The following is a 144,179-nucleotide window of genomic DNA, read 5'->3' on the forward strand; positions in this document are numbered from 1 at the left end:
ATTTCGCTCTCGTTCACCCTCCTTTGTCTCGTTTTGCTCTCTTCGACCCTCCTTCGTCTCGTTTCGCTTTCTTTGACCCTCCTTCGTCTGGTTCACTCTCTTTCACCCTCCTTCGTCTCGTTTCGCCCTCTTTCACCCTCCTTCGTCTCGTTTCGCTCTCTTTCACCCTCCTTCGTCTCCTTTCAGTCTCTTTCACCCTCCTTCGTCTCATTTCTCTCTCTTTCAACCTCCTTCACCTCGTTTCGCTCTCATTCACCCTCCTTCGCCTCATTTCGGTCTCTTTCATCCTCCTTCGTCTCGTTTCGCACTCTTTCACCCTCCTTCGTCTCCTTTCACTCTCTTTCACCCTCCTTCGTCTCCTTTCACTCTCTTTCACCCTCCTTCTTCTCGTTTCGCTCTCTTTCACCCTCCTTCGTCTCGTTTCGCTCTCTTTCACCCTCCTTCGTCACGTTTCGGTCTCTTTCACCCTCCTTTGACTTGTTTCGCTCTCTTTCACCCACCTTCATCTCGTTTCGCTCTCTTTCACCCTCCTTCGCCTCATTTCGGTCTCTTTCATCCTCCTTCGTCTCGTTTCGCACTCTTTCACCCTCCTTCGTCTCCTTTCACTCTCTTTCATCCTCCTTCGTCTCCTTTCACTCTCTTTCACACTCCTTCGTCTCCTTTCGCTCTCTTTCACCCTCCTTCGTCTCGTTTCGCTCTCTTTCACACTCCATTGTCTCATTTCGCTCTCGTTCACCTTCCTTCGTCTTGTTTCGCTCTCTTTCACCGACCTTCATCTCGGTTCGCTCACTTTCACCCTCCTTCGTCTCGTTTCGCTCTCTTTCACCCTCCTTTGTCTCGTTTCGCTCTCATTCACCCTCCTTCTTCTCGTTTCGCTCTCTTTCACACTCCTTCATCTCGTTTCGCTCCCTTACACCCTCCTTTGTCTCGTTTCACTCTCTTTCACCTTCCTTCGTCTCGTTTCTCTCTCTTTCACCCGATTTGGTATCGTTTCGCTCGCTTCCACCCTCCTTCATCTCGTTTCGCTTTCTTTCACCCTCTTTCGTCTCGTTTCGCTTTCTTTCACCCTCTTTCGTCTCGTTTCGCTCTCTTTCACCCTCCTTCTTCTCGTTTCGCTCTCTTTCACCCTCCTTCGTCTCGTTTTGGTCTCTTACACCCTCCTTCGTCTCGTTTCGGTCTCTTTCACCCTCCTTTGACTTGTTTCGCTCTCTTTCACCGACCATCATCTCGTTTCGCTCTCTTTCACCCTCCTTCGCCTCATTTCGGTCAGTTTCATCCTCCTTCGTCTCGTTTCGCTCTCTTTCACCCTCCTTCGTCTCCTTTCACTCTCTTTCACCCTCCTTCGTCTCGTTTCGCTCTCTTTCACCCTCCTTTGTCTCATTTCGCTCTCGTTCACCTTCATTCGTCTTGTTTCACTCTCTTTCACCGACCTTCATCTCGTTTCTCTCTCTTTCACCCTCCTTCGTCTCGTTCGCTCTCTTTCACCCTCCTTCGTCTCGTTTCGCTCTCGTTCACCCTCCTTTGTCTCGTTTTGCTCTCTTTGACCCTCCTTCGTCTCGTTTCGCTCTCTTTCACCCTCCTTCGTCTCGTTTCGCTCTCTTTCACACTCCTTCATCTCGTTTCGCTCTATTTCAACCTCCATCGTCTCGTTTCACTCTCTTTTACCCTCTTTCGTCTCGTTTCGCTCTCTTTTATCCTCCTTCATCTCGTTTCGCTCTCTTTCATGCTCCTTCGTCTCGCTACGCCCTGTTTCACCCTCATTCGTCTCGTTTTGCCCTCTTTGACCCTCCTTCATCTCGTTTCGCTCTCTTTGACCCTCCTTCGTCTCGTTTAGCTCTCTTTCACCATCCTTGGTCTCGTTTTGTTCTGTTTCACACTCCTTCGTCTCGTTTTGCTCTCTTTCCCCCTCCTTCGTCTCGTTTCGCTCTCTTTCACCCTCCTTCGTCTTGTTTCGCTCTGTACCACCCGCCTTCGTTTCATTTCGCCCTCTTTCACCTTCCTTCATCTCGTTTCTCTCTCTTTCACCCGATTTGGTATCGTTTCGCTCTCTTCCACCCTCCTTCATCTCGTTTAGCTTTCTTTCACCCTTCTTCGTCTCGTTTCGCTCTCTTTCACCCTCCTTCGTCTCGTTTCGCACTCTTTCACCCTCCTTCGTCTCGTTTCGCTCTCTTTCACCCTCCTTTGACTTGTTTCGCTCTCATTCACCCACCTTCATCTCGTTTCGCTCTCTTTCACCCTCCTTCGCCTCATTTCGGTCTCTTTCATCCTCCTTCGTCTCGTTTCGCTCTCTTTCACCCTCCTTCTTCTCCTTTCACTCTCTTTCACCCTCCTTCGTCTCATTTCGCTCTCTTTCGCCCTCCTTCGTCTCATTTCGCTCTCTTTCACCCTCCTTCGTCTCGTTTTGCTCTCTTTCACCATCCTTGGTCTCGTTTCGTTCTGTTTCACACTCTTTCGTCTCGTTTTGCTCTCTTTCACCATCCTCGTCTCGTTTCGCTCTCTTTCACTCTCCTTCGTCTTGTTTCGCTCTGTACCACCCGCCTTCGTCTCATTTCGCCCTCTTTCACCCTCCTTCGCCTCGTTTCGCTCTCATTCACCCTCCTTCTTCTCGTTTCGCTCTCTTTCACCCTCCTTCATCTCGTTTCGCTCCCTTTCACCCTCCTTTGTCTCGTTTCGCTCTCTTTCACCTTCCTTCGTCTCGTTTCTCTCTCTTTCACCCGATTTGGTATCGTTTCGCTCTCTTCCACCCTCCTTCATCTCGTTTCGCTTTCTTTCACCCTCCTTCGTCTCGTTTCGCTCTCTTTCACCCTCCTTCTTCTCGTTTCGCTCTCTTTCACCCTCCTTCGTCTCGTTTCGCTCTCTTTTACCCTCCTTTGTCTCGTTTCAGTCTCTTTCACCCTCCTTTGACTTGTTTCGCTCTCTTTCACCCACCTTCTTCTCGTTTCGCTCTCTTTCACCCTCCTTCGCCTCATTTTGGTCTCTTTCATCCTCCTTCGTCTCGTTTCGCTCTCTTTCACCCTCCTTCGTCTCCTTTCACTCTCTTTCACCCTCCTTAGTCTCGTTTCGCTCTCTTTCACCCTCCTTCGTCTCGTTTCGCTCTCTTTCACCCTCCTTTGTCTCATTTCGCTCTCGTTCACCTTCCTTCGTCTTGTTTCGCTCTCTTTCACCGACCTTCATCTTGTTTCGCTCACTTTCACCCTCCTTCGTCTCGTTTCGCTCTCTTTCACCCTCCTTCGTCTCGTTTCGCTCTCATTCACCCTCCTTCTTCTCGTTTTGCTCTCTTTCACCCTCCTTCATCTCGTTTCGCTCCCTTTCACCCTCCTTTGTCTCGTTTCGCTCTCTTTCACCTTCCTTCGTCTTGTTTCTCTCTCTTTCACCCGATTTGGTATCGTTTCGCTCTCTTTCACCCACCTTCATCTCGTTTCGCTCTCTTTCACCCTCCTTCGCCTCATTTCGGTCTCTTTCATCCTCCTTCGTCTCGTTTCGCACTCTTTCACCCTCCTTCGTCTCCTTTCACTCTCTTTCATCCTCCTTCGTCTCCTTTCACTCTCTTTCACACTCCTTCGTCTCATTTCGCTCTCTTTCACCCTCCTTCGTCTCGTTTCGCTCTCTTTCACACTCCATTGTCTCATTTCGCTCTCGTTCACCTTCCTTCGTCTTGTTTCGCTCTCTTTCACCGACCTTCATCTCGGTTCGCTCACTTTCACCCTCCTTCGTCTCGTTTCGCTCTCTTTCACCCTCCTTTGTCTCGTTTCGCTCTCTTTCACCCTCCTTCGTCTCGTTTCGCTCTCTTTCACCCTCCTCCTTCTCGTTTCGCTCTCTTTCACCCTACTTAGTCTCATTTCGCTCTCTTTTACCCTCTTTCGTCTCGTTTCGCTCTCCTTTACACTCCTTCATCTCGTTTCGCTCTCGTTCACGCTCCTTCGTCTTGTTTCGCTCTCTTTCACCCTCCCTCGACTTGTTTCGCTCTCTTTCACCCTCCTTCGTCTCATTTCGCTCTCGTTCACCCTCCTTTGTCTCGTTTTGCTCTCTTCGACCCTCCTTCGTCTCGTTTCGCTTTCTTTGACCCTCCTTCGTCTGGTTCACTCTCTTTCACCCTCCTTCGTCTCGTTTCGCCCTCTTTCACCCTCCTTCTTCTCGTTTTGCTCTCTTTCACCCTCCTTCATCTCGTTTCGCTCCCTTTCACCCTCCTTTGTCTCGTTTCGCTCTCTTTCACCTTCCTTCGTCTTGTTTCTCTCTCTTTCACCCGATTTGGTATCGTTTCGCTCTCTTCCACCCTCCTTCATCTCGTTTCGCTTTCTTTCACCCTCCTTCGTCTCGTTTCGGTCTCTTTCACCCTCCTTTGACTTGTTTCGCTCTCTTTCACCCACCTTCATCTCGTTTCGCTCTCTTTCACCCTCCTTCGCCTCATTTCGGTCTCTTTCATCCTCCTTCGTCTCGTTTCGCACTCTTTCACCCTCCTTCGTCTCCTTTCACTCTCTTTCACCCTCCTTCGTCTCCTTTCACTCTCTTTCACCCTCCTTCTTCTCGTTTCGCTCTCTTTCACCCTCCTTCGTCTCGTTTCGCTCTCTTTCACCCTCCTTCGTCACGTTTCGGTCTCTTTCACCCTCCTTTGACTTGTTTCGCTCTCTTTCACCCACCTTCATCTCGTTTCGCTCTCTTTCACCCTCCTTCGCCTCATTTCGGTCTCTTTCATCCTCCTTCGTCTCGTTTCGCACTCTTTCACCCTCCTTCGTCTCCTTTCACTCTCTTTCATCCTCCTTCGTCTCCTTTCACTCTCTTTCACACTCCTTCGTCTCATTTCGCTCTCTTTCACCCTCCTTCGTCTCGTTTCGCTCTCTTTCACACTCCATTGTCTCATTTCGCTCTCGTTCACCTTCCTTCGTCTTGTTTCGCTCTCTTTCACCGACCTTCATCTCGGTTTGCTCACTTTCACCCTCCTTCGTCTCGTTTCGCTCTCTTTCACCCTCCTTCGCCTCATTTCGGTCAGTTTCATCCTCCTTCGTCTCGTTTCGCTCTCTTTCACCCTCCTTCGTCTCCTTTCACTCTCTTTCACCCTCCTTCGTCTCCTTTCACTCTCTTTCACACTCCTTCGTCTCATTTCGCTCTCTTTCACCCTCCTTCGTCTCGTTTCGCTCTCTTTCACACTCCATTGTCTCATTTCGCTCTCGTTCACCTTCCTTCGTCTTGTTTCGCTCTCTTTCACCGACCTTCATCTCGGTTCTCTCACTTTCACCCTCCTTCGTCTCGTTTCGCTCTCTTTCACCCTCCTTCATCTCGTTTCGCTCTCCTTCACCCTCCTTCTTCTCGTTTCGCTCTCTTTTACCCTCTTTCGTCTCGTTTCGCTCTCCTTTACACTCCTTCATCTCGTTTCGCTCTCGTTCACGCTCCTTCGTCTTGTTTCGCTCTCTTTCGCCCTCCTTCGACTTGTTTCGCTCTCTTTGACCCTCCTTCGTCTCATTTCGCTCTCGTTCACCCTCCTTTGTCTCGTTTTGCTCACTTTGACCCTCCTTCGTCTCGTTTCGCTCTCTTTCACCCTCCTTCGTCTCGTTTCGCTCTCTTTCACACTCCTTCATCTCGTTTCGCTCTATTTCAACCTCCATCGTCTCGTTTCACTCTCTTTTACCCTCTTTCGTCTCGTTTCGCTCTCTTTTATCCTCCTTCATCTCGTTTCGCTCTCTTTCATGCTCCTTCGTCTCGCTACGCCCTGTTTCACCCTCATTCGTCTCGTTTTGCCCTCTTTGACCCTCCTTCATCTCGTTTCGCTCTCTTTGACCCTCCTTCGTCTCGTTTAGCTCTCTTTCACCATCCTTGGTCTCGTTTTGTTCTGTTTCACACTCCTTCGTCTCGTTTTGCTCTCTTTCCCCCTCCTTCGTCTCGTTTCGCTCTCTTTCACCCTCCTTCGTCTTGTTTCGCTCTGTACCACCCGCCTTCGTTTCATTTCGCCCTCTTTCACCTTCCTTCATCTCGTTTCTCTCTCTTTCACCCGATTTGGTATCGTTTCGCTCTCTTCCACCCTCCTTCATCTCGTTTAGCTTTCTTTCACCCTTCTTCGTCTCGTTTCGCTCTCTTTCACCCTCCTTCGTCTCGTTTCGCACTCTTTCACCCTCCTTCGTCTCGTTTCGCTCTCTTTCACCCTCCTTTGACTTGTTTCGCTCTCATTCACCCACCTTCATCTCGTTTCGCTCTCTTTCACCCTCCTTCGCCTCATTTCGGTCTCTTTCATCCTCCTTCGTCTCGTTTCGCTCTCTTTCACCCTCCTTCTTCTCCTTTCACTCTCTTTCACCCTCCTTCGTCTCATTTCGCTCTCTTTCGCCCTCCTTCGTCTCATTTCGCTCTCTTTCACCCTCCTTCGTCTCGTTTTGCTCTCTTTCACCATCCTTGGTCTCGTTTCGTTCTGTTTCACACTCTTTCGTCTCGTTTTGCTCTCTTTCACCATCCTCGTCTCGTTTCGCTCTCTTTCACTCTCCTTCGTCTTGTTTCGCTCTGTACCACCCGCCTTCGTCTCATTTCGCCCTCTTTCACCCTCCTTCGCCTCGTTTCGCTCTCATTCACCCTCCTTCTTCTCGTTTCGCTCTCTTTCACCCTCCTTCATCTCGTTTCGCTCCCTTTCACCCTCCTTTGTCTCGTTTCGCTCTCTTTCACCTTCCTTCGTCTCGTTTCTCTCTCTTTCACCCGATTTGGTATCGTTTCGCTCTCTTCCACCCTCCTTCATCTCGTTTCGCTTTCTTTCACCCTCCTTCGTCTCGTTTCGCTCTCTTTCACCCTCCTTCTTCTCGTTTCGCTCTCTTTCACCCTCCTTCGTCTCGTTTCGCTCTCTTTTACCCTCCTTTGTCTCGTTTCAGTCTCTTTCACCCTCCTTTGACTTGTTTCGCTCTCTTTCACCCACCTTCTTCTCGTTTCGCTCTCTTTCACCCTCCTTCGCCTCATTTTGGTCTCTTTCATCCTCCTTCGTCTCGTTTCGCTCTCTTTCACCCTCCTTCGTCTCCTTTCACTCTCTTTCACCCTCCTTAGTCTCGTTTCGCTCTCTTTCACCCTCCTTCGTCTCGTTTCGCTCTCTTTCACCCTCCTTTGTCTCATTTCGCTCTCGTTCACCTTCCTTCGTCTTGTTTCGCTCTCTTTCACCGACCTTCATCTTGTTTCGCTCACTTTCACCCTCCTTCGTCTCGTTTCGCTCTCTTTCACCCTCCTTCGTCTCGTTTCGCTCTCATTCACCCTCCTTCTTCTCGTTTTGCTCTCTTTCACCCTCCTTCATCTCGTTTCGCTCCCTTTCACCCTCCTTTGTCTCGTTTCGCTCTCTTTCACCTTCCTTCGTCTTGTTTCTCTCTCTTTCACCCGATTTGGTATCGTTTCGCTCTCTTTCACCCACCTTCATCTCGTTTCGCTCTCTTTCACCCTCCTTCGCCTCATTTCGGTCTCTTTCATCCTCCTTCGTCTCGTTTCGCACTCTTTCACCCTCCTTCGTCTCCTTTCACTCTCTTTCATCCTCCTTCGTCTCCTTTCACTCTCTTTCACACTCCTTCGTCTCATTTCGCTCTCTTTCACCCTCCTTCGTCTCGTTTCGCTCTCTTTCACACTCCATTGTCTCATTTCGCTCTCGTTCACCTTCCTTCGTCTTGTTTCGCTCTCTTTCACCGACCTTCATCTCGGTTCGCTCACTTTCACCCTCCTTCGTCTCGTTTCGCTCTCTTTCACCCTCCTTTGTCTCGTTTCGCTCTCTTTCACCCTCCTTCGTCTCGTTTCGCTCTCTTTCACCCTCCTCCTTCTCGTTTCGCTCTCTTTCACCCTACTTAGTCTCATTTCGCTCTCTTTTACCCTCTTTCGTCTCGTTTCGCTCTCCTTTACACTCCTTCATCTCGTTTCGCTCTCGTTCACGCTCCTTCGTCTTGTTTCGCTCTCTTTCACCCTCCCTCGACTTGTTTCGCTCTCTTTCACCCTCCTTCGTCTCATTTCGCTCTCGTTCACCCTCCTTTGTCTCGTTTTGCTCTCTTCGACCCTCCTTCGTCTCGTTTCGCTTTCTTTGACCCTCCTTCGTCTGGTTCACTCTCTTTCACCCTCCTTCGTCTCGTTTCGCCCTCTTTCACCCTCCTTCGTCTCGTTTCGCTCTCTTTCACCCTCCTTCGTCTCCTTTCAGTCTCTTTCACCCTCCTTCGTCTCATTTCTCTCTCTTTCAACCTCCTTCACCTCGTTTCGCTCTCATTCACCCTCCTTCGCCTCGTTTCGGTTTCTTTCATCCTCCTTCGTCTCGTTCCGCTCTCTTTCACCCTCCTTCGTCTCCTTTCGCTCTCTTTCACCCTCCTTCGTCTCGTTTCGCTCGCTTTCACCCTCCTTCATCTCAAAGAACAAAGAACAAAGAACAAAGAAATGTACAGCACAGGAACAGGCCCTTCGGCCCTCCAAGCCCGTGCCGACCATACTGCCCGACTAAACTACAATCTTCTACACTTCCTGGGTCCGTATCCTTCTATTCCCATCCTATTCATATATTTGTCAAGATGCCCCTTAAATGTCCCTATCGTCCCTGCCTCCACTACCTCCTCCGGTAGTGAGTTCCAGGCACCCACTACCCTCTGCATAAAAAACTTGCCTCGTACATCTACTCTAATCTTTGCCCCTCTCACCTTAAACCTATGCCCCCTAGTAATTGACCCCTCTACCCTGGGGAAAAGCCTCTGACTATCCACTCTGTCTATGCCCCTCATAATTTTGTATACCTCTATCAGGTCGCCCCTCAACCTCCTTCGTTCCAGTGAGAACAAACCGAGTTTATTCAATCGCTCCTCATAGCTTATGCCCTCCATACCAGGCAACATTCTGGTAAATCTCTTCTGCACCCTCTCTAAAGCCTCCACATCCTTCTGGTAGTGTGGCAACCAGAATTGAACACTATACTCCAAGTGTGGCCTAACTAAGGTTCTATACAGCTGCAACATGACTTGCCAATTCTTATACTCAATGCCCCGGCCAATGAAGGCAAGCATGCCGTATGCCTTCTTGACTACCTTCTCCACCTGTGTAGCCCCTTTCAGTGATCTGTGGACCTGTACTCCCTGTATCTCTTTGACTTTCAATACTCTTGAGGGTTCTACCATTCACCGTATATTCCCTACCTGCATTCGCCCTTCCAAAATGCATTACCTCACATTTGTCCAGGTTAAACTCCATCTGCCATCTCTCCGCCCAAGTCTCCAGACAATCTAAATCCTGCTGTATCCTCAGACAGTCCTCATCGCTATCCGCAATTCCACCAACCTTTGTGTCGTCTGCAAACTTACTAATCAGACCAGTTACATTTTCCTCCAAATCATTTATATATACTACAAAGAGCAAAGGTCCCAGCACTGATCCCTGTGGAACACCACTGGTCACAGCCCTCCAATTAGAAAAGCATCCCTCCATTGCTACCCTCTGCCTTCTATGGCCTAGCCAGTTCTGTATCCACCTTGCCAGTTCACCCCTGATCCCGTGTGACTTCACCTTTTGTACTAGTCTACCATGAGGGACCTTGTCAAAGGCCTTACTGAAGTCCATATAGACAACATCTACTGCCCTACCTGCATCAATCATCTTAGTGACCTCCTCGAAAAACTCTATCAAGTTAGTGAGACACGACCTCCCCTTCACAAAACCGTGCTGCCTCTCACTAATACGTCCATTTGCTTCCAAATGGGAGTAGATCCTGTCTCGAAGAATTCTCTCCAGTAATTTCCCTACCACTGAAGTAAGGCTCACCGGCCTGTAGTTCCCGGGATTATCCCTGCCACCCTTCTTAAACAGAGGAACAACATTGGCTATTCTCCAGTCCTCCGTGACATCCCCTGAAGACAGCGAGGATCCAAAGATTTCTGTCAAGGCCTCAGCAATTTCCTCTCCAGCCTCCTTCAGTATTCTGGGGTAGATCCCATCCGGCCCTGGGGACTTATCTACCTTAATATTTTTTAAGACACCCAACACCTCGTCTTTTTGGATCACAATGTGACCCAGGCTATCTACACCCCCTTCTCCAGACTCAACATCTACCAATTCCTTCTCTTTGGTGAATACTGATGCAAAGTATTCATTTAGTACCTCGCCCATTTCCTCTGGCTCCACACATAGATTCCCTTGCCTATCCTTCAGTGGGCCAACCCTTTCCCTGGCTACCCTCTTGCTTTTTATGTAAGTGTAAAAAGCCTTGGGATTTTCCTTAACCCTATTTGCCAATGACTTTTCATGACCCCTTCTAGCCCTCCTGACTCCTTGCTTAAGTTCCTTCCTACTTTCCTTATATGCCACACAGGCTTCGTCTGTTCCCAGCCTTTTAGCCCTGACAAATGCCTCCTTTTTCTTTTTGACGAGGCCTACAATATCATTCGTCATCCAAGGTTCCCGAAAATTGCCGTATTTATCTTTCTTCCTCACAGGAACATGCCTGTCCTGTATTCCTTTCAACTGACACTTGAAAGCCTCCCACATGTCAGATGTTGATTTGCCCTCAAACATCCGCCCCCAATCTATGTTCTTCAGTTCCCGCCTAATATTGTTATAATTAGCCTTCCCCCAATTTAGCACATTCATCCTCGGACCACTCTTATCCTTGTCCACCAGTACTTTAAAACTTACTGAATTGTGGTCACTGTTACCGAAATGCTCCCCTACTGAAACATCTACCACCTGGCTGGGCTCATTCCCCAATACCAGGTCCAGTACCGCCCCTTCCCTAGTTGGACTGTTTACATATTGTTTTAAGAAGCCCTCCTGGATGCTCCTTACAAACTCTGCCCCGTCTAAGCCCCTGGCACTAAGTGAGTCCCAGTCAATATTGGGGAAGTTGAAGTCTCCCATCACCACAACCCTGTTGTTTTTACTCTTTTCCAAAATCTGTCTACCTATCTGCTCCTCTATCTCCCGCTGGCTGTTGGGAGGCCTGTAGTATACCCCCAACATTGTGACTGCACCCTTCTTATTCCTGATCTCTACCCATATAGCCTCACTGCCCTCTGAGGTGTCCTCTCGCTGTATAGCTGTGATACTCTCCTGAACAAGTAACGCAACTCCGCCTCCCCTTTTACATCCCCCTCTATCCCGCCTGAAACATCTAAATCCTGGAACGTTTAGCTGCCAATCCTGCCCTTCCCTCAACCAGGTCTCTGTAATGGCAACAACATCATAGTTCCAAGTAGTAATCCAAGCTCTAAGTTCATCTGCCTTACCCGTAATGCTCCTTGCATTAAAACATATGCACTTCAGGCCACCAGACCCGCTGTGTTCAGCAACTTCTCCCCGTCTGCTCTGCCTCAGAGCCACACTGTCCCTATTCCCTAGTTCTCCCTCAACGCTCTCACCTTCTGACCTATTGCTCCCGTGCCCACCCCCCTGCCATACTAGTTTAAACCCTCCCGTGTGACACTAGCAAATCTCGCGGCCAGGATATTTATGCCTCTCCGGTTTAGATGCAACCCGTCCATCTTATACAGGTCACACCTGCCCCGGAAGAGCTCCCAGTGGTCCAGATAACAGAAACCCTCCCTCCTACACCAGCTGTTTAGCCACGTGTTTGTCTGCTCTATCTTCCTATTTCTAGCCTCACTGGCACGTGGCACAGGGAGTAATCCCGAGATTACAACCCTCGAGGTCCTGTCTTTTAACTTTCTGCCTAGCTCCCTGAACTCCTGCTGCAGGACCTCATGCCCCTTCCTGCCTATGTCGTTAGTACCAATATGTACAACGACCTCTGCCTGTTTGCCCTCCCCCTTCAGGATTCCCTCTACCCGTTCAGAGACATCCTGGACCCTGGCACCAGGGAGGCAACATACCATCCTGGAGTCTCTTTCACGTCCACAGAAGCGCCTATCTGTGCCCCTGACTATAGAGTCCCCTATAACTATTACTCTTCTGCGCTTTGACCCTCCCTTCTGAACATCAGAGCCAGCCGTGGTGCCACTGCTCTGGCTGCTGCTGTTTTCCCCTGATAGGCTATCCCCCCCGACAGTATCCAAAGGGGTATATCTGTTCGAGAGGGGGACAACCACAGGGGATTCCTGCACTGACTGCCTGCCCTTTCTGGTGGTCACCCATTTCTCTGCCTGCACCTTGGGTGTGACCACACTTACATAACTGCGATCTATGACGCTTTCCGCCACCTGCATGCTCCTAAGTGCATCCAATTGCTGCTCCAACCGAACCATGCGGTCTGTGAGGAGCTGCAGTTGGGTGCACTTTCTGCAGATGAAGCCATCCGGGACGCTGGAAGCCTCCCGGACCTGCCACATCTCACAGTCAGAGCACAGCACCCCTCTAACTGACATTGCGTCAATTAATTAAAATTAAAATTTGTCTTTTTTTTTTATAAAATACTTTTTTTTTTTTAAATTACAAAGTTACTGTCAACTATCTGTTTCCTAGCACTAGATTTCTAATAGAAATGCGATAGCTAACTATAATATTCTCCGATCTCTGGCTTAGATATCCTCTAAATTATAATTAAGTTATTATGTTTAATTAGTTCCCAAATACTCAAAAAAATTTAGGTTAGAATCCCAACCAGCCACTCAGGTCACAGCTTTTCTGTGATGTCACTTCAGTTTCCCCCCGACACACACAATTTGAAAAAAAGGTATAAAAGTAAAAATCACTTGCTTACCTTCTGAGATGTTCTCAGGTTCTCTCGCTGGCAGAGACTGCTCCTCCACCTCCAATCCTTGACCTGCACAATGCTAATAATATAATAATATAATATGGCACTTACCTTACACCAATGGGTCTTATTATTAGGTTAGAGGAGGAGGGTGGGTGGGAGACACTACACGTGTAGTGTCTCGGGTTTCCTCTCCACCAGAATTTATTGGTTGGGGGGGGGGGAAACTTGCCAGAGGTCGAACTTCCGGTTCCCGCCGAAATCCAAAGGGCTGCTCCTGTAAAGGTAAGGTTTTTAAACACACTACTCACCTCCAAGAAGGCCCCTGCGCACCGCTGCCGCCGAAATCCAAAGGGCTGCTCCTGTAAAGGTAAGAGCTTTTAAACTAACTACTCACCTCCCAGAAGGCCCCTGCGCACCGCTGCCGCCGAAATCCAAAGGGCTGCTCCTGTAAAGGTAAGGTTTTTAAACACACTACTCACCTCCAAGAAGGCCCCTGCGCACCGCTGCCGCCGAAATCCAAAGGGCTGCTCCTGTAAAGGTAAGGTTTTTAAACTCACTACTCACCTCCAAGAAGGCCCCTGCGCACCGCTGCCGCCGAAATCCAAAGGGCTGCTCCTGTAAAGGTAAGGTTTTTAAACTAACTACTCACCTCCCAGAAGGCCCCTGCGCACCGCTGCCGCCGAAATCCAAAGGGCTGCTCCTGTAAAGGTAAGAGCTTTTAAACTAACTACTCACCTCCCAGAAGGCCCCTGCGCACCGCTGCCGCCGAAATCCAAAGGGCTGCTCCTGTAAAGGTAAGAGCTTTTAAACTAACTACTCACCTCCCAGAAGGCCCCTGCGCACCGCTGCCGCCGAAATCCAAAGGGCTGCTCCTGTAAAGGTAAGGTTTTTAAACACACTACTCACCTCCATCTCGTTTCGCTCTCTTTGACCCTACTTCATCTCGTTTCGCTCTCTTTCACCCTCCTTCGTCTCGTTTCGCTCTCTTTCACCCTCCTTCGTCTCGTTTCGCTCTCTTTCACCCTCCGTCGTCTCGTTTCGGTCTCTTTCACCCTCCTTCGTCTCGTTTCGGTCTCTTTCACCCTCCTTCGTCTCATTTCGGTCTCTTTCACCCTCCTTCGTCTCGTTCCGCTCTCTTTCACCCTCCTTCGTCTCGTTTCACTCTCTTTCACCCTCCTTCTTCTCGTTTTGCTCTCTTTCACCCTCCTTCAACTCTTTTCGCTCTCTTTGACCCTACTTCATCTCGTTTCTCTCTCTTTCACCCTCCTTCGTCTCGTTTCGCTCTCTTTCACCCTCCTTCTTCACGTTTCGCTCTCTTTCACCCTCCGTCGTCTCGTTTCGGTCTCTTTCACCCTCCTTCGTCTCATTTCGGTCTCTTTCACCCTCCTTCATCACGTTTCGCTCTCTTTCACCCTCCTTCGTCTCGTTTCACTCTCTTTCACCCTCCTTCTTCTCGTTTCGCTCTCTTTCAACCTCCTTCAACTCTTTTCGCTCTCTTTCACCCTACTTCATCTCCTTTCGCTCTGTTTCACCCTCCTTCGTCTCGTTTCGCTCTCTTTCACCCTCCTTCTTCTCGTTTCACTCTCTTTCACCCTCCTTCGTCTCGTTTCGCTCTCTTTCACCATCCTTCGTCTCGTTTCGGTCTCTTTCACCCTCCTTCGTCTCATTTCGGTCTCTTTCACCCTCCTTCGTCTCGTTCCGCTCTCGTTTACCCTCCTTCGACTCCTTTCGCTCTCTTTCACCCTCCTTCGTCTCGTTTCGCTCTCTTTCACCCTCCTTCGTCTCCTTTCCCTCTCTTTCACCCTCCTTCGTCTCGTTTCGCTCTCTTTCACCCTCCTTCATCTCGTTTCGGTCTCTTTCACCCTCCTTCATTTCGTTCCACTCTCTTTCACCCTCCTTCGTCTCATTTCGCTCTCTTTCTCCCTCCGTCGTCTCATTTCCCTCACTTTGACCCTCCTTCAACTCGTTTCGCTCTCTTTCACCCTCCTTCGTCTCGTTTCGCTCTCTTTCACCCTCCTTCGTCTCCTTTCACTCTCTTTCACCCTCCTTCGTCTCGTTTCGCTCTCTTTCACCCTCCTTCGTCTCGTTTCGCTCTCTTTCACCCTCCTTTGTCTCATTTCGCTCTCGTTCACCTTCCTTCGTCTAGTTTCGCTCTCTTTCACCGACCTTCATCTTGTTTCGCTCACTTTCACCCTCCTTCGTCTCGTTTCGCTCTCATTCACCCTCCTTCTTCTCGTTTTGCTCTCTTTCACCCTCCTTCATCTCGTTTCGCTCCCTTTCACCCTCCTTTGTCTCGTTTCGCTCTCTTTCACCTTCCTTCGTCTTGTTTCTCTCTCTTTCACCCGATTTGGTATCGTTTCGCTCTCTTCCACCCTCCTTCATCTCGTTTCGCTTTCTTTCACCCTCCTTCGTCTCGTTTCGGTCTCTTTCACCCTCCTTTGACTTGTTTCGCTCTCTTTCACCCACCTTCATCTCGTTTCGCTCTCTTTCACCCTCCTTCGCCTCATTTCGGTCTCTTTCATCCTCCTTCGTCTCGTTTCGCACTCTTTCACCCTCCTTCGTCTCCTTTCACTCTCTTTCACCCTCCTTCGTCTCCTTTCACTCTCTTTCACCCTCCTTCTTCTCGTTTCGCTCTCTTTCACCCTCCTTCGTCTCGTTTCGCTCTCTTTCACCCTCCTTCGTCTCGTTTCGGTCTCTTTCACCCTCCTTTGACTTGTTTCGCTCTCTTTCACCCACCTTCATCTCGTTTCGCTCTCTTTCACCCTCCTTCGCCTCATTTCGGTCTCTTTCATCCTCCTTCGTCTCGTTTCGCACTCTTTCACCCTCCTTCGTCTCCTTTCACTCTCTTTCATCCTCCTTCGTCTCCTTTCACTCTCTTTCACACTCCTTCGTCTCGTTTCGCTCTCTTTCACCCTCCTTCGTCTCGTTTCGCTCTCTTTCACACTCCTTTGTCTCATTTCGCTCTCGTTCACCTTCCTTCGTCTTGTTTCGCTCTCTTTCACCGACCTTCATCTCGGTTCGCTCACTTTCACCCTCCTTCGTCTCGTTTCGCTCTCTTTCACCCTCCTTCGTCTCGTTTCACTCTCTTTCACCCTCCTCCTTCTCGTTTCGCTCTCTTTCACCCTACTTAGTCTCATTTCGCTCTCTTTTACCCTCTTTCGTCTCGTTTCGGTCTCCTTTACACTCCTTCATCTCGTTTCGATCTCGTTCACCCTCCCTCGACTTGTTTCGCTCTCTTTCACCCTCCTTCGTCTCATTTCGCTCTCGTTCACCCTCCTTTGTCTCGTTTTGCTCTCTTCGACCCTCCTTCGTCTCGTTTCGCTTTCTTTGACCATCCTTCGTCTGGTTCACTCTCTTTCACCCTCCTTCGTCTCGTTTTGCCCTCTTTCACCCTCCTTCGTCTCGTTTCGCTCTCTTTCACCCTCCTTCGTCTCCTTTCAGTCTCTTTCACCCTCCTTCGTCTCATTTCTCTCTCTTTCAACCTCCTTCATCTCGTTTCGCTCTCATTCACCCTCCTTCGCCTCGTTTCGGTTTCTTTCATCCTCCTTCGTCTCGTTCCGCTCTCTTTCACCCTCCTTCGTCTCCTTTCGCTCTCTTTCACCCTCCTTCGTCTCGTTTCGCTCGCTTTCACCCTCCTTCATCTCGTTTCGCTCTCTTTGACCCTACTTCATCTTGTTTCGCTCTCTTTCACCCTCCTTCGTCTCGTTTCGCTCTCTTTCACCCTCCTTCTTCTCGTTTCGCTCTCTTTCACCCTCCTTCGTCTCGTTTCGCTCTCTTTCACCCTCCGTCGTCTCGTTTCGGTCTCTTTCACCCTCCTTCGTCTCATTTCGGTCTCTTTCACCCTCCTTCGTCTCGTTCCGCTCTCTTTCACCCTCCTTCGTCTCGTTTCACTCTCTTTCACCCTCCTTCTTCTCGTTTTGCTCTCTTTCACCCTCCTTCAACTCTTTTCGCTCTCTTTGACCCTACTTCATCTCGTTTCACTCTCTTTCACCCTCCTTCGTCTCGTTTCGCTCTCTTTCACCCTCCTTCTTCACGTTTCGCTCTCTTTCGCCCTCCGTCGTCTCGTTTCGGTCTCTTTCACCCTCCTTCGTCTCATTTCGGTCTCTTTCACCCTCCTTCATCACGTTTCGCTCTCTTTCACCCTCCTTCGTCTCGTTTCACTCTCTTTCACCCTCCTTCTTCTCGTTTCGCTCTCTTTCAACCTCCTTCAACTCTTTTCGCTCTCTTTCACCCTACTTCATCTCCTTTCGCTCTGTTTCACCCTCCTTCGTCTCGTTTCGCTCTCTTTCACCCTCCTTCTTCTCGTTTCGCTCTCTTTCACCCTCCTTCGTCTCGTTTCGCTCTCTTTCACCCTCCGTCGCCTCGTTTCGGTCTCTTTCACCCTCCTTCGTCTCATTTCGGTCTCTTTCACCCTCCTTCGTCTAGTTCCGCTCTCGTTTACCCTCCTTCGACTCCTTTCGCTCTCTTTCACCCTCCTTCGTCTCGTTTCGCTCTCTTTCACCCTCCTTCGTCTCCTTTCCCTCTCTTTCACCCTCCTTCGTCTCGTTCCCCTCTCTTTCACCCTCCTTCATCTCGTTTCGGTCTCTTTCACACTCCTTCATTTCGTTCCGCTCTCTTTCACCCTCCTTCGTCTCATTTCGCTCTCTTTCTCCCTCCGTCGTCTCATTTCCCTCACTTTGACCCTCCTTCAACTCGTTTCGCTCTCTTTCACCCTCCTTCGTCTCGTTTCGCCCTCTTTCACCCTCCTTCGCCTCGTTTCGGTCTCTTTCATCCTCCTTCGTCTCGTTCAGCTCTCTTTCACCCTCCTTTAACTCCTTTCGCTCTCTTTCACCCTCCTTTGTCTCGTTTCGCTCTCTTTCACACTCCTTCGACTCGTTTCGCTCTCTTTCACCCGCCTTCATCTCGTTTCACTCTCTTTCACCCTCCTTCGTCTCGTTTCGCTCTCTTTCACCCTCCTTCGTCTCGTTTCGCTCTCTTTCACCCTCCTTCGTCTCGTTTCGGTCACTTTCACTCTCCTTCGTCTCCTTTCGGTCTTTTTCATCCTCCTTCGTCTCCTTTCGCTCTCTTTCACCCTCCTTCGTCTAGTTTCGCTCTCTTTCACCCTTCTTGATGTCGTATCGCTCTCTTTCACCCTCCTTCATCTCGTTTCGCTCTCTTTCACCCTCCTTCCTCTCGTTTCGCTCTCTTTCACACTCCTTCATCTCGTTTCGCTCTGTTTCACCCTGCTTCCTCTCGTTTCGCTCTCTTTCACCTTCCTTCATCTCGTTCCGCTCTCTTTCACACTCCTTCGTCTCGTTTCGCCCTATTTCACCCTCCTTCGTCTCGTTTCGCTCTCTTTGACCCTCCTTCGTCTCGTTTCGATCTCTTTGACCCTCCTTCGTTTCGTTTTGCTCTCTTTCACCCTCCTTCGTCTCGTTTCGCTCTCTTTGACCCTCCTTCATCTCGCTTCGCCCTTTTTCACCCTCCTTCGTCTCGTTTCGCTTTCTTTCACCCTCCTTCGTCTAGTTTCGCTCTCTTTCACCCTCTTTCATCTCATTTCGCTCTCGTTCACCCTCCTTCATCTTGTTTCGCTCTCTTTCACCCACCTACATCTCGTTTCACTCTCTTTCACCCTCCTTCGTCTCGTTTGGCTTTCTTTCACCCTCCTTCATCTCGTTTCGCTCTCTTTCACCCTCCTTCGTCTCGTTTCGCTCTCTTTCACCCTCCTTCCTCTCGTTTCGCACTCTTCCACGCTCCATCATCTCGTTTCGCTCTTTCCCCCTCCTTCGCCTCGTTTCGCTCTCTTTTACCATCCATCATCTCGTTTCACTCTCTTTTACCCTCCTTCGTCTCGTTTCGCTCTCTTTCACCCTCCTTCGTCTCGTTTCGGTCTCTTTCACCCTCCTTCGTCTCATTTCGGTCTCTTTCACCCTCCTTCGTCTCGTTCCGCTCTCGTTTACCCTCCTTCGACTCCTTTCGCTCTCTTTCACCCTCCTTCGTCTCGTTTCGCTCTCTTTCACCCTCCTTCGTCTCCTTTCCCTCTCTTTCACCCTCCTTCGTCTCGTTTCGCTCTCTTTCACCCTCCTTCATCTCGTTTCGGTCTCTTTCACCCTCCTTCATTTCGTTCCACTCTCTTTCACCCTCCTTCGTCTCATTTCGCTCTCTTTCTCCCTCCGTCGTCTCATTTCCCTCACTTTGACCCTCCTTCAACTCGTTTCGCTCTCTTTCACCCTCCGTCGTCTCGTTTCGGTCTCTTTCACCCTCCTTCGTCTCATTTCGGTCTCTTTCACCCTCCTTCGTCTCGTTCCGCTCTCTTTCACCCTCCTTCGTCTCGTTTCACTCTCTTTCACCCTCCTTCTTCTCGTTTTGCTCTCTTTCACCCTCCTTCAACTCTTTTCGCTCTCTTTGACCCTACTTCATCTCGTTTCTCTCTCTTTCACCCTCCTTCGTCTCGTTTCGCTCTCTTTCACCCTCCTTCTTCACGTTTCGCTCTCTTTCGCCCTCCGTCGTCACGTTTCGGTCTCTTTCACCCTCCTTCGTCTCATTTCGGTCTCTTTCACCCTCCTTCATCACGTTTCGCTCTCTTTCACCCTCCTTCGTCTCGTTTCACTCTCTTTCACCCTCCTTCTTCTCGTTTCGCTCTCTTTCAACCTCCTTCAACTCTTTTCGCTCTCTTTCACCCTACTTCATCTCCTTTCGCTCTGTTTCACCCTCCTTCGTCTCGTTTCGCTCTCTTTCACCCTCCTTCTTCTCGTTTCGCTCTCTTTCACCCTCCTTCGTCTCGTTTCGCTCTCTTTCACCCTCCGTCGCCTCGTTTCGGTCTCTTTCACCCTCCTTCGTCTCATTTCGGTCTCTTTCACCCTCCTTCGTCTCGTTCCGCTCTCGTTTACCCTCCTTCGACTCCTTTCGCTCTCTTTCACCCTCCTTCGTCTCGTTTCGCTCTCTTTCACCCTCCTTCGTCTCCTTTCCCTCTCTTTCACCCTCCTTCGTCTCGTTTCGCTCTCTTTCACCCTCCTTCATCTCGTTTCGGTCTCTTTCACACTCCTTCATTTCGTTCCGCTCTCTTTCACCCTCCTTCGTCTCATTTCGCTCTCTTTCTCCCTCCGTCGTCTCATTTCCCTCACTTTGACCCTCCTTCAACTCGTTTCGCTCTCTTTCACCCTCCTTCGTCTCGTTTCGCCCTCTTTCACCCTCCTTCGCCTCGTTTCGGTCTCTTTCATCCTCCTTCGTCTCGTTCAGCTCTCTTTCACCCTCCTTCGTCTCGTTTCGCTCTCTTTCACCCTCCTTCGTCTCGTTTCGCTCTCTTTCACCCTCCTTCGTCTCGTTTCGGTCACTTTCACTCTCCTTCGTCTCCTTTCGGTCTTTTTCATCCTCCTTCGTCTCCTTTCGCTCTCTTTCACCCTCCTTCGTCTAGTTTCGCTCTCTTTCACCCTTCTTGATGTCGTATCGCTCTCTTTCACCCTCCTTCATCTCGTTTCGCTCTCTTTCACCCTCCTTCCTCTCGTTTCGCTCTCTTTCACACTCCTTCATCTCGTTTCGCTCTGTTTCACCCTGCTTCCTCTCGTTTCGCTCTCTTTCACCTTCCTTCATCTCGTTCCGCTCTCTTTCACACTCCTTCGTCTCGTTTCGCCCTATTTCACCCTCCTTCGTCTCGTTTCGCTCTCTTTGACCCTCCTTCGTCTCGTTTCGATCTCTTTGACCCTCCTTCGTTTCGTTTTGCTCTCTTTCACCCTCCTTCGTCTCGTTTCGCTCTCTTTGACCCTCCTTCATCTCGCTTCGCCCTTTTTCACCCTCCTTCGTCTCGTTTCGCTTTCTTTCACCCTCCTTCGTCTAGTTTCGCTCTCTTTCACCCTCTTTCATCTCATTTCGCTCTCGTTCACCCTCCTTCATCTTGTTTCGCTCTCTTTCACCCACCTACATCTCGTTTCACTCTCTTTCACCCTCCTTCGTCTCGTTTGGCTTTCTTTCACCCTCCTTCATCTCGTTTCGCTCTCTTTCACCCTCCTTCGTCTCGTTTCGCTCTCTTTCACCCTCCTTCCTCTCGTTTCGCACTCTTCCACGCTCCATCATCTCGTTTCGCTCTTTCCCCCTCCTTCGCCTCGTTTCGCTCTCTTTTACCATCCATCATCTCGTTTCACTCTCTTTTACCCTCCTTCGTCTCGTTTCGCTCTCTTTCACCCTCCTTCGTCTCGTTTCGGTCTCTTTCACCCTCCTTCGTCTCATTTCGGTCTCTTTCACCCTCCTTCGTCTCGTTCCGCTCTCGTTTACCCTCCTTCGACTCCTTTCGCTCTCTTTCACCCTCCTTCGTCTCGTTTCGCTCTCTTTCACCCTCCTTCGTCTCCTTTCCCTCTCTTTCACCCTCCTTCGTCTCGTTTCGCTCTCTTTCACCCTCCTTCATCTCGTTTCGGTCTCTTTCACCCTCCTTCATTTCGTTCCACTCTCTTTCACCCTCCTTCGTCTCATTTCGCTCTCTTTCTCCCTCCGTCGTCTCATTTCCCTCACTTTGACCCTCCTTCAACTCGTTTCGCTCTCTTTCACCCTCCTTCGTCTCGTTTCGCTCTCTTTCACCCTCCTTCGTCTCCTTTCACTCTCTTTCACCCTCCTTCGTCTAGATTCGCTCTCTTTCACCGACCTTCATCTTGTTTCGCTCACTTTCACCCTCCTTCGTCTCGTTTCGCTCTCTTTCACCCTCCTTCGTCTCGTTTCGCTCTCATTCACCCTCCTTCTTCTCGTTTTGCTCTCTTTCACCCTCCTTCATCTCGTTTCGCTCCCTTTCACCCTCCTTTGTCTCGTTTCGCTCTCTTTCACCTTCCTTCGTCTTGTTTCTCTCTCTTTCACCCGATTTGGTATCGTTTCGCTCTCTTCCACCCTCCTTCATCTCGTTTCGCTTTCTTTCACCCTCCTTCGTCTCGTTTCGGTCTCTTTCACCCTCCTTTGACTTGTTTCGCTCTCTTTCACCCACCTTCATCTCGTTTCGCTCTCTTTCACCCTCCTTCGCCTCATTTCGGTCTCTTTCATCCTCCTTCGTCTCGTTTCGCACTCTTTCACCCTCCTTCGTCTCCTTTCACTCTCTTTCACCCTCCTTCGTCTCCTTTCACTCTCTTTCACCCTCCTTCTTCTCGTTTCGCTCTCTTTCACCCTCCTTCGTCTCGTTTCGCTCTCTTTCACCCTCCTTCGTCTCGTTTCGGTCTCTTTCACCCTCCTTTGACTTGTTTCGCTCTCTTTCACCCACCTTCATCTCGTTTCGCTCTCTTTCACCCTCCTTCGCCTCATTTCGGTCTCTTTCATCCTCCTTCGTCTCGTTTCGCACTCTTTCACCCTCCTTCGTCTCCTTTCACTCTCTTTCATCCTCCTTCGTCTCCTTTCACTCTCTTTCACACTCCTTCGTCTCGTTTCGCTCTCTTTCACCCTCCTTCGTCTCGTTTCGCTCTCTTTCACACTCCTTTGTCTCATTTCGCTCTCGTTCACCTTCCTTCGTCTTGTTTCGCTCTCTTTCACCGACCTTCATCTCGGTTCGCTCACTTTCACCCTCCTTCGTCTCGTTTCGCTCTCTTTCACCCTCCTTCGTCTCGTTTCGCTCTCTTTCACCCTACTTAGTCTCATTTCGCTCTCTTTTACCCTCTTTCGTCTCGTTTCGGTCTCCTTTACACTCCTTCATCTCGTTTCGCTCTCGTTCACCCTCCCTCGACTTGTTTCGCTCTCTTTCACCCTCCTTCGTCTCATTTCGCTCTCGTTCACCCTCCTTTGTCTCGTTTTGCTCTCTTCGACCCTCCTTCGTCTCGTTTCGCTTTCTTTGACCCTCCTTCGTCTGGTTCACTCTCTTTCACCCTCCTTCGTCTCGTTTCGCTCTCTTTCACCCTCCTTCTTCTCGTATCGCTCTCTTTCACCATCCTTCGTCTCGTTTCGCTCTCTTTCACCCTCCGTCGTCTCGTTTCGGTCTCTTTCACCCTCCTTCGTCTCATTTCGGTCTCTTTCACCCTCCTTCGTCTCGTTCCGCTCTCTTTCACCCTCCTTCGTCTCGTTTCACTCTCTTTCACCCTCCTTCTTCTCGTTTTGCTCTCTTTCACCCTCCTTCAACTCTTTTCGCTCTCTTTGACCCTACTTCATCTCGTTTCTCTCTCTTTCACCCTCCTTCGTCTCGTTTCGCTCTCTTTCACCCTCCTTCTTCACGTTTCGCTCTCTTTCGCCCTCCGTCGTCTCGTTTCGGTCTCTTTCACCCTCCTTCGTCTCATTTCGGTCTCTTTCACCCTCCTTCATCACGTTTCGCTCTCTTTCACCCTCCTTCGTCTCGTTTCACTCTCTTTCACCCTCCTTCTTCTCGTTTCGCTCTCTTTCAACCTCCTTCGTCTCGTTTCACTCTCTTTCACCCTCCTTCGTCTCGTTTCGCTCTCTTTCACCCTCCTTCTTCTCGTTTCGCTCTCTTTCACCCTCCTTCGTCTCGTTTCGCTCTCTTTCACCCTCCGTCGCCTCGTTTCAGTCTCTTTCACCCTCCTTCGTCTCATTTCGGTCTCTTTCACCCTCCTTCGTCTCGTTCCGCTCTCGTTTACCCTCCTTCGACTCCTTTCGCTCTCTTTCACCCTCCTTCGTCTCGTTTCGCTCTCTTTCACCCTCCTTCGTCTCCTTTCCCTCTCTTTCACCCTCCTTCGTCTCGTTTCGCTCTCTTTCACCCTCCTTCATCTCGTTTCGGTCTCTTTCACACTCCTTCATTTCGTTCCGCTCTCTTTCACCCTCCTTCGTCTCATTTCGCTCTCTTTCTCCCTCCGTCGTCTCATTTCCCTCACTTTGACCCTCCTTCAACTCGTTTCGCTCTCTTTCACCCTCCTTCGTCTCGTTTCGCCCTCTTTCACCCTCCTTCGCCTCGTTCCGGTCTCTTTCATCCTCCTTCGTCTCGTTCAGCTCTCTTTCACCCTCCTTTAACTCCTTTCGCTCTCTTTCACCCTCCTTTGTCTCGTTTCGCTCTCTTTCACACTCCTTCGACTCGTTTCGCTCTCTTTCACCCGCCTTCATCTCGTTTCACTCTCTTTCACCCTCCTTCGTCTCGTTTCGCTCTCTTTCACCCTCCTTCGTCTCGTTTCGCTCTCTTTCACCCTCCTTCGTCTCGTTTCGGTCACTTTCACTCTCCTTCGTCTCCTTTCGGTCTTTTTCATCCTCCTTCGTCTCCTTTCGCTCTCTTTCACCCTCCTTCGTCTAGTTTCGCTCTCTTTCACCCTTCTTGATGTCGTATCGCTCTCTTTCACCCTCCTTCATCTCGTTTCGCTCTCTTTCACCCTCCTTCCTCTCGTTTCGCTCTCTTTCACACTCCTTCATCTCGTTTCGCTCTGTTTCACCCTGCTTCCTCTCGTTTCGCTCTCTTTCACCTTCCTTCATCTCGTTCCGCTCTCTTTCACACTCCGTCTCGTTTCGCCCTATTTCACCCTCCTTCGTCTCGTTTCGCTCTCTTTGACCCTCCTTCGTCTCGTTTCGATCTCTTTGACCCTCCTTCGTTTCGTTTTGCTCTCTTTCACCCTCCTTCGTCTCGTTTCGCTCTCTTTGACCCTCCTTCATCTCGCTTCGCCCTTTTTCACCCTCCTTCGTCTCGTTTCGCTTTCTTTCACCCTCCTTCGTCTAGTTTCGCTCTCTTTCACCCTCTTTCATCTCATTTCGCTCTCGTTCACCCTCCTTCATCTTGTTTCGCTCTCTTTCACCCACCTACATCTCGTTTCACTCTCTTTCACCCTCCTTCGTCTCGTTTGGCTTTCTTTCACCCTCCTTCATCTCGTTTCGCTCTCTTTCACCCTCCTTCGTCTCGTTTCGCTCTCTTTCACCCTCCTTCCTCTCGTTTCGCACTCTTCCACGCTCCATCATCTCGTTTCGCTCTTTCCCCCTCCTTCGCCTCGTTTCGCTCTCTTTTACCATCCATCATCTCGTTTCACTCTCTTTTACCCTCCTTCGTCTCGTTTCGCTCTCTTTCACCCTCCTTCGTCTCGTTTCGGTCTCTTTCACCCTCCTTCGTCTCATTTCGGTCTCTTTCACCCTCCTTCGTCTCGTTCCGCTCTCGTTTACCCTCGTTCGACTCCTTTCGCTCTCTTTCACCCTCCTTCGTCTCGTTTCGCTCTCTTTCACCCTCCTTCGTCTCCTTTCCCTCTCTTTCACCCTCCTTCGTCTCGTTTCGCTCTCTTTCACCCTCCTTCATCTCGTTTCGGTCTCTTTCACCCTCCTTCATTTCGTTCCACTCTCTTTCACCCTCCTTCGTCTCATTTCGCTCTCTTTCTCCCTCCGTCGTCTCATTTCCCTCACTTTGACCCTCCTTCAACTCGTTTCGCTCTCTTTCACCCTCCTTCGTCTCGTTTCGCTCTCTTTCACCCTCCTTCGTCTCCTTTCACTCTCTGTCACCCTCCTTCGTCTAGATTCGCTCTCTTTCACCGACCTTCATCTTGTTTCGCTCTCTTTCACCCTCCTTCTTCACGTTTCGCTCTCTTTCGCCCTCCGTCGTCTCGTTTCGGTCTCTTTCACCCTCCTTCGTCTCTTTCACCCTCCTTCATCACGTTTCGCTCTCTTTCACCCTCCTTCGTCTCGTTTCACTCTCTTTCACCCTCCTTCTTCTCGTTTCGCTCTCTTTCAACCTCCTTCGTCTCGTTTCACTCTCTTTCACCCTCCTTCGTCTCGTTTCGCTCTCTTTCACCCTCCTTCTTCTCGTTTCGCTCTCTTTCACCCTCCTTCGTCTCGTTTCGCTCTCTTTCACCCTCCGTCGCCTCGTTTCAGTCTCTTTCACCCTCCTTCGTCTCATTTCGGTCTCTTTCACCCTCCTTCGTCTCGTTCCGCTCTCGTTTACCCTCCTTCGACTCCTTTCGCTCTCTTTCACCCTCCTTCGTCTCGTTTCGCTCTCTTTCACCCTCCTTCGTCTCCTTTCCCTCTCTTTCACCCTCCTTCGTCTCGTTTCGCTCTCTTTCACCCTCCTTCATCTCGTTTCGGTCTCTTTCACACTCCTTCATTTCGTTCCGCTCTCTTTCACCCTCCTTCGTCTCATTTCGCTCTCTTTCTCCCTCCGTCGTCTCATTTCCCTCACTTTGACCCTCCTTCAACTCGTTTCGCTCTCTTTCACCCTCCTTCGTCTCGTTTCGCCCTCTTTCACCCTCCTTCGCCTCGTTTCGGTCTCTTTCATCCTCCTTCGTCTCGTTCAGCTCTCTTTCACCCTCCTTTAACTCCTTTCGCTCTCTTTCACCCTCCTTTGTCTCGTTTCGCTCTCTTTCACACTCCTTCGACTCGTTTCGCTCTCTTTCACCCGCCTTCATCTCGTTTCACTCTCTTTCACCCTCCTTCGTCACGTTTCGCTCTCTTTCACCCTCCTTCGTCTCGTTTCGCTCTCTTTCACCCTCCTTCGTCTCGTTTCGGTCACTTTCACTCTCCTTCGTCTCCTTTCGGTCTTTTTCATCCTCCTTCGTCTCCTTTCGCTCTCTTTCACCCTCCTTCGTCTAGTTTCGCTCTCTTTCACCCTTCTTGATGTCGTATCGCTCTCTTTCACCCTCCTTCATCTCGTTTCGCTCTCTTTCACCCTCCTTCCTCTCGTTTCGCTCTCTTTCACACTCCTTCATCTCGTTTCGCTCTGTTTCACCCTGCTTCCTCTCGTTTCGCTCTCTTTCACCTTCCTTCATCTCGTTCCGCTCTCTTTCACACTCCGTCTCGTTTCGCCCTATTTCACCCTCCTTCGTCTCGTTTCGGTCTCTTTGACCCTCCTTCGTCTCGTTTCGATCTCTTTGACCCTCCTTCATCTCGCTTCGCCCTTTTTCACCCTCCTTCGTCTCGTTTCGCTTTCTTTCACCCTCCTTCGTCTAGTTTCGCTCTCTTTCACCCTCTTTCATCTCATTTCGCTCTCGTTCACCCTCCTTCATCTTGTTTCGCTCTCTTTCACCCACCTACATCTCGTTTCACTCTCTTTCACCCTCCTTCGTCTCGTTTGGCTTTCTTTCACCCTCCTTCATCTCGTTTCGCTCTCTTTCACCCTCCTTCGTCTCGTTTCGCTCTCTTTCACCCTCCTTCCTCTCGTTTCGCACTCTTCCACGCTCCATCATCTCGTTTCGCTCTTTCCCCCTCCTTCGCCTCGTTTCGCTCTCTTTTACCATCCATCATCTCGTTTCACTCTCTTTTACCCTCTTTGGTCTCATTTTGCTCTCTTTTACCCTCCATCATCTCGTTTTGCTCTCTTTCACGCTCCTTCGTCTCGTTTCGCTCTCTTTCACCCTCCTTCATCTCGTTTCGCTCTCTTTCACCCTCCTTCCTCTCGTTTCGCTCTCTTTCACACTCCTTCATCTCGTTTCGCTCTGTTTCACCCTGCTTCCTCTCGTTTCGCTCTCTTTCACCTTCCTTCATCTCGTTCCGCTCTCTTTCACACTCCGTCTCGTTTCGCCCTATTTCACCCTCCTTCGTCTCGTTTCGCTCTCTTTGACCCTCCTTCGTCTCGTTTCGATCTCTTTGACCCTCCTTCGTTTCGTTTTGCTCTCTTTCACCCTCCTTCGTCTCGTTTCGCTCTCTTTGACCCTCCTTCATCTCGCTTCGCCCTTTTTCACCCTCCTTCGTCTCGTTTCGCTTTCTTTCACCCTCCTTCGTCTAGTTTCGCTCTCTTTCACCCTCTTTCATCTCATTTCGCTCTCGTTCACCCTCCTTCATCTTGTTTCGCTCTCTTTCACCCACCTACATCTCGTTTCACTCTCTTTCACCCTCCTTCGTCTCGTTTGGCTTTCTTTCACCCTCCTTCATCTCGTTTCGCTCTCTTTCACCCTCCTTCGTCTCGTTTCGCTCTCTTTCACCCTCCTTCCTCTCGTTTCGCACTCTTCCACGCTCCATCATCTCGTTTCGCTCTTTCCCCCTCCTTCGCCTCGTTTCGCTCTCTTTTACCATCCATCATCTCGTTTCACTCTCTTTTACCCTCTTTCGTCTCATTTTGCTCTCTTTTACCCTCCATCATCTCGTTTTGCTCTCTTTCACGCTCCTTCGTCTCGTTTCGCTCTCTTTCACCCTCCTTCATCTCGTTTCGCTCTCTTTGACCCTCCTGCATCTCATTTCGCTCTCTTTGATCCTCCTTCATCTCGTTTCGCTCTCTTTCACCCTCTTTTGTCTCGTTTCGCTCTCTTTGACCCTCCTTCATCTCGTTTCGCTCTCTTTCAACCTCCTTCATCTCGTTTCGCCCTCTTTCACCCTCCTTCATCTCGTTTCGCTCTCTTTCACCCTCCTTCGTCTCGTTTGGCTTTCTTTCATCCTCCTTCATCTCGTTTCGCTCTCTTTCACCCTCCTTCGTCTCGTTTCGCTCTCTTTCACCCTCCTTCCACTCGTTTCGCACTCTTCCACGCTCCATCGTCTCGTTTCGCTCTCTTTCCCCCTCATTCGCCTCGTTTCGCTCTCTTTTATCATCCATCATCTCGTTTAGCTCTCTTTTACCCTCTTTCGTCTCATTTCGCTCTCTTTTACCCTCCTTCATCTCGTTTCGCTCTCTTTCACCCTCCTTCATCTCGTTTCGCCCTCTTTCACCCTCCTTCATCTCGTTTCGCTCTCTTTCACCCTCCTTCGTCTCGTTTGGCTTTCTTTCACCCTCCTTCATCTCGTTTCGCTCTCTTTCACCCTCCTTCGTCTCGTTTCGCTCTCTTTCACCCTCCTTCCACTCGTTTCGCACTCTTCCACGCTCCATCGTCTCGTTTCGCTCTCTTTCCCCCTCATTCGCCTCGTTTCGCTCTCTTTTATCATCCATCATCTCGTTTAGCTCTCTTTTACCCTCTTTCGTCTCATTTCGCTCTCTTTTACCCTCCTTCATCTCGTTTCGCTCTCTTTCACGCTCCTTCGTCTTGTTTCGCTCTCTTTCACCCTCCTTCATCTTGTTTTGCTCTCTTTGACCCTCCTTCATCTCATTTCGCTCTCTTTGATCCTCCTTCTCTCTCGTTTCGCTCTCTTTCACCCTCCTTCATCTCGTTTCGCTCTCTTTGACCCTCCTTCATCTCGTTTCGCTCTATTTCACCCTCCTTCATCTCGTTTTGCTCTCTTACACCCTCCTTCATCTCGTTTCGCTCTCTTTCACCCTCCTTCATCTCGTTTCGCCGTGCTCAGATGTTGCGAGCGGCAGCAAGACTGCTCTCTTTTGGCAAGCGCCGCAAGAATATTTTGACACTTTTTACAAACCCCTGACCCTAAACCTAACCCTAACACTAGCCCTAACTTTTGGACACTTTTTACAAGCCCCTAACCGTAACCCTAATTTCTTGACACATTTTACTATCCCCTAACCCTAACCCTAACCCTAAAAATTAGATTAAAGGATGCAATTTTAAGCTACTTATTGCCTCCTAAAATGTGCAAATATTTTGCGGCGCGCACTTCGTGCGCAGATGTTGCGAGCCTATGGGCTCGCCGCCTAGCGGTACCAAGTGGACTCTCTTTCGTCGAGCGCCGCAAGAATTTTTTGACACTTTTTACAATCCCCTAACCCTAACCCTAACACTAGCCCTATCTTTTGGACACTTTTTACTTCGTGCGCAGATGTTGCGCGCCTATGGGCTCGCCGCCTAGCGGCAGCAAGTCGACTCTCTTTCATCAAGCACCGCAAGAATATTTTGACACTTTTTACAAACCCCTAACCCTAACCTTAGACCTAACCCTAACCCTAACACTAGCCCTATCTTTTGGACACTTTTTACTTCGTGCGCAGATGTTGCGCGCCTATGGGCTCGCCGCCCAGCAGCAGCAAGTCGACTCTCTTTCGTCAAGCGCCGCAAGAATTTTTTGACACTTTTTACAAACCCCTAACCCTAACCCTAACACTAGACCTAACTTTTGGACACTTTTTACAAACCCCTAACCCTAACCCTAATTTTTTGACACTTTTTACTATCAACTAACCCTAACCCTAACCCTAAAAATTACATTAAAGGATGCAATTTTAAGCTACTTATTGCCTCCTAAAATGTGCAAATATTTTGCGGCGCGCACTTTGTGCACAGATGTTGCGAGCCTATGGGCTCGCCGCCTAGCGGCAGCAAGTCGACTCTCTTTCATCAAGCACCGCAAGAATATTTTGACACTTTTTACAAACCCCTAACCCTAAACCTAACCCTAGCCCTAACTTTTGGACACTTTTTACAAACCGCTAACCGTAACCCTAATTTTTTGACACTTTTTACTATCCCCTAACCCTAACTCTAACCCTAAAAATTAGATTAAAGGATGCAATTTTAAGCTACTTATTGCCTCCTAAAATGTGCAAATATTTTGCGGCGCGCACAACGTGCACAGATGTTGCGAGCCTATGGGCTTGCCGCCTAGCGGCAGCAAGTGGACTCTCTTTCGTCGAGCGCCGCATGAATTTTTTGACACTTTTTACAATCCCCTAACCCTAACCCTAACACTAGCCCTATTTTTTGGACACTTTTTACTTCGTGCGCAGATGTTGCGAGCCTCTGGGCTCGCCGTCTAGCGGCAGCAAGTCGACTCTCTTTCGTCGAGCGCCGCATGAATTTTTTGACACTTTTTACAAACCCCTAACCCTAACCCTAGCCCTAACTTTTGGACACTTTTTACAAACCCCTAACCCTAACCCTAATTTTGACACTTTTTACAATCCCCTAACCCTAACACTAGCCCTAACTTTTGGACACTTTTTACAAACCCCTAACCCTAACCCTAATTTTTTGACACTTTTTACTATCCCCTAACCCTAACCCTAAAAATTAGATTAAAGAATGCAATTTTAAGCTACTTATTGCCTCCTAAAATGTGCAAATATTTTGCGGCGCGCACCATGTGCGCAGATGTTGCGAGCCTATGGGCTCGCCGCCTAGCGGCAGCAAGTCGGCTCTCTTTCATCAAGCACCGCAAGAATATTTTGACACGTTTTACAAACCCCTAACCCTAACCCTAGCCCTAACCCTAACCTTAACCCTAACACTAGCCCTAACTTTTGGACACTTTTTACAAACCCCTAACCCTAACCCTAATTTTTTGACACTTTTTACAATCCCCTAACCCTAACACTAGCCCTAACGTTTGGACACTTTTTACAAACCCCTAACCCTAACCCTAATTTTTTGACACTTTTTACTATCCCCTAACCCTAACCCTAAAAATTAGATTAAATGATGCAATTTTTAGCTACTTATTGCCTCCTAAAATGTGCAAATATTTTGCGGCGCGCACTTCGGGGGCAAGTGTTGCGAGCCTATGGGCTCGCCGCCTAGCGGCAGCAAGTCGTCTCTCTTTCGTCAAGCACCGCAAGAATTTTTTGACAATTTTTACAAACCCCTAACCCTAACCCTAACACTAGCCCTAACTTTTGGACACTTTTTACAAACCCCTAACCCTAACCCTAATTTTTGACACTTTTTACAATCCCCTAACCCTAAACATTAGATTAAAGGATGCAATTTTTAGCTACTTATTGCCTCCTAAAATGTGCAAATATTTTGCGGCGCGCACTACGTGCGCAGATGTTGCGAGCCTACGGGCTCGCCGCCTAGCGGCAGCAAGTCGACTCTCTTTCATTAAGCGCTGCAAGAATTTTTTGACACTTTTTACAAACCCCTAACCCGAAACCTAACCCTAACCCTAAACCTAACACTAGCCCTAACTTTTGGACACTCTTTACAAACCCCTAACCCTAATTTTTTGACACTTTTTACTATCCCCTAACCCTAACCCTAAAAATTAGATTAAAGGATGCAATTTTTAGCTACTTATTGCCTCCTAAAATGTGCAAATATTTTGCGGCGCGCACTTCGTGCGCAGATGTTGCGAGCCTATGGGCTTGCCGCCTAGCGGCAGCAAGTGGACTCTCTTTCGTCGAGCGCCGAAAGAATTTTTTGACACTTTTTACAATCCCCTAACCCTAACCCTAACACTAGCCCTATTTTTTGGACACTTTTTACTTCGTGCGCAGATGTTGCGAGCCTATGAGCTCGCCGTCTAGCGGCAGCAAGTCGACTCTCTTTCGTCAAGCACCGCAAGAATTTTTTGACACTTTTTACAAACCCCTAACCCTAACCCTAACACTAGCCCTAACTTTTGGACACTTTTTACAAACCCCTAACCCTAACCCTAATTTTTTGACACTTTTTACAATCCCCTAACCCTAACACTAGCCCTAACTTTTGGACACTTTTTACAAACCCCTAACCCTAACCCTAATTTTTTGACACTTTTTACTATCCCCTAACCCTAACCCTAAAAATTAGATTAAAGAATGCAATTTTAAGCTACTTATTGCCTCCTAAAATGTGCAAATATTTTGCGGCGCGCACCATGTGCGCAGATGTTGCGAGCCTACGGGCTCGCCGCCTAGCGGCAGCAAGTCGACTCTCTTTCATTAAGCGCTGCAAGAATTTTTTGACACTTTTTACAAACCCCTAACCCGAAACCTAACCCTAACCCTAAACCTAACACTAGCCCTAACTTTTGGACACTCTTTACAAACCCCTAACCCTAATTTTTTGACACTTTTTACTATCCCCTAACCCTAACCCTAAAAATTAGATTAAAGGATGCAATTTTTAGCTACTTATTGCCTCCTAAAATGTGCAAATATTTTGCGGCGCGCACTTCGTGCGCAGATGTTGCGAGCCTATGGGCTTGCCGCCTAGCGGCAGCAAGTGGACTCTCTTTCGTCGAGCGCCGAAAGAATTTTTTGACACTTTTTACAATCCCCTAACCCTAACCCTAACACTAGCCCTATTTTTTGGACACTTTTTACTTCGTGCGCAGATGTTGCGAGCCTATGAGCTCGCCGTCTAGCGGCAGCAAGTCGACTCTCTTTCGTCAAGCACCGCAAGAATTTTTTGACACTTTTTACAAACCCCTAACCCTAACCCTAACACTAGCCCTAACTTTTGGACACTTTTTACAAACCCCTAACCCTAACCCTAATTTTTTGACACTTTTTACAATCCCCTAACCCTAACACTAGCCCTAACTTTTGGACACTTTTTACAAACCCCTAACCCTAACCCTAATTTTTTGACACTTTTTACTATCCCCTAACCCTAACCCTAAAAATTAGATTAAAGAATGCAATTTTAAGCTACTTATTGCCTCCTAAAATGTGCAAATATTTTGCGGCGCGCACCATGTGCGCAGATGTTGCGAGCCTATGGGCTCGCCGCCTAGCGGCAGCAAGTCGGCTCTCTTTCATCAAGCACCGCAAGAATATTTTGACACGTTTTACAAACCCCTAACCCTAACCCTAGCCCTAACCCTAACCCTAACACTAGCCCTAACTTTTGGACACTTTTTACAAACCCCTAACCCTAATTTTTTGACACTTTTTACAATCCCCTAACCCTAACCCTAAAAATTAGATTAAAGAATGCAATTTTAAGCTACTTATTGCCTCCTAAAATGTGCAAATATTTTGCGGCGCGCACCATGTGCGCAGATGTTGCGAGCCTACGGGCTCGCCGCCTAGCGGCAGCAAGTCGACTCTCTTTCATTAAGCGCTGCAAGAATTTTTTGACAATTTTTACAAAAACCTAACCCTAACACTAGCCCTAACTTTTGGACACTTTTTACAAACCCCTAACCCTAACCCTAATTTTTTGACACTTTTTACAATCCCCTAACCCTAACACTAGCCCTAACTTTTGGACACTTTTTACAAACCCCTAACCCTAACCCTAATTTTTTGACACTTTTTACTATCCCCTAACCCTAACCCTAAAAATTAGATTAAAGAATGCAATTTTAAGCTACTTATTGCCTCCTAAAATGTGCAAATATTTTGCGGCGCGCACCATGTGCGCAGATGTTGCGAGCCTATGGGCTCGCCGCCTAGCGGCAGCAAGTCGGCTCTCTTTCATCAAGCACCGCAAGAATATTTTGACACGTTTTACAAACCCCTAACCCTAACCCTAGCCCTAACCCTAACCTTAACCCTAACACTAGCCCTAACTTTTGGACACTTTTTACAAACCCCTAACCCTAACCCTAATTTTTTGACACTTTTTACAATCCCCTAACCCTAACACTAGCCCTAACGTTTGGACACTTTTTACAAACCCCTAACCCTAACCCTAATTTTTTGACACTTTTTACTATCCCCTAACCCTAACCCTAACCCTAAAAATTAGATTAAATGATGCAATTTTTAGCTACTTATTGCCTCCTAAAATGTGCAAATATTTTGCGGCGCGCACTTCGGGGGCAAGTGTTGCGAGCCTATGGGCTCGCCGCCTAGCGGCAGCAAGTCGTCTCTCTTTCGTCAAGCACCGCAAGAATTTTTTGACAATTTTTACAAACCCCTAACCCTAACCCTAACACTAGCCCTAACTTTTGGACACTTTTTACAAACCCCTAACCCTAACCCTAATTTTTGACACTTTTTACAATCCCCTAACCCTAAACATTAGATTAAAGGATGCAATTTTTAGCTACTTATTGCCTCCTAAAATGTGCAAATATTTTGCGGCGCGCACTACGTGCGCAGATGTTGCGAGCCTACGGGCTCGCCGCCTAGCGGCAGCAAGTCGACTCTCTTTCATTAAGCGCTGCAAGAATTTTTTGACACTTTTTACAAACCCCTAACCCGAAACCTAACCCTAACCCTAAACCTAACACTAGCCCTAACTTTTGGACACTCTTTACAAACCCCTAACCCTAATTTTTTGACACTTTTTACTATCCCCTAACCCTAACCCTAAAAATTAGATTAAAGGATGCAATTTTTAGCTACTTATTGCCTCCTAAAATGTGCAAATATTTTGCGGCGCGCACTTCGTGCGCAGATGTTGCGAGCCTATGGGCTTGCCGCCTAGCGGCAGCAAGTGGACTCTCTTTCGTCGAGCGCCGAAAGAATTTTTTGACACTTTTTACAATCCCCTAACCCTAACCCTAACACTAGCCCTATTTTTTGGACACTTTTTACTTCGTGCGCAGATGTTGCGAGCCTATGAGCTCGCCGTCTAGCGGCAGCAAGTCGACTCTCTTTCGTCAAGCACCGCAAGAATTTTTTGACACTTTTTACAAACCCCTAACCCTAACCCTAACACTAGCCCTAACTTTTGGACACTTTTTACAAACCCCTAACCCTAACCCTAATTTTTTGACACTTTTTACAATCCCCTAACCCTAACACTAGCCCTAACTTTTGGACACTTTTTACAAACCCCTAACCCTAACCCTAATTTTTTGACACTTTTTACTATCCCCTAACCCTAACCCTAAAAATTAGATTAAAGAATGCAATTTTAAGCTACTTATTGCCTCCTAAAATGTGCAAATATTTTGCGGCGCGCACCATGTGCGCAGATGTTGCGAGCCTACGGGCTCGCCGCCTAGCGGCAGCAAGTCGACTCTCTTTCATTAAGCGCTGCAAGAATTTTTTGACACTTTTTACAAACCCCTAACCCGAAACCTAACCCTAACCCTAAACCTAACACTAGCCCTAACTTTTGGACACTCTTTACAAACCCCTAACCCTAATTTTTTGACACTTTTTACTATCCCCTAACCCTAACCCTAAAAATTAGATTAAAGGATGCAATTTTTAGCTACTTATTGCCTCCTAAAATGTGCAAATATTTTGCGGCGCGCACTTCGTGCGCAGATGTTGCGAGCCTATGGGCTTGCCGCCTAGCGGCAGCAAGTGGACTCTCTTTCGTCGAGCGCCGAAAGAATTTTTTGACACTTTTTACAATCCCCTAACCCTAACCCTAACACTAGCCCTATTTTTTGGACACTTTTTACTTCGTGCGCAGATGTTGCGAGCCTATGAGCTCGCCGTCTAGCGGCAGCAAGTCGACTCTCTTTCGTCAAGCACCGCAAGAATTTTTTGACACTTTTTACAAACCCCTAACCCTAACCCTAACACTAGCCCTAACTTTTGGACACTTTTTACAAACCCCTAACCCTAACCCTAATTTTTTGACACTTTTTACAATCCCCTAACCCTAACACTAGCCCTAACTTTTGGACACTTTTTACAAACCCCTAACCCTAACCCTAATTTTTTGACACTTTTTACTATCCCCTAACCCTAACCCTAAAAATTAGATTAAAGAATGCAATTTTAAGCTACTTATTGCCTCCTAAAATGTGCAAATATTTTGCGGCGCGCACCATGTGCGCAGATGTTGCGAGCCTATGGGCTCGCCGCCTAGCGGCAGCAAGTCGGCTCTCTTTCATCAAGCACCGCAAGAATATTTTGACACGTTTTACAAACCCCTAACCCTAACCCTAGCCCTAACCCTAACCCTAACACTAGCCCTAACTTTTGGACACTTTTTACAAACCCCTAACCCTAATTTTTTGACACTTTTTACAATCCCCTAACCCTAACCCTAAAAATTAGATTAAAGAATGCAATTTTAAGCTACTTATTGCCTCCTAAAATGTGCAAATATTTTGCGGCGCGCACCATGTGCGCAGATGTTGCGAGCCTACGGGCTCGCCGCCTAGCGGCAGCAAGTCGACTCTCTTTCATTAAGCGCTGCAAGAATTTTTTGACAATTTTTACAAAAACCTAACCCTAACACTAGCCCTAACTTTTGGACACTTTTTACAAACCCCTAACCCTAACCCTAATTTTTTGACACTTTTTACAATCCCCTAACCCTAACACTAGCCCTAACTTTTGGACACTTTTTACAAACCCCTAACCCTAACCCTAATTTTTTGACACTTTTTACTATCCCCTAACCCTAACCCTAAAAATTAGATTAAAGAATGCAATTTTAAGCTACTTATTGCCTCCTAAAATGTGCAAATATTTTGCGGCGCGCACCATGTGCGCAGATGTTGCGAGCCTACGGGCTCGCCGCCTAGCGGCAGCAAGTCGACTCTCTTTCATTAAGCGCTGCAAGAATTTTTTGACACTTTTTACAAACCCCTAACCCGAAACCTAACCCTAACCCTAAACCTAACACTAGCCCTAACTTTTGGACACTCTTTACAAACCCCTAACCCTAATTTTTTGACACTTTTTACTATCCCCTAACCCTAACCCTAAAAATTAGATTAAAGGATGCAATTTTTAGCTACTTATTGCCTCCTAAAATGTGCAAATATTTTGCGGCGCGCACTTCGTGCGCAGATGTTGCGAGCCTATGGGCTTGCCGCCTAGCGGCAGCAAGTGGACTCTCTTTCGTCGAGCGCCGAAAGAATTTTTTGACACTTTTTACAATCCCCTAACCCTAACCCTAACACTAGCCCTATTTTTTGGACACTTTTTACTTCGTGCGCAGATGTTGCGAGCCTATGAGCTCGCCGTCTAGCGGCAGCAAGTCGACTCTCTTTCGTCAAGCACCGCAAGAATTTTTTGACACTTTTTACAAACCCCTAACCCTAACCCTAACACTAGCCCTAACTTTTGGACACTTTTTACAAACCCCTAACCCTAACCCTAATTTTTTGACACTTTTTACAATCCCCTAACCCTAACACTAGCCCTAACTTTTGGACACTTTTTACAAACCCCTAACCCTAACCCTAATTTTTTGACACTTTTTACTATCCCCTAACCCTAACCCTAAAAATTAGATTAAAGAATGCAATTTTAAGCTACTTATTGCCTCCTAAAATGTGCAAATATTTTGCGGCGCGCACCATGTGCGCAGATGTTGCGAGCCTATGGGCTCGCCGCCTAGCGGCAGCAAGTCGGCTCTCTTTCATCAAGCACCGCAAGAATATTTTGACACGTTTTACAAACCCCTAACCCTAACCCTAGCCCTAACCCTAACCCTAACACTAGCCCTAACTTTTGGACACTTTTTACAAACCCCTAACCCTAATTTTTTGACACTTTTTACAATCCCCTAACCCTAACACTAGCCCTAACTTTTGGACACTTTTTACAAACCCCTAACCCTAACCCTAATTTTTTGACACTTTTTACTATCCCCTAACCCTAACCCTAAAAATTAGATTAAATGATCCAATTTTTAGCTACTTATTGCCTCCTAAAATGTGCAAATATTTTGCGGCGCGCACTTCGTGCGCAAGTGTTGCGAGCCTATGGGCTCGCCGCCTAGCGGCAGCAAGTCGTCTCTCTTTCGTCAAGCACCGCAAGAATTTTTTGACAATTTTTACAAACCCCTAACCCTAACACTAGCCCTAACTTTTGGACACTTTTTACAAACCCCTAACCCTAACCCTAATTTTTGACACTTTTTACAATCCCCTAACCCTAAACATTAGATTAAAGGATGCAATTTTTAGCTACTTATTGCCTCCTAAAATGTGCAAATATTTTGCGGCGCGCACTACGTGCGCAGATGTTGCGAGCCTACGGGCTCGCCGCCTAGCGGCAGCAAGTCGACTCTCATTCATTAAGCGCTGCAAGAATTTTTTGACACTTTTTACAAACCCCTAACCCGAAACCTAACCCTAACCCTAAACCTAACACTAGCCCTAACTTTTGGACACTTTTTACAAACCCCTAACCCTAACCCTAATTTTTTGACACTTTTTACTATCCCCTAACCCTAACCCTAACCCTAAAAATTAGATTAAAGGATGCAATTTTTAGCTACTTATTGCCTCCTAAAATGTGCAAATATTTTGCGGCGCGCACTTCGTGCGCAGATGTTGCGAGCCTATGGGCTTGCCGCCTAGCGGCAGCAAGTGGACTCTCTTTCGTCGAGCGCCGTAAGAATTTTTTGACACTTTTTACAATCCCCTAACCCTAACCCTAACACTAGCCCTATTTTTTGGACACTTTTTACTTCGTGCGCAGATGTTGCGAGCATATGGTCTCGCCGCCTAGCGGCAGCAAGTCGACTCTCTTTCGTCAAGCACCGCAAGAATTTTTTGACAATTTTTACAAAAACCTAACCCTAACACTAGCCCTAACTTTTGGACACTTTTTACAAACCCCTAACCCGAACCCTAATTTTTGACACTTTTTACAATCCCCTAACCCTAACACTAGCCCTAACTTTTGGACACTTTTTACAAACCCCTAACCCTAACCCTAATTTTTTGACACTTTTTACTATCACCTAACCCTAACCCTAAAAATTAGATTAAAGAATGCAATTTTAAGCTACTTATTGCCTCCTAAAATGAGCAAATATTTTGCGGCGCGCACTTCATGCGCAGATGTTGCAAGCCTATGGGCTCGCCGCCTAGCGGCAGCAAGTCGACTCTCTTTCATCAAGCACCGCAAGAATTTTTTGACACTTTTTACAAACCCCTAACCCGAAACCTAACCCTTCCGAGGTTTTTATTTGTATTCCAGAACCTCACGATTTTTATTCCAAAGGCTTTCATTAGGAAGGTTAGTGCACTGATTTAGGGTGTTTGTGTGGGTGGGTAAAGCCCCAATGGATGGTCCAGTTCTGGGTCTCCAGGTAGAGCCACGGTATACATTAATATTTCAATATTAGAAGCCAATTCTTGTTAGCAATATAAATTATTCATACGTGTTTAGAATCAAGGACATATATTTGAGGTAAAACAATTTATTTGCATTTCTGGTTGAATAATCCCAAAGCATGCCACGTTGCAATGAGGTGGTGATTAAGGGTGAAGCCTCAGTCAGCCTATTGTTTATCTCGGTGTTTGCTGACAGAAGCAGGCAATTCAGTTTGGATTTTGAGAGGGAGAAGCAGCTAGTACGTTTCCTTCAGTTTGCAATTAGCAGAAGGAATCTACAGTCGTGGTCAGAGCCACGTGGCCCAAAGCTGTGGGGAGGCAGCTGGATCTCTACAAACAAGGAGCTGAGACATCTACACACGAGGTTGGCAAAGGGAAACATGGAGGATAGCGTGCGCAAAAAACTAATGGAAGGACGCGTTTAGAATCTTACCTTGGAGAAATAGCTGGAACACTCAGGTGAATTAAAGTAATGAGTGCTGTGACATATCTTTTGAGTTAACCGTAGGAAGACTAAATGAACCTTCAAGGTTTTGTAAGATAAGTAACAAGCAGAACTGAGTTTATCACATTAGTCTTTATAAGCTTTGGTGTTAACTTAATAGTGTTCACTTTGTTAAATCTTTTTGACATATAAAATAAAGTTTATTTTTGTTTGAAGTAATTCTGTCCGTCAATTGTTGGATGTTGCGATTTATTCTTAACTGTTAATGTCTCCTAACAGGATAGTAACTGCAGCAGACATACAAACAATATCCTTTTCAACAGTTTTAATATTTCATCAAAGTTGGTACTGAAAGGCTTTAAACAACAACATTGCAACATACTAAACCATATACATTAAAGGGAATCAAATTAATTGACAGTAATGAATTATCATTGGAAACTAGTGTTGAACTCCCCTGACCAATCGCCTCACGCTGAAGAAAACTTTGGCAGCTGCCGCCCAGAAATGACCTTCCGTTCAACTCCTTTCTCAGTGACGGCTGCTAGACGAATCACCCCACCACTTGACCCATCTCGATCCATTGCAAGTGCAAGAGCTGCATTACAAATAAAAAATGCAAAATCTCTTAAAGTACCATCGTTTTTTTGTTTAAATGTCCTGTTGGTCTTTTGGGATGTGGAAATTCAGGATATTCCGATCTCTGGAGTCCAAGAATCTCACGCCATTGTTCACAAGATTGAAGATAACCGTTTCTCAAGGACAGGAGTTTAAAGTGTAAAAATGGCAGGAGATCCCAGACCCGTGTTATGCTCCTCGTGCTCAATGTGGGAGTTCAGGGACGGGGCCAATGCCCCTGACTCCTTCATGTGCGGGAAGTGTGTCCAGCTACAGCTCCTGTTAGACCGCATGACGGCTCTGGAGCTGCGAGTGGACTCACTTTGGAGCATCCGCGATGCTGAGGAGGTCATGGATAGCACGTTCAGTGAGTTGGTCACAGCGCAGATTAGGATTGGTGAGGGAGACAGGGAAAGGGTGACCAAAAGGCAGAGAAAGAGCAGGAAGGCAGTGCAGGTGTCCCCTGAGGTCATCTCCTGCAAAACAGGTATCCGTTTTGGATACTGTTGGGGGAGATGACTCACCAGGAGATGGCAGTAGTAGCCAGGCTCATGGCACCGTGGCTGGCTCTGCTGCACAGAAGGGCGGGAAAAAGACTGGCAGGGCTATAGTCATAGGGGATTCAACCATAAGGGGAGTAGACAGGCGTTTCTGTCGTCGAAACGAGACTCCAGAATGGTATGTTGCCTCCCGGGTGCACGGGTCAGGGATGTCTCAGATCGGCTGCAGGACATACTGAAGGGGGAGGGTGAACAGCCAGTTGTCGTGGTGCATATAGGCACCAACGATATAGGTAAAAAACGGGATGAGGTCCTACAATCAGAATTTAGGGAGTTAGGAGATAAGTTAAAAAGTAGGACCTCAAAGGTAGTTAATTTCAGGATTGCTACCAGTGCCACGAGACTGTCAGAGTAGAAATACAAGAATAGTCAGAATGAATACTTGGCTTGAGAGATGGTGCAGGAGGGAGGGGTTCAGATTTTTGGGACATTGGAACCGTTTCTGGGGGCGGTGGGACCATTACAAATCGGATGGTCTACACCTGGGCAGGACTGGAACCAATGTCCTAGGGGGTGCTTTTGCTAACACTGTTGGGGAGGTTTTAAACTAATGTGGCAGGGGGGTGGGAACCAGATTGGGAAGTTAGAGGTCAGTAAAGAGGCAGCAACTAAAGCCAGTAAGGTACTAGATAATAAACTCAATGTAACTAAGGGGAAGAGTAGACAGGGAAGAGATGATGAACGCAAAGGGACAGGTGGTCTGAGGTGCATTTGTTTCAATGCGAGAAGTGTAGCAGGTAAGGCAGATGAATTTAGGGCTTGGATTAGTACCTGGGAATATGATGTTATTGGTATTACTAAGACTTGGTTGAGGGAAGGGCAAAACTGGCAACTAAATATCCCAGGGTATAGATGGTATGTACGTGGCAAGTTTTTTTTTTTTACGCAGAGGGTAGTGGGTGCCAGGAACTCGCTGCCGGAGGTGGTGGTGGAAGCAGGGACGACAGTGACATTTAAGGGGCATCTTGACAATTACATGAATAGGATGGGAATAGAGGGATAGGGACCCCAGAAATGTAAAAGATTGTAGTTTAGACGGGCAGCATGGTCGGCGCAGGACCGAAGGGACTGGAGGGCCGAAGGGCCTGATCCTGTGCTGTTGTTTTCTTTGTTCCACCCACACAGTGGGGATTAGGGTAGGATCAAAATAACATATCCAAGTATGTGTGTCCTATCGAAAGGACAGGCAGATGGGCAAAGGGGGCAGGGTTGCATTGTTAGTAAGGAATTAAATTAAAAGCAAGAAGTGATGTAGGATCAGAAGGCAGAGAATCTCTATGGGTAGAGTTGAGGAATCTCAAAGGTAAAATAATAATAATCGCTTATTGTCACAAGTAGGCTTCAATTAAGTTATTGTGAAAAGCCCCCAGTCACCACATTCCGGCGCCTGTTCGGGGAGGCTGGTACGGGAATTGAACCCGCGCTGCTGGCATTGTTCTGCAATACAAGCCAGCTGTTTAGCCCACTGTGCTTAAACCAGCCCCTAAAAGACCCTGATGGGAGTTATGTACAGGCCCCCTAGCAGTAGTCAGGATGTGGGGCAGAAAATAAATCAGGAGATGGAAAAGGCATGTAAAAAAGGGAATTTTACAATAATTATAAGACCATAAAACATAGGAGAATTAGGCCACTCGGCCCATCGAGTCTGCTCCGACATTCTCCTGCCTTCTCCCCATAACCCCTGATCCCCTTATTTATTTATTTAAAAATATTTTTATTCTCCTCCTTTTTCACATTTTCTCCCGCATTTACACCCATCAACAATAATCAGCAACAGATATGTCAATCCCCATAACAGTAACAACACTCCCATCCGCCCACCAACCCCCAAACATCAGCCCGCATGTTTACATAAACAAATGACAAAAAGGAATCAGGGATTACCCAGAGTCACCCTTAATATACACAGCCCCCCCCCCACTCCCCCTCCCACCCCACTCCCCCTCCCCCCAACTAATGTTCGATGTTATCCAGTTCTTGAAAGTGCATAATAAATAATGCCCATGATTTGGAGAACCCCTCCGAGCTTCCCCTCAGTTCGAACTTAACCTTCTCAAGGGTCAAGTATTCCAACAGGTGCCCCCGCCACGCCAGGGCACTGGGTGGAGAGGCTGCTCTCCATCCCAGCAGGATCCGCCTTCGGGCGATCAACGAGGTGAAGGCTACGATATCTGCCTCCGCACCCGTTTCCAACCCTGGCTGGTCCGACCCCCCGAACATGGCCTCCCAGGGGCCCGGATCCAGTTTCACACACACCACCTTGGAAATTACCCTAAACACCTCTTTCCAGTACTGATCCCCTTATTTTTATATATTTTTTTAAATTTAGAGTACTCAATTATTTTTTTCTCCAATTAAGGGGTAATTTAGCGTGGCCAATCCACCCAATATGCACATCTTTGGGTTGTGGGGATGAAACCCATGCAGACATGGGGAGAATGTGCAAACTCTACACAGACAGTGGCCCAGTGACAGGATTCGAACCTGGGTCCTCAGCGCAGCAGTCCCAGTGCTAACCACTGCGCAATATGTCGCCCTGATCCCCTTATTAATCAATAACCTATCTATCTCTGTCTTTTTTTTTTAAATATAAATTTAGAGTACCCAATTATTTTTTCCAATTAAGGGGCAATTTAGCGCGGCCAATCCACCTACCCTGCACATCTTTTGGGTTGTGGGGGCGAAACCCACGCAAACACGGGGAGAATGTGCAAACTCCACACGGACGGTGACCCAGGGCCGGGATTCGAACCCGGGTCCTCAGCGCCGTGAGGCAGCAGTGCTAACCACTGTGCCGCCCAATCTATCTCTGTCTTAAAGACACTCAGTGATTCGGCCTCCACAGTCTTCTGCGGCAAAAAGAGTTCCACACATTCACCACCCTCTGGCTGAAGAAATTCCTCCTCATCTCTGTTTTAAAGGATCGTCCCTTTAGTCTGAGATGGTGTCCTCTGCTTCTAGTTTTTCCTACAATTGGAAACATCCTCTCCACGTCCACTCTATCCAGTCCACGCAGTATCGTGTAAGTTTCAAGAAGATCCCCCCTCATCCTTCTAAACTCCGAGTACAGACCCAGAGTCCTCAACCGTTCCTCATACGACAAGCTCTTCATTCCAGGGATCATTCTGAACCTCCTCTGGACCCTTTCCAAGGCCAGCACATCCTTCCTTAGATACGGGGCCCAAAACTGCTCACAATACTCCAAATGGGGTCGGACCAGAGCCTAAAGTATAAAAAGCTAACGGTAACTTCCTGTTTTCCAGTTTTTCCCCCCAAAAGTGACGTCAGAGGGAAGCTGTGATCTGATTGGTTGATAGCAAATCTGCCCCAAATTTAAAAAAAACACAGCTAAACTCGTAAACTTAAATTAAACTAATCAATTAATTAGTGATGGCTGGTCAGGTGATGTGCTTGAGCTGCTTGATGCGGGAGCTGGCAGATCCCATTGCGAGCTGCAGCGACCACATCTGCAGTAAGTGTTGGCTGCTCGAAGAGCTCCGGCTCAGAGTTGATGAGCTTCAAACACTGAGGCACATCCGGGAGGGGGTGACTTACCTGAACACTGTTTCAGGAGACAGTCACACCTGTCAGAGTAAGTAGTTTAAATCCTGCCAGTGGCCAGGGACAGCAGGGTGTGACTGCAAGTCAGGCAGGTAAAGGGAACCAGCAGTCAAGAACGCAGGAGCCTCAGCCCTTGACCCTGTCCAACAGGTATGAGGCACTTGCTCCCTGTGTGGATGGCGAACAGGGCTGCAGGAAGGATGAGTCAGCTGACCAAGGCACCATGGTTCAGCAGGCCATTCAAGGGGAGGGAGTAAATAGGCAAGTTGTAGTTGTAGGGGATTCTATTATCAGGGGGATAGATAGTATCCTTTGTGAGCAGGATAAAGAGTCCCGCATGGTATGTTGCCTGCCCGGTGCTAGGGTGCGGGACATCTCTGACCGGCTTCAAAGGATACTGGAGAGGGAGGGGGAGGATTCAGTTGTTGTGGTCCATGTCGGTACCAACAACATAGGCAAGTCTAGGAAAGAGGACCTGTTTAGAGATTATAAAGAGCTAGGATTCAAATTAAAAAACAGGTCCTCAAGGGTCATAATCTCCGGATTACTGCCCGAGCCACGTGCAAATTGGCATAGGGAGGCAAGAATAAGGGAAGTTAACACGTGGCTGAAAGAGTGGTGTGGGAAAGAGGGGTTCCTTTTCATGGGACACCGGCATCAGTTTTGGGACGGGGGGACCTATACCGTTGGGATGGTCTCCACCTGAACCGAGCTGGGACCAGTGTTCTGGCGAAAAGAGTAAATAGGGTGGTCAATAGGACTTTAAACTAAAGATTGGGGGGGGGGGGGGGAAAGAGTCAGGGAACCAAGAGGTGAAGTAATCAGTGGGAGGCGTAGCTGCTTAGGAATACAAAAAAGCACAAAAAGACAAAACTCAGGAGAGGTTACGATTGTCCCCATCCCACAAAATATGACACAGTGTATGGAAAGGCTCAGTAAACCAAGGTCCACCACACTAAGAAAACAAAAAGGGACAGTCAATAGAGAATTAAAGGTGCTATATTTAAATGTGTATGGAACAAGGTAGATGAGCTTGTGGCCCAGATTGTGACTGGCAGGTATGATGTGGTAGGCATCACAGAGACGTGGTTGCAGGGGGTTCAGGACTGGCATTTAAACATCCAGGGATTCACAACCTATCGAAAAGTCAGAGAGGTGGGCAGAGGGGGCGGGGTTGCCTTGTTAATTAGGAATGAAATTAAATCAATAGCACTAAATGACATAGGGTCAGATGATGTGGAGTCTGTGTGGGTAGAGTTGAGGAACCAGGCCTCCCAACAGTGGTCAGGACCGGGGGCACAAAATGCACCACGAAATAGAAAGTGCATGTCAGAAAGGCAAGGTCACAGTGATCATGGGGGACCTCAATATGCAGGTGGACTGGGTAAGTAATGCTGCCAGTGGACCCAAGGAAAGGGAATTCATTGAATGTTTACAGGAGGGCTTTTTGGAACAGCTTGTGATGGAGCCCACGAGGGAACAGGCCATTCTGGACTTAATGTAATGAGCCAGACTTGATTAAAGATCTTAAAGTAAGGGAGCACTTAGGAGGCAGTGATCATAATATGGTAGAATTCAATCTCCAATTTGAAAGAAAGAAGGTAGAATCAGATGTAAAGGTGTTACAGTTAAATAAAGGTAATTAAAGGGGCATGAGGGAGGAACTGACGAAAATCGACTGGGAGCAGAGCCTAGAGGGAAAGACAGTAGAACAGCAATGGCAGGAGTTTCTGGGAGTAATTGAGGACACAGTACAGAGGTTCATCCCAAAGAAAATAAAGGTTATCAGAGGGGGGATTAGGCAGCCATGGCTGACAAAGGAAGTTAGGGAATGCATCAAAGCAAAAGAGAAAGCCTATAATGTGGCAAAGAGTAGTGGGAAGTCAGAAGATTGGGAAGGCTACAAAAACAAACAGAGGATAACAAAGAGAGAAATAAGGAAAGAGAGAATCAAATATGAAGGTAGGCTAGCCAGTAACATTAGGAATGATAGTAAAAGTTTCTTTAAATACATTAAAAATAAACAGGAGGTAAAAGTTGACATTGGCCGCTCCAAAATGACGCTGGTAATCTAGTGATGGGAGACAAGGAAATAGCTGAGGAACTAAATAAGTACTTTGCGTCAGTCTTCACAGTAGAAGACATGAGTAATATCCCAACAATTCCGGAGAGTCAGGGGGCAGAGTTGAATATGGTAGCCATCACAAAGGAGAAAGTGCTAGAGGAACTAAGAGGTCTAAAAATTGATAAATCTCCGGGCCCAGATGGGCTACATCCTAGAGTTCTAAAGGAGATAGCTGAAGAAATAGTGGAGGCATTAGTTATGATCTTTCAAAAGTCACTGGAGTCAGGGAAAGTACCAGAGGATTGGAAAATCACTGTTGTAACCCCCCTGTTCAAGAAGGGAACAAGGAAAAAGATGGAAAATTATAGGCCAATTAGCCTAACCTCGGTTGTTGGCAAGATTCTAGAATCCATTGTTAAGGATGAGATTTCTAAATTCTTGGAAGTGCAGGGTCGGATTAGGACAAGTCAGCATGGATTTAGTAAGGGGAGGCCGTGCCTGACAAACCTGTTAGAGTTCTTTGAAGAGATAACAAATAGGTTAGACCAAGGAGAGCCAATGGATGTTATCTATCTTGACTTCCAAAAGGCCTTTGATAAGGTGCCTCACAGGAGACTGCTGAGTAAAATAAGGGCCCATGATATTCGAGGCAAGGTACTAACATGGATTGACAATTGGCTGTCAGGCAGAAGGCAGAGAGTTGGGATAAAAGGTTCTTTTTCGGAATGGCAACCAGTGACGAGTGGTGTCCCGCAGGGTTCAGTTTTGGGGCCACAGCTGTTCTCTTTATATATTAACGATCTAGATGACGGGACTCTGGGCATTCTGGCTAAGTTTGCCGATGATACAAAGATAGGTGGAGGGGCAGGTAGTATGGAGGAGGTGGGTTGGCTGCAGAAATATTTAGACAGTTTAGGAGAGTGGTCCAAGAAATGGCTGATGAAATTCAACGTGGGCAAGTGCGAGACTTGTGGTTAGGGTTAGGTGTGTGATTAGGCTTAGGGTTAGGCTTGTGGTTAGGGTTAGGCTTTTAGAATACTGTGAGCAATTTTTGGCCCCACACCTCAGGAAGGACATACTGGCACTGGAGCGGGTCCAGCGGAGATTCACACGGATGATCCCAGGAATGGTAGGCCTAACATACGATGAACGTCTGAGGATCCTGGGATTATATTCATTGGAGTTTAGGAGGTTGAGGGGAGATCTAATAGAAACTTACAAGGTAATGAATGGCTTAGATAGGGTGGATGTAGGGAAGGTGTTTCCATTAGCAGGGGAGACTAGGACCCGGGGGCACAGCCTTAAAATAAAAGGGAGTCACTTTAGAACAGAGATGAGGAGAAATTTCTTCAGCCAGAGTGGTGGGTCTGTGGAATTCATTGCCACAGAGGGCGGTGGAGGCCGGGACGTTGAGTGTCTTTAAGACAGAAGTTGATAAATTCTTGATTTCTCGAGGAATTAAGGGCTATGGAGAGAGAGCGGGTAAATGGAGTTGAAATCAGCCATGATTGAATGGTGGAGTGGACTCGATGGGCCGAATGGCCTTACTTCCACTCCTATGTCTTATGGTCTTATACAGCCACAGAAGTACATCCCTGGCCTTGTATTCTAGCCCTCTCGACATGAATGCTAACATTGCATTTGCTTTCTTAACTGCCGACTGAACCTGTACGTTAAACGTAAGAGAATCGTGAGCAAGGACTCCCAAGTCCCTTTGTGCTTCTGATTTCCTAAGCGTTTCCCCATTTAGAAAATAGCCTATGCCTCCATTTCTCCTTCCAAAGTGCATAACCTCACTTTTCCACATTGTATTCCATCTGCAACTTCTTTGCCCACTCTCCTAGCCTGTCCAAGTCCTTCTGCAGCCCGCCTGCTTCCTCAATAGATCCCTCTACAGATCTTTGTGTCATCTGCAAACTTAGCAACAGTGCCTTCAGTTCCTTCTTCCAGATCATTAATTCATATTGTGAAAAGTTGTGGTCCCAGCAGACCCCTGAGGCACACAACTAGTCATCCTGGGGACTTCAATATGCAGGTGTACTGGGAAAATCAGGTTGGTAGTGGATCCCAAGAAAAGGAATTTGTGAAATGTCTAAGAGATGGTTTTTTGGAGCAGCTTGTGACAGAGCCTAGAGAACAGGCAATTCTGGATTTGGTGATGTTTAATGAGGCAGACCCGATTAGGGAACTCAAGGTGAAGGAACCCTTAGGGAGCATTGACCACAATGAGGTGGAAACATGCCAAGTGGCCTAATTCTGCTTGTATGTCTTATGGTCTTATAATTCTGATGGGCATTATAATTACATGCAGCTCAAAACCTACTATGACCCAAATCTGCATCTGTACTCACCATTTGCTGTGAAATCTAAACACTGCTCCTTTGTCATTCCAGGTTTGTACGAGGAGTCAACATAACCATAGATGTAGGTACTTCCAGAGCCACCAATGGAGAATGGCTGGCGGACTATCATTCCACCCATTGGAACGGTGTACACCTACAATCAAAAACAGGGTTACAACTGTCCCAGAATGATCACTGGTTAGTCGAGGGCAGCCAGGAAGTACAGCTTCCACCAATGGAACGTACCTGATCAACAGCTGATACTCTTGAAGAGGGAAAGAAGGGGAGTTTAGCATTAATACAGCCATTATATATTGCCTATCTCTAGTTACCCTGTGCCAATGGGCTTTCTCTTTGAACTGCTACAGTATTGACTGTAATTTCACAGTAGTTAGGGAGGAATTTTCAAGAGTTTCACCCAGTAACAAGGGAAAAGTGACAACGTGCACCTAAGGCAGATTGATTAGACATAGAATACCCACGTCCATCTTACTGGCAAGTAATGGGGTGGTCTTTAAGTTCCTTGTGGCAAAGTCAGACAAATTCTGGCAAGGCAGCTGGAACTACCATGGAAGCTAATTTTTACACCTAGTTAAAGTCACTGAGCAACAGCGAGTGAACACAAAAGAGCTCATGTCAGTTATTGTTGGAGGTATGCAGGTTCAAACAGATGGATCACCAAGTTGATAGTACTAGGTGATGCAGCGATCAATCATGTTGATTGGTGCTAATTTGAAGGGAGACAAGGAGGGGCAAACTGCCCTAATCTCGGTGTCAACAAAGATGGTGACAGTGCTGTGGGCAGTTCAGAAGGCGGACAGGAGAGAATCCCAATAGCGAATGACTGAACAGGTGAGCAGGAAGAGAAATAGCAACATTCAAGGACATCGGAGAACGAGGTGATTGTTCATGATAATGGCGAGACAATATTACATCATTCTCGCAATTCTTCAGTCGGGGAGCCAAAGGGCAATGCCCCCCCCCCCCCCCCCGCCAACACCACATCCTTTCAGGGTCGCAGCACTGATTAAAATTAAACCGTTACCTGTCCACCTTTTCTTTTGTCCCACCCAGCGACGATGATTCCAGCCATCAACTCTTCCCGGTATTTGTAGCACATGTCTTTAAATAAATTACCAGCTGTTTGTACGAGTGGAAGTTCATCAAGTTCAATGCTATGAAGAAAGTGGCAGAGAGAATAACAGCGCATCATTCAAAGTCATACACCACAGGAATGTGCCAGGGACAGTTCCCTTGGGTCTCCGGCCATGGGATCCTGCCTCTGGCCGGCCAGTTGTGTTTCTAACATTCGAACGAGACACAAAATTAAAAGCTCTCCAGCCTCATGGTTTGTAGCTGCCACTAAAGCTTTGTAGCTGCCCCTTGCTCACCCCAGCATCCTATCACTTTGTGCAATCACCGAGGGAGTGATGCACCCAGGTTTGCTGGTGATACAAAGTTAGATAGAACAGTAAGCTGTGGGGAGGACACAGAGAAGTTGCAAAGAGATATAGACAGGTTAAGTGAGTGGACAACAAGATGGCAGGTGGATTATAATGTTGAGAAGTGTCAAGTTATATGTGCTGTCGGACCAGCACTCATTCAGGCAAGTAGAGTATTTCAGCATACACCCTGGCTTGTGCCCTGTGTTTATGGGCAAGTAAATTAGTTTTTCCCACTTAACCTTTGCAAAACCAGAATTTTGAATATCTCTATCAGAGGTCCACTTAATCATTTCCTTCTGATCAAATCTGTTTCAATGATCTATGCTTATAAGTTGTGTCGGAGATTTTTTTTAATCAGTATGTTGTTCAAGTTTTCATACAACTTTATAATCCCCATCAAAATCCCAGCCGTAGCAAGTGTAAATCCATCAAATTGAGTTTTCTGGATCTTAAAAAAATAGAAATTCCATAACACTCATTCTTCTCTGTTGACACTGACTCAAATCAACAACGTCTCCCGTTCCACCAGGGGTGGCACGGTTAGCGCAGTGGCTAGCACTGCTGCCTCACTGTGCGGAGGACCAGGGTTCGATCCCAGCCCTGGGTCACTGTCCGTCTGGAGTTTGCACATTCTCCCCGTGTCCTGCGTGGGTTTCACCCCCACAGCCTGAAGATGTGCAGTGTAGGTGGATTGGCCACACTAAATTGCCCCGAATTATTAAACTTTAAAACATTTCAATGAAAAAAATATATATACTTTTAAAATCATTTTTGTTTTTAAGTCTCCCGTTCCACCATGAATAAACTGAATAGCTATTTTGAGTCATCTGTTCTGGTCTGTTGGAAGCTGAAAATTTGAGAGAGCTTGGAACATGTTTCCTCTTTCAAGCATACATTAAGCGGAATGCACTTGCTAAAGTCATCCTCACGGATTCAAGAGTAACATTTAGGAGGGAATTGGGTAATTACTTGAAAAAAGGCCGCGCTATGGCGTTAGACCGGAGGAGTAGGTTTAATTAGAGAACACGTGGATGACAGACAGGCCTCCTTACAGACTGTTAAGATTCTTTACTGCTGGCAGTGCGAAGGCAGTTTGACAGAGTTAGATTCAGAGCAATCACTCTGCTCAGCCCCAACTACAGAATTTCATCCCACTCCCAAAAACATCACATCCCACATCACGCCCTTAATGCAGTTACTCATCATATTGTAACTGTCCAAAGCAAATGCTGATTTATATTACCCTTATTATAATATAGTAATTACAGCAGGATAATTATCCCTCAGCCCGAGTGGCTTAATCCAAACCCTCACCTCCCAATAGAAACCTGAATTCATAAAGTTTCTTCCTGCCAAAATCCGACCCTACATTAAATGTGTTTACAATGTTCCTATCAGACCGACCTGTGGAAGCCCAGCTGATAGGCCACTGCATCGGCAATGGCTTGAGTATCTGCTGCAGATCCTGAGCGACAACAGAAAATCAGATCATGAATTGGAGTCAGTTTATCCGTCACCCTATTTGCGATGTATGACCTGAAAAACAAATGTCAGAGCAGGTCAGAGGAGCGAATTTCGCAAATTACCGTTTGACATTTGGCTGTTTTCAGACATGCACTGGATGTGTGTTTGATGGATACTGTTTCTCTGTCGATAGCACTGGATGTGTGTTTGATAGTATCTCTCCCATCACCCATGGCACCTTCCCATGCCATCGCAGAAGATGTAACACCTGCCCCTTTACCTCGTCCATGCTTAACATCCCAGGCCCAAAACACTCATTCCAGGTTAAGCAGTGTTTCACTTGCACCTCTTTCAATCTGGTCTATTGCATTCGCTGTTCCCAATGTGGTCTCCTCTATGTCGGAGACACCAAACGCAGACTGGGCGATCGCTTTGCTAGGCACCTTCGGTCTGTGCGCATTCAGGACCCGGACCTTCCCTAACCCTAACATGGCTGTCCTTGGCCTGCTGCAATGTTCCAGTGAAGCTCAACGCAAACTGGAGGAACCACATCTCATCTTCCGGTTAGGCACGCTATATAGCCTTCCGGCCTGAACATCGAATTCAACAATTTCAGATGATTAGCTCTACCCCACCTAGACCCATTTGTTTTCACCCCATTTCATTTTAATTGTCTTTTCCCATTTCTTTGTTTCTTGTATTTCTTAATATATATTTAACCCCCCCCCCCCCCCCCCACCAATCTTATCCGCCTCTCCTTACCCCTTCTCCCCTTTGCTTCCCCCACATCTACATCTGTCAGTTTACCCTCTGATGTTGGTTTCTGTTTGGCCTCTCACACCTTTTGGTCTCTCTGGGGACTGCCATTAGCACTCTTTCCCTTTGGTTTGGGTTTCCCTGGGTTTCTGTGGCTAGGACTCATCTTTCATTCTCACTCCACAGTATAAATATTTCCCACTTTCTCTGTCTGTTAGCTTTGACAAAGAATCATCGGACTCGAAACATTCGCTCTTTCCTCTCCCTAGTGATGCTGCCAGACCTGCTGAGATTTTCCAGCATTTTTTCTTTCGCACCGGATGAGTGTTTGCTGGATCGTATTTCTCTGTCTGAAGGGGATGGATCTCACACAAAAACCCCAGTGTTTTCTCCTCAGCTCAGCTGGCAGCCATTCTCTGTGAGACTGTTTCTCCAAATTAGTTTTGACAGGAGCGACAAAGCTGAGCAGAATCCATTTGTGTCTTTCTCCTGTAAGGGGTGGAATTCTCTTTCAAATCTTAGCTGGAACTCCTTTCAGGTGCACAGAGCAGTTAGTGAAAACGGAGCTGGGATGGGGGAACTTTCCAGATCCCTCTCCAATTAAAGTTTTTTTTTAAAAGAAAGATTTTTATTCAAATTTTTACATATTTTCAACAAGCCCCCCCTCCCTTACAGAAAAAAAAAGAACACATAAATAAACATCTTACAACTACATCACGAATTCCCCCAATATACAAATCCCCCATGGAGCAATAATAAACACAGTAGAAAACGCAAAGTACACTTCCCACCCCCCCCCTTCTGGGTTGCTGCTGCTGCTGACCACCACCTAACGCCCGCTAGAAAGTCTAGGAACGGTTGTCACCGCCAGAAGAACCCTTGCACAGACCCTCTCAAGGCTAATTTTACCCTCTCCAATTTAATGAACCCTGCCATGTCGCTGATCCAGGCTTCCACGCTCGGGGGCCTCGCATCCTTCCATTGTAGCAGAATCCTCCGCCGGGCTACCAGGGACGCTAAGGCCAGAATACCGGCCCCTTTCGCCTCCTGCACTCCCGGCTCGTCCGATACCCAAATAGTGCTAACCCCCAGCTCGGTTTAACCTGGGTGTTCACCACCTTAGACACCGTCCTCGCAATACCCCTCCAGAACCCATCCAGCGCCGGGCACGCCCAGAACATATGGGTATGATTTGCTGGGCTCCCCGAGCACCTCCCACACCTGTCTTCCACCCCAAAGAACCTGCTCAGCCTCGCCCCTATCATATGCGCTCTGTGAAGAACCGTAAATTGTATCAGACTAAGCCTGGCGCAAGAAGAGGAAGAATTAACCCTACCCAGGGCGTCCGCCCACGTACCCTCGTCTATCTCCTCCCCAAGCTCCTCCTCCCATTTACCCTTTAGCTCCTCCACCGAGGTCTCCTCCTCCTCCTGCATCTCCTGGTAGATCGCCGAGACCCTGCCCTCTCCAACCCACACCCCCGAGAGCACCCTATCCTTGATCCTGAGTGCGGGAACTCCCTCACCTACCGTCTTACAAACGCCCTTACCTGCATGTACCTGAAGGCATTTCCGGGGGGAAGCCGGAAATTTTCCTCCACTGCCTCAAGGCTCGCAAACGTCCCATCTAAAAACAGGTCCCCCCATCCTTCTAATTCCTACCCTGTGCCAGCTCAGGAACTCTCCATCCATTCTCCCCGGGACGAACCAATGGTTCTGCCGGATCAGGGACCAAACCAAAGCCTCTACCTCACCCCTGTGATGCCTCCAGCTGACTCCTGCTGACCCCGGCCACCCCATCGATCCCCCAGTGTGGTAGTCTCCCCCCCCCCCCCCCCTCCTGTACAACACCGCCCTCTTCCCCCCCCCGGCCTGCCCCTTTCCTTCCCTAGCGCGGGAAAAAGCCCGTGCTTTCCATCAGACCGACCCCGCCCTCTCTGGCACATCTCCCTTTTGCGGCCTAATCCCATCTCCCCCACCTCGGGCCTCCTGTCTCCCCTCCCCCCAACTGGGCCCCGTCCTTCCAAACACTGATGCCCACACTCTCACAAAACCCCCACTTCGAACCAATTCACCCTACCCCACCCAGCACCCAAGGAAACAATACAGAACAGCCCCCAACATACCCCCAAGCACAGTAACCACAGTAGCCCCCCGCGACCTCCCCTCACAACCGACCCTCAGTCCGTGTCCAACTTTCGGCCTGAATAAAGGTCCACGCCTCCTCCGGCATCTCAAAGCAATGGTGCCGGTCCTTAAACGTGACCCACAGTCGCGCCGGCTGCAGCATCCCGAATTTCACCCCCTTCCAGTGCAGAACCGCCTTAGCCCAATTGTACCCGGCCCTCTTCTTGGCCACCTCCGCGCTCCAGTCTCCCACCTGCTGCTCCGCTCCTTTTTTGTCCACCAAGCAGTGGAACCGCACCAATACCGCCTGCGGCGGCTCGTTAGACTTGGGCCTCCTCGCCAGGACTCGGGCCCCATCCAGCTCCAGGGGCCTCGGGAAGGCACCCGTGCCCATCAACGTGTTCAGCATCGTGACTACATATGCTCCTCCACTCCCTCCGGGAGACCCAGAATCCGCAGATTCTTCCTCCTCGACCGATTCTCCATGTCCTCGAACCTCTCCTGCCATTTCTTATGCAGTGCCTCGTGCGCCTCCACCTTCATTGCCAGGCTCAATATCTCGTCCTCATTCTCTGAGGCCGTCTGCCGCACCTCCCTTCTGGGTCTCGACCAGCTTGTCGATCGAAGCCTTCATCAGCTCCAGCAGCTCTGCCTTCAGTTCCGTGAAGCAGCGCTTGAGAAACTCCTGCTGCTCCTGCGCCCACGCTGCCTGGTCTCCACCCGCCGCCATCTTGGCTTTCCTCCCTCGCACTTTTCGCTGCACCAGAATTACTTTTTTCACCGCTCCACTCCTGGTCCAATCCATACAGTGCCGGGGAAATCGTACTGTCACCTTCCGACACTGGGAACCGTCGAACAAATGCCGCTGGGGCCCTTCACAAGAGCCCAAAGGTCCGTTTCTGGCGGGAGCTGCCGAACGCGCGACTTAGCTTAGCATAGCCGCAACCGGAAGTCCCCTCTCGAATTAAAGTTACCAGCCACTCGAAGGCCTGGCGAAAACTGCTGCTATTTTTTCTGTTTAACTGAGACAAGCTGTTGTGAGTCTTCTGAAGCTGACCACATATCGGAAACTGAGCAGGCCAGAAGTACATCTTCCGTAGGCAAGGCTCAGCTCAACACAAGTTGAAGCATGCCCCTGGAGGGATCTTCAAGGTGCCACATGTCAGTGTAAAGGAGGCATCACCTTTTCTCCCTGTTCTTGGCCCCTATCTCTGAAAATCACGGTTTTGGGCATTCATACCACTATTGAAACACGTAGTAGTGAAGAACAAATGATTGAAATGGGAGTCAGTCCACGAGTCTTTGTAGATTAGTTCCATGTGAGTGACTGGCACAGCACCATCTGTGAAGAGGAATCCACAACTTCCTAAAGGAACAAAGTCCCACTGCAGAGGCTGGAGCACCGAGGGTGAAATGCAAAATACCAACATACAAATGGGATGTTAACTTGAGGGCCTGTCTGACCCCTCAGGTGGACAGAGAGATCTGATGATGCCATTGTGAAGGAGAACTTGGTCGTTCTCGTTTGAATGCTGGCCAATATTTCACTTTCAGAACATGTACACAAATTAAATTAACCATCAAAATATCCTGGAAGCAACTCTCAGTATTGAAACCACCTGGAGTAATAAATATACATTGCACTCCCCCAGCTCCAGATTAATTCTTACCTAAAAACTTTGCACACTTACCCTGTGGTAGTTCTAGAATCAGCACCGATGACAACTCCACCGTCAAACTCCACAGCCATTATGGTCGTCTGTAACAGAATTAACAGTTTTTACAGATGTGCCATAGAAAGCATCCTATCTGGCATCACAGCCTGGTATGGCAACTGCTCGGCCCAAAGGGGGCTGGGGGGGGGGGGGGAAGAGGGGGAGAGGGGGGGGAAGGGGGTGGAGGGGGGGTGGAGGGAGGGGTGGAGGAGGAGGGGGGAAGGGGGGTGGAGGAGGGGGGGGGGAAGGGGGTGGGGGGGGGTGGAGGGAGGGGTGGAGGAGGAGGGGGGAAGGGGGGTGGAGGAGGAGGGGAAGGGGGGGTGGAGGAGGGGGGGTGGAGGAGGGGGGAGGGGGGGTGGGGGAGGAGGGGGAGGAGGGAAGGGGGAGCAAGGGGCGGGCCCGGGGCTGAGTCACGGCGGCCCGCGGGGTGGCTCAGCTCAGCCACCCCCGCCCCCCGCGCTGACACTCACTCCGGTGCTGACTTCCCGGCTCAGCCACTCGGGGTAAAGGTCGGAGCTGCAATGAACGGCAGCGTGGCCGAGGCCGCGCATCCCGACCGGCGGCAGCTCCAAATACACAGCCGCCATCTTCAGACTAACACACAGACTGCCGGGAAGGTGGACGCGGTGCCTGCCGGGAAGGCGGAGGAGCGGCGGCCGCGGTGCCTGCCGGGAAAGCGGAGGAGCGGCGGCCGCGGTGCCTGCCGGGAAAGCGGAGGAGCGGCGGCCGTGGGGTCTGCCGGGAAGGCGGAGGAGCGGCGGCCGCGGTGCCTGCCGGGAAGGCGCAACACTCCACCCAACCAATTGAAAGGTTGGGTTATTGGGATAGGCTGGAAGGTGCAGACTGGATGGGTTGAATGGCCTCATGCACTGTAAATTCTGTGAAAGAGGACGTAATGTAATTCATTTTATGTAACAAGTGTTAATAGCTCCGACCACTCGGTGTGATGTCTGGACAGAGCCGCTCTTGGTCACTCCACAGTTTGGTTGGCAATAGTTTACCCACAGTTTATTCAACATTAAATAACTAGATTTCTGTCATACACTGATTCATTTATTATCATTGTAGCCGAACAGCCGGGAAGGTGGAGGAGCCGTGCCATTTGTTTTATCAGTTGGGACTCTGGAATGAAGCACTGAGCAGGGACAACTCCACCTCCTCACGTGCAAGGCCTAATGCAGTGGTGCACCTGACAAGATCCAGAATGCAGATTCCGTCCAACCATGACCACATGTTCTGTCAGGTTCTGGACAGCCTTCTTCGAGGCAATGTCCAAGGTTGTGGGGGTGAGGGTGGAGCCGTGCCCAAAGGTGGCCTTCAGGGTATTGGACCAGCCAGAACTATTCATGGGAAAGATGCTGGTGCCCTTACCTTTGCTTCGTTAATCGCCCACTGGAGAATCCTGCTCGGCTGGCGATCAGCAGCACCACCCACAGCTGCAGACTGGCTGGCTGACCTATCGGTTTCTCCACTTGGGCAAGATCAAGTTCACCATTCGAGAGTCAGAGGATGTCTTCCACAAAGCATGGAGACCTTTCACCAACTTGTTCCAAGGCCCTGTTTGAAGCCAATAGAACAGGGGGGTGCACGGGAGCCAACAGGACCACAGGGAGCAGTCGGGAAATGGAGAGGGAGGGGAAGGGGGTGAGGCCGACTGGGAAAAGGAGGGGGAGGCCAGAAAGTAATTGACACAGAGGCCAGAGAGCCTAGAACAAGAGTACAGAAAAGGGAACCCCCGAGGGAAGGCCAAAAACAGGACCGGGAGGGTGGGGGGGGGGGGGGGGGCAGGGAAGGAGAAGGCCCAACAACAAAAGGTAGGGAGGGCATTTGCCACTTGTAAATAACAAATTACTACCCATTGTACAGTGAAGGCCCACAGAAAGACCCTGAAATAATGGGGGGGGGCACAAGGGCTGGGGGGAGTGGAGGAGCGACCGACACTAAGGAAATTGATATGTATATTGTCATCTTACTGCTTGTATAGTGAATATTATGTGAAACACTTCTCAATAAAACATCTTTTAAAAATGGCAATATATTTACAAGCCAGAATGGTGAGTAGCTTAGAGGAAGCTTGGTGGTGTTTCCATGTGTCTTCTGTCCTTGACCTCCTAGGTGGTAGAGGTTACAAGGTTTGGATGCAGTGGATGGAACCTTGGTGAGTTACAGTGGTAGATCTTGTAGGTGGTACACACTGCTCCCACTGTGCATTGGTGGTGGAGAGAATTAATGGTCAGAGTGGATGTCAGGAGATGAGTTACTCTCTGGAAGCTTCCAAGCTGCTGACCTGCTCTGATGGCTACAGTATTTTTATGGCTGGTTCAGTTCAATTAATAACACCAGAATGTCGCTGATGGGGATTCAATGCGGTGAAATCTCATGGGGAGATTGGTCCTGGTCCTGATGTAGTATGAATGTCACTTTCACTTCTCAGCCCAAGCCTGAATATTGTCCAAGTCTTGTATACGGACATGAACTGCTTAAGCATCTGAGGAATTGTGAATGCTACTGAACACTGTCACCATCAGCGAACATTTCCACTTCTGGTCACGTGCTGGAGGGAAGGCTGTTGATCAAGAAGCTGATAAAGGGTGGAGATAAGATTTGACACAGCTATTCCGAACATGCACCAGAGTGTGGTGACTAGGTGCTTTTCACAGTAACTTCATACTTGGTGACAATAAAAGATTATTATTATTCTTAGTGTCACAATTAGGCTTACAATTAATGCAATTACTGAATGTAATGAAATTACTGGAGAGAATTCTTCGAGACAGGATCTACTCCCATTTGGAAGCAAATGGACGTATTAGTGAGAGGCAGCATGGTTTTGTGAAGGTGAGGTAGTGTCTCACTAACTTGATAGAGTTTTTCAAGGTGGTCACAAAGTTGATTGATGCAGGTAGGGCAGTGGATGTTGTCTATATGGATTTCAGTAAGGCCTTTGACAAGGTCCCTCATGGTAGACTGGTACAAAAGGTGAAGTCACACAGGATCAGGGGTGAGCTGGCAAGGTGGATACAGAACTGCCTAGGTCATAGAAGGCAGAGAGTAGCAATGGAAGGATGCTTTTCTAATTGGAGGGCTGTGACTAGTGGTGTTCCACAGGGATCATTGCTGGGACCTTTGCTGTTCGTAGTATATATAAATGATTTGGAGGAAAATGTAACTGGTCTGATTAGAAAGTTTTCAAACGACATAAAGGTTGGTGGAATTGCGGATAGCGATGAAGACTGTCAGAGGATACAGCAGGATTTAGATTGTTTGGAGACTTGGGCGGAGAGATGGCAGATGGAGTTTAATCCGGACAAATGTGAGGTAATGCATTTTGGAAGGTCTAATGCAGGTAGGGAATATACAGTGAATGGTAGAACCCTCAAGAGTATTGAAAGTCAGAGAGATCTAGGTGTACAGGTCCACAGGTCACTGAAAGGGGCAACACAGGTGGAGAAGGTAGTCAAGAAGGCATACGGCATGCTTGCCTTCATTGGCTGGGGCATTGGGTATAAGAATTGGCAAGTCATGTTGCAGCTGTATAGAACATTAGTTAGGCCACACTTGGAGTATAGTGTTCAATTCTGGTCGCCATACTACCAGAAGGATGTGGAGGCTTTAGAGAGGATGCAGAAGAGATTTACCAGGATGTTGCCTGGTATGGAGGGCATTAGCTATGAGGAGTGGTTGAATAAACTCAGTTTGTTCCCACTGGAACGACAGAGGTTGAGGGGACGACCTGATAGAGGTCTACAAAATTTTGAGGGGCATAGGCAGAGTGGATAGTCAGAGGCTTTTCCCCAGGGTAGAGGTGTCAATTACTAGGGGGCATAGGTTTAAGGTGCGAGGAGCAAGGTTTAGAGGAGATGTACGAGGCAAGTTTTTTTACACAGAGGGTAGTGGGTGCCTGGAACTCGCTGCCGGAGGAGGTGGTGGAAGCAGGGACGATAGTGACGTTTAAGGGGCATCTTGACAAATAAAATGAATGAATGAAATGAAAATCACTTATTGTCACAAGTAGGCTTCAATGAAGTTACTGTGAAAAGCCCCTAGTCACCACATTCTGGCGCCTGTTCAGGGAGGCTGGTACGGGAATAGGATGGGAATAGAGGGATACGGACCCAGGAAGTGTAGAAGATTGTAGTTTAGTCGGGCAGCATGGTCGGCACGGGCTTGGAGGGCCGAAGAGCCTGTTCCTGTGCTGTACTTTTCTTTGTTCTTTTGCCTGTTCGGGTACACAGAGGGAGAATTCGGAATTCTCAGCCGGTACGGGAATTGAACCTGCGCTGCTGGCCTTGTTCTGCATCACAAACCAGATTTTGCGGTGATGTCTTCAGCCTGAGAGGATTGACCTCTGACAACCAGAACCATCTTTTTTCCTTCGTGTTGAGTATGACAACAATCAGTAGAGAGTTTGCATAATTCCCATTAACTTTAATTTTGCTAAGGCACTTTGATGTCAGACTCTGGTCAAGCACTGCCTTTATTTCTGAGCCAGCCACTGGTCTGAAATATAATCTTTACACCCATCTTTGGAGCAAGGTTGAAATGAGGTCAGGAGCCTGGGAGATCCCAAACGGAGTGCAGTGACCTTGTTAATTCTAAGTAGATGACACTTTAACGTACTGTCAATGAACTCTCCATCACTTTATTATTCTTATGCGACTTACGTGCAGTGATTTGACACAACTGACTGAAGAGCTGATTGCCAAGAACAGTGCTCTCTGATGTGAGGTCCAGCAGTTTTATCGTGTCTAACAACAGTGTGAGCAAAGGAAAACTGCTCCAATAAGTTGTAAATAAAATGATCTTGTTTTAGAAACCTCTCTGAAACCAGTTGGGTTTTGTAGCTACACTGCTCCTATCATTAGATCCCTCTGCCCCAGGTTGTTCGCTCATTTACTCCAGGACAATAGGTTCCAGCTGGCATTGGTTCAGTGCTGTACCTTCAGCTTAGGGTTGTGATTGATTTTCTTTTTAAAAAATAAATTTAGCGTACCCAATTAATTTTTTCCAATTAAGGGGCAATTTAGCGTGGCCAATCCTCCTACCCTGCACATCTTAGGGTTATGGGAGTGAAACCCACGCAGACACGGGGAGAATGTGCAAACTCCACACGGACAGTGACCCAGGGCCGGGATCGAACCTGGGACCTCGGCGCCGTGAGGCAGCAGTGCTAACCACTGCGCCACCGTGCTGCCTGGGGTTTCGATTCATTTTCATCCGTTGATTCATTGCAGAAAATGCAACCATTGCTTTGGAAGGTTAACATTATTGCCCCTCTAAAGCATTCTTAATGAGTCCTTTTAATGTACTCTGATTGCCCCTCTGATATGGTGATTACAGTGATTTCCTCATGGATTTGTAGTGATTTCCTCTTTTGATGCCTCATCATATTTGTCTGATTTAATAAAATACTTTGGGCCTAAGGTAATGCAAGCATATTGTACCTTTCATACATATGCTGTGTGATATTATAAACTCTTCCAATCACATTCACAGCATTCCACAGTTTGGCTTTGGTCTCCTTGCTGTCATCCACACACAATATGTGAAGGAAGTCAGACCGTGTCGGAAGAGCTAGGAATGCAATCCCAGCAGCTCTCTGCACAAACCAACCGTGGTGCTTGCCGAGGGATTGATGGTAGGAATCCGCACCGATAACTGACATTGAGTCATTCTCAGAGCTGATCCTCAGCTTATTGAGAAAGAGCTGTAGCCACCGTAACGCTCGGTGGAGACGCAGTAAGGTGCGGCAGCCTGATTCCAGGCGGTCACTGGGAAGTTCTTTGAAGTTAACCACATTGTTGGCCAATTCATAATCAATCATGGACTGCATTGAAACATATTCTCTTCCATGCACTCCTTGCTGATGTTCACTGATTATCTTCATTTTACTGCTGACCTCGTCGGCTATAAATCCAAATATGATGCCAAGTGCATTGATGAATCTGAAAAAAACAATGGTCCATAATGTGTTAACGGAACAAAGATGCTTCACCATATTTGCAGCAATCCTCTGAACTAGATTAGTGCCACAAGATTGAGGCCAATTCCTATCCCCAATGTAATACTGGAGGTAAGACACCAGCGAGCTAGAGGTTTACTGACAAATTCCCACCTGCAAAACTGTTACTCAGAATCAACTATTGTAATTTTAATCTTAACTTTTTTTATCTGATGACACCATCAAACACTCCCAGAACAGGTACAGCACAGGGTCAGATACAGAGTAAAGCTCCCTCTACACTGTCCCCATCAAACACTCCCAGGACTGGTACAGCACGGGGTTAGATACAGAGTAAAGCTCCCTCGACACTGTCTCCATCAAACACTCCCAGGACAGGTACAGCACGGGGTTAGATACAGAGTAAAGCTCCCTCTACACTGTCCCCATCAAACACTCCCAGGACAGGTACAGCACGGGGTTAGATACAGAGTAAAGCTCCCTCGACACTGTCTCCATCAAACACTCCCAGGACAGGTACAGCACGGGGTTAGATACAGAGTAAAGCTCCCTCTACACTGTCCCCATCAAACACTCCCAGGACAGGTACAGCACGGGGTTAGATACAGAGTAAAGCTCCCTCAACACTGTCCCCATCAAACACTCCCAGGACAGGTACAGCACGGGGTTAGATACAGAGGTATCTCCCTCTACACTGTCCCCATCAAACACTCCCAGGACAGGTACAGCACGGGGTTAGATACAGAGGTATCTCCCTCGACACTGTCCCCATCAAACACTCCCAGGACAGGTACAGCACGGGGTTAGAAACAGAGCAAAGCTCCCTCGACACTGTCCCCATCAAACACTCCCAGGACAGGTACAGCACGGGGTTAGATACAGAGCAAAGCTCCCTCGACACTGTCCCCATCAAACACTCCCAGGACAGGTACAGCACGGGGTTAGATACAGAGCAAAGCTCCCTCGACACTGTCCCCATCAAACACTCCCAGGACAGGTACAGCACGGGGTTAGATACAGAGGTATCTCCCTCTACACTGTCCCCATCAAACACTCCCAGGACAGGTACAGCACGGGGTTAGATACAGAGTAAAGGTCCCTCTACACTGTCCCCATCAAACACTCCCAGGACAGGTACAGCACGGGGTTAGATACAGAGTAAAGCTCCCGCTACACTGTCCCCATCAAACACTCCCAGGACAGGTACAGCACGGGGTTAGATACAGAGGTATCTCCCTCTACACTGTCCCCATCAAACACTCCCAGGACAGGTACAGCACGGGGTTAGATACAGAGTAAAGCTCCCTCTACACTGTCCCCATCAAACACTCCCAGGACAGGTACAGCACGGGGTTAGATACAGAGTAAAGCTCCCTCTACACTGTCCCCATCAAACACTCCCAGGACAGGTACAGCACGGGGTTAGATACAGAGTAAAGCTCCCTCGACACTGTCCCCACCAAACACTCCCAGGACAGGTACAGCACGGGGTTAGATACAGAGGTATCTCCCTCTACACTGTCCCCATCAAACACTCCCAGGACAGGTACAGCACGAGGTTAGATACAGAGCAAAGCTCCCTCGACACTGTCCCCATCAAACACTCCCAGGACAGGTACAGCACGGGGTTAGATACAGAGCAAAGCTCCCTCGACACTGTCCCCATCAAACACTCCCAGGACAGGTACAGCACGGGGTTAGATACAGAGGTATCTCCCTCTACACTGTCCCCATCAAACACTCCCAGGACAGGTACAGCACGGGGTTAGATACAGAGTAAAGCTCCCTCTACACTGTCCCCATCAAACACTCCCAGGACAGGTACAGCACGGGGTTAGATACAGAGTAAAGCTCCCGCTACACTGTCCCCATCAAACACTCCCAGGACAGGTACAGCACAGGGTTAGATACAGAGGTATCTCCCTCTACACTGTCCCCATCAAACACTCCCAGGACAGGTACAGCACGGGGTTAGATACAGAGTAAAGCTCCCTCTACACTGTCCCCATCAAACACTCCCAGGACAGGTACAGCACGGGGTTAGATACAGAGGTATCTCCCTCTACACTGTCCCCATCAAACACTCCCAGGACAGGTACAGCACGGGGTTAGATACAGAGGTATCTCCCTCTACACTGTCCCCATCAAACACTCCCAGGACAGGTACAGCACGGGGTTAGGTACAGAGTAAAGCTCCCTCTACACTGTCCCCATCAAACACTCCCAGGACAGGTACAGCACGGGGTTAGATACAGAGTAAAGCTCCCTCTACACTGTCCCCATCAAACACTCCCAGGACAGGTACAGCACGGGGTTAGATACAGAGTAAAGCTCCCGCTACACTGTCCCCATCAAACACTCCCAGGACAGGTACAGCACGGGGTTAGATACAGAGTAAAGCTCCCTCTACACTGTCCCCATCAAACACTCGCAGGACAGGTCCAGCACGGGGTTAGATACAGAGTAAAGCTCCCTCTACACTGTCCCCATCAAACACTCCCAGGACAGGTACAGCACGGGGTTAGATACAGAGGTATCTCCCTCCATGCTGCTGCTCAATATTCTCAGGCTCAAACTCTGAAATGTGACAACGCTGATTTGTTTTCACATGTAGCCTCTAGGGCAGCACAGTGGATAGCACTGCTGCCTCACAGCTCCAGGGTCCCAGGTTCGATTCCCGGCTCGGGTCACTGTCTGTGCAGAATCTGCACGTTCTCCCCGTGTCTGCGTGGGTTTCCTCCGGGTGCTCCGGTTTCCTCCCACAGTCCAAAGATGTGCAGGTTAGGTGGGTTGGCCGTGATAAATTGCCCTTCGTGACCAAAAACGTTAGATGGTGTTATGGGGATAGAGTGGACGCGTGGGCTTGGGTAGGGAGCTCTTTCCCAGGGCCGGTGCAGATTCGATGGGCTGAATAGCCTCCATCACTGTAAATTGATGGCACTTACATAGAACATTACAGCGCAGTACAGGCCCTTCGGCCCGCGATGTTGCGCCGACCTGTGAAACCACTCTAAAGCCCATCTACACTATTCCCTTATCGTCCATATGTCTATCCAATGACCATTTAAATGCCCTTAGTGTTGGCGAGTCCACTACTGTTGCAGGCAGGGCATTCCACGCCCTTACTACTCTCTCATGTGGATCTGCCTCTGGAGAAATTCCTTTGTCATCCTCAGAAATGAAGATTTGCTCTTTGTTGTTAACTAAGAAAACTATAGATAAGGTTTTTAGTGTTTTCACAAGCACATTTGTGTAAAAGTTAAAAAGCTCTCCCACGTGAAATAAAGCTACTTTCAAATTATTTCATGGGGCTGTTTAGCACAGGGCTAAATCGCTGGCTTTGAAAGCAGACCAAGGCAGGCCAGCAGCACGGTTCAATTCCCGTACCAGCCTCCCCGAACAGGCGCCGGAATGTGGCGACTTGGGGCTTTTCACAGTAACTTCATTTGAAACCTCCTTGTGACAATAAGCGATTTTCATTTCATTTCATGTAGAATTGTCCCCCCTTCACCCCCCCCACCCCCCCCCCCCAACATATTCTCATTGTCAAACATCTGACAGTGGATGGACTAAATTACACAACATTGGCCAATGAACTCCGTCAGTTGGTTTTGACTCGACCACATTTTGGATATGGCTGCAATGAGCAAAATTTGTTTTTCTATCAAATAGTTTGGCTTTGGTGATTCATCAATAACTTTGCAATTTGAGTGTCATGTCACTTCTGTGCCAGTAGAGGGCATTCAAGCCCAATGAAGAGATTATTGAACATTCCAAAGGTCTAAAGGTGGATGGAACATGGTCCCTAAAGAGGGCACAGGGAAGAGCAAATCCCTTTTCTTAGTTTCTGCCAAAACTTTCATTCCCTATCCATCGATTCAATCCCTCTCCCTGTCTGGAACACACACCTTCGATACCAATATTTTACCCTGAGTTTAGCTTTCAATCCCAGAGCCTCCCTGTTACCAAGACCACCTACTGTAATCTTGTAAGGAACTTCTCATAAATCCTTGTCTGATCTATATCTCTCTTTTAATTACCGTCTAGCTAGCTGCTGCAACAATGCAGATTTTTTTTTTAAACTACAGACCTTTAAACCCCTCCCCCTGCTGCAAGCAGCTATTTTAACTGGCCCAGGCACACGTCTCGATCCAGTGTGCTGTGTGGCTTAGATCCATGATGTCAACTTGATGGACTTGGCTTGCAGCCAATCGACTCTTCTGGGATTCCAGGACATGCTATATCCGCGGTTGTGATTCATGGAGCACCCCAGAGATTTCTGGGAGGAAGAAGCGCCGGCTCCATTTTAATCCAGTGCTGTTTACACCTTAGGAAGAACAGGATCTCTCCGCTGAGGATAGCGATTTTTAACCACCCTCCAGCCCAGCCTGTGAAAGTTTAAACCTCTGTGAGAAAGGCTGGGAATAGCCCAGGCTGATATTTCCCTCCTGAGAACTCTAAAACGTCCTGAAGACCAGGCCCTTTTCTCTCTCTTTATCTCACAGCCAGAAACCCAGCACAAAGGTCAAACAAGAAGCCAAAAGGCAGGGTGGACGGTGAACTTGCTTTAAACTCTCACGTAGAGAATTCTAAGATTCTCTCAGTGAGGCTGAGAGCCAGGCTGGTGGAGGTCAGGCAAGTGAAAGTGACTCCCCAGAAGAGTTCCTGTCGGACGTGAGGTCTAATTGAAGGCAGATTCTAAAAGATCCAAACCAACCAATGGTTTTCAACACCTCACATTCAGAAGATATCACCGTGTAAAAAGACCTCAAGCTCAGCAGCGTGGATCCTCAAATCTCTCATACCCAGTTTAATCCCCATTAATTTGATCCTACCCTAACCCCCACTTTGTGTGTTTGTCTTTATGTGTGTGTGGGTGGAGGGTGGGATGGTGTTCAGGGAGTAATTAGATTTACAGACTGTTGTTCTGTTATCACCATTACATGTTCAGCTCTTCCCTTGTTGTAAATAAACATTTTTTGTGTGTTTTACTTATAAATCTGGTGCCTGTAATTCGTTGAAGCAGTCAAGGGTCCAAGATCTCAGGAGTAACATCCAAATTTTTGGTTAATTCACTTATATTGGGACTCCGGGCTATGGGTGGCTGGAATTGTCTGTGCACTCGCCCAGAGTATCATATCAACCTCCTTAACAATTCCTGTCTCCACTCCTACTTTGAATTATCTGCTCCGTAAACCATCATCCACGGTGCTGGCCGGCTCTTCCATTATCTGCCCTGAATAAAGCTCATCTTTACTCTGTTGCTCTTATTAGCCTTAGTTTTATTAGCTCTAATTCTGTCACCTTTGCTCACGAGTCGCCAGGTATCTTTCTGATACCGCCACGTGGTTTAAGCTCGAGTTATGATTAATAAGACAGCACACCGCTTAGTAAGATTAAATCAACGGTCATTTATTATGTACAGCAATAAATACTTACACAATAATCCTACTTTCTATATCACTACCTACCACTACTGGCCAATACTTAACTTTTGGGAATGGCCCACCAGGTCAGGGAAACGAATGGCTTATCGAATTGGGTCTGGCCTGCGGGATTCAAAAGGCTGATACAGGTCGATGGCTAGGAGTCTCTATCGGGTAGCGATCGCTGGAGTCAAACTTACGGTTGCTGGTCGATGGTTCTTGCGAAGGTTGCGAGCAGGAGGAGAAGGGAGAGAAGGGTCGATCTGAACTTGGCCCCTATCTTTATAGTTCCCAGGGGCTTCCCGCCTCTCGGGGCGGACCTTGACCCTGAGTACCAAGTGATTGGACTTGTTCCCAGTCACTGGGTTCGATATGCTCCAATAATGGGGCGATTCCTCGATCGGGGGGTGGTCGTTCACCTTTCTTTGTCTCGGCCACTGCTGGCGCCGAGAGGTCTGGCCCGGCATTCAATTGCTAATATGTTGCAATTGTTCTCGGGTTAGCCGATTAAACTGCAGATGTCTGGGGTGATGTGCTGCTAATGGTCGCCGGTATCGATCTGGGCCGACTTCCCCAGAGCCGAATGCGCTATTCTGTCTGCAGCTGTCCGTTTGTGCCCTGTTGGCTGCTTTTCCCATCAGTCTTTTCGGTTAGCCATTTTTTATCGGGTTTTAGCCAAATTAATCGGGAATCAGCCATTTTAGGTGGTTACTTCCCCTACTTGTGATCCTAACGCGAAGCGTGAAGGATCACCTAAATTTTGTCCTTTCCGTTCCCTGACCGGGGGGTGGGGACATCTCCTACATGGCCACTACTCTGACCCTAGTTATGCACAAAAATTTTACCGAAACAATTCTAAGGGCCGCTAGGTCAGGCAGGGGTCATGCATTATACAAAATGCATCTACAAAATAAAAACTTGGAACCTCTAATTTTACCTAAATACACTATATCACTAAACATTGCATTATCCTATCTTCCTAAAACATACAACAACAATCATAACATTCAATATACTCTTTCCTGGCTTGGCAGTCAAGCTCAGGATCATACATTTTTTTGTTTATGGGAGTTTTGTACATCTTTTATTTACAGAAAAACGCAAGTGCATGTTCTTTATTATTGTGTTTATAGGTCGCGGGGGTCGGGGGTCTGGTCATACCCGAATATAGGGGATTGGATCCAATATACCGGGGTTCGAGCGCGGTACGCTCTCCTCCATTTGCGGAGGCGCATAGTCTGCACGACACAGCAGAGTATCGGCAACGCTAACAGTGCTTCAATCACGTAGGACAGGGAGTACCAGGTTATGAATCTGGCACACCAGGAAGATGCAGTGTCGATGGTGACTGGGCCCTCGGTACTGCGGGGCAGTGAAACATTAGCGGCACGGGGGTTTGGAGTAATGGGGTCCGCGTTCCCGCGCAACCAAATGTCCAAATAAAATATGTTGAGCACGATGAAAGAAGTCCTCATGGCTGTCTTCTTTCTTTTCTCTCTTTGTGTTCTCTGTTTTCTCCGGTCCTGGAGCTTCTGGAGTTCTGTAAAACAAGCATAGTATCTGTAACTACCTTGGTATAATATCCGGTATGTTAGTGTGTCTGTCCTTTTTTGGGGGCCAATTACACCCTTATAATTGGTCACTATGTGTGACTCACTCATTTTATTTTCAAAACAAATTTTAGGACACGGCACACTTCCCAGTGAGGGACCAGTGCTGATTCACCATCCCAATGTTCTAGGATGTAAATAGCAGATGGCAGCAACCTAAAGGTCGCCAAAAAAAAATAAACTTTTTGAAATGAAAATGTCAAATGAGGTGCGTATGGGCCGCGACGGGTAAGATTTGGATGGAGTCCCCGGGTAGGACGGCTACCAATGTCGTATCTCCCCTACCCGAGCGTGTTTGACCAACGGGGGGGGGGTCCCCAGGCAGGACGGGTCTCACGCCGTTTCTCCACTGCCTGAGCAACCGACAAGAAAGGGGAAAAAAGTAGTCATCGTGGTGAGGTTGCTGCTGTGATTCTACCCTCAAATCAGAATGGGCGTCTGACGAGAAGCTAGTTTCTCTGAACGAGTGTGTGGTCTGCTGACCAGGTATCTGCAGATAAGCTAGTTCCATTGAACAAGCGTCTGGTCTGTTGACCACGTATCTGTGGACAAGTTGGTACAGCTGAACAAGCACCTGGCCGGTGGGTGTCTGTGGGAAAGAGCTCAGAAGTTTCAGGTGACTGGGTGTGTGACAGTGAGAAACATTCTCCTGTCGGACGAACAACACTTAAACAAACGGTCAAACAACATAAAACATCCTGCAGGTTCCATCAGGAAGGACAACGCTTCTCCCAAGTGTCTCCTTTAAATCATCATGTGGACACCTCAGTTCTCTGTTGCGAACAGGGTCGCAAAGGGGTTGGCGGATTGGGGGTCCGACTCGAGGTCGTCCCCTTCTCCCGGGTGTCAAACTCTGGAGTGAATTAGGGCTGAACAGGCTGCGTGGTGTGAGCTGGGGTTGCTTTCGTCGTTGCGGACGAGTCTGTAGGCGTTGTCGTGGTGCCAATGAGTTTCGTCGAGTTGTGTGGGGACAAAGTCGGGGTCGTCCGTGTGGTTCGGTGGTTGGTGGTGTGGTTTGTTTAGGAAGGTGATCATGAAGGGATCACTGGAGTCGAAATCGGAGTCGCTGGGTGTGGGTCCGGTTGTATGGGGATAGTAGGGAGGCGTGCTGTGGCTATCGTCAGAGTCACAGTCGCTGTCTCTGCTGCTGCAGTCTGTGGGCGTTCCGGGGCGGAGTGTAGATCATAGAACATAGAACAATACAGCGCAGCACAGGCCCTTCGGCCCACGATGTTGCACCGAAACAAAAGCCATCTAACCTACACTATGCCATTATCATCCATATGTTTATCCAATAAACTTTTAAATGCCCTCAATGTTGGCGAGTTCACTACTGTAGCAGGTAGGGCATTCCACGGCCTCACTACTCTTTGCGTAAAGAACCTACCTCTGACCTCTGTCCTATATCTATTACCCCTCAGTTTAAAGTTATGTCCCCTCGTGCCAGCCATATCCATCCGCGGGAGAAGGCTCTCACTGTCCACCCTATCCAACCCCCTGATCATTTTGTATGCCTCTATTAAGTCTCCTCTTAACCTTCTTCTCTCCAACGAAAACAACCTCAAGTCCATCAGCCTTTCCTCATAAGATTTTCCCTCCATACCAGGCAACATCCAGGTAAATCTCCTCTGCACCCGCTCCAAAGCCTCCACGCCCTTCCTATAATGCGGTGACCAGAACTGTACGCAATACTCCAAATGCGGCCGTACCAGAGTTCTGTACAGCTGCAACATGACCTCCCGACTCCGGAACTCAATCCCTCTACCAATAAAGGCCAACACTCCATAGGCCTTCTTCACAACCCTATCAACCTGGGTGGCAACTTTCAGGGATCTATGCACATGGACACCTAGATCTCTCTGCTCATCCACACTTTCAAGAACTTTACCATTAGCCAAATATTCCGCATTCCTGTTATTCCTTCCAAAGTGAATCACCTCACACTTCTCTACATTAAACTCCATTTGCCACCTCTCAGCCCAGCTCTGCAGCTTATCTATATCCCTCTGTAACCTGCTACATCCTTCCACACTATCGACAACACCACCGACTTTAGTATCGTCTGCAAATTTACTCACCCACCCTTCTGCGCCTTCCTCTAGGTCATTGATAAAAATGACAAACAGCAACGGCCCCAGAACAGATCCTTGTGGTACTCCACTTGGGACTGTACTCCATTTTGAACATTTCCCATCAACCACCACCCTCTGTCTTCTTTCAGCTAGCCAATTTCTGATCCACATCTCTAAATCACCCTCAATCCCCAGCCTCCGTATTTTTTGCAATAGCCTACCGTGGGGAACCTTATCAAACGCTTTGCTGAAATCCATATACACCACATCAACTGCTCTACCCTCGTCTACCTGTTCAGTCACCTTCTCAAAGAACTCAATAAGGTTTGTGAGGCATGACCTACCCTTCACAAAGCCATGCTGACTATCCCTGATCATATTATTCCTATCTAGATGATTATAAATCTTGTCTCTTATAATCCCCTCCAAGACTTTACCCACTACAGACGTGAGGCTCACCGGTCTATAGTTGCCGGGGTTGTCTCTGCTCCCCTTTTTGAACAAAGGGACCACATTTGCTGTCCTCCAGTCCTCTGGCACTATTCCTGTAGCCAATGATGACATAAAAATCAAAGCCAAAGGTCCAGCAATCTCTTCCCTGGCCTCCCAGAGAATCCTAGGATAAATCCCATCAGGTCCCGGGGACTTATCTATTTTCAGCCTGTCCAGAATTGCCAACACCTCTTCCCTACGTACCTCAATGCCATCTATTCTATTAGCCTGGGGCTCAGCATTCTCCTCCACAACATTATCTTTTTCCTGAGTGAATACTGATGAAAAACATTCATTTAGTATCTTGCCTATCTCTTCAGACTCCACACACAATTTCCCATCCCTGTCCTTGACTGGTCCTACTCTTTCCCTAGTCATTCGCTTATTCCTGACATACCTATAGAAAGCTTTTGGGTTTTCCTTGATCCTTCCTGCCAAATACTTCTCATGTCCCCTCGTTGCTCGTCTTAGCTCTCTCTTTAGATCCTTCCTCGCTACCTTGTAACTATCCATCGCCCCAACCAAAACTTCACACTTCATCTTCACATAGGCCTCCTTCTTCCTCTTAACAAGAGATTCCACTTCCTTGGTAAACCACGGTTCCCTCGCTCGACGCCTTCCTCCCTGTCTGACCGGTACATACTTATCAAGAACACGCAGTAGCTGATCCTTGAACAAGCCCCACTTATCCAGTGTGCCCAACACTTGCAGCCTACTTCTCCACCTTATCCCCCCCAAGTCATGTCTAATGGCATCATAATTGCCCTTCCCCCAGCTATAACTCTTGCCCTGCGGTGTATACTTATCCCTTTCCATCATTAACGTAAACGTCACCGAATTGTGGTCACTGTCCCCAAAGTGCTCTCCTACCTCCAAATCCAACACCTGGCCTGGTTCATTACCCAAAACCAAATCCAACGTGGCCTCGCCTCTTGTTGGCCTGTCAACATATTGTTTCAGGAAACCCTCCTGCACACACTGTACAAAAAACGACCCATCTATTGTACTCGAACTATATCTTTTCCAGTCAATATTTGGAAAGTTAAAGTCTCCCATAATAACTACCCTGTTACTTTCGCTCATATCCAGAATCATCTTCGCCATCCTTTCCTCTACATCCCTAGAACTATTAGGAGGCCTATAGAAAACTCCCAACAGGGTGACCTCTCCTTTCCTGTTTCTAACTTCAGCCCATACTACCTCGGAAGAAGAGTCCCCATCTAGCATCCTCTCCGCCACCGTAATACTGCTCTTGACTAGCAGCGCCACACCTCCCCCTCTTTTGCCTCCTTCTCTGAGCTTACTAAAACACCTAAACCCCGGAACCTGCAACATCCATTCCTGTCCCTGCTCTATCCATGTCTCCGAAATGGCCACAACATCGAAGTCCCAGGTACCAACCCATGCTGCCAGTTCCCCTACCTTGTTTCGTATACTCCTGGCATTGAAGTAGACACACTTCAAACCACCTACCTGAACACTGGCCCCCTCCTGCGACGTCAAATCTGTGCTCCTGACCTCTATACTCTCATTCTCCCCTCCTGCGACGTCAAATCTGTGCTCCTGACCTCTATACTCTCATTCTCCCTTACCCTAAAACTACAATCCAGGTTCCCATGCCCCTGCATTGGGGGTGGAGTCAGGGGCGAGTCCACGTCTGGGCTGGATGTGGTGGGGGTTGGTCTGGTCATGTTGGCTGTGGGCGGGGTGTGGTCTGCTGCGTCAAGCATGACGTGGTGGCCGTGGTTTGACTGGCCTCCATAAGCCTTTAGCTGGTTTATGTGAAACCATGCAGTCTGACCATTTGAGTATTTGATTTTATGTACCGATGGGCTTACTTTATCCGTAACGGAGTACGGACCCGAGTATTTCGGAGACAGAAATGTGCTGGGGTTATACACAGACAACATCACTTGTTGTCCTATATTATACTCCGTTGCATGTACTGCCTTATCAAAACAGGCCTTGCTCTGTTTCTTTTGGTGCCCAGTTTAACAGCGGCTGCTAACTGAGCCGTTTTTACATTCGCAACTAATTGCTCCACGGCTTTCTCGTGGGTGAGGGCCGTAACTTCAGGGCTGGTCAGGTCTAAACCTAACAAGTACTCTGTCCCTTTCATGGGGCGTCCGGTCATGAGGGTGTGCGGGGTGTAACCTGTGGAGGTGGAAACAGTGTTACGCAAAAACATCAGCGCAAAGGGGAGGACTGAATCCCAAGTGGTGTTGTTTTGCTGGACCATTTTTCAGAGGGTGGTTTTTAGGGTCCGATTCATGCGCTCCACTATACCACTCAACTGTGGGTGCTTTGCAATGTGAAAGTTTTGGGTTATGCCAAATATCGTGAGGACGTTCTGCATGACCCGTCCCGTAAAGTGAGAACCTTAGTCCGATTCAATACTGCGGGGAGTCCCCATCTTGTGAAGATGTGGTGGGTTAGGATCTTGGCTGTGGTTTTCGCGGTGTTGGTGCGGGCTGGAAATGCTTCCACCCACTTTGTAAAAGTGTCTATGACCACCAGAACATATTTATAGCCAGTCCTGCAAGGGGGCAATGGACCTATAAAATCGATCTGGAGGTTAGTCCAGGGGCCGTTAACGGGTCGGGTGTGGCTGAGTTGTGCCTTTTTGGCATATCTATCTGGGTTGTTCTGAGCGCAGATGAGGCAATTCTCAATGTAATGGGATACATCCTCTTTGAGATTTGGCCACCAACAAAGCTGTTTGAGGTGGGCTGCGGTGGGATCGATTCCCTGGTGTCCATGACCATCATGGAATAAACAGATTAATTGGTTCCTATCCTGCTTAGGAACTACATAAAGGGTGTCTTTTAACACCACACCATCATGTGTAGTCATCGTATTTCTGTACCTCTCGTATGAGGCTGGAAACTTCCCTTTCACGATCTCAGTGAGAGCGCTGTCCTGCTTCTGGGCCTCTACTAGATCCTCGATCCTAGTCTGCGTGACCTGAACTGCACTCACTGGCGCACTCACTGGGGCGCTTTCGGGGGGCTTCCAAAAGTACCCATGCCTGGATCCTGCCTTAGCCAGTGCGTCGGCTTTTACATTTCCAGGGGGGGAGGAGACGATGGTGGCTGCGGACTTTTATAGCCTGACCTTGGCTTTTTGCAAAATATGGCGGAGTAATGGGGCTGAGGGGAGGAATTTCCCATCCGCGGAAACAAATCCTCTTGTTCCCCAGAGGGGCAGAAACTCGGTGAAGCTGTTTCAAACGTACAGACTGTCTGAATATATGTCTGCTGGGCTGGGGAAGGAATCTGGGTGGTCTACAATGTAGGCGATGGCCGCAAGCTCTGCTGCCTGCGCGCCTAAGTGTCCGGGTAATTTTAATGCGATTTCCTCGAGGGCGCGTCCCTGCGCGTCCTCCACATAAATCCCGCAACCTGTTATGCGTTGCCCATCCAGGACTGTGGAAGATCCATCCACATAAATCCTAATGGGGTCACACGTGTCCGGGTGAGGGGGGCTCTGAGATGGAGTGGCTAGTTTTCTGGGGGTGTTTTAGCTATAAAGGGGCCTGTATTATGGTGGGGCGAGATGATTTCACACTCATGGGGGGTTCCGGGGTACTGTAAATTGTCCGCTAAGTATGTGTGAGTCTTTGTCCGTTTGACTGTGATGTCCCGTCCTTGTGAGAGAAGGGTCCACCCAGCAGCGCGGATTTGGCTGACGGTACCGTCTTTAAGTCGTCCGTCTAGTAAAAGTTGGGTGGGGGTGTGTTCGGTCAGAATGGTGATGGGGTTCAGTCCGGTAATGTATGAAAAGTACTGGACTGCCCAGAAAACTGCGAGCAGGTGCCTCTCACAGGCTGAAAATCCCTGCTCCACAGCATCTAAAATTCGGGTCTTAGCTGGTCGTGCCGTTCCTGCAGGAGCACGGCTGAAAGGGTGCGGTCGGTGCTAGCTACCTCTATAGCATAGGGGGAAAGCGGGTCTGGAACCTGTAGTGCGGGGGCTGCACTGAGTGCTCTTTTCAACGAGTCCACAGCATCCGTATGCTGCGGAAGCCATTCCCAGGGGGCTCCTTTCTTTAGGAGGTCTGAGAGGGGCGCTGCCTTGCTGGCGAAACCGTCAATGTGGTTTCGGCAGTAGCCAACCAGTCCTAAAAACGACCGGAGGGCTGAAACGTTCTGGGGAAGGGGCAGTTTAGCGATCGAGTCAATTCTTTTGTGCTCGATCTCGCGTTTACCGTGTGTGATAATAGTACCCAAATATACCACCTTTTCTTCCAATATCTGGGCCTTTTTGGGGTTTACTTTACATCCAATGGAATGTAACAATATAAGGAGTTCGGACAGAAGCTCAATGTGCTCTTCCTTTGTGTCTGTCTGCAGTAGTAGGCCGTCTACATACTGTACCAGACATTCGGGGCGAGAAAATTTCACTAGTCCATTTGCCAGCTGTCGGTGGAAAATGGAGGGGGAGTTGTGGAAGCCTTGTGGCAGGCATGTCCACGTGTACTGCTGCGCTCGGAAAGTGAAGGCAAATTTGTACTGGCACGCCCTTGCCAATGGAATGGACCAGAATCCATTACTGACGTCCAAAACCGTGAAATATCGGGCATGGAGTCCCTGTTTGAGCATGGTCTCGGGACTTGTTGCAGCGGTGGGGGCTGCTACGGGGGTGACTTTATTGAGCTCCCGATAATCAATGGTCAAGCGCCATGATCCGTCGGGCTTTCTCACTGGCCAAATCGGGGCATTATTAGTTGAGGCTACCGATCTTAGGACGCCCCGCTCTAATAAGCTTTCTATAACCTTTAGGATTTCTCCCTCTGCTTCTAGGGGGAATCCGTACTGTTTCTGGGGTCTAGGGTCCGGTCCTGTTACTTGTACGGAGCCAGTCATCCGTCCACAGTCGTGCTTGTGGGTCGCGAATGTTGCCCTGTTCTTTTGCAGGACTGCTCTAACCTGCTTGTCCGTGCTAAACGTGGTGGGGTTGAACCAAAACTCGCCTACTGCGCTAATTTTGTTCATATAGTCCCCAATGTTGAGCGTTGCGGGGGCTCTAGCGGATTTCGCCATCTTCCAGACACACTGGTTGACTGGATCGAAAGAGAGGTGGTGGGAATTCATGAAGTCGATTCCCAAAATGTGTTCTGCTGTTTGGGGCAGGTCGACTAAAACTACGGGGTGTTTTGTGTTAATGGTTCCGATTTGGATGGGTGCAGGGGCTGTGATGTGTCCCTGCTGTGAGTGGCCTGTGAAGCCGCTGAGGGTGTTAGTGGCTGTAGTGGGCCACGTGTCCTGACAAAGGGTGGAGGAATTTAAGTTGGTTGCGGGACCCTCCTGTGTCCCAAAGAAACTCTATAGGCTGTCCCCTAATTTTCGCTGCGACTACGGGTCGTCCTGACCTGTCACAAAGGGTATCACAGACCCAACTGGAGGAGCCTGTACACCGTCAGTCCGTACTGGTCAAGTCTGTCTGATCCGACCGGGTGCTAACGCTGTGTATGGGCTCTGCCTTTTTCTTACTGAGAGTGCCTGTCTGTTGGGCTCTTGGTGGCTTTTTAGGGGCATTGCATTCTTTGGCAAAATGTCCCAACTGTCCGCAGTTGTAGCATTCTTGCAGTTTTGCTGGGGGGGGGCTGCTCTTTCCCTCGTTTACCCAGGCGGGGTTGTGAAGAGTGGTTCTTACTGCCTGTACGTCTGCGGCGGCTTGCTTTTCCTCGGGGGTTTTAGCGGCAGGTTTATTGTGAGCAGACAGTTCCCAAACGCGGGACAATCTTTTTACCACCCACTTCTCATTATGAGCCTCCTCCGAGGGGTCATAATTACTACAGGCATTCTGTCCTGCTTCTGTGGCATGGGATATAAGGGTGCGGGTCCATTTGGCCATATTGTCTGCGGACAAATGCGCACGGTCTACGTTTCCGAAAACGGCTTCAAAGTGAATCCACAAGCGTCCTGCGAACGCTGTGGGGTGTTCAGACTTTGTCTGTCTGCACTTATTTAGGCCATCCACGGGGTCACCCCGGTTATACCCGATCGCATCCAGGATCGCGGTATGCATTTCTGCAAGGGTGCCTCCTCCTACGTTCTGTGGGTCGGGAAGGGCTGCTGCTACCGATGGGTCTAAACTTAGAACCATGAGCTTTACATGCTCTCTCTCATCCAGGCCGTACATAGTCGCCTGGTGTTTGACGGTGGCAAAGAAATGGTGTGGGTGTGAAGCGGGGAGGAACGGTGTGATTTTTGCACATGCGTCCCGTAATTGGGTCACTGTGAGTGGGGTGGAATATAGGAATTCCGCCTCGTCCGATGTGGCTGTGCGGTGGGTTGTTACAGGGTTTATCGGAGCCTGAACTACCTGCTGTGAGGGGGTGGGGGTGCTTTTCTCCTTTGGGGCTTTCCCTGCGCACATGTTCCCTGAACATATCTCTGCGCTGTCTCCTGTTCTAAACTTTCCCCAAAGGTTTCTTGGAATCCCTTTTGGACAGAAAGCGGTGATTGCAGGTCTGCAATTTGCTTCCGGCACTTCGCATGGTCTAAGGTACTCTGCCTTTGTTCCGTAGTTGCAGCGTGGAGCGCTCTCAAGGCTGCCTTGAGATCACTACATTGCTTCTGGAGCGTCTCCACCTGCTTCTCTGTCTCTTTCTTTACCAGGACTTCACGCTGCGTGTCCTGATAAGCCTTTTCGTACTGGGACTGGAAACTACTCAAATGCGCCAGACAAGACTGGTGACCCCATTTGGCGTCAGCCACCTCTTCGTCCTTTGCTACTAATTTACGCCTTAGTTCCAGATTCTCTTTCTCCACCTCGCATACATCGACTTTACTCATCCGATGTATGCCCTCTACTTCTTTGCGGAGCGTCCTGACAACCTCCTTTGTGCCTCGCAATTGTGCCAGAGAGGACACAATTGCCATCGGCTTGTGCGCTTTTGCTAAGCTCTTCTTATGGATTTCACTCATGTTCTCCCACCAAGTATGCCCTATACTTCCGGGACCTGAGTCGTCATTACTGCAGAAATGATCCCACATGGGCCATCCTTTGCCCTTGAGATATTTCCGAATCTCCTCCCCAAATGGGACACTGTCCCACTCTACTGCTGCTGGTCGCTGCGACCGCAAATTCTTCGGGATTCATGAGGCGTTGCAGTGCCTGCATTGCCTGCATGGCCATCTCTCCTATCTGCTTGTTTTGGTCGAATTTGGAACAGGGGGCTAAGGTGGTGTCGTAGATGCGGGTACGGCTTGCGCTAATTTCCGAAAATACAGACTTCCGACAGTTTTGACGCAACAAAAATCTATCAGTTTTACCTTATAGCCCTGTTAGTTACACATGCATACACACACTTCCGAATTATGAATTATTAATCAGAAACGCTTGAACACTTGTGGTTTTTTGTTTCCAATTGGATTCTAATTCAAAATTTCTTGGGTTCTCCCGGAGTGGTTTTCCACTTCTAGATCGGGTCCCGGCGGAGTCGCCAATTATGTTGCTCTTATTAGCCTTAGTTTTATTAGCTCTAATTCTGTCACCTTTGCTCACGAGTCGCCAGGTATCTTTCTGATACCGCCACGTGGTTCAAGCTCGAGTTATGATTAATAAGACAGCACACCGCTTAGTAAGATTGAAATCAACGGTCATTTATTATGTACAGCAATAAATACTTACACAATAATCCTACTTTCTATATCACTACCTACCACTACTGGCCAATACTTAACTTTTGGGAAGGGCCCACCAGGTCAGGGAAACGAATGGCTTATCGAATTGGGTCTGGCCTGCGGGATTCAAAAGGCTTACAGGTCGATGGCTAGGAGTCTCTATCGGGTAGCGATCGCTGGAGTCAAACTTACGGTTGCTGGTTGATGGTTCTTGCGAAGGTTGCGAGCAGGAGAAGAAGGGAGAGAAGGGTCGATCTGAACTTGGCCCCTATCTTTATAGGGCCCAGGGGCTTCCCGCCTCTCGGGGCGGCCCTTGACCCTGAGTCCCAAGTGATTGGACTTGTTCCCAATCACTGGGTTCGATACGTCCAATAACGGGGCGATTCCCCAATCGGGGAGTGGTCATTCACCTGTCTTTGTTTCGGCCACTGCTGGCGCCGAGAGGTCTGGCCCGGCATTCAATTGCTAATATGTTGCAATTGTTCCCGGGGATAGCCGATTAAACTGCAGATGTCTGGGTTGATGTGCTGCTAATGGTCGCAGGTATCGATCTGGGCCGACTTCCCCCGAGCCGAATACGCTATTCTGTCTGCAGCTGTCCGTTTGTGCCCTGGTGGCTGCTTTTCCCATCAGCCTTTTCGGTTAGCCATTTTAAATCGGGTTTTGGCCAAATTAATCGGGAATCAGCCATTTTAGGTGGCTACAACTCTGCTGCTGATATCCTAACTTTCACCACCCCATTCACACATAATCCCCGATGTTTTCTGACGCCCATTAGCTCCAGGACAGGCACAGCTACAAATTCCAAATTCTCATCGTTGGGTTCAAATCCTCACTCCTCCCTAACTTATCAACAGAGGAACAAGAGAAGGCCATTCAACCCCTTGAGCCTGTCCTACCATTCAATGAGATTGTGGCCGAACTGCATATCTATGCCTTTGGCCCATTTCCCTTAATATATTTGCTTAGCAGAGTGGCATGTGGTGCAGTGGTTAGCGATGCTGTCTGCAGCGCTGAGGACCTAACCCTAACCCTAACCCTAACCATAACCACAAGCCTAACCCTAACCACAAGCCTAACCCTAACCCGGAATCCTAACCCTAACCACAAGCCATAAGACCATAAGACATAGGAGTGGAAGTAAGGCCATTCGGCCCATCGAGTCCACTCCACCATTCAATCATGGCCAATTTCAACTCCATTTACCCGCTCTCTCTCCATAGCCCTTAATTCCTCGAGAAATGAAGAATTTATCAACTTCTGTCTTAAAGACACTCAACGTCCCGGCCTCCATCGCCCTCTGTGGCAATGAATTCCACAGACCCACCACTCTCTGGCTGAAGAAATTTCTCCTCATCTCTGTTCCAAAGTGACTCCCTTTTATTCTAAGGCTGTGCCCCCGGGTCCTAGTCTCTCCTGTTAATGGAAACAACTTCCCTACATCCACCCTATCTAAGCCATTCATTATCTTGTAAGTTTCTATTAGATCTCCCCTCAACCTCCTAAACTCCAATGAATATAATCCCAGGATCCTCAGACGTTCATCGTATGTTAGGCCTACCATTCCTGGGATCATCCGTGTGAATCTCCGCTGGACCCGCTCCAGTACCAGTATGTCCTTCCTGAGGTGTGGGGCCCAAAATTGCTCACAGTATTCTAAAACCCTAACCCTAACCATAAGCCTAACCCTAACCACAAGCCTAACCCAAACCCTAACCCTAACCCTAAGCCTAATCACAAACCTAACCCTAACCACAAGTCTAACCCTAACCCTAAGCCTAATCACAAACCTAACCCTAACCACAAACCTAACCCTAACCCATCCCTAACCCTAAAACCCTAACTATTGCAAATCTATCCCTCTGGATTTACTCTAACTCTAACATTAACCCTAATCCTAACCCCAACCCTAACCCTAACTCTAACCCTAACCCCAACTCTAACCCCAACTCTAACCCCAACCCTAACCCCAACCCTAACCCTAACCCCAACTCTAACCCCAACTCTAACCCCAACTCTAACCCCAACCCCAACCCCAACCTTTACCCTGACCGTTTACATGTCCCTTTCCAACTGCATGTCTGTTTTCAAATGAAGATAATTTGATTAATATTTTGTGTGCTTACTTTTGGAGTTCAGCCCATCCTTCAAGGTATCTTTCAAGTAAAATATCTTCATTCTTTGTCACACAATCCTGGAAAGCTATGTGAACGTGTTTGATTTGGAACTTGCTGCTGTCACACTTCTCTCTGTCATTTTTATCCACAGAATTCACTGACTCTGAAGCATCCGTGAGCTATTTCCAAACATCAAAAACACAAGAAATAACAATTAAAATCGAGTTAATTGTCCTTAATACATGACAGCTCCTGTAGTGTATTATCCATGACAATATATTCCTGCCCTTTCTCCTCATCGTCCCAGTAGCACTACTACTGTCTAACTCTTCTGTGGGTCTTCTGTAGCCTACTGCGTCCAACTCACTGTTATAGATACACTCACATTGATGTGACTTGTACAGTCAATGTTCCCAAGTCACTTAGCCCTGTATCTTACAATGTGAATGAAAAGATTAATCACTAGATTTTATATAGCTTCCTCCATGATGATGGGATGTGCATGTTTCACAGTCTCTCTCAAAGTGTAATCCATTTGTGATGTAACCACTGCAACTATTCTGAGTATACTAACTTCTTACAAGAGAAATTATTGAATTTACTGGTGTTCTCCAGAATAATGAGAGAACTTTTCTGCTCTTTGAAAAGTATTTTGGGATTTCTGAGAGTGCAAAAAGATTTGATTCAATGTTTCATTAAAAATATAGAAGGGTGTGTCACGTGGATTCCGTAGGATCTATAGTGAGGCCTCAAATTTTCATCCTTTTGTTAAGTAGGACGTTGCTGTATATGTCAATAATTTGGATGAATGAATAGAATAAAATAAGAATATATCCAAATTTGTTGAAGACTCTAAATTAGGAAGGACAGTGAGTTGTATATATGAGAGCAGACAATTGCAAAGGGACATTTGAAAAGGATTCATCCGATTATTATTTTCATAATGACCCACTAGTGGCTATGGAGAACCAATGGGATTTATGTCTCCATGCATACAGGCACAGAAAGTCGCCAAAAAGGCTAAATCACTATTGGAATTTGTGTTAAGGAGGCTGGAATTTAGAGAATTGGGGACCCTATGCTACAGCTTTAGAAGCCACAGGAAACATATCAGTGACCACTGATCAATTCTGGACACACTATCTCAGGGAGGGAACATTGCCCCAATTTCCAATTCTGGACACACTATCTCAGGGAGGAAACATTGCCCCAATTTCTAATTCTGGACACACTATCTCAGGGAGGAAACATTGCCCCCAATTTCTAATTCTGGACACACTATCTCAGGGAGGAGACATTGCCCCAATTTCTAATTCTGGACACACTATCTCAAGGAGGAAACATTGTCCCAATTTCTAATTCTGGACACACTATCTCAGGGAGGAAACATTGCCCCAATTTCTAATTCTGGACACACTATCTCAGGGAGGAAACATTGCCCCCAATTTCTAATTTTGGCACACTATCTCAGGGAGGAGACATTGCCCCAATTTCTAATTCTGGACACACTATCTCAAGGAGGAAACATTGTCCCAATTTCTAATTCTGGACACACTATCTCAGGGAGGAAACATTACCCCCAATTTCTAATTGCCCCAAGACATCATCCGTTTGTTTACCTCTTGATAATTTTAAAAACCTCTGTTAAGTCCAGAGAAAATAACGCAACCAGTAATGATGGGTTCAATTTGATATAAGTTTTAAACTTTCTTTTAAACCATGCACCTGGTTGGCTCAGTGGTTAGCACTGCTGTCTCACAGTGCCAGGGACCCGGGTTAATACTGCTGTCTCACAGTGCCAGGGACCCGGGTTAATACTGCTGTCTCACGGTGCCAGGGACCCGGGTTAATATTGCTGTCTCACAGTGCCAGGGACCCGGGTTAACACTGCTGTCTCACAGTGCCAGGGACCCGGGTTAACACTACTGTCTCACAGTGCCAGGGACCCGGGTTAACACTGCTGTCTCACAGTGCCAGGGACCCGGGTTAACACTGCTCTCTCACAGTGCCAGGGACCCGGGTTAATACTGCAGTCTCGCAGTGCCAGGGACCTGTGTTAACACTGCTGTCTCACAGTGCCAAGGACCCGGGTTAACACTGCTGTCTCGCAGAGCAAGGGACCCGGGTTAACACTGCTGCCTCACAGTGCCAGGGACCCAGGTTAACATTGCTGTCTCACAGAGCAAGGGACCCGGGTTAACACTGCTGCCTCAGAGTGCCAGGGACCCGGGTTAACGCTGCTGCCTCACAGAGCCAGGGACCCGGGTTAACACTGTTTTCTCACAGTGCCTGGGACCCGCGTTAACACTGCTGCATAACAGAGCAAGGGACCCAGGTTAACACTGTTGCCTCACAGCGCCAGGGACTCGGGTTAACACTGCTGTCTCACAGCGTCAGGGTCCCGGGTTAGCACTGCTGCCTCAGAGTGCCAGGGACCCGGGTTAACGCTGCTGCCTCAGAGTGCCAGGGACCCGGGTTAACACTGCTGTCTCACAGTGCCAGGGACCCGGGTTAACACTGCTGTCTCACAGTGCCAGGGACCCGGGTTAACACTGCTGTCTCACAGAGCCAGAGACCCGGGTTAACACTGCTGTCTCACAGTGCCTGGGACCCGCGTTAACACTGCTGCATAACAGAGCAAGGGACCCGGGTTAACACTGCTGTCTCACAGTGCCAGGGACCCAGGTTAACACTGCTGTCTCACAGTGCCAGGGATCCTGGTTAACACTGCTGTCTCACAGTGCCAGGGACCTGGGTTAACACTGCTGTCTCACAGTGCCAGGGAACCGGGGTTAACACTGCTGTCTCACAGTGCCAGGGACCCGGGTTAACACTGCTGTCTCACAGTGCCAGGGACCCGGGTTAACTCTGCTGTCTCACAGTGCCAGGGACCTGCGTTAACACTGCTGTCTCACAGTGCCAGGGACCTGCGTTAACACTGCTGTCTCACAGTGCCAGGGACCTGGGTTAACACTGCTGTCTCACAGTGCCAGGGACCCGGGTTAACACTGCTGTCTGACAGTGCCAGGGACCCGGGTTAACACTGCTGCCTCACAGTGCCAGGCACCCGGGTTAACACTGCTGTCTGACAGTGCCAGGGACCCGGGTTAACACTGCTGTCTCACAGTGCCAGGGACCGGGTTAACACTGCTGTCTCACAGTGCCAGGGACCCGGGTTAACACTGCTGTCTGACAGTGCCAGGGACCCGGGTTAACACTGCTGCCTCACAGTGCCAGGGACCCGGGTTAACACTGCTGTCTCACAGAGCCAGGGCTCCGGGTTAACACTGCTGTCTCACAGTGCCAGGGACCCGGGTTAACACTGCTGTCTCACAGTGCCAGGGACCCGGGTTAACACTGCTGTCTCACAGTGCCAGGGACCCGGGTTAACTCTGCTGTCTCACAGTGCCAGGGACCTGCGTTAACATTGCTGTCTCACAGTGTCAGGGACCCGGGTTAACTCTGCTGTCTCACAGTGTCAGGGACCTGGGTTAACACTGCTGTCTCTAGATGTGGTCTAATCAAGGTTCTATTTAAGTTTAATGTTACAATTTTCTAATTTATTCCATTCCATTAGGAATGAACTCAGGTGATGTAGATTGGTTCAGTGAATGGCAAATATCTGGCCAGTGGAGTATCAGGAGGGCAAATGTGAAATTGTCCGAACAGTTTTAATTTGCCTACCCACCTTCGATGTGGCACCGTTGGACAGGCTGGACCTGTATCTGCTGGAGTTCAGAAGAATGCGAGGCCACCTGATTGAAACGTGTGAGATCCTGAGGGGTATTGACGGGGTGGGTGAGGACAGGGTGTTTCCTTTTGTGGGAGAATCGAGAACTCGGGTGTTACTGTTTAAAAAGAAGGAGCTGCTGATTTAATCCAGAGATGGGAATATTTTTCTCTGAGAGGAGTGTGAGTGTCTGGAACCCTAACCCTAACCCTAACCCTAATTTGGTGTGAGTGTCTGGAACCCTAACCCTAACCCTAACGCTAATTTGGTGTGAATGTCTGGAACCCTAACCCTAACCCTAACCCTAATTTGGTGTCCGGAACCCTAACCCTAACCCTAATTTGGTGTGAGTGTCTGGAACCCTAACCCTAACCCTAATTTGGTGTCTGGAACCCTAACCCTAACCCTAACCCTAATCTAACCCTAATTTGGTGTGAGTCTCTGGAACTGCAAAAGGCGGTGGAAGCAGAATGTTGGAATATTCTTGGGGCAGAGGTAAATAAACAGATGCCGACATTGGGAGCAGGGGTTTGACATTATTCAGGTAGCTTGTCTCACCTTGTTTCGGTGATGCTCCTTTTCCTCGTTTTCAGTCCCTGATTCCTGAGCGTTTAACTGGTGAAATTGGGCTGCGGGAAATAGTAAAACACTGAAAATAATTGTACATTGATTTCTGGGTATAACTGATGTGAGGTGAGCACTGCTTCCTGTGGCCGAAACCCATATTTCATCTCCCATTATGTTAAAGGAGTGACGCTGGAATAAATTAAACGCCGCCGATACCTCAGCTTTCACTCTATAAAAGGGCCATGTTTGATGAGACGTATCAGCTCAGTTTTCGACAAACTATAGCAGTAAGTAACTGGCAACAAAGACTCTGAAAGTTAACAGAAACCGTCATGTACAGAACAATTTTCATCACGACATCTGTACTGCGGTTTGGGGGCTGGTTAACTTCGTTGGCTGGCTGCTGTTTAGTGATGCAGAGCAACGCCAACAGCACGGGTTCAATTCCTGTACCAGCTGATCCATGAAGGCCCTTCTCAACCTGGCCTGAGATGTGGTGACCCTCAGGTTAAACCACCACCAGTCGGCTCTCTCAGGGACTATGGTGACTTTCAGTTTTATTTCACTGCAGTCAGACCTATTTCATTTTTTTAAATATAAATTTAGAGTACCCAATTATTTTTTTCCAACTAAGGGGCAATTTAGCGTGGCCAATCCACCTACGCTGCACATTTTTGGGTTGTGGGGGCGAAACCCACGCAGACACGGGGAGAATGTGCAAATTCCACACGGGCAGTGACCCAGAGCCGGGATCGAACCTGGGACCTCAGCGCCATAGTCCGAGTGCTAACCACTGCGCCACATGCCGTCCTAGAGAGACCAATTTCTAACACCTCAAACACTATTGCAAACTCTATTTCCAACCCTTTCACTAAACCATGCCGACTGACCCTAACCCTAACCCTAATCCTGACCCCTCACTCTAATCCCTAACCCTTCACTCTAATCCCTAACCCTAACCCCAACCCTAACCCTAACCCCAACCCTAACCCTAACACCAACCCGAACCCTAACTCTAACCCCTCACTCGAATCCCTAACCCGAACCCTAACCCTAACCCTAACCCTAAACCTAACCCTAAACCCTAACCCCTAACCCTTCACTCTAATCCCTAACTTTAACCCTAACCCTAATTTGCTGACTGTTCTTAACCCGAACCCGAACCCTAACCCCTCACTCTAATCCCTAACCCTAACCACCACTCTAATCCCTAACTTTAACCCTAATCCCTCACTCTAATCCCTAACCCTAAACCCAACCCCAACCCCAACCCTAACACGAACCCTAACCCTAAACCCTAACCCTAACCCTCACTCTAATCCCTAACCTAACCCTAATCCACACTCTAATCCCTAACCCTAACCCCTCACTCTAATCCCTAACCCTAACCCTAACCCTAACCCTAACCCTAACCCTAACCTAACCCTAATCCACACTCTAATCCCTAACCCTAACCGTAACCCCTCACTCTAATCCCTAACCCTAACCCTAACCCCCACTCTAATCCCTAACCCTAACCCTAACCCCCACTCTAATCCCTAACCCTAACCCTAACCCCTCACTCTAATCCCTAACCCTAACCCTAACCCCCACTCTAATCCCTAACCCTAACCCCTCACTCTAATCCCTAACCCTAACCCCTCACTCTAATCCCTAACCCTAACCCCTCACTCTCCCTAACCCTAACCCTAACCCCCACTCTAATCCCTAACCCTAAACCTAACCCCTCATTCTAATCCCTAACCCTAACCCCTCACTCTAATCCCTAACCCTAACCCTAACCCTAACCCTAACCCTAACCCTAATCCCTAACCCTAACCCCCAATCTAATCCCTAACCCTAACCCTAAAGACTCACTCTAATCCCTAACCTGAACCCTAACCCTAAACCTAACCCTAACCCCTCACTCTAAACCCTAACCCTAAACCTAACCCCTCACTCTAATCCCTAACCCTAACCCCCACTCTAATCCCTAACCTTAACCCTAATCCCTCACTCTAATCCCTAACCCTAACCCCAACCCCAACCCCAACCCCAACCCTAACCCTAACCCTAACCCTAAACCCTAACCCTAACCCCTCACTCTAATCCCTAACCCTAATTTGCTGACTAACCCTAACCCTAACCCTAACCCTAACCCTAACTCTAATCCCTAACCTAACCCTAACCCACACTCTAATCCCTAACCCTAACCGTAACCCCTCACTCTAATCCCTAACCCTAACCCTAACCCCTCACTCTAATCCCTAACCTAACCCTAACCCACACTCTAATCCCTAACCCTAACCGTAACCCCTCACTCTAATCCCTAACCCTAACCCTAACCCCCACTCTAATCCCTAACCCTAACCCCCACTCTAATCCCTAACCCTAACCCTAACCCCTCACTCTAATCCCTAACCCTAACCCTAACCCTAACCCTAACCCTAACCCTAACCCCCACTCTAATCCCTAACCCTAACCCCCACTCTAATCCCTAACCCTAACCCTAACCCCTCACTCTAATCCCTAACCCTAACCCTAACCCTAACCCTAACCCTAACCCTAACCCTAATCCCTAACCCTAACCCCCACTCTAATCCCTAACCTAACCCTAACCCCCACTCTAATCCCTAACCCTAACCCTAACCCCTCACTCTAATCCCTAACCCTAACCCCCACTCTAATCCCTAACCCTAACCCTAACCCCTCACTCTAATCCCTAACCCTAACCCCCACTCTAATCCCTAACCCTAACCCTAACCCCCACTCTAATCCCTAACCCTAACCCCCACTCTAATCCCTAACCCTAACCCTAACCCCCACTCTAATCCCTAACCCTAACCCCCACTCTAATCCCTAACCCTAACCCCTCACTCTAATCCCTAACCCTAACCCCTCACTCTAATCCCTAACCCTAACCCTAACCCCCACTCTAATCCCTAACCCTAACCCTAACCCCTCACTCTAATCCCTAACCCTAACCCCCACTCTAATCCCTAACCCTAACCCTAACCCCTCACTCTAATCCCTAACCCTAACCCTAACCCCCACTCTAATCCATAACCCTAACCCTAACCCCTCACTCTAATCCCTAACCCTAACCCCTCACTCTAATCCCTAACCCTAACCCCTCACTCTAATCCCTAACCCTAACCCTAACTCCTCACTCTCCCTAACCTTAACCCTAACCCCTCACTCTCCCTAACCTTAACCCTAAGGCCTCACTCTAATCCCTAACCCTAACCCTCACCCTAACCCCCACTCTAATCCCTAACCCTAACCCTAACCGTAACCCCCACTCTAATCCATAACCCTAACCCTAACCCCTCACTCTAATCCCTAACCCTAACCCTAACCCCTCACTCTAATCCCTAACCCTAACCCCTCACTCTAATCCCTAACCCTAACCCCTCACTCTAATCCCTAACCCTAACCCTAACCCCCACTCTAATCCATAACCCTAACCCTAAGGCCTCACTCTAATCCCTAACCCTAACCCCCACTCTAATCCCTAACCTTAACCCTAATCCCTCACTCTAATCCCTAACCCTAACCCTCACCCTAACCCCCACTCTAATCCCTAACCCTAAACCTAACCCCTCACTCTAATCCCTAACCCTAATCCTAACGACTCACTCTAATCCCTAACCCTAAACCTAACCCCTCACTCTAATCCCTAACCCTAATCCTAACGACTCACTCTAATCCCTAACCCTAAACCTAACCCCTCACTCTAATCCCTAACCCTAATCCTAACCCCTCACTCTAATCCCTAAACCTAACCCCCACTTTAATCCCTAACCCTAACGACTCACTCTAATCCCTAACCCTAACCCTAATCCTAACCTAACCCTAACCCTGACCACAACGCTAACCCTAACCCAACCCCAAACCCTAGCTGACTGGCTAACTAATCCTAACTCAAACCTTTAATCAATTTATTGACTGGATAAATGTATCCATTCGGTTTACATTCAGCTTCACTGATACTGTCCTGTCCATTCCCACTTATTCCCAGCTCCCTGGATAAACTCCCACTTATTCCCAGCTCCATGAATAAACTCCCAGTTATTCCCAGCTCCCTGGATAAACATCCAGTTTTTCCCCAGCTCTGTGGATAAACTCCCAGTTATTCCCCAGCTCCGTGGATAAACTCCCAGTTATTCCCCAACTCCCTGGACAAACTCCCAGTTATTCCCAGCTCCTTGGACAAACTCCCAGTTGTTCCCCAGCTCTCTGGACGAACTCCCACTTATTCCCAGCTCCCTGGATAACTCCCAGTTATTCCCAGCTCCATGGATAAACTCCCAATTATTCCCCAGGTCCCTGGATAAACTCCCAGTTATTCCCAGCTCTCTGGATAAACACCCAGTTATTCCCCAGGTCCCTGGATAAACTCCCAGTTATTCCCAGCTCCCTGGATAAACTCCCAGTTATTCCCAAGTCCCTGGATAAACTCCCAGTTATTCCCAGCTCCCTGGATCAACAACCAATTATTCTCCAGGTCTCTGGATAAACTCCCAGTTATTCCCCAGGTCACTGGATAAACTCCCAGTTATTCCCTAGCTCCCTGGATAAACTCCCAGTTATTCCCAGCTGCCTGGATAAACTCCCAGTTATTCCCCAGAGCCCTACACAAACTCCCAGTTATTCCCAGCTCCCTGGATAAACTCCCAGTTATTCCCAGATCCCTGGATAAACTCCCAGTTATTCCCCAGATCCCTAGACAAACTCCCAGTTATTCCCCAGCTCCCTGGACAAACTCCCAGTTATTCCCAGCTCCCTGGATAAACTCCCAGTTATTCGCCAGCTCCCTGGACAAACTCCCAGTTATTCCCAGCTCCCTGGATAATCTCCCAGTTATTCCCCAGGTCCCAGGATAAACTCCCAGTTATTCCCCAGGTCCCTGGATAAACTCCCAATTATTCACAGCTCCCTGGATAAACTCCCAGTTATTCCCAGCCCCCTGGATAAACTCCCAGTTATTCCTCAGATTCCTGGATAAACTCCCAATTATTCCCCAGATCCCTGGCTAAACTCCCAATTGTTCCCCAGATCCCTGGATAAACTCCCAGTTATTCCCCAGGTCCCTGGATAAACTCCCAGTTATTCCCCAGATCCCTACACAAACTCCCAGTTATTCCCAGCTCCCTGGATAAACACTCAGTTATTCCCCAGGTCCCTGGATAAACTCCCAGTTATTCCCAGATCCCTGGATAAACACCCAGTTATTCCCCAGGTCCCTGGATAAACTCCCAGTTATTCCCAGATCCCTGGATAAACACCCAGTTATTCCCCCGGTCCCTGGATAAACTCCCAGTTATTCCCAGCTCCCTGGATAAACACCCAATTATTCCCTAGGTCTCTGGATAAACTCCCAGTTATTCCCAGCTCCCTGGATAAACACCCAATTATTCCCTAGGTCTCTGGATAAACTCCCAGTTATTCCCCAGGTCACTGGATAAACACCAAGTTATTCCCTAGCTGCCTGGATAATCTCCCAGTTATTCCCAGCTGCCTGGATAAACTCCCAGTTATTCCCAGCTCCCTGGACAAACTCCCAGTTATTCCCAGCTCCCTGGACAAACTCCCAGTTATTCCGCAGTTCCCTAGTCAAACTCCCAGTTATTCCCCAGATCCCTGGATAAACTGCCAGTTATTCCCCAGTTCCCTGGATAAACTCCCAATTATTCCCCAGATCCCTGGATAAACTCCCAGTTATTCCCCAGGTCCCTGGATACACTCCCACTTATTCCCAGCTCCCTGGATAAACTCCCAGTGATTTCCAGCTCCGTGTATAAACTCCCAGTTATTCCCAGCTCCCTGGATACACTCCCAGTTATGTTACTGTGGAGATCAGTGTGATTTGATTGACTGATCCAGGATGGGCTTTCCCATAATCTGGGACATCAGGCTTGCCAGGAATTTCATTAACCACCCAGACAGCATTGTGCTGCTTTTAACTGTCAATGTCAGTGATCGTCAACAACACCGAGTTCCTGGTAACATCGCCATGAAGCAACAGGCAGATGGCATTAACGCTCAGCCACCATTTAACCTGTACTCTGATCATCCTTTCTACTTACGGAGGTTAAAGTTTGTTAAATAGATAAGCAGGAGGAGAAGGCCGACCGCAAATGGCAACAACCTAAGGATCCGCCCTTTGCTGCTGGTCAGTCCCTCCATTGTGTGGAGATTTCTCGAAAACATATCAGGTTTGCAGACTTAATGGACTCTCAGGCCGTGTTCCATCTTCTCACTGGCTGCGAACAGAGGTCTCATTGACAGCACTCAGTAAAGCTTTTGTTTCGTCTTGTGAAATGTTTATTCAGCAGTGGCCCTGTCACAGTAAACAAAGAGATTCCAAAGTACCAGCTCCCTCCTGGCAATCTCGTCGTCAACGCATTCAAATTTTAAAAGGGAAATGTGTGGCCGCAACTTTACATCGAATTCTGTGGAAACCCCTCTGTGGTTTCGCAGTTACTCAGAATTAAACGCTGCTCATTCAATAAAGGCAAGTATTGTAGATGCGACATCGGAAATAAACACACATTTGGAACTTCTTCATAGTGCAACTTAACGGATAGACAGACAGGTGTGGAGTGACCGGCAGGTGTGAGTGACAGACAGGTGCGAGTGACAGGCCCCCCCCCCCCCCCGGTGATCTAACCGCCCCCCCAGTGACCTAACCGCCTCCCACCCCCCCCCCCCCCCCCGGTGATCTAACCGCCCCCCCCCCCCGTGATCTAACCGTGTGTGTGTCCCCGGTGATATCTCCCCCCCCCCCCCCCCCGGTGATCTAACCCCGTGTTCCCACCCCCCAGTGATCTAACGGCCACCTCCCTGGTGATCTAACCGTGTGTGTGTCCCGGTGATCTAACCGCCCTCCCCCCCCCCCCCCGGTGAACTAACCACTCCTCCCCCCCACCCCGGTGATGTAACCACCCCCGCCCCCCGGTGAACTACCTGCCCCCCCCCGGTGATGTTAACGGTCTCTCCCGGCAGTGGTAACAAGGGCACCGCTTCTTCCCCCTTTCTAAAAATATGAACCTGGTTTAAGGGGTGCTGTGTGGTCCCGAGGGGGTGCTGTGTGGTCCCGTGGGGGTGCTGTGTGGTCCCGAGGGGGTGCGTGGCCATCTACACTCACAGGCAAAGTGAACGTGAAATTCTCTCATGTTATGATCACTTTTACCTAAATGATTCTTTACTAGGAGATCATTTAATAATCCTCTCGCATTTCAAATTACCAGGTCTAAAACAGTCTTTCCCCTGCTTGGCTCCAAATTGCATTTTTCAAAGAAACCTTTTCACGGGATGTGGACTAGGCCAGCATTTGTTTAGACTGGGCTGGTTTAGCACATTGGGCTAAATCGCTGGCTTTGAAAGCAGACCAAGGCAGGCCAGCAGCACGGTTCAATTCCCGTAACAGCCTCCCCGAACAGGTGCCCGAATGTGGCGACTAGGGGCTTTTCACAGTAACTTCATTTGAAGCCTACTTGTGACAATAAGCGATTTTTATTTCCTGTGTGGGCCCGAGTAGGTAAGGACGACAGATTTCCTATTCTTAAAGATATTAGTGATCCCAGCGCTTTTACAACAATTGACAATGGTTTCATAGTCATCAATAAACCTTCAATTCCGGACTCCCCTTACTGAATTTAAATGTCACTATCTGTCATGGTGAGATTGGAACCCACAGGATTACCTAGACACTCCAACTAGTTTCTTATTAAAACATTTTACCCAGGTGCTCTTATTTGTCAGATGAACAAAGGACAAACACAGGTTCACAATTCAACTCACATTTATTCAAACACAATAAAACAGACAGAGCTCGGCACAACATAGAGGGCCGAAACGCCTGTTCTGTGTTCCCCAAATTATCCCAACTATAATCTGCCCAGGATTCTATTACTACCCATGCCGATGAACGTGATCGAGCTGCGGGTCCAATCCTATTGAGTCTCAGTCATCCCAGAGCCCACATCTGCAAAGGTGGGTCTCGCACACCCCCTTCCATCCATCCTCTGGCCTGCCGTCGTGTCTCCGCCAGGGTGGATCCTTGGATGCCTCCTTCGTTCTATGTTCTAATCCCCCTCTTCGCACCCTTCCAGACGTTTCTCTGGCCCTCAGCCAATGAGGTCACTGGTGGGTCGCAATACCTAATGGAGTTGCTGATTGAAACTCTGCCAGACGCCAGGAACCCCCCCCCCCCCCCCTCCCCCCTCCCCTGTCAACCGGGGTCTGTCCCCAGGTGCATTGTCCAAAAGTAGCCCTTTCCCATAGAAGGTATTGGCAGGAAATCTAGGTGTCAGAAAGTCTGCTTTCATCTGGGAATTCCACAACAATCGATCCATTTGAATTATCTTCCGATATCCTGTTACAGGACAAGCTCAGACTTGCCCAGGCTGTCTGTCTCTGTCCAGTGTATTGAAATTTGGCTGTTTGACTTCCCATCAGGTCTGTCTGTAGTTTTAACTTAAAGTGTCCAATTCTGTATCAAGCCTAAGATTCAGGCCGTTGGCCATGTTACCAGACCTGGGTCCCTGGTTACTATCCTGTGACAATACCAGTAAATCTCTGCCTCCCTAATATAATCTGCCTCAAATATAATGCATGAATTCATCTTCCAAGCTACTTTTGCTAATTTGATTCATTCCAGTCGAGAAGATTTAAATCGCCCTTTCCCCGTTATTTCTCGATTTATACCAACTTCCAGTGTAGTGTCTGTCGGAGGGCCGAGAGCCACGTGTTTCCAGGCAGGGGGGGGGGCGGCACGTCAGTGGGATATACTGGTCCTGCCAAACAACAGGATTTTCCATTGACAGCATCCCTCTTTGCCGGGAAACACGGAATGTCCCGCCGGCGCGAACAGTGGTGAATCCCACTCATGGGGCGTCATTCTCCGCCCCCCCAGAGGGTCGGAGAATGGCCGTTGGCCGCCGTGAATCCCGCCTCCGCCCCCGCCGAAGTCTCCGAAGGGAGAAAGGTCGGCGGGGCGTTAATGGCGCCGTTGCCGCGGAGAATGTCACGGGTCTGCGCAAGGCAGCCGGTTTTCGGCCTGCCGATATTCTCCCTCCCGGATGGGCCGAAGTCCCGTCGACGTGAATCAAACCTCCTTTTCATCGGCGTGACCCGGTGCTCCAGGCTCACGCCGACCAGCGTGGAGGTGAGTGACGGCCTGGGGGGTTGGCTCTGGGCAGGAAATGGCGTGGCCGCAGACTGATTGCGTGAGGAGAGGTGTGTCTCGGCTTGTGTGTGTGTGTGTGTGCGGCGGGGGGGGGGGTGGTTAGAGTAGGCTGGGCTCCGGGGGAGTGCCGGGAGGGGGTCCGTGCCGGGGTGGAGGTTGAGGGTTGGGGGGGGTCCGTGCCGGGGTGGAGGTTGGGGGTTGGGGGGGGTCCGTGCTGGGGTGGAGGTTGGGGAGGGGGTCCGTGCTGGGGTGGAGGTTGGGGAGGGGGTCCGTGCTGGGGTGGAGGTTGGGGAGGGGGTCCGTGCTGGGGTGGAGGTTGGGGAGGGGGTCCGTGCTGGGGTGGAGGTTGGGGAGGGGGTCCGTGCTGGGGTGGAGGTTGGGGAGGGGGTCCGTGCTGGGGTGGAGGTTGGGGAGGGGGTCCGTGCTGGGGTGGAGGTTGGGGAGGGGGTCCGTGCCGGGGTGGAGGTTGGGGAGGGGGTCCGTGCCGGGGTGGAGGTTGGGGGTTGGGGGGTTCCGTGCCGGGGTGGAGGTTGGGGGTTGGGGGGGGTCCGTGCCGGGGTGTAGGTTGGGGGTTGGGGGGGGTCCGTGCTGGGGTGGAGGTTGGGGAGGGGGTCCGTGCTGGGGTGGAGGTTGGGGAGGGGGTCTGTGCTGGGGTGGAGGTTGGGGAGGGGGTCCGTGCTGGGGTGGAGGTTGGGGAGGGGGTCCGTGCTGGGGAGGAGGTTGGGGAGGGGGTCCGTGCTGGGGTGGAGGTTGGGGAGGGGGTCAGTGCTGGGGTGGAGGTTGGGGAGGCGGTCCGTGCTGGGGTGGAGGTTGGGGAGGGGGTCCGTGCTGGGGTGGAGGTTGGGGAGGGGGTCCGTGCCGGGGTGGAGGTTGGGGGGAGTCCGTGCTGGGGTGGAGGTTGGGGGGAGTCCGTGCTGGGGTGGAGGTTGGGGGTTGGGGGGGGTCCGTGCTGGGGTGGAGGTTGGGGAGGGGGTCCGTGCCGGGGTGGAGGTTGGGGGTTGGGGGGGGGTCCGTGCTGGGGTGGAGGTTGGGGGTTGGGGGGGGTCCGTGCTGGGGTGGAGGTTGGGGAGGGGGTCCGTGCCGAGGAGGGTGATGGGAGGGCAAATGAGTTGGTCCACCTGGCCAGGTGCCCGCCTCCAACAGTTGGACCCATGCGGTCCATGCCATCTGGCTGGGGGGAGGAGGGGATATGGGCAATGATGACATGTCGTCGTCCCCCTCCCCCCCACCAGGCCGTCATGTTTTCAGATCATCCAGCGATGTTGGCCGCCGTGGTGGCAGCCGCTCATGTCTATGTTGCCCTGGATGATGAGGAGGAGGAGGAGGAGCGTGCCAGAGAGGCGGCGCAGGCTGCCGCAGAGGGGCAGGCGGCAGCCGCCCAGGCTGGAGGGACACCTGACCGACAGGACGAGGAGGGGGAGGAGGACGTCGCGGCCCCACGGCAACGGAGGCACCCGAGGGCGCCCCGTGTGTACCGGCCCCGGCAGTCATACCAGGACCTCACGGACCGGGAATGCAGGAGGAGACTCCGGATGAGCCGGGAAACCGTGGCACACGTCTGCCACCTGCTGGCACACCTGTCACCGCGTGGCACTGGCGGGGGACACCCTCTCCCCGTGTCCGTCAAGGTTACGGTGGCCCTGAACTTTTATGCAACGGGGTCATTCCAGGCACCGAGTGGGGACCTGTCCAGCATATCGCAGACATCGGTGCACCGGTGCATCTGGGCAGTGACAGATGCCCTTTATGCCATGGCGCACCGCTACATCCGCTTCCCAGTGGACCGGGCCAGCCAAGATGCCCGGGCCGTGGGCTTCTCTGCTGTGGCCGGGTTCCCCATGGTCCAGGGCGCGATCGATGGGATGCACGTCGCCGTGCGGCCACCTGCAGATAACAGGGCCATGTTCACTAATAGGAAGGGGACCTATTCGCTGAACGTACAGGTGGTCTGCGACCACCGCATGATGATCCTGCACGTCTGCGCCCTTCACCCAGGCAGTGTACACGACTCATTCGTGTTGTCGCGGTCATCCATCCCCGGCATGTACGAGGGACGCCATCCCCGGCTGAGGGGCTGGTTGCTGGGCGACAGGGGCTACCCATTGCGATCGTGGCTGATGACGCCTATACGGAGGCCACGCAATGAGGCGGAGAACCGCTACAATGATGCCCATGTAGCGACAAGGGGAGTGATCGAGAGGTGCTTTGGCGTGCTGAAGATGCGTTTCAGGTGCCTGGACCTCTCTGGGGGCGCCCTCCAGTATCGGTCAGATAGGGTCGGCCGCATCATTGTGGTGTGCTGCGTCCTGCACAACATAGCCCAGCAGAGGGGCGATGTGCTGCAGGCAGAGGAGGGCGGAGTGGAGGAGCAGCAGGAAGAGGCACAGTCCTCCCCAGATGAGGGGGATGGGGGCAATGGTCAGGGCAGACGGGGTAGACACAGGCGGGTGGCTGTCCACCGTTACCGGCTGGCCCAGCGGGCACGGGACAGACTGATAGCCGCCCACTTCACTGACTAGATGGGCGTGGGAATCGGGTAGTATGGCCACAGACCGCACACCATGGCAACAGCCGACCACCCACACCCCCCACCCATCCACCCACCCAGCACCCTCACCCCCCTCCCCAACCCCACCCACCCACCCCCCCCACCCATTGCCGATTCACCGGCGGCACAACAGGCCAGGCTCACACAGTTGCGGGTGGACGCGTGTCTATCGCAGGCCATGGAGGATGATGACAACCCGCCCTGCGATGAGCTCTTGGCTCTACATCGTTGGACTATGTCTGACCCATGGCCACAGTACCACCATCCACCCGGACCATCCCTGCATGCGGCTGTGACACTGCAGCGCACAGTCCCGTCCTCTGCCCGGGGGATGTTGATGGCGGCCCAGGGGGAAGGGGGCAGACTCACCTGGGGCTGAGGTAAGACCACCCCTCACACACACACTTGCGCTCAACGTACATGACACCCCCGCACACTTTGTACAGAGCACAAAGGCAGCTTCTGTAGGTGTAACATTGACTTTAATAACCAAAGGAGTTCATGCACGTGCCCTAGCCCCTAAAACTCATCTGTGCCCTGCACCCGTGCCAACTTACTCAGTGTCTAATTGTTTGGCCTTACGGGCCCTTTGACTACGCCTAGGTGGTTCCCCAGACGGTACAGCAGAACTGGAGGTGGACTCCTGTGATTCCTGCCCTCTGACACTGGATCCCTTTGGCGGCCGTTTCCTGAGGCGTCCTGGCCTAGATGGGCCAGGCTGCGGCCCGGGCGACCGGGATGGTGAGCTGCCAGCCTGTCCTACCCGTTGCCCACCCGATGCACCTGGGACGGAAGGGGGGGAGTCCGAGGTGTTGCGGTGTACCGGGACCTCCCCTACAGGGGGAGCCGGGACGGACCACACCACCTCCTCCTCCCTCGGGGTGCCCGATGGCCCCCAGGCCTCTACATGGGTGGGGGATGCGAACGGACTGGCCATCCGACGCCCCCCCGACATCTGGCGCTGCCAGTCCTGGAGGTCCGTGCTGGTATCGACAGGGGTCTGCAGGTTTGCAGCCATGGAGCCCAGGGTGTTGGCCAATCCTGCCTGTGACAGTGCGACGCCGGCTCGCACATGGCCACTGGCGCCGATGCCCTCAGCGATGGCCTGCAGAGACTGGGCCATGGCCTGCAGAGACTGGGCCATGGCCTGCAGAGACTGGGCCATGGCCTGCAGAGACTGGGCTGTGGCGTTGAGCGCCTCTGCCATCTGGCGCTGGCACTGGCTCATGGCCTCCTGTGAGAGGGCAGCCATGTCCTGGGCCACAGACGCCGCCTGCACGGAAAGACCCAGGCCTCGCAAACCGTTCCCCATGTCTGACACCGTCGCACCCATTGCCTCCACCGCGGACGCCACCCGTGCGGTGTCAGCCTGGGTGGCACGCATGACCGGGACCACTTCCAGCTCCTGGACGCGGGTGGACTCCTCCACCTGCGACTGCAGCCGCCGCAAGCCGCCCGTCACCCTCTTCGCTTGTCTCCGGGTCGGTGGTTGCATCGGATCTATGTGTGGGTGTGGTAACTGCAGGAACCCGGGATCCATCTGGGCGGCAGATGTTCGCTTGGCCTGGGCTGCCCTCCGACCGCCCGGTCCCTCTGCTGCTCCTACCTCCACCTGCTGTACCGGGACGGCTGTGTTGTGCGCACCAGTGAGTGTACCAGACGCCTCATCACTAAAGTGCCCAACCGTGGTGAGTGTTTCTGCGATGGTGGAGGGTGTTGGTGACAGCAGTGGCGTTGTGTCGTGCTCTTCGTCCCACTCTGAGTCCATGGCACTTTGGGGTGGGGGTTCGTCTCCACCCATCCACTCTGAGTCACTGTCCGGTATTTTGTCTTCCCGGGTAGGGGTGTCCTGGGTAGTGCTGTCCCGGGTAGGGGTGTCCTGGGTAGTGCTGTCCCGGGTAGGGGTGTCCTGGGTAGTGGTGTCCTGGGTAGTGGTGTCCTGGCTCGGATGTGACGGGGGCCTGTGGCTGCCCCCCTCGTCGCTGGGTGGTCGCTCCCGCACGTGGCGGGGGTGTCGTCTCCCTGTTGCTCCAGGTCTCTCCGTCTCCCGTGGTCTCCGAGGGGCATCCTGCGGGCGTCGCATGCTGGAGGGTGCGGGTCTCTCCGTCTCCCGTGGTCTCCGAGGGGCATCCTGCGGGCGGTGTGCATCTGCGGGGATGGGTGCCTGGACGTTTGGTCCTGCGATACACAATGAAGCATGCATGGTTAGACATCAGGCAGTGATCAGGTGATACGGGGGAGGGGGATATAGGGGAGGGGGGATATGGGGACGGGCTGTCGGTGGCTCACTTGCTGGTGGGCCCCCGACCTCTGCATCAGCAACCTCCCGGTCCTCAGGTCCGCCAGCCAGTTCCAGGGCCCTTTCCTCGTGTACGGTCAGTGGCCTCTCATCAGCGGGCCCTCCTCCAGTCCTCACATGCTCCCTATTGTTGTGTGCGCGCTTCTCCTGTGGGGGGGGGGGTGACAGGGGTAAAAGGCAACAGTGTTAGGCAGGTATATGAATGCACGCCATCGGTTGCGCATGCATTGCAGAGGTTAAGGTTAGGGCTGGATGCACTTGGGGATATGGGGGATATGGGGGAGGGGGGAGAGGGGGGATATGGGGGAGGGGGATATGGGGGAGGGGGGATATGGGGGATATGGGGGAACGGGGATATGGGGGAAATGGGGGAGGGGGGATATGGGGGATATGGGGGAGGGGGGATATGGGGGATATGGGGGAGGGGGGATATGGGGGAGGGGGGATATGGGGGAGGGGGATATGGGGGAGGGGGGATATGGGGGAGGGGGGATATGGGGGATATGGGGGAGGGGGGATATGGGGGAGGGGGATATGGGGGAGGGGGGATATGGGGGAGGGGGGATATGGGGGAGGGGGGATATGGGGGATATGGGGAGGGGGGATATGGGGGAGGGGGGATATGGGGAGGCTCACCCTGCCTGCTCTGACGAGGTCGTTCACCTTCTTGTGGCACTGGGTGCCTGTCCGTGGTGTCAGGGCCACAGCGGTGACGGCCTCTGCCACTTCCCTCCACAGACGCCGGCTGTGGCGTGGGGCAACTCTGCGGCCGTGCCCGGGATACAGGGTGTCCCTCCTCTGCTCCACCGCGTCCAGGAGCGCCTCCACATCGCGTGACTCGAACCTCGGGGCTGAGCGACGGCCAGCCATCCAGTCGGGTGTTGCGGTCGGGTGGGGGGGGGGGAGCTGCGCGGCCTTATGAGCCGTCACGCCGTGCAGCGCGTATGACGCTGCACGGCGTGAACCACTGCGCAAGCGCGGATCCCGTTACGTCGCTGCTAGCCCATTTGGGGCCAGAGACTATCGTCCCATTTTTATGACATGACGCAAGTGGGATTTGCGCCGTTTTTTGCGCCGATCGGCGGACTTTCCGCCGATAACGGAGAATTTCGCCCATTATTTCTCATCTTGGGCGAAATTCTCCGGTATCGACGCGATGTCCGCCGACTGGCGCCCAAAACGGTGCAAATCAGTCGGGCATCGCGCCGCCCCAAAGGTGCGGAATGCTCCGCATCTTGGGGGGCCGAGCCCCAACCTTAAGCGCCGGACTAAATTCCGCCCCGCCATTTGGTGGAAAAGGCCTTTGGTGCCCCGCCAGCTAGCGCGGAAATGACATCTCCGGGCGGCGCATGCGCGGGAGCGTCAGCGGCCGCTGACAGTTTCCCACGCATGCGCAGTGGAGGGAGTCTCTTCCGCCTCCGCCATGGTGGAGACCGTGGCGAAGGCGAAAGGAAGAGAGTGCCCCCACGGCACAGGCCCGCCCGCGGATCGGTGGGCCCCGATCGCGGGCCAGGCCACCGTGGGGGCACCTCCCGGGGCCAGATCACCCCGCGCCCCCCCCCCAGGACCCCGGAGCCCGCCCGCGCCGCCTTGTCCCGCCGGTAAGGTAGGTGGTTTAATCTACGCCGGCGGGACAGGCATTTTAGCGGCGGGACTTCGGCCCTTCCGGGCCTGAGAATCGCGCGGGAAGGCCCGCCAACCGGCGCGGCGCGATTCCCACCCCCGCCGAATCTCCGGTGCCGGGAATTCGGCAACCGGCGGGGGCGGGATTTACGCCAGCCCCTGGCGATTCTCCGACCCGGCGGGGGGTCGGAGAATCTCACCCCTTATTCTGAACCAACGTCATCATTTACTGCACTGATTTCATCTTTCATTGCCAGCGCTACCTTTTCCTTCCCCTGAATATCCCAGTCCCAGCCATGGTCACTGTGCAACACGCTGTGCAACACGCTGTGCAACACGCTGTGCAACACGCTGTGCAACACGCTGTGCAACACGCTGTGCAACACGCTGTGCAACACGCTGTGCAACACGCTGTGCAACACGCTGTGCAACACGCTGTGCAACACGCTGTGCAACACGCTGTGCAACACGCTGTGCAACACGCTGTGCAACACGCTGTGCAACACGCTGTGCAACACGCTGTGCAACACGCTGTGCAACACGCTGTGCAACACGCTGTGCAACACGCTGTGCAACACGCTGTGCAACACGCTGTGCAACACGCTGTGCAACACGCTGTGCAACACGCTGTGCAACAGGCTGTGCAACAGGCTGTGCAACACGCTGTGCAACACGCTGTGCAACACGCTGTGCAACACGCTGTGCAACACGCTGTGCAACACGCTGTGCAACACGCTGTGCAACACGCTGTGCAACACGCTGTGCAACACGCTGTGCAACACGCTTGCTATAATGACTATCAACTCATAAAAATATTTGTATTAGTTCTATTGATTCGTCCCTTGAACATCATCATTGAATTAATGACCTATTTACTTTCGTTCCCCTGATTTGTGTTCTTTCCCTGTAATCGAAAGAGTTTAACAGTAACCGAAACGGCGATATCTAACCGCTTCTTCAAAACAGTGTTTTGGCGTCAAACTGCTTCCTGTGGTAACGAATTCCACAGGCCGACCACTCTCTGGGTGAAGAAATGTCTCCTCATCTCTGTCCTAAATGGTCTCCCCCGTATCCTCCGACTGTGCCCCCTCGTTCTGGACACACCCACCATCGAGAACATCCTTCCTGCACCGACCCTGTCCAGTCCCCCCCACCATCGGGAACATCCTTCCTGCACCGACCCTGTCCAGTCCCCCCCACCATCGGGAACATCCTTCCTGCATCGACCCTGTCCAGTCCCCCCCACCATCGGGAACATCCTTCCTGCATCCACCCTGTCCAGTCCCCCCCACCATCGGGAACATCCTTCCTGCACCGACCCTGTCCAGTCCCCCCCACCATCGGGAACATCCTTCCTGCACCGACCCTGTCCAGTCCCCCCCACCATCGGGAACATCCTTCCTGCATCGGCCCTGTCCAGTCCCCCCCACCATCAGGAACATCCTTCCTGCATCCACCCTGTCCAGTCCCCCCCACCATCAGGAACATCCTTCCTGCATCCACCCTGTCCAGTCCTGTTAGAATTTTATAGGTTTCTATGAGATCCCCCCTCATTCTTCTGAACTCCAGCAAATACAATCCGAACCGATTCAATCTCTCCTCGTACGTCAGTCCCACCATCCCAGGAATCAGTCTGGTAAACCTTCGTTGCGCTCCCTCGAGAGCAAGAACATCCTTCGCTGCTCTCCCTCGAGAGCAAGAACATCCTTCGCTGCGCTCCCTCGAGAGCAAGAACATCCTTCGCTGCGCTCCCTCGAGATCAAGAACATCCTTCGCTGCTCTCCCTCGAGAGCAAGAACATCCTTCGCTGCGCTCCCTCGAGAGCAAGAACATCCTTCGCTGCTCTCCCTCGAGAGCAAGAACATCCTTCGCTGCTCTCCCTCGAGAGCAAGAACATCCTTCCTCAGATAAGGAGACCAAAACTGCCCACAATACTCCAGGTGTGGCCTCACCAAGGCTCCTGTATAATCGCAGCAACACATCCCTGCTCCTGTGCTCGAATCCTCTCACAATGAAGGCTACCATGCCACTTGCCTTCTCTATCACCTGCAATACCTGCATGTTTACCTTCAGTGACTGGTGTACGAGGACACCCAGGTCTTGTTGCACATTCCCCTTTCCTAATTTATGGCCATTCAGATAATATTCTGCCTTCTCGTTTTTACTACCAAAGTGGATAACCTGCCATTTCTCCACATTATACTGCATCTGCCATTAATTTACCCACTCTCTCAGCCTGTCTGAATCAGACTGAAGGATCTCTGCAGCCTCCTCACAGCTCACCCTCCCACCCAACTTTGTATCATCTGCAAATCTGGAGATATTACATTTTGTTCCCTCATCTAAATCATTGATATGTATTGTGAATAGCTGGAGTTCCAGCATGGATCCCTGCCGTACCCCACTAGTCACTGCTGCCAATCTGAAAAGGACCCGTTAATTCCTACTCTGCCAACCAGTTTTCTGTCTAACCAGTTCAGCATCATGGGTCCCATTGGTCTCATATTAACCTGAAACTGAACCATCAGATTGCGATGCTGAGAAAGAAAGAAACAAATAAGCCCGATATTGAGCCATTAAATTAAGTCACATCATAGAATTTACATAGAATTTACAGTGCAGAAGGAGGTCATTCGGCCCATCGAGTCTGCACCGGCCCTTACAAAGAGCACCCTATTGAAGCCCATGTATCTACCCTATCCCCGTAACCCAGTAACCCCCACTTAACATTTTTCAGACACTAAGGGCAATTTATCATGGCCAATCCACCTAACCCGCACATCTTTGGACTGTGGGAGGAAACCGAAGCACCCGGAGGAAACCCCGCAGGCACGGGGAGAACGTGCAGACTCCGCACAGACAGTGACCCAGCCGGGAATCGAACCTGGGACCCTGGAGCTGTGAAGCAACTGTGCTAACCACTATGCTACCGTGCTGCCCACATGTTAAGATAGAAGCAGTAACATTTCCACGGCAACGGAAATCCGAGTAACTGGGGCAGAAATCTGAATCACAGGACAATTTGAAAATTGACAATTAGGAGATATTAATTAAAATTAAGTTAATATGAATTGAACCTCTGTTTTATTGTTACAGTTAGCCTTTTTATTCCTTTGGTTTTGTTTATATTGAAGACTTGCGATCCGTGTTCGATTTTCCAGGGGTACCAGCTGTTGATGGGTTTGAAGGCTTTCCGTGCAAAGACTGCACTCGGCCATGAAGAGCCGCTTTTCCGAGGCCTGCGTTTAACCACTGATTCTGCAAAAATGACAATTGTATTGAGAAATTGTTATTTGTCCCTGGTAGCTGAGAGATAGTCTGTATTCCCAGATAAACAATGTTAAAACAGTCTCTGTCTTGTGTATCTTTCACACCCCACATGTTTTTTTCCCCATTGGGGAATAATGGGCGAGGGCAGGGGGGTGCGAGCTGATTATCAGTCCGTTGAACTGCTTAGAACGCTCCTTCTGTGGCCAAGTCCTGGTGTTGGACTCGAACCTGGAGCATCAGGTCCGGAGGTAGGGATACTAGCACCATTGCGTAACAACGCCTCCTCTTTTAAAACAGTGGACCACAGTAAACTATTCCTTCTGGCCCTGTCCACAGTCTTTGACATTGCTGATCACACTATCCTCCACAATGCCTCTCCTACATTGTCCAGTTGGATAGGACTAATACAGTATTCGACCAGCATAACAAGGCCAGTACTGCCTTGTCCCAGCCAGTCATAGCCAGAGAATCAATCTGTTCCTACATGGCGGCATGGTACCACAGTGGTTAGCACGGTTGCTTCACAGCTCCAGGGTCCCTGGTTCGATTCCCGGCTTGGGTCACTGTCTGTGCGGAGTCTGCACGTTCTCCCCGTGTCTGCGTGGGTTTCCTCCGGGTGCTCCGGTTTCCTCCCGCAAGTCCCGAAAGACGTGCTGTTAGATGAATTGGACATTCTGAATTCTCCCTCTGTGACCCGAACAGGTGCCGGAATGTGGCGACGAGGGGATTTTCACAGTAACTTCATTGCAGTGTTAATGTAAGCCTACTTGTGAAATAACGATTATTATTATTATTATTATTGCCTCGGGAGAACTCAAGCATCCATCTTTGGCGACCATCTATTTTTGTGATGTCACTTGGTATCATTATCAAAAAACAACAGCAGGTTCCACATCAATGCTGACAAAACCCAGCTCCAATTAACCATTGCACCTCTCTCGACTTCTCCACAGCGGAGAGGTTACTCCGATAGCTGCTGGGAACTGGGTTTCTGAATTAGACAGTTCTCCTTTTTAATACATTTAGAGTACCCAATTCATTTTTTTCCAATTAAGGAGCTAAATCCACCTAGTCTGCACATCTTTGGGTTGTGGGGGTGAAACCCACACAGACACGGGGAGAATGTGCAAACTCCACACGGACAGTGACCCAGAGCCGGGATCGAACCTGGGACCTCAGCGCTGTGAGGCAGCAGCGAGGGTTTTCTATCCAGGTAACCAGCACCTGTGCAGAAAGAAATCAGGAAGTGTGGCCACATGGTGATCAGCAAGTGTGGCCACACTGTCATGGTGATGGGGCGGGGTCACACGGTCATGGTGATGGGGCGGGGCCACGCTGTCATGGTGATGGGGCGGGGCCACACTGTCATGGTGATGGGGCGGGCCCACACTGACACGGTGATGGGGCGGGGTCACACGGTCATGGTGATGGGGCGGGGTCACACGGTCATGGTGATGGGGCGGGCCCACACTGTCATGGTGATGGGGCGGGCCCACACGGTCACGGTGATGGGGCGGGGCCACACGGTCATGGTGATGGGGAAGTGCAGCCACACTGACACGGTGATGGGGCGGGGTCACACTGTCATGGTGATGGGGCGGGGTCACACTGTCATGGTGATGGGGCGGGGCCACACTGTCATGGTGATGGGGCGGGGCCACACTGTCATGGTGATGGGGCGGGGTCACACTGACACGGTGATGGGGCGGGGTCACACGGTCATGGTGATGGGGCGGGCCCACACTGTCATGGTGATGGGGCGGGGTCACACTGTCATGGTGATGGGGCGGGGTCACACGGTCACGGTGATGGGGCGGGGCCACACGGTCACGGTGATGGGGCGGGGCCACACGGTCATGGTGATGGGGAAGTGCAGCCACACTGACACGGTGATGGGGCGGGGTCACATGGTCATGGTGATGGGGCGGGGCCACACTGTCACGGTGATGGGGCGGGCCCACACGGTCATGGTGATGGGGCGGAGCCACACTGTCACGGTGATGGGGCGGGCCCACACGGTCATGGTGATGGGGCGGGGTCACACGGTCATGGTGATGGGGCGGGGCCACACTGACACGGTGATGGGGCGGGCCCACACGGTCCTGGTGATGGGGCGGAGCCACACTGTCACGGTGATGGGGCGGGCCCGCACTGTCATGGTGATGGGGCGGGGTCACACGGTCATGGTGATGGGGCGGGGCCACACGGTCATGGTGATGGGGAAGTGCAGCCACACTGACACGGTGATGGGGCGGGGCCACACTGTCACGGTGATGGGGCGGGGCCACACTGTCACGGTGATGGGGCAGGGCCACACTTTCACGGTGATGGGGCGGGGCCACACTGTCATGGTGATGGGGCGGGGCCACACTGTCATGGTGATGGGGCGGGGTCACACGGTCATGGTGATGGGGCGGGCCCACACTGTCATGGTGATGGGGCGGGGCCATACTGTCATGGTGATGGGGCGGGGCCCACACTGTCATGGTGATGGGGCGGGGCCACACTGTCACAGTGATGGGGCGGGCCCACACTGTCATGGTGATGGGGCGGGGCCACACTGTCACAGTGATGGGGCGGGGCCACACTGTCACAGTGATGGGGCAGGGCCACACTGTCACAGTGATGGGGCAGGGCCACACTGTCACAGTGATGGGGCGGGGCCACACTGACACGGTGATGGGGCGGGGCCACACTGACACGGCGATGGGGCGGGGTCACACTGTCACGGTGATGGGGCGGGGTCACATGGTCACGGTGATGGGGCGGGGTCACACGGTCACGGTGATGGGGCGGGGTCACACGGTCACGGTGATGGGGCGGGGTCACACGGTCATGGTGATGGGGCGGGGTCACACGGTCATGGTGATGGGGCGTGCCCTCACTGTCATGGTGATGGGGAAGTGCAGCCACACTGTCACGGTGATGGGGCGGGGCCACACTGTCATGGTGATGGGGAAGTGCAGCCACACTGTCACGGTGATGGGGCGGGGCCACACTGTCACGGTGATGGGGCGGGGTCACACGGTCACGGTGATGGGGCGGGGCCACATGGTCATGGTGATGGGGCGGGGCCACGCGGTCACGGTGATGGGGCGGGGCCACGCGGTCACGGTGATGGGGCGGGGCCACGCGGTCACGGTGATGGGGTGGGGTCACACGGTCACGGTGATGGGGCGGGGAAAGACCGTCATGGTGATGGGGCTGGGCCACACTGTCATGGTGATGGGGCGGGGTCACACGGTCATGGTGATGGGGCGGGGCCACACGGTCACGGTGATGGGGCGGGGTCACACGGTCACGGTGATGGGGCGGGGCCACACTGACACGGTGATGCGGCGGGGTCACACTGTCACGGTGATGGGGCGGGGTCACACGGTCATGGTGATGGGGCGGGGCCACACTGACACGGTGATGCGGCGGGGTCACACGGTCATGGTGATGGGGCGGAGCCACACGGTCATGGTGATGGGGCGGGGCCACACTGTCATGGTGAAGGGGCGGGGTCACACGGTCATGGTGATGGGGCGGAGCCACACGGTCATGGTGATGGGGCGGGGCCACACTGTCATGGTGATGGGGCGGGGTCACACGGTCATGGTGATGGGGCGGGGCCACACTGTCATGGTGATGGGGCGGGGCCACACTGTCATGGTGATGGGGCGGGGTCACACGGTCATGGTGTTGGGGCGGAGCCACACGGTCATGGTGATGGGGCGGGGCCACGCTGTCATGGTGATGCGGCGGGGTCACACGGTCATGGTGATGGGGCGGGGTCACACGGTCATGGTGATGGGGCGGGGTCACACGGTCATGGTGATGGGGCGGGGCCACACTGTCATGGTGATGGGGCGGGGTCACACGGTCATGGTGATGGGGCGGAGCCACACTGTCATAGTGATGGGGCGGGGCCACACTGTCATGGTGATGGGGCGGGGTCACACGGTCATGGTGATGGGGCGGAGCCACACTGTCATGGTGATGGGGTGCGGCCACACGGTCATGGTGATGGGGCGGGGCCACACTGACACGGTGATGCGGCGGGGTCACACGGTCATGGTGATGGGGCGGGGTCACACGGTCATGGTGATGGGGCGGAGCCACACTGTCATGGTGATGGGGCGGGCCCACACTGTCACGGTGATGGGGCGGGGTCACACGGTCATGGTGATGGGGCGGGGTCACACGGTCATGGTGATGGGGCGGGGCCACACGGTCATGGTGATGGGGCGGGGCCACACGGTCATGGTGATGGGGCGGGGCCACACGGTCATGGTGATGGGGCGGGGTCACACGGTCATGGTGATGGGGCGGGGACACGCGGTCATGGTGATGGGGCGGGGAAAGACTGTCATGGTGATGGGGCGGGGCCACACGGTCATGGTGATGGGGCGGGGCCATACGGTCATGGTGATGGGGCGGGGTCACACGGTCACGGTGATGGGGCGGGGTCACACGGTCACGGTGATGGGGCGGGGTCACACGGTCATGGTGATGAGGCGGGGAAAGACTGTCACGGTGATGGGGTGGGGCCACCCTGTCATGGTGATGGGGCGGGGCTACACTGTCACGGTGATGGAGAAGTGCGGCCACGCGGTCATGGTGATGGGGCGGGGCCACACGGTCACGGTGATGGGGCGGGGTCACACGGCCATGGTGATGGGGCGGGGAAAGACTGTCACGGTGATGGGGCGGGGTCACACGGTCATGGTGATGGGGCGGGGCCACACGGTCACGGTGATGGGGCGGGGTCACACGGCCATGGTGATGGGGTGGGGTCACACGGCCATGGTGATGGGGCGGAGCCACACGGCCATGGTGACGGGGCGGGGCCACACAGTCACGGTGATGGGGCGGGGTCACACGGCCATGGTGATGGGGTGGGGTCACACGGTCATGGTGATGGGGCGGAGCCACACGGTCATGGTGATGGGGCGGGGCCACGGTCATGGTGATGGGGCGGGGCCACACGGTCACGGTGATGGGGCGGGGTCACACGGTCATGGTGATGGGGCGGGGTCACACGGTCATGGTGATGGGGCGGGGCCACACTGTCACGGTGATGGGGCGGGGCCACACTGTCACGGTGATGGGGAAGTGCAGCCACCCTGTCATGGTGATGGGGCGGGCCCTCACTGTCACGGTGATGGGGAATGGCAGCCACACTGTCACGGTGATGGGGCGGGGCCACACTGTCACGGTGATGGGGCGGGGCCACACGGTCATGGTGATGGGGCGGGGTCACACGGCCATGGTGATGGAGCGGGGTCACACGGCCATGGTGATGGGGCGGGGTCACACGGTCATGGTGATGGGGCGGGGTCACACGGTCATGGTGATGGGGCGGGGTCACACGGCCATGATGATGGGGCGGGGAAAGACTGTCACGGTGATGGGGCGGGGCCACACTGTCATGGTGATGGGGCGGGGCCACACTGTCATGGTGATGGGGCGGGGCCACACTGTCACGGTGATGGGGAAGTGCAGCCACCCTGTCATGGTGATGGGGCTGGGCCACACGGTCATGGTGATGGGGCGGGGCCACACTGGCATAGTGATGGGGCGGGGCCACACTGGCATAGTGATGGGGCGGGGCCACACTGTCATAGTGATGGGGCGGGGCCACACGGTCATGGTGATGGGGCGGGGCCACACGGTCACGGTGATGGGGAAGTGCAGCCACCCTGGCATGGTGATGGGGCGGGGCCACATGGTCATGGTGATGGGGCGGGGCCACACTGGCATAGTGATGGGGCGGGGCCACGCTGTCATAGTGATGGGGCGGGGCCACACGGTCATGGTGATGGGGCGGGGCCACACTGTCATGGTGATGGGAAAGTGCAGCCACACTGTCATGGTGATGGGGCGGGGCCACATTGTCATGGTGATGGGGCGGGGCCACACTGTCATGGTGATGGGGAAGTGCGGCCACACTGTCATGGTGATGGGGCGGGGCCACACTGTCATAGTGATGGGGCTGGGCCACACTGTCATGGTGATGGGGCGGAGCCACACTGTCATGGTGATGGGGCGGGGCCACGCTGTCATGGTGATGGGGAAGTGCGGCCACATGGTCACAATGATGGGGCGGGGCCACACTGTCACGGTGATGGGGCGGGGCCACACTGTCACGGTGATGGGGCGGGGCCACACTGTCACGGCGATGGGGCGGGGCCACACTGTCACGGCGATGGGGCGGGGCCACACTGTCACGGCGATGGGGCGGGGCCACACTGTCACGGCGATGGGGCAGGGTCACACGGCCATGGTGATGGGGTGGGGTCACACGGCCATGGTGATGGGGCGGAGCCACACGGCCATGGTGACGGGGCGGGGCCACACAGTCACGGTGATGGGGCGGGGTCACACGGCCATGGTGATGGGGTGGGGTCACACGGTCATGGTGATGGGGCGGAGCCACACGGTCATGGTGATGGGGCGGGGCCACGGTCATGGTGATGGGGCGGGGCCACACGGTCACGGTGATGGGGCGGGGTCACACGGTCATGGTGATGGGGCGGGGTCACACGGTCATGGTGATGGGGCGGGGCCACACTGTCACGGTGATGGGGCGGGGCCACACTGTCACGGTGATGGGGAAGTGCAGCCACCCTGTCATGGTGATGGGGCGGGCCCTCACTGTCACGGTGATGGGGAATGGCAGCCACACTGTCACGGTGATGGGGCGGGGCCACACTGTCACGGTGATGGGGCGGGGCCACACGGTCATGGTGATGGGGCGGGGTCACACGGCCATGGTGATGGAGCGGGGTCACACGGCCATGGTGATGGGGCGGGGTCACACGGTCATGGTGATGGGGCGGGGTCACACGGTCATGGTGATGGGGCGGGGTCACACGGCCATGATGATGGGGCGGGGAAAGACTGTCACGGTGATGGGGCGGGGCCACACTGTCATGGTGATGGGGCGGGGCCACACTGTCATGGTGATGGGGCGGGGCCACACTGTCACGGTGATGGGGAAGTGCAGCCACCCTGTCATGGTGATGGGGCTGGGCCACACGGTCATGGTGATGGGGCGGGGCCACACTGGCATAGTGATGGGGCGGGGCCACACTGGCATAGTGATGGGGCGGGGCCACACTGTCATAGTGATGGGGCGGGGCCACACGGTCATGGTGATGGGGCGGGGCCACACGGTCACGGTGATGGGGAAGTGCAGCCACCCTGGCATGGTGATGGGGCGGGGCCACATGGTCATGGTGATGGGGCGGGGCCACACTGGCATAGTGATGGGGCGGGGCCACGCTGTCATAGTGATGGGGCGGGGCCACACGGTCATGGTGATGGGGCGGGGCCACACTGTCATGGTGATGGGAAAGTGCAGCCACACTGTCATGGTGATGGGGCGGGGCCACATTGTCATGGTGATGGGGCGGGGCCACACTGTCATGGTGATGGGGAAGTGCGGCCACACTGTCATGGTGATGGGGCGGGGCCACACTGTCATAGTGATGGGGCTGGGCCACACTGTCATGGTGATGGGGCGGAGCCACACTGTCATGGTGATGGGGCGGGGCCACGCTGTCATGGTGATGGGGAAGTGCGGCCACATGGTCACAATGATGGGGCGGGGCCACACTGTCACGGTGATGGGGCGGGGCCACACTGTCACGGTGATGGGGCGGGGCCACACTGTCACGGCGATGGGGCGGGGCCACACTGTCACGGCGATGGGGCGGGGCCACACTGTCACGGCGATGGGGCGGGGCCACACTGTCACGGCGATGGGGCGGGGCCACACTGTCACGGCGATGGGGCAGGGTCACACGGTCATGGTGATGGGGCGGGGCCACACTGTCACGGCGATGGGGCGGGGCCACACTGTCATGGTGATGGGGCGGGGCCACACTGTCATGGTGATGGGGTGCGGCCACATGGTCACAATGATGGGGCGGGGCCACACTGTCACGGTGATGGGGCGGGGCCACACTGTCACGGCGATGGGGCGGGGCCACACTGTCACGGCGATGGGGCGGGGCCACGCTGTCACGGCGATGGGGCGGGGCCACACTGTCACGGCGATGGGGCGGGGCCACACTGTCACGGCGATGGGGCGGGGCCTCACTGTCACGGCGATGGGGCGGCGCCTCACTGTCACGGCGATGGGGCGGGGCCACACTGTCACGGCGATGGGGCGGGGCCACACTGTCACGGCGATGGGGCGGGGTCACACGATCATGGTGATGGGGCGGGGCCACTGTCATAGTGATGGGGCAGGGCCACACTGTCATGGTGATGGGGCGGGGCCACACTGTCATGGTGATGGGGCGGGGCCACACTGTCATGGCGATGGGTACGTGCAGCCACACGGTCATGGTGATGGGGCGGGGCCACTGTCATAGTGATGGGGCAGGGCCACACTGTCATGGTGATGGGGCGGGGCCACACTGTCATGGTGATGGGGCGGGGCCACACTGTCATGGTGATGGGGCGGGGCCACACTGTCACGGTGATGGGGCGGGGCCACACTGTCATTGTGATGGGGCGGGGCCACTGTCATAGTGATGGGGCGGGGCCACACGGTCATGGTGATGGGGCGGGGCCACACTGTCATGGTGATGGGGCGGGGCCACACTGTCATGGTGATGGGGCAGGGCCACACTGTCATGGTGATGGGGCAGGGCCACACTGTCATGGTGATGGGGCGGGGCCACACTGTCACGGTGATGGGGCGGGGCCACACTGTCATGGTGATGGGGCGGGGACACACGGTCATGGTGATGGGGCGGGGCCACGCTGTCATGGTGATGGGGCGGGGCCACACTGTCATGGTGATGGGGAAGTGCAGCCACACAGTCATGGTGATGGGGCGGGGTCACACTGTCATGGTGATGGGGAAGTGCAGCCACACTGTCATGGTGATGGGGCGGGGCCACACTGTCACGGTGATGGGGCGGGGCCACACTGTCACGGTGATGGGGCGGGGCCATACTGTCACGGTGATGGGGCGGGGCCTCGCGGTCATGGTGAAGGGGCGCGGCCACACTGTCACAGTGATGGGGCGGGGCCACACTGTCATGGTGATGGGGCGGGGCCACACTGTCACGGTGATGGGGCGGGGCCACACTGTCATGGTGATGGGGCGGGGACACACGGTCATGGTGATGGGGCGGGGCCACACTGTCATGGTGATGGGGCGGGGCCACACTGTCATGGTGATGGGGCGGGGCCACACTGTCATGGTGATGGGGAAGTGCAGCCACACAGTCATGGTGATGGGGCGGGGTCACACTGTCATGGTGATGGGGAAGTGCAGCCACACTGTCATGGTGATGGGGCGGGGCCACACTGTCACGGTGATGGGGCGGGGCCACACTGTCACGGTGATGGGGCGGGGCCATACTGTCACGGTGATGGGGCGGGGCCTCGCGGTCATGGTGAAGGGGCGCGGCCACACTGTCACAGTGATGGGGCGGGGCCACGGTCACAGTGATGGGGAAGTGCGGCCACCCTGTCATGGTGATGGGGCGGGGCCACCCGGTCATGGTGATGGGGCGGGGCCACCCGGTCATGGTGATGGGGCGGGGCCACACGGTCATGGTGATGGGGCGGGGCCACACGGTCATGGTGATGGGGCGGGGCCACACGGTCATGGTGATGGGGCGGGGCCACACGGTCATGGTGATGGGGCGGGGCGGCCACACGGTCATGGTGATGGGGCGGGGCGGCCACACGGTCATGGTGATGGGGAAGTGCAGCCACACTATCATGGTGATGGGGCGGAGCCATGCTGTCACAGTGATGGGGCGGGTCCACGCTGTCATAGTGATGGGGCGGGGCCATGCTGTCATGGTGATGGGGCGGGGCCACTCTGTCACAGTGATGGGGCGGGGCCACACGGTCATGGTGATGGGGAAGTGCGGCCACCCTGTCATGGTGATGGGGCGGGGCCACACGGTCATGGTGATGGGGCGGGGCCACACGGTCATGGTGATGGGGAAGTGCGGCCACCCTGTCATGGTGATGGGGCGGGGCCACACGGTCATGGTGATGGGGTGGGGCCACACGGTCATGGTGATGGGGCGGGGCCACACGGTCATGGTGATGGGGCGAGGCCACACGGTCATGGTGATGGGGTGGGGCCACACGGTCATGGTGATGGGGTGGGGCCACACGGTCATGGTGATGGGGCGAGGCCACACGGTCATGGTGATGGGGTGGGGCCACACGGTCATGGTGATGGGGCGAGGCCACGCTGTCATGGTGATGGGATGGGGCCACACGGTCATGGTGATGGGGAGGTGCAGCCACACTGTCATGGTGATGGGGCGGGGCCACAGTCATGGTGATGGGGCGGGGCCACACTGTCATGGTGATGGGGCGGGGTCACACTGTCATGGTGATGGGGCGGGGCCACACGGTCCTGGTGATGGGGCGGGGCCACACGGTCCTGGTGATGGGGAAGTGCAGCCACACTGTCATGGTGATGGGGCGGGGCCACTCTGTCACAGTGATGGGGCGGGGCCACACGGTCATGGTGATGGGGCGGGCCCACACTGTCATGGTGATGGGGCGGGGCCACACGGTCCTGGTGATGGGGCGGGGCCACACGGTCCTGGTGATGGGGAAGTGCAGCCACACTGTCACGGTGATGGGGCGGGGCCACTCTGTCACAGTGATGGGGCGGGGCCACACGGTCATGGTGATGGGGAAGTGCGGCCACCCTGTCATGGTGATGGGGCGGGGCCACACGGTCATGGTGATGGGGCGGGGCCACACGGTCATGGTGATGGGGAAGTGCGGCCACCCTGTCATGGTGATGGGGCGGGGCCACACGGTCATGGTGATGGGGTGGGGCCACACGGTCATGGTGATGGGGCGGGGCCACACGGTCATGGTGATGGGGCGGGGCCACACGGTCATGGTGATGGGGCGAGGCCACACGGTCATGGTGATGGGGTGGGGCCACACGGTCATGGTGATGGGGTGGGGCCACACGGTCATGGTGATGGGGCGAGGCCACTGTCATAGTGATGGGGCGGGGCCACACGGTCATGGTGATGGGGCGGGGCCACACTGTCATGGTGATGGGGCGGGGCCACACTGTCATGGTGATGGGGCAGGGCCACACTGTCATGGTGATGGGGCAGGGCCACACTGTCATGGTGATGGGGCGGGGCCACACTGTCACGGTGATGGGGCGGGGCCACACTGTCATGGTGATGGGGCGGGGACACACGGTCATGGTGATGGGGCGGGGCCACACTGTCATGGTGATGGGGCGGGGCCACACTGTCATGGTGATGGGGAAGTGCAGCCACACAGTCATGGTGATGGGGCGGGGTCACACTGTCATGGTGATGGGGAAGTGCAGCCACACTGTCATGGTGATGGGGCGGGGCCACACTGTCACGGTGATGGGGCGGGGCCACACTGTCACGGTGGTGGGGCGGGGCCATACTGTCACGGTGATGGGGCGGGGCCTCGCGGTCATGGTGAAGGGGCGCGGCCACACTGTCACAGTGATGGGGCGGGGCCACACTGTCATGGTGATGGGGCGGGGCCACACTGTCACGTTGATGGGGCGGGGCCACACTGTCATGGTGATGGGGCGGGGACACACGGTCATGGTGATGGGGCGGGGCCACACTGTCATGGTGATGGGGCGGGGCCACACTGTCATGGTGATGGGGAAGTGCAGCCACACAGTCATGGTGATGGGGCGGGGCCACACTGTCATGGTGATGGGGAAGTGCAGCCACACTGTCATGGTGATGGGGCGGGGCCACACTGTCACGGTGATGGGGCGGGGCCACACTGTCACGGTGATGGGGCGGGGCCATACTGTCACGGTGATGGGGCGGGGCCTCGCGGTCATGGTGAAGGGGCGCGGCCACACTGTCACAGTGATGGGGCGGGGCCACGGTCACAGTGATGGGGAAGTGCGGCCACCCGGTCATGGTGATGGGGCGGGGCCACCCGGTCATGGTGATGGGGCGGGGCCACCCGGTCATGGTGATGGGGCGGGGCCACACGGTCATGGTGATGGGGCGGGGCCACACGGTCATGGTGATGGGGCGGGGCCACACGGTCATGGTGATGGGGCGGGGCCACACGGTCATGGTGATGGGGCGGGGCGGCCACACGGTCATGGTGATGGGGAAGTGCAGCCACACTATCATGGTGATGGGGCGGAGCCATGCTGTCACAGTGATGGGGCGGGTCCACGCTGTCATAGTGATGGGGCGGGGCCATGCTGTCATGGTGATGGGGCGGGGCCACTCTGTCACAGTGATGGGGCGGGGCCACACGGTCATGGTGATGGGGAAGTGCGGCCACCCTGTCATGGTGATGGGGCGGGGCCACACGGTCATGGTGATGGGGCGGGGCCACACGGTCATGGTGATGGGGAAGTGCGGCCACCCTGTCATGGTGATGGGGCGGGGCCACACGGTCATGGTGATGGGGTGGGGCCACACGGTCATGGTGATGGGGCGGGGCCACACGGTCATGGTGATGGGGCGAGGCCACACGGTCATGGTGATGGGGTGGGGCCACACGGTCATGGTGATGGGGTGGGGCCACACGGTCATGGTGATGGGGCGAGGCCACACGGTCATGGTGATGGGGTGGGGCCACACGGTCATGGTGATGGGGCGAGGCCACGCTGTCATGGTGATGGGATGGGGCCACACGGTCATGGTGATGGGGAAGTGCAGCCACACTGTCATGGTGATGGGGCGGGGCCACAGTCATGGTGATGGGGCGGGGCCACACTGCCATGGTGATGGGGCGGGGTCACACTGTCATAGTGATGGGGCGGGGCCACACGGTCCTGGTGATGGGGCGGGGCCACACGGTCCTGGTGATGGGGAAGTGCAGCCACACTGTCATGGTGATGGGGCGGGGCCACACTGTCACGGTGATGGGGCGGGGCCACTCTGTCACAGTGATGGGGCGGGGCCACACGGTCATGGTGATGGGGAAGTGCGGCCACCCTGTCATGGTGATGGGGCGGGGCCACACGGTCATGGTGATGGGGCGGGGCCACACGGTCATGGTGATGGGGAAGTGCGGCCACCCTGTCATGGTGATGGGGCGGGGCCACACGGTCATGGTGATGGGGTGGGGCCACACGGTCATGGTGATGGGGCGGGGCCACACGGTCATGGTGATGGGGCGAGGCCACACGGTCATGGTGATGGGGCGGGGCCACACGGTCATGGTGATGGGGTGGGGCCACACGGTCATGGTGATGGGGCGAGGCCACACGGTCATGGTGATGGGGTGGGGCCACACGGTCATGGTGATGGGGCGAGGCCACGCTGTCATGGTGATGGGATGGGGCCACACGGTCATGGTGATGGGGAAGTGCAGCCACACTGTCATGGTGATGGGGCGGGGCCACAGTCATGGTGATGGGGCGGGGCCACACTGTCATGGTGATGGGGCGGGGTCACACTGTCATGGTGATGGGGCGGGGCCACACGGTCCTGGTGATGGGGCGGGGCCACACGGTCCTGGTGATGGGGAAGTGCAGCCACACTGTCATGGTGATGGGGCGGGGCCGCACTGTCATGTTGATGGGGTGGGGCGGCCACACGGTCATGGTGATGGGGCGGGGCCACACTGTCATGGTGATGGGGCGGGGCCACACTGTCATGGTGATGGGGCGGGGCCACACTGTCATGGTGATGGGGAAGTGCGCCACCGTGTCATGGTGATGGGGCGGGGCCACACGGTCATGGTGATGGGGTGGGGCCACACTGTCATGGTGATGGGGCAGTGCCACACTGTCATGGTGATGGGGCAGTGCCACACTGTCATGGTGATGGGGGTGGGGCCACACTGTCATGGTGATGGGGCAGTGCCACACTGTCATGGTGATGGGGAAGTGCAGCCACACGGTCATGGTGATGGGGCAGGGCCACACGGTCACGGTGATGGGGCGGGGCCACACGGTCATAGTGATGTGGCGGGGCCACACTGTCATGGTGATGGGGCGGGGCCACACAGTCATGGTGATGGGGATGTGCAGCCACACGGTCACGGTGATGGGGCGGGGCCACACGGTCATGGTGATGGTGATGTGCAGCCACACGGTCATGGTGATGGGGCGGGGTCACACTGTCATGGTGGTGTCATGGTGATGGGGCGGGGCCACACCGTCATGGTGATGGGGTAGTGCAGCGACACGGTCATGGTGATGGGGTAGTGCAGCCACACTGTCATGGTGATGGGGTGGCCACACTGTCATAGTGATAGGGCGGGGCCACACGGTCACGGTGATGGGACGGCGTCACACTGTCACGGTGATGGGGCGGGGTCACACGCTCATGGTGATGGGGCGGGGTCACACGGTCATGGTGATGGGGCGGAGCCACACAGTCATGGTGATGGGACGGGGCCACGCAGTCATGGTGATAGGGCGGGGCCACGCAGTCATGGTGATGGGGCGGGGCCACACAGTCATGGTGATGGGGCGGGGCCACACTGTCATGGTGATGGGGCGGGGCCACACTGTCATGGTGATGGGGCGGGGCCACACAGTCATGGTGATGAGGCGGGGCCACAGTCATGGTGATGGGGTGGGGCCACACTGTAATGGTGATGGGGCGGGGTCACACTGTCATGGTGATGGGGCGGGGCCACACTGTCATGGTGATGGGGCGGGGCCACACTGTCATGGTGATGGGGCGGGGCCACACTGTCATGGTGATGGTGTGGGGCCACACTGTCATGGTGATGGGGCGGGGTCACACTGTCATGGTGATGGGGCGGGGCCACACTGTCATGGTGATGGGGCGGGGCCACACTGTCATGGTGATGGGGCGGGGCCACACTGTCATGGTGATGGGGTGGGGCCACACTGTCATGGTGATGGGGCGGGGTCACACTGTCATGGTGATGGGGCGGGGCCACGCTGTCATGGTGATGGGGCGGGGCCACACGGTCCTGGTGATGGGGCGGGGCCACACGGTCCTGGTGATGGGGAAGTGCAGCCACACTGTCATGGTGATGGGGCGGGGCCACAGTCATGGTGATGGGGCGGGGCCACACTGTCATGGTGATGGGGCTGGGCAACCACACTGTCATGGTGATGGGGCGGGGCCACACTGTCATGGTGATGGGGTGGGGCCACACTGTCATGGTGATGGGGTGGGGCCACACTGTCATGGTGATGGGGCGGGGCCACACTGTCATGGTGATGGGGCGGGGCCACACGGTCCTGGTGATGGAGCGGGGCCACACGGTCCTGGTGATGGGGAAGTGCAGCCACACTGTCATGGTGATGGGGCGGGGCCACACGGTCCTGGTGATGGGGCGGGGCCACACGGTCCTGGTGATGGGGAAGTGCAGCCACACTGTCATGGTGATGGGGCGGGGCCACAGTCATGGTGATGGGGTGGGGCGGCCACACGGTCATGGTGATGGGGTGGGGCGGCCACACGGTCATGGTGATGGGGTGGGGCGGCCACACGGTCATGGTGATGGGGCGGGGCCACACTGTCATGGTGATGGGGTGGGGCGGCCACACGGTCATGGTGATGGGGTGGGGCCACACGGTCATGGTGATGGGGCGGGGCGACCACACTGTCACGGTGATGGGGCGGGGCCACACTGTCATGGTGATGGGGCGGGGCCACACTGTCATGGTGATGGGGCGGGGCCACACTGTCATGGTGATGGGGTGGGGCGGCCACACTGTCATGGTGATGGGGTGGGGCCACACTGTCATGGTGATGGGGCGGGGCCACACTGTCATGGTGATGGGGCGGGGCCACACTGTCATGGTGATGGGGTGGGGCGGCCACACGGTCATGGTGATGGGATGGGGCGGCCACACGGTCATGGTGATGGGGTGGGGCCACACTGTCATGGTGATGGGGTGGGGCCACACTGTCATGGTGATGGGGCGGGGCCACACTGTCATGGTGATGGGGTGGGGCGGCCACACTGTCATGGTGATGGGGTGGGGCGGCCACACGGTCATGGTGATGGGGTGGGGCGGCCACACGGTCATGGTGATGGGGTGGGGCGGCCACACGGTCATGGTGATGGGGCGGGGCCACACTGTCATGGTGATGGGGTGGGGCCACACTGTCATGGTGATGGGGCGGGGCCACACTGTCATGGTGATGGGGAAGTGCGCCACCGTGTCATGGTGATGGGGCGGGGCCACACGGTCATGGTGATGGGGCGGGGCCACACTGTCATGGTGATGGGGGTGGGGCCACACTGTCATGGTGATGGGGCAGTGCCACACTGTCATGGTGATGGGGAAGTGCAGCCACACGGTCACGGTGATGGGGCGGGGCCACACGGTCATGGTGATGGGGCGGGGCCACACTGTCATGGTGATGGGGGTGGGGCCACACTGTCATGGTGATGGGGCAGTGCCACACTGTCATGGTGATGGGGAAGTGCAGCCACACGGTCATGGTGATGGGGCGGGGCCACGCAGTCATGGTGATGGGGCGGGGCCACGCAGTCATGGTGATGGGGCGGGGCCACGCAGTCATGGTGATGGGGCGGGGCCACACAGTCATGGTGATGGGGTGGGGCCACACAGTCATGGTGATGGGGCGGGGCCACACAGTCATGGTGATGGGGCAGGGCCACAGTCATGGTGATGGGGCGGGGCCACACAGTCATGGTGATGAGGCGGGGCCACACAGTCATGGTGATGAGGCGGGGCCACACAGTCAAGGTGATGGGGCGGGGCCACACAGTCATGGTGATGGGGCGGGGCCACACAGTCATGGTGATGGGGTGGGGCCACACAGTCATGGTGATGGGGCGGGGCCACACAGTCATGGTGATGGGGCGGGGCCACACAGTCATGGTGATGGGGCGGGGCCACACAGTCATGGTGATGGGGCGGGGCCACACAGTCATGGTGATGGGGCGGGGCCACACAGTCATGGTGATGGGGCGGGGCCACACAGTCATGGTGATGGGGCGGGGCCACACTGTCACGATGATGGGGCGGGGCCAGGAATGGCCAGCAGTCAGGCATCTCCAGGTCAGAACGTTGCTGCGATCTCCGATAGGGGTAAAAAGAAGTTTGACACACAACCTTTGCCCACGCGCCCAAGCGGAACTCCCCACCCCCAGGGTCAGGGAAATCCCACCTCCCCCCCACCCCCACCGGACGGGGTAGCCATCCTGTGTTAGACAACATACATCTGATGTGTGTTCTAGCAAGATGTCAAGTGTTCAAATCCCGCCCATGCCTTGCTACTCTGTCAGTCTTAACCCACTCCAGCCCTGAAACCCCCACAGATCTCAATATCTCTCTATTCGGGCCTCATTCCATTCTTTCACTATTGTCAGCGGTCCTTACATTGCTGGGGGCCAGCCCTAAGCTCTGGAATTCCCTCCCTAAACTTTTCCATCTCTTTAGCTCTTTCTTCTAACCGACTTAATTAGCCAGGTGTTTGGTCACCTTTCCTAATATTGCCTTTTGTTTTTTAAATAATGCCCCATTGAAGCTCCTTGGAAGGTTTCATTTTGTTAAGATGATATAAATAAGTTGTTATATTTTGACTTGGTGTCAAATTTTGTTTGACAATTGTTACTGGGAAGCCCTTTGTGCACATTACAATGTTGAAGGTGCTATACAAATGCAGGTTGTTGCTGCTTTCCACTCACATGTCTTCCACTGCCAGAAAATATTGTGGTTAGGCCTTTTGTTTGTTGTGTTGGTCTCAGGACCTTTCCAGCCTTCAGCTCACACAGAAGCTGTTTGCTGGTCGAGGAAGGGGACGTCATGTTGAAGTACACTGGTTCTGCAAAGCAAGTGAAATCATTTCTAAATAAGCCAGACAAACACCAACACGAATACAATCCCAAATTAGCTATTTAAACATGGAACATGCAAATTAGGAGCAGAGTCGGCCATTGGGGCCGCTCGAGCCGGCTGCACTACTCAAAAAGATCATTGCTGGTCTTGTAAATTCAGCCCCACATTCCTGCTGATGCCCAATAACCTTTCACCCCCTTGTTAATGCAGAATCGATCTGGCTCTGCCGTAAAAATATGCTCAGGACTCCGGACGGAATTTTCCTCTGTGGGGCATATTGGCAATGGAGACACCCCCCCCCCCCCCCCCCCCGCCGACCCCACCTCTGCCAATTCCCGATCGATGCACCCCCTCCTATCCCACTGTTGGAAAACCAGTGTTGGGAGCTCACTGTCCTGCAGACTGAGATCAGCTGAAAATTCCATCCCCCAATTTCCCTGCCTTTCGAGGAAGACGCACGGCCCTTAGAGAAAAATATTTCTCCTTATGTACCCTTCGTTCTAGATTCGCTGCCAGGAAACATTGTCGCCACATCCACCTGGTCAATGCCCCTCAGGATCTTACATTTTTGAGCAAGTCGCTTCTTGGGTACAAACCTAACCTCTTCAACCCTTCATCGTAAAACAACCCACCCATTCCTGGTATTAGTCTCGTAAACTTTCTCTGAACTGCTTCTAATGCATTTACATCTTTCCCTAAATAAGCAGTCCAATACTGAGCACAATACCCCAGAGTAGAGGAAGGCCGGTAGTGCAGGAGTCCCCTGTGGCCATCTCCTTTCTAACAGATCGGCCATTTTGGATACTGTCGGGGAAAGCAGTGGAAGCCAACTTCATGGCAACATAGGTGAGTCTGCTGCACAAGAGGGGAGGAGGAGGAACAGCAGGGCAATAGTGGTCAGGGATTCAATTGTAAGGGGAACAGACAGGTGTTTCTGTGGCTGCACAAGTCACTCCAGGATGGTGTGTTGCCTCCCTGGTACCAGGGTCAGGGATGTCACTGAATGGCTTCAGGGCATACTGAAGGGGGAGGGCAAACAGACAGATATCGAGGTACACGTTGGAATCAACAATATAGGCAGAAAAAGGGTTGAGGTCCTGAAAGGGAATTTAGGGAGCTAGGAGAGAAGAAAAAGTCGCTGAACATCCACTCTATCTATCCCTCTCATCATCTTATACATCTCAATTAAGTCATCCTCCTTCGCTCCAATGAGAAAAGCCCTAGCTCCTCAACCTTTCCTCATAAGACCTACCCTCCAGGCAGCATCCTGGTAAATCTCCTTTGCACCCTTTCCAATGCTTCCACATCCTTCCTATAATGAGGTGACCAGAACTGCACACAATACTCCAAATGCGGTCTAACCAAGATCTTGTACAGTTGCAGCATAACCTCACGGCTCATAAACTCAATCCCCCCGTTAATAAATGCTGACACACTATAGGCTTTCTTCACGGCTCTATCCACTTGGGTGGCAACTTTCAGAGATCTATGGACATAAACTCCGAAATCTCTCTGCTGCTCCACATTCTTCAGAACCCTGCCGTTAACCCTGTAATCCGCATTCAAATTTGTCCTACCAAAATGAATCACCTCGCACTTATCAGGGTTAAACTCCATCTGCCACTTTTCGGCCCAGCTCTGCATCCTATCAATGTCTCTTTGCAGCCTACAACAGCCCTCCACCTCATCCACTACTCCACCAATCTTGGTGTCATCAGCAAATCTACTGACCCACCCTTCAGCCCCCTCCTCACAAATAGCAGAGGACCCAGCACTGATCCCTGTGGTACACCGCTGGTGACTGGGATCCAGGATGAAAATTTACCATCTATCACCATCCTCTGTCTTCTATGTGATAGCCAGTTACTGATCCAATCGGCCAAATTTCCCTCGATCCCACACCTCCTTACTTTCTGCATGAGCCGACCATGGGGCATATTATCAAACGCCTGACTAAAATCCATGTGTACGACATCAACTGCTCTACCTTCATCTATGTACTTAGTTACCTCCTCAAAGAATACAATCAAAATTGTGAGGCAGGGCTTACCCCTCACAAATCCGTGCTGACTATCCTGGATTAAGCTGTATCTTTCCAAATGATCATAAATCCTATCCCTCAGGGCCTTTTCCAGTAATTTACCTATGACCGAAGTGAGACTAACCAGCCTATAATTCCCAGGGTTATACCCATTCCTTTTCTTGAACAAGGGGACAACATTCACCTCTCTCCAGTCTTCTGGCACTATTCCTGTAGACAGCGAGGACATAAAGATCAAAGCCAAAGGCTCTGCAATCTCATCCCTCGCCCCCCAAAGAATCCTAGGATATATCCCATCAGGCCCAGGGGACTTGCCTATCCTCAGGCTCCTCAAAATTTCTAACACATCTTCCTTCCGAATATCTACCTCCTCCAGCCTACCAGCCTGTATCGCACTATCCTCCTCAACAACATGGCCCCTCTCCTTTGTGAACACTGAAGAAAAGTATTCATTGAGGGCCTCACCTATATCTTCAGACTCCATGCACACGTTCCCACTACTGTCCTTGACCGGCCCTAACTTCACCTTGGTCATTCTTGTATTCCTCACATAAGTGTAAAAACCCTTGGGTTTTCCTTGTTCCTACCCGCCAAGGACTTCGCATGCCCCCTCCTAGCTCTCCCAAGTCCTTTCTTGAGCTCCTTCCTAGCTCTCTTGTATCCCTCAAGTGCCCTAACTGAACCTGGTGATGGTTCATCCTTACATAAGAACCCTGCTTCCTCTTGACAAGACATTCAACCTCTTTTGTAAACCATGGTTCCCTCACTCGACCATTTCCTCCCTGCCTGACAGGGACATACATATCAAGGACACACAGTATTTGCTCCTTGAACAAGCTCCACATCTCAATTGTGCCTATCCCTCACAGTTCCTGTTTCCATCTTATGCTCCCCAATTCTTGCCTAATTGTATCGTAATTACCCTTCCCCCAGTTATAAACCTTGCCCTGTCGTATGTTCCTATCCCTCTCCATTGCTACAGAGAAAGTCACCGAATTGTGGTCACTATCTCCAAAGTGCTCTCCCACAAACAAATCTTACACTTGGCCCGGTTCATTACCCAGTACCAAATCCAATGTGGCCCCGCCTCTTGTCGGTCTATCCACATATTGTGTGAGGAAACCCTCCTGCACACACTGGATAAAAACAGCCCCATCCAAACTATTCGAATTATAGTGGTTCCAATCAATATTTTGAAAGTTAAAGTCACACATGACACCTAACCTGTGACTACCGCACCTATCCAAAATCTGCATTGCAATCTTTTCCTCCACACCTCGGTTGCTGTTTGGGGGCCTACAGAAAACTCCTAACAAAGTGACCGCCCCTTTCCTATTTCTAACTTCAGCCCACACTATCTCAGTGGACAGATCCTCCTCAAACTGCCTTTCTGCAGCCATTATACTAGTAGCCGAGGCGGGGAGGGAGGGATAGCAGCTAAATCTAAGAGAAAAGAAAGACGACCCACAAGAGAAGGGGGGGGGGGGGGCAGAAAGGGGGGGGGGGGAGAAGGAGGATACAGGGAACAATAGAGGGGATCAGGGAGGTGGGGGGGGGAGGCAGGGGAATGACAGCCGGAAGGAGGGCACAGGGAACAATAACAAACTTGGCATCTCCAGGAGCAGAGAACAAGGAAAATCTGGGTGGAAGACGGGAGGAACGGCTGAAGAAGAGGTGAACGCGAGACGACAACGGCAGTGAAAACCGTCCGGGAGAAGCAAGTAGCAACACCAACAGCAGATCCATTGGCATATTGCCCACTGTAATTCTTTCTCCGGCACCCAAATGTACCTCCCCAGTTTCCCCCTCCCCACAAACAGATGCCTACTTATGTGCTAAAAATATTGCCAATTGTACAGAGTTGTTGTTGTTGAGCTAGCGCATAATACCCTACCAGTTATTTTATTCTAATTTTTTTTTTGTGCGTGTTCCCTTCTGTGTATATATTTTATTCGGTGTACATACGGTAAATATACTTTGTTCAAAAACCCAATTAAAAACATTTCTAAAAAGAATTGTGGGTCAGGTGAATCCCATGATTATACTTTGGGGTTCACTAAACCCTGGCCCATCACAAATTGGGAAAAAAATAAAATAATTGGGTACTCAATTTATTTAAAAGAATTGAAGAGATTAACACAGACAGAGAAGAGGTTCTGAATGGTCTGGCATGCTTAAAAGTAGACAAATCTCCAGGGCCAGATGAAATGTATCCCAGGTTGCTGAGTGAGGCAAGGGAGGAAATAGCAGGGGCGCTGGCAATAATTTTCAATTCCTCTCTGGCCACAGTAGAGGAGCCGGAGGACTGGAGGATAGTCAAGGTGGTTTCATTATTTAAGGGAGGAAGGGATGAACCAGGGAACTACAGGCCAGTCAGTTTAACCTCAGTGGCGGGGAATCTATTGGAAACAATTCTGAGAGACAGAATTAATCTGCATTTGGAGAGGCCGGGATTAATCTAGAACAGTCAGCATGGTTTTGTCAAGGGAGGTCATGTCTGACAAACTTGAGTGAATTTCTCCTAATATTGTATTAACCTCTCATGTGTTGTTTGACGATGTGGCGTGAACACTTCATTCACAGAAGTGGTTCATTTTCAGGGTTTGAAGAATGTGTGTTTTAAAGGAGCTTGCCTCTTAAAATGGTTAGTCTTACTTCATACTATATGTTGTTTTTTTTTTTTTTTAAATTGAGTACCCAAATATTTGTCTTTCCAATTAAGGGGCAAATAAGAGTGGCCAATCCACCTACCCTGCACATCTTTGGTTTGTGGGGGTGAGACCCACGCAGACATGGGGAGAATGTGCAAACTCCTCACGGACAGTGACCCGGGGCCGGGGTCGAACCCGGGTCCTCAGCGCCGTGAGGCAGCAGTGCTAACCACTGCGTCACCGTGCCACCCCTTTATTATTCTCGCTTAACTTAGCAGGTGTGGGGCAGCACGGTGGTGCAGTGGTAGCACTGCTGCCTCGCGGCACCGAGGCCCCAGGTTCGATCCCGGCTCTGGGTCACGGTCCGGGTGGAGTTTGCACATTCTCCCCGTGTCTGCGTGGATTTCACCCCCACAACCCAAAGATGTGCAGGGTAGGTGGATTGAACGCGCTAAATTGCCCCTTAATTTGAAAAAATGAATTGGGTACTCTAAATTTTTTTTAAACTTAGCAGGTGCTGCACATGACGGTGGCAATACAAATTAATTAGCCTTAGCATCATAAGTTAGGAAGGAAAATATAACCATGAGTTCTGCTGGTTACCCATCAGCTGCTATAGGAAGGTATGTGAAACACGGTTTATCAGTGAAAGAAAGTTCCTTGCATTTCAATGGTGCGGTCTGGATGGAATATTCTCCACTGGTCTGGATGTGTACCATTCCAACAACACCCAAAGAGGTTCAACACTTATCCAAGACAATGCACTGCCTTGTTCAGCACCACCTTCAACATCCACTCCCTCCACCACTAATGAACAGCAGCAGCCTGTGTACCATCTACAAGATGCACTGCAACAGTTCACCAATGCTCCTCGATAGCACCTTCCAAGCTCTACCACCTAGAAGATCAGCAGATGGCCTTGGCTCCACCTTTCAGTACATCCAAGCCACTCACCACCCCGACTTGGAAATATGTCGGCCATCCCTTCACAGTCGCTGGGTCAAAGTCCTGGAACTCGCTCCCTAACAGTCCTGTGGCTGTACCTACATCACTGAACTCCAGTGTTTCAAGGCAGACTCAGCACAACCTTAATTGCAATTAGGGATGGGCAGTAAATGCTGGCCCAGATTCCGTCAATTAGAAAAAAAACTTAAGGTGGAATCCAAAAGGCTGGCAATGAGGTAAAGAATTTTTTTAATGTAGGATCCAGAATGCACTGCCCGAGAGATTGGGTGGATACTGGTTTTCAAAACCAAATTGAACAATTATCTATAGAAACTAAAATTTCAGATAACAGGGAAATAGTGGCCAACCGAACTCGCTCAGATTCCCTTACAGGGACTTGGCACAGATAAAGACCTCGGGCGAAATTCTCCGGAAACGGCGCGATGTCCGCCGACTGGCGCCCAAAATGGCGCAAATCAGTCGGGCTTCGCGCCGCCCCAAAGGTGCGGAATGCTCCGCATCTTTGGGGGCCGAGCACCAGCCTTAAGGGGCTAGGCCCGCGCTGGACGAATTTCCGCCCCACCAGGAGGCGGAAAAGGCCTTTGGTGCCCCGCCAGCTGGCGGGGAAATGACATCTCCGGGCGGCGCATGCGCGGGAGCGTCAGCGGCCGCTGACGGCATTCCCGCGCATGCGCAGTGGAGGGAGTCTCTTCCGCCTCTGCCATGGTGGAGACCGTGGCGAAGACGGAAGGGAAAGAGTGCCCCCACGGCACAGGCCCGCCCGCGAATCGGTGGGCCCCGATCGCGGGCCAGGCCACTGTGGGGGCACCCCCCGGGGCCAGATCGCCTGGCGCCCCCCCAGGACCTCAGAGCCCACCCGCCCCGCCTTGTCCCGCCGGTAAGAGAGGTGGTTTAATCTACACCGGCGGGACAGGCATTTGAGCGGCGGGACTTCGGCCCATCCGGGCCGGAGAATTGCCGGGGGGGGGGGCCCGCCAACCGGCGCGGCGCGATTCCCGCCCCCGCCGAATATCTGGTGCCGGAGAATTCGGCAACCGGCGGGGGCGGGATTTACGCCAGCCCCCGCGATTCTCCGACCCGGTGGGGGGTCGGAGAATCTCGCCCCATGTCATCACAGTTATCTTGTTCAAGATATTTTATTATGTATAGAGAGAATACTGTGGGAGCTACAAATTCTACTCAATTTGAATAAATCAGGCCTTTATATAAATCAATATAAATATAAATCAAGCTCAAACTTTGAAACTCAAAAACATTCTTTACATTCCACTCCAATGATTCTGATGCTTCCTTAAGTGGGACTGTCATTTTATAGTGAACTATAGATAGATCTGTACTGTGGACATTTGCACCGAGACGGTCGAAATCCTTCCACTAACAACCCAAGGACACCAACACACCATTACCTAGACGTGGATTTGAGCGGATGTTGCAGCATTTAATACAACGTGCCATCCACTTCCCTGATATAAAATCCCACATTTGTACTGACCTTCATTTGGAAACTGAAGGGGAGATCTCGCCCGATTGCACACAGGTGAATTTGGAAGTGAGGATGTAAGAGAGTCTGATACAGGAAGGGATGTTGGCGCCACCCTGTGGTTGCAAGATGAGGGTGAAGAATCCTGAAAAATGTTATATGGTCATTAATTACAGAGCGCAACGCAGATTAAAGGCAGCACATGGTCGAAACAATAGGCACAGTTTAAATTTTCTAAAAGTTAGAGAATCGTCACATTTCAACTCCTGGGAACATGGGTAGCCAAATTTAAATCTCTAGAATAACCGGGTAGCGCCGGAGCACAAGAATGGTTTCTAGAAATGCCAAATAGGATTCAGGGAAAATCCCTCATGTGTCACACACACATAGGAATTAGTAGGAAGCCACTCAGCCCCTTGGTCAGCTCCACCTTTCACAAAATCATTGCTGATCAGATTGATACCTCAACTCCACAGACCTTTCTACCCGGATAACCTTCCACCCCTCGTTAATCAAGAATCTACCAACTTCTGCCTTAAAAACACTCGGACTCTGCTCCCACTGCCTTTCGCAGTCTAACCGCCCCCCCCCCCCCCCCCCCCCGCCGCCCCCCACCCTAACCCTAACCACCCCCCCAAACACACACACCAAAAATTCTCCTAACCTCTGGGGACCCCTTACTTCCACACAGTGACCCCAATTCTCGATTCTCCGACAAGAGGAAACATCCTCTCCAGATCCACCCGATCAATAACCCTCAGAATCTTTTCTTTTTAATATTTTAATTCAAATTTTTACATATTTTCAACCAGACCCCCCCCCCCCTTACAGAAATAAGAAAAAACAAAGAACACATAAATAAACATCTTGGGCGAAATTCTCCCCCAACGGCGCGATGTCCGCCGACTGGCGCCAAAAACGGCGCCAATCAGACGGGCATCGCGCCGGCCCAAAGGTGCGGAATGCTCCGCATCTTTGGGGGCCGAGCCCCAACATTGAGGGGCTAGGCCGGCGCTGGAGGGATTTCCGCCCCGCCAGCTGGCGGAAATGGCGTTTGGTGCCCCGCCAGCTGGCGCGGAAATGCGGCGCATGCGCGGGAGCGTCAGCGGCCGCTGAAAGTTTCCCGCGCATGCGCAGTGGGGAGAGTCTCTTCCGCCTCTGCCATGGTGGAGACCGTGGCTGGGACGGAAGGGCAAGAGTGCCCCCACGGCACAGGCCCGCCCGCGGATCGGTGGGCCCCGATCGCGGGCCAGGCCACCGTGGGGGCACCCCCCGGGGCCAGATCGCCCCGCGCCCCCCCGAGCCCGCCCACGCCGCCTGGTCCCACCGGTAAATACCAGCTTTGATTTACGCCGGCAGGACAGGCAATTTCTGGGTGGGACTTCGGCCCATCCGGGCCGGAGAATTGAGCGGGGGGTCCCGCCAACCGGCGCGGCCCGATTCCCGCCCCTGCCCAATCTCCGGTACCGGAGACTTCGGCGGGAGTGGGGGCGGGATTCACGGCGGCCAACGGCCATTCTCCGCCCCGGCGGGCGGTCGGAGAATGACGCCCCTTATAGCTATGTCACATATTCCCCCAATATTTCATTTCATTTTCATTTCAATATACAAGCCCCCCATTAAACGATAATAAACACAGTAGTAAACACAAAGTACCCCCCCCCCCCCCACCCCCCTGGGTTGCTGCTGCTGCTGACCACCTCCTAACGCTCCGCTAGAAAGTCTAGGAACGGTTGCCCCGCTAGAAAGTCTAGGAACGGTTGTCACCGCCTGAAGATCCCTTGCACAGACCCTCTCAAGGCTAATTTTACCCTCTCCAGTTTAATGAACCCTGCCATGTCGCTAATCCAGGCTTCCACGCTCGGGGGCTTTGCATCTTTCCACTGTAGCAGAATCCTCCGCCGGGCTACCAGGGACGCAAAGGCCAGAATACCGGCCTCTTTCGCCTCCTGCACTCCCGGCTCGTCCGATACCCCAAATAGTTCAAGCCCCCAACTCAGCTTAACCCGGATGTTTACCACCTTAGACACCGTCCTCGCAACGCCCCTCCAGAACCCATCCAGCGCTGGGCACGCCCAGAACATGTGGGCATGATTTGCTGGGCTCCCCGAACACCTCACACACCTGGGGCGGGATTCTCCACCCCCGCGCCGAAGTGGCCGCGCCGTCGTGAACGCCGTCAAGGTTCACGACGGCGCGGAACGGCCCCGGTCCCGACCGATTCAGGCCCTGACAATGGGCCAGTATCGGGGCCGCGTCATCTACCCGCGCCAGGCCTTGTCGCCCGCGTAAAAGCAGCGCCGCATAGATGACGCGGCCGGCGCCGCATAACGGGCGTCACCCGCGCATGCGTGGTTGCCGTCCTGTCCAAATCCACCCCGCAAGAAGATGGGGGACGGATCTTGCGGGGCCGCGGAAGGAAGGAGGTCCTCCTTCAGAGAGGACGGCCCGACGATCGGTGGGCACCGATCGCGGGCCACCCCACATTCCAGGTGAAGCCCGGTGCAGGATCCCCCCTCGCCCCCCCCCCACAGGCCGCCCCCCCCCCAGCGTTCACGCACCGCCCACGACTGTAGCGACCAGGTGTGGACGGCGCCGGGGGGAACCCGCCGTTTTGGCCTGGCCGCTCGGCCCATCCGGGCCTCAGAATAGCGGGGGTGCCGGAGAATCGCCATTTTCGGTGTCTCCGGCGATTCTCCGGCGTTTCTCCGGCCTGCGAAACCCGACCGGGCCGTTCTCGCCGCTTGGGAGAATTGCGGGAGGGCATCGGACCGGCGTCCCCGGAAATTTCGGCGGCCCAGGCGATTCTCCCAACCGTCGTGGGAGTGGAGAATCGCGCCCCTGTCCTCTACTCCAAAAAAAACGACTCAGCCTCGCCCCAGTCATGTGCGCCCTGTGCAGAACCTTAAATTGTATCAGGCTAAGCCCGGCGCAAGAGGAAGAAGAATTTACCCTACCCAGGGCGTCCGCCCACGTACCCTCATCTATCTCCTCCCCCAGCTCCTCCTCCCATTTACCTTTCAGCTCCTGTACCGAGGCCTCCTCCTCCTCCTGCATCTCCTGGTAGATCGCCGAGACCTTGCCTTCTCCAACCCACACCCCCGAGAGCACCCTATCCTGGATCCTACGTACTGGCAGCTGCAGGAATTCACTCACCTGCCGTCTTACAAACGCCCTTACCTGAAGGCATTTCCGGGGGGAACCCAAATTTTTCCTCCAACGCCCCAAGGCTCGCAAACGTCCCATCTATAAACAGGTCTCCCATCTTTCTAATACCTGCCCTGTGCCAGCTCAGGAACCCCCCAACCATTCTCCCCGGGACAAACCGATGGTTCTCTCGGATCGGGGGCCACACCGAAGCATCTGCCTCCCCCCCGTGGTCTCTCCACTGCCCCCAAATTTTGAGGGACACCGCCACCACTGGACCCGTGGTGTACCTTGTCGGCGGGAGCGGCAGCGGTGCTGTCACCAGCGCTCTCAGGCTCGTGCCCACACAGGACGCCATCTCCAGCCTCTTCCACGCCACCCCCTCCCCCTCCATTACCCACTTGCGTATCATCGTCACATTGGCAGCCCAGTAATACCCACACAGATTAGGTAACGCTAACCCTCCTCTGTTCCTACTCCGCTCCAGAAACACCCTTCTCACACACAGGGTCTTTTTCGCCCACACGAATCCCATGATGCTCCTACTGACCCGCTTAAAAAAGGCCTTCGGGGTCAGTCTGGGGAGGCACTGGAATGCAAAAAGGAACCTTGGGAGCACCGTGATCTTCACCGACTGTACCCTACCCGCCAGGGAGAGTGGCAGCATATCCCACCTTTTAAACTCCTCCTGCATTCGCTCCACCAGCCTCGTCAAGTTGAGCTTGTGCAGAGCCCCCCAGCTCCTGGCCACCTGGATCCCTGGGTACCGAAAACTCCTTTCTGCCCTCTTCAGGGGAAGCTCGTCTATCCCCCTTCCCTGGTCCCCTGGGTGCACCACGAAGTGCTCACTCTTCCCCACGTTGAGCTTCATAGAATTTACAGTGCAGAAGGAGGCCATTCGGCCCATCGAGTCTGCACCGGCTCTTGGAAAGAGCACCCTACCCAAGGTCAACACCGCCACCCTATCCCCATAACCCAGTAACCCCACCCAACACTAAGGGCAATTTTGGACACTAAGGGCAATTTATCATGGCCAATCCACCTAACCCGCACATCTTTGGACTGTGGGAGGAAACCGGAGCACCCGGAGGAAACCCACGCACACACGGGGAGGATGTGCAGACTCCGCACAGACAGTGACCCAAGCCGGAATCAAACCTGGGACCCTGGAGCTGTGAAGCAATTGTGCTATCCACAAGGCTACCGTGCTGCCCTGAGCTTATACCTGGAAAAGTCCCCAAACTCCCCGAGGATCCGCATCACCTCCGGCATCCCACCCACTGGGTCCGCCACATACAGTAACCGGTCGTCGGCATACAGCAATACCCGGTCCCCCCCCCCCGGTCCCCCCCCCCCCCCCCCCCCGGTCCCCCCCCCCCCCCCCCCCCCCTCACCGCCAGGCCCAGGATCTCGTCCTCGTTCTCCGAGGCCTTTTGCCGCACCTCCCGGATCGCCGCCCCTTGGGCCTTCTGGGTCTCGAGCAGATCGTCTATCCAAGCCTTCATCGGCTCCAACAGCTCTGCCTTCAATTCTGCGAAGCAACGCTGGAGAAACTCCTGCTGTTCCTGCGACCACTGCGCCCACGCTGCCTGGTCTCCACCCGCTGCCTGGTCTCCACCCGCTGCCTGGTCTCCACCCGCTGCCTGCTCTCCACCCGCTGCCTGCTCTCCACCCGCTGCCTGCTCTCCACCCGCTGCCTGCTCTCCACCCGCTGCCTGCTCTCCACCCGCTGCCTGCTCTCCACCCGCTGCCTGCTCTCCACCCGCTGCCTGCTCTCCACCCGCTGCCTGCTCTCCACCCGCTGCCTGCTCTCCACCCGCTGCCTGCTCTCCACCCGCTGCCTGCTCTCCACCCGCTGCCTGCTCTCCACCCGCCGCCTGCTCTCCACCCGCCGCCATCTTGGTTTTCCTCCCTCGCACTTTTCGCTGCTCCAAAACTACTTTTTTCACCGCTCCACTCCTGGTCCAATCCATACAGGGCCGGGGAAATGTTACTGTCACCTTCCCACACTGGGAACCGTCGAACAAATTCCTCTGAGGGCCCTAAAAAGAGCCCAAAAGTCCGTTTCTGGTGGGAGCTGCGGAACTTAGCTCCGCATAGCTGCAACCGGAAGTCCAACCCTCAGAATCTTATATGTTCGGGGCAGCATGGTGGCCTAGTGGTTAGCACTGCTGCCTCACCGTGCTGAGGACCCAGGTTCCATCCCGCCTCTGGGTCACTGTCCGTTAAATTGCCCCGGAATTGGAAAAAATGAATTGGATTCTCTAAATTTACAAAAAAAAAGAATCTTATATGTTCCAATCACGTCGGATACAAGAGTAACCTCTCCATCTTTTCCTTATAGGACAATCCACCCATTCCAGGTATTGCTCTAGTAAACCTTCTCTGAACTGCTCACAACGCATTTACATCCCTTCCGCAACTCCGGAGACCCTTTTACAACACAACGGCTCCGCAGAGCGGCGAATCGGCGCCATTGGCGCTGGTGTGGTTGGCGCAGCGCCGGTCGCTCTACGCGGCCCCCCCGCGATTCCCGGCCTGGATGGGCCGGGCGGCCGTTAAGAAAACCTGAGTCCCGCCGGCACCATTCTAACCTGCTCTGAGCTGGCAGGACCTCAGGGTCCAGAGGTGGCTTATGGGGGGGGGTCTGAACCCGGGGGGGGGCCTTCAATGTGGCCTGGTCCGCGATCAGGACCCACCGATCGGCGGGCTGGCCTCGCTGTCTCCTTTCTGCCGTGCCGGCCCCTGTACTCCTGCGCCATGTTGGGTCGGGCCGGCGTGGACAAGGGAGACATCGCGCATGATCGGAAATCGCGCCGGCGGGACTGCGCATGCACGGGTTTGCACCGCACCCATGCGCGCATCCCCTAGCGCCCATTCCACGGCCGGATCAGCAGCTGGGGCGGCGTGAAATGCTCCAGCGCCCTGCTGGCCCCTTTTAGGAGCCAGAATTGCTGATCCTGGGGCCATGTTCACGCCATCAGGAAACGTGACAACGTCAACACTTAGGGCGAAATTCTCCAGAAACGGCGCAATGTCTGCCGACTGGCGCCCAAAAAGGCGCAAATCAGACGGGCATCGCGCCGCCCCAAAGGTGCGGAATGCGCCGCATCTTTGGGGGCCGAGCCCCAACATTGAGGGGCTAGGTCGGCGCCGGAGGAATTTCCATAACGCCAGCTGGCGGAAACGGCCTTTGTTGCCCCGCCAGCTGGCGGGGAAATGACATCCCCGGGGCGGCGCATGCGCAGGAGCGTCAGCGGCCGCTGTCAGTTTCCCGTGCATGCGCAGTGGAGGGAGTCTCTTCCACCTCCACCATGGTGGAGACCGTGGCGGAGGCGGAAGGGAAAGAGTGTCCCCACGGCACAGGCCCGCCCGTAGATCGGTGGGCCCCGATCGCGGGCCAGGCCACTGAGGGGGCACCCCCCGGGGCCAGATCGCCCCGCACCCCCCCCAGGACCCCGGAGCCCGCCCGCGCTGCCTTGTCCCGCCGGTAAGGTAGGTGGTTCAATTTACGCCGGCGGGACAGGCATTTTAGCGGCGGGACTTCGGCCCATTCGGGCCGGAGAATCGAGCGGGGGGGCCCGCCAACCGGCGCGGCGCGATTCCCACCCCCGCCGAATCTCGGGTGCCGGAGACTTCGGCAACCGGCAGGGGCGGGATTCACGCCAGCCCCCGGCGATTCTCCAACCCGGCGGGGGGTCGGAGAATCTCGCCCCTGGTGTCAGGATCAGAGAATTCCCCCCCGGGATCAGAGAATCCCGTCCCAGGGTCAGAGAATCCGGTCCCAGGATCAGAGAATCCCGTCCCAGGGTCAGGGAATCCCGTCCCAGGGTCAGAGAATCCCGTCCCAGGGTCAGAGAATCCCGTCCCAGGGTCAGGGAATCCCGTCCCAGGGTCAGAGAATCCCGTCCCAGGATCAGAGAATCCCGTCCCAGGGTCAGGGAATCCCGTCCCAGGGTCAGGGAATCCCGTCCCAGGGTCAGAGAATCCCGTCCCAGGGTCAGAGAATCCCGTCCCAGGGTCAGGGAATCCCGTCCCAGGGTCAGGGAATCCCGTCCCAGGGTCAGAGATTCCCGTCCCAGGGTCAGAGATTCCCGTCCCAGGGTCAGAGATTCCCGTCCCAGGGTCAGGGAATCCCGTCCCAGGGTCAGGGAATCCCGTCCCAGGGTCAGAGAATCCCGTCCCAGGATCAGAGAATCCCGTCCCAGGATCAGAGAATCCCGTCCCAGGGTCAGGGAATCCCGTCCCAGGGTCAGGGAATCCCATCCCAGGGTCAGGGAATCCCGTCCCAGGGTCATAGAATCATAGAAGTTTACAGCATGGAAACAGGCCCTTCGGCCCAACCAGTCCATGCCGCCCAGTTTTTACCATTAAGCTAGTCCCAGTTGCCCGCACTTGGCCCATAACCCTCTATGCCCATCTTACCCATGTAACTATCTAAATGCTTTTTAAAAGACACAATTGTACCCGCCTCTACTACTACCTCTGGCAGCACATTCCAGACACTCACTACCCTCTGAGTGAAGAAATTGCCCCCCTGGGCCCTTCTGAATCTCTCCCCTCTCACCTTAAACCTATGCCCTCTAGTTTTAGACTCCCCTACCTTTGGGAAAAGATGTTGACTATCTACCTTATCTATGCCCCTCATTATTTTATAGCCCTCTATAAGATCACCCCTAAGCCTCCTACGCTCCAGGGAAAAAAGTCCCAGTCTATCCAGCCTCTCCTTATAACTCAAACCATCAAGTCCCGGCAACATCCCAGTAAATCTTTTCTGCACTCTTTCCAGTTTAATAATATCCTTTCTATAATAGGGTGACCAGAACTGCACACAGTATTCCAAGTGTGGCCGTACCAATGTCTTGTACAACTTCAACAAGACGTCCCAACTCCTGTATTCAATGTTCTGACCAATGAAACCAAGCATGCCGAATGCCTTCTTCACCACCCTGTCCACCTGCGACTCCACCTTCAAGGAGCTATGAACCTGTACTCCTAGATCTCTTTGTTCTATAACTCTCCCCAACGCCATACCATTAACTGAGTAGGTCCTGCCCTGATTCGATCGGCCAAAATGCATCACCTCACATTTATCTAAATTAAACTCCACCTGCCATTCGTCGGCCCACTGGCCTAATTGATCAAGATCCCGTTGCAATCCTAGATAACCTTCTTCACTATCCACTGTGCCACCAATCTTGGTGTCATCTGCAAACTTACTAACCATGCCTCCTAAATTCTCATCTAAATCATTAATATAAATCACAAATAACAGTGGACCCAGCACCGATCCCTGAGGCACACCACTGGTCAAAGGCCTCCAGTTTGAAAAACAACCCTCTACAACCACCCTCTGCCTTCTGTCGTCCAGCCAATTTTGAATCCAATTGGCAACCTCACCCTGGATCCCGTGAGCTTTAACCTTCTGCAACAACCTACCATGCGGTACCTTGTCAAAGGCTTTGCTAAAGTCCATGTAGACAACGTCTACTGCACTGCCCTCATCTACCTTCTTGGTCACCCCCTCAAAAAACTCAATCAAATTTGTGAGACATGATTTTCCACGCACAAAGCCATGCTGACTGCCCTGAATCAGTCCTTGCCTCTCTAAATGCTTGTAGATCCTGTCTCTCAGAATACCTTCTAGCAACTTACCTACTACAGACGTTAGGCTCACCGGTCTGTAGTTCCCAGGCTTTTCCCTGCTGCCCTTCTTAAACAAGGGCACAACATTCGCTACACTCCAATCTTCAGGCACCTCACCTGTGGCTGCTGATGATTCAAATATCTCTGTTAGGGGACCCGCAATTTCCTCCCTAGCCTCCCACAACATCCTGGGATACATTTCATCAGGTCCCGGGGATTTATCTACCTTGATGCGCTTTAAGACTTCCAGCACCTCCTCCTCTGTAATATGCACACTTCTAAAGACATCACTATTTATTTCCCTTAGTTTCCTAACATCCATGCCTTTCTCCATCGTGAATACCGATGAGAAATATTCATTCAGGATCTCACCCAACTCTTGTGGCTCTGCACATAGATGTCCTTGTTGATCCTTAAGAGGCCCTACTCTGTCCCTAGTTACTCTTTTTCCCTTTATGTATCTGTAGAAGCTCTTTCGATTCTCCCTTGCATTATTTGCCAAAGCAATTTCATGTCCCCTTTTTGCCCTCCTGATTTCCCTCTTAACTCTATTTCGACAATCTCTATACTCTTCAAGGGATCCACTTGATCCCAGTTGTTTATGTACGTCATATGCCTCCTTCTTCTTTTTGACCAGAGTCTCAATATCTCGAGTCATCCAGGGTTCCCTACTTCTACCAGCCTTGCCCTTCACTCTAAAGGGAATGTGCTTATCCTGAACCCCGTCAGAGAATCCCGTCCCAGGATCAGAGAATCCGGCCCAATGTTCCAGATGTGGAGCGAAATTCTCCGTAATTGGCGCGATGTCCGCCGACCGGCACCAAAAACAGCGCAAATCAGTCCGGCATCGCGCGCCCCAAAGGTGCGGAAGTCTCCGTATCTTGAGGGGCCGAGCCCTAAACTTGAGGGGCTAGGCCCGCGCCGGACTTATTTCCACCCCACCAGCTGGTGGGAAAGGCCTTTGGTGCCCCGCCAGCTGGCGCGGAAATGACATTGCCGGGCGGCACATGGCGGGAGCGTCAGCGGCCACTCACGGCATCCCCGCGCATGCGCAGTGGTGCGGCGCGGCGCGATTCCCGCCTCCGGCGGGGGCGGGATTCACGCCAGCCCCCGGCGATTCTCCGACCCGGCGGGAGGTCGGAGAATCTCGCCCGTGATCTCACCAATGCCCTGTATAACAGAAGCATGACCTCCCTACGTTTGCATTCAATTTGATTTGCTGGAAACTATAACTTTATTAGCTTTCCTAATGTACGAGGACATCCAAATCCATCAGAATCATTTATTTTTCTTGCTAAAATGAACAATTTCATATTTTCCAGATCCTTGTCCACTCACTTAACCTGTTTATATCCTTTAGTAGCTTCTTTATGTCCTCTTCACAACTTACTTTCATAGAATAGAATAGAATCCCTACAGTGCGCAAGGAGCCATTCAGCCCATCAAGTCTACACTAGCCCTCTGAAAGAACACCCTACCTATACTCTAAGTCCCCACCCTATCCCTGTAACTCCACCAAGGGGCACTTTCGCATGGTCAATCCACCTAACCTGCACACCCTGGGACTGTGGGAGGAAACCGGAGCACCCGGAGGAAACACACGCAGACACGGGAAGGACGTGCAGACTCCACACAGAGTTACCAGATCGGAATTGAATCCGGATAGTTGGCACGGTGAGGCAGCAGTGCTAACCACTTTGCCACCGTGTTGCTCATTCCTATCTTCGAGGCATCAACAAGTTTAGCAACCAGATCATTTCTGTCTCTTCATCAGAGTCATTTATATAAATTGCAAAGTTGCGGACCGTCATTCATTATATCTTACCAACAAAAATGTGAAATTCTGATGCCTACATTGTTTCCCATTTCCTATCAGCTAGCCAATCTTCAATCCATGCCAACGTTACCCCTACATCATGAGCTTTTATTTTCCGCAATATATTAACATTTTCAGAAAGCATTTGATAAGTTGCCAAATCAAAGTAGGCCGCATCCACCAGTTCCAGTTCATCCAAAACACTTTACTTCTTCAAAGTGTCATAGCTTAAACAGATATCCTTCTCACAAACCCTGCTCACTCTGCCTGATTAATGCCCTGAATACGAGGCTGTAATATTTTCCAGATCAAAGATATCAAGCTGCCTGCCCTGTGGATTGTTTTCTGTCTCCCTCCCATTTTGAATAAAGGAGTGACACTCACTGTTTTCCAATCTAATGGACCCTTCCCAGAATTTGGGAAAATTGAAACCAACGGATCAATTTTCTCCCGAGCCACTTCTTTACGACCCTCGATTGAAGTCCATCAGGACGCTGGGATTTATCAGCCCGCCCCCCCCACAATTTGCTCAGTACCACTTCCCTGGTGACAGTAATTATCCCGAGTTCCTCACTTCCTTTCCTAATTTAGGGATGTTATTTGCATCTTCTATACTGAAGACAGACACAAAATATCTGTTCCATTCGTCTGCCATCTCCTTATTTTCTCTTATTAGAATCATGGAATCACTACAGTGCTGAAGGAGGACATTCAGCCCATCGAGTCTCCACCGCCCCTCTGAAAGGGTACCCCACCTAGGGTCAGGCCTCCACCTATCCCCGGAACCCAGTAACTCCACCTAACCTAACCATTTTTCGACACCAAGGGACAATTGATCATGGCCAATCCACCTAACCTGCACATCTTTGGACTTGTGGGAGGAAACCGGAGCACCCGGAGGAAACCCACGCACACACGGGGGGAAAGTGCAAACTCCGCACAGAGGCTGTAATCGAACCCAGGTCCCTGGCACTGTGAGGCAGCAGTGCTAATCACTGTGCCACCCCAGACTCATTAATTACCCAGACTAATTTTCTGCGGGCCCCTCACTGTTAATATTTCTTGTTTTAAATATCTGTAGAGTCGTAAAGTGCAGAAAAGGCCCGTTGGCCCATCAGGTTTGCACCGGCAATAACCACCCCGTAATCACACGCTAATCCCACCTACCAGCACTTGTCCCACATCCTTGAATGTGACGGTGTTTCAATGACTCAGCCAAGTGCTTCTTAAAGGTGGAGGTTTCCAGGCTCCACTCCCTTCCCGGGCCGCGTATTCCAGATTCTCACCTCCCTCTGAATGAAAACCCCTCGGAGTCTCCTGCCCCTCACCCTAACACAATGGTGTGATTAACTCCTCAACCAAGGTGATCAGCTGTCTCCTATTTTCCCTGTCCAAACCCCGATAGAAACTCTTATCTTAAATTTCTAGCTACCTTGCTCTCGTACTCTAATATTCACAACCTTATTAATATTTTCATCATTCTTTGAGGTTTTATTATATTCTGCAAATCTTCTGACCTATCAACCATCATTGCAAAATTATATGCCTTTTCTTTAAATTTGATACGATTTTTAATGTTTAGTTAACCAAAATAGTGAGTCTGCCCCTTGGAATGTAACTATTGTGTATTCCGAAATATCCCCTTAAATATCAGCAACTGTATCTCTGTTGACCATTCCCTTAACCTGATTTGCCGGTTCAGTTTCTCAAGCTCCACTTTTATGCCCTCATAACTGCCTTTCATTTAGTTTAAAATATTATTCTTAGACCCACTCTTCTCTCCCTCACACAATGTAAAACTCAATCATATTATGAGGACTGCTACCAAGGGATGCCTTCAATCAGAGGTGATTAATTAATCCCATCTCATTGCAGAATTCCAGGTCTATCGTGGCCTGTTCCATGGTTGGCTCCAAAACTTATGGTTCGAAGAAACTATCCCCAAAACATTCTACAAATTCCTCATCTAGGTTACTTGTGCCGAACTGAATTTCCAGTCGATACGTAGATTAAAATACCACTTGATAATCACCACAGATTTCTGACCAGCTCCTTTTTTTTAAAAAACATCCATTATCTGGTTACTGGTAACAGCATGCACACCCTCCCACAAGTGGCTCCTCGCTTTTATCATTTCTCATCCCCATCCAAACCACTTCTACATCCACGTTTCCTGAACTTCCAGCTCTACCTCGCTACACTTCCACCGGTTCTGAACTTCCTATCCTTCCTAAACGTCACATACCCTTCAATAGGGCAGCACCGTAGCACTGTGGTTAGCACTGTGGCTTCACAGCGCCAGGGTCCCGGGTTCGATTCCCGGCTCGGGTCACTGTCTGTGCGGAGTCTGCACGTTCTCCCCGTGTCTGCGTGGGTTTCCTCCGGGCGCTTCGGTTTCCTCCCACAAGTCCTGAAAGACGTGCTGTTAGGTGAATCGGACATTCTGAATTCTCCCTCTGTGACCCGAACAGGAAGCGGAATGTGGCGACTAGGGGATTTTCACATTAACTTCATTGCAGTGTTAACGTAAGCCTACTTGTGACAATAAAAGTTATTGTATTCAAGTCCCAAACTACACCATCCTGCAGCCCTGTCTCTGCAATGGCCATTAGGTGATGCACCATACAGAGCCTTGCGTTTGTCCTTTATCATAGAATTTACAGTGCAGGAGGCCACTCGGCCCATCGAGTCTGCACCGGCTCTTGGAAAGAGCACCCTGCCCAAGGTCAACACCTCCACCCTATCCCCATAACCCAGTAACCCCACCCAACACTATGGGCAATTTTGGACACTAAGGGCAATTTATCATGGCCAATCCACCTAACCTGCACATCTTTGGACTGTGGGAGGAAACCGGAGCACCCGGGAGGAAACCCACGCACACACGGGGAGGATGGGCAAACTCCGCACAGACAGTGACCCAAGCCGGGAATTGAACCTGGGACCCTGGAGCTGTGAAGCAATTGTGCTATCCACAATGCTACCGTGCTGCCCATGATTGTTGCCTTCAATAGGGAGGTAATTTAGCATTTCCATTTCCATCCTCGTTTCTTTAGTCTCTATTCTTTGATATAAATGTTCCCAAATTTGAACCCTTTACCCCATTATTCAGTTTAGAACTTTCTCTACTTCCCGAATTATGGAGCTCACAGGAACACTGCTCCCAGATCTGTTTAGGTGCAGACCATCCGAATGGTCCAGAGTGCACTTGCCCCAGCTCGCTCTCTCTCTCTCTCTCTCCACTTGCCCCAGCTCGCTCGCTCTCTCCACTTGCCCCAGCTCGCTCTCTCTCTCTCCACTTGCCCCAACTCGCTCTCTCTCTCTCCACTTGCCCCAACTCGCTCTCTCTCTCTCCACTTGCCCCAACTCGCTCTCTCTCCACTTGCCCCAGCTCTCTATCTCTCTCCACTTGCCCCAGCTCGCGTTTCTCTCTCCACTTGCCCCAGCTCGCTCTCTCTCTCTCCACTTGCCCCAGCTCGCTCTCTCTCTCTCCACTTGCCCCAGCTCGTTCTCTCTCTCTCCACTTGCCCCAGCTCGCTCTCTCTCTCTCCACTTGCCCCAGCTCGCTCTCTCTCTCTCCACTTGCCCCAGCTCGCTCTCTCTCTCTCCACTTGCCCCAGCTCGCTCTCTCTCTCTCTCCACTTGCTCCAGCTCGCTCTCTCTCTCTCTCCACTTGCTCCAACTCTCTCTCTCTCTCTCTCTCTCTCCACTTGCCCCAGCTCGCTCTCACTCTCCACTTGCCCCAGCTCGCTCTCTCTCTCTCTCCACTTGCCCCAGCTCGCTCTCTCTCTCTCTCCACTTGCCCCAGCTCGCTCTCTCTCTCTCTCCACTTGCCCCAGCTCGCTCTCTCTCTCCACTTGCCCCAGCTCGCTCTCTCTCTCCACTTGCCCCAGCTCGCTCTCTCTCTCCACTTGCCCCAGCTCGCTCTCTCTCTCCACTTGCCCCAGCTCGCTCTCTCTCTCCACTTGCCCCAGCTCGCTCTCTCTCTCCACTTGCCCCAGCTCGCTCTCTCTCTCCACTTGCCCCAGCTCGCTCTCTCTCTCCACTTGCCCCAGCTCGCTCTCTCTCTCCACTTGCCCCAGCTCGCTCTCTCTCTCCACTTGCCCCAGCTCGCTCTCTCTCTCCACTTGCCCCAG

At 52.0% G+C, this 144,179-nt stretch overlaps 2 protein-coding genes across 2 annotated transcripts; both read right to left on the reverse strand.

Annotated features, from left to right (window-relative positions):
- Positions 1-39,666: 39,666 nt before the first annotated feature.
- Positions 39,667-56,657, reverse strand: psmb6 (proteasome 20S subunit beta 6). The gene is made up of 6 exons (XM_072493214.1): positions 56,479-56,657; positions 55,985-56,052; positions 51,352-51,483; positions 49,548-49,677; positions 48,512-48,656; positions 39,667-39,954 (listed from the first exon to the last, which is right to left on the reverse strand). The coding sequence occupies exons 1-6, from the start codon at positions 56,593-56,595 to the stop codon at positions 39,827-39,829; spliced, it is 720 nt and encodes a 239-aa protein (XP_072349315.1). The 5' UTR covers positions 56,596-56,657; the 3' UTR covers positions 39,667-39,826.
- Positions 56,658-60,628: 3,971 nt separating this feature from the next.
- LOC140404613 (ceramide-1-phosphate transfer protein-like) lies at positions 60,629-92,136 on the reverse strand. Its single transcript, XM_072493215.1, has 4 exons — positions 91,683-92,136; positions 85,606-85,676; positions 81,327-81,496; positions 60,629-61,953 (listed from the first exon to the last, which is right to left on the reverse strand). The coding sequence occupies exons 1-4, from the start codon at positions 91,804-91,806 to the stop codon at positions 61,428-61,430; spliced, it is 891 nt and encodes a 296-aa protein (XP_072349316.1). The 5' UTR covers positions 91,807-92,136; the 3' UTR covers positions 60,629-61,427.
- Positions 92,137-144,179: the final 52,043 nt, after the last annotated feature.

Source organism: Scyliorhinus torazame, chromosome 31 (genome assembly GCF_047496885.1).
Source record: "Scyliorhinus torazame isolate Kashiwa2021f chromosome 31, sScyTor2.1, whole genome shotgun sequence".
Classification (NCBI taxonomy): domain Eukaryota; kingdom Metazoa; phylum Chordata; class Chondrichthyes; order Carcharhiniformes; family Scyliorhinidae; genus Scyliorhinus; species Scyliorhinus torazame.

What these genes read in the sequence shown, in the direction of transcription:
- psmb6 (XM_072493214.1), bottom strand. Translation starts at nt 56,595, where the DNA reads ATGGCGGCTGTGTATTTGGAGCTGCCGCCGGTCGGGATGCGCGGCCTC. An exon ending in ACAAAAGAAAAGGTGGACAG is followed by an intron (nt 48,657 to 49,547) that starts GTAACGGTTTAA and finishes TTTTGATTGTAG; the next exon opens with GTGTACACCGTTCCAATGGG. An exon ending in TTTAGATTTCACAGCAAATG is followed by an intron (nt 39,955 to 48,511) that starts GTGAGTACAGAT and finishes TTTGTAATGCAG; the next exon opens with CTCTTGCACTTGCAATGGAT.
- LOC140404613 (XM_072493215.1), bottom strand. Translation starts at nt 91,806, where the DNA reads ATGTTTTCGAGAAATCTCCACACAATGGAGGGACTGACCAGCAGCAAA. An exon ending in TTTAACAAACTTTAACCTCC is followed by an intron (nt 85,677 to 91,682) that starts GTAAGTAGAAAG and finishes TATTTCCCGCAG; the next exon opens with CCCAATTTCACCAGTTAAAC. An exon ending in AGGAGCATCACCGAAACAAG is followed by an intron (nt 81,497 to 85,605) that starts GTGAGACAAGCT and finishes GTTTGGAAATAG; the next exon opens with CTCACGGATGCTTCAGAGTC.